Source organism: Hyaena hyaena, unplaced genomic scaffold, assembly GCF_003009895.1.
Source record: "Hyaena hyaena isolate Hyena2069 unplaced genomic scaffold, ASM300989v1 scaffold_499, whole genome shotgun sequence".
Lineage (NCBI taxonomy): Eukaryota > Metazoa > Chordata > Mammalia > Carnivora > Hyaenidae > Hyaena > Hyaena hyaena.
In genome coordinates, this window is record NW_024081129.1 from 189,451 (window position 1) to 329,878 (window position 140,428).

At 52.0% G+C, this 140,428-nt stretch overlaps 3 protein-coding genes across 6 annotated transcripts; 2 read left to right on the forward strand and 1 right to left on the reverse strand.

Moving 5' to 3' along the window:
- The first annotated feature begins 1,485 nt into the window (after positions 1 to 1,485).
- Positions 1,486 to 72,158, forward strand: COL23A1 (collagen type XXIII alpha 1 chain). The gene is made up of 29 exons (XM_039254647.1): positions 1,486 to 1,686; positions 1,885 to 1,981; positions 8,891 to 8,935; positions 27,859 to 27,866; positions 29,454 to 29,480; positions 48,200 to 48,226; positions 49,147 to 49,173; positions 50,238 to 50,264; positions 55,665 to 55,781; positions 56,512 to 56,547; positions 56,912 to 56,938; positions 57,400 to 57,426; positions 58,230 to 58,283; positions 58,802 to 58,864; positions 59,296 to 59,340; positions 61,271 to 61,348; positions 63,470 to 63,523; positions 64,148 to 64,192; positions 64,911 to 65,000; positions 65,785 to 65,847; positions 66,174 to 66,230; positions 66,506 to 66,532; positions 67,362 to 67,424; positions 67,510 to 67,563; positions 67,766 to 67,792; positions 68,739 to 68,792; positions 68,924 to 69,010; positions 70,855 to 70,893; positions 71,339 to 72,158. The coding sequence occupies exons 1-29, from the start codon at positions 1,486 to 1,488 to the stop codon at positions 71,339 to 71,341; spliced, it is 1,569 nt and encodes a 522-aa protein (XP_039110578.1). The 3' UTR covers positions 71,342 to 72,158.
- Positions 72,159 to 75,966: 3,808 nt separating this feature from the next.
- PHYKPL (5-phosphohydroxy-L-lysine phospho-lyase) lies at positions 75,967 to 111,536 on the forward strand. 3 transcript variants are annotated; one of them, XM_039254629.1, is made up of 13 exons: positions 75,967 to 76,073; positions 76,871 to 76,989; positions 78,045 to 78,204; positions 82,047 to 82,121; positions 82,680 to 82,767; positions 82,845 to 82,961; positions 84,488 to 84,570; positions 84,809 to 85,034; positions 104,830 to 104,984; positions 105,454 to 105,543; positions 107,009 to 107,139; positions 107,883 to 107,963; positions 111,063 to 111,536. In XM_039254629.1, exons 1-13 carry the CDS (start codon positions 76,015 to 76,017, stop codon positions 111,092 to 111,094), a joined length of 1,416 nt encoding a protein of 471 aa, XP_039110560.1. In that variant the 5' UTR covers positions 75,967 to 76,014; the 3' UTR covers positions 111,095 to 111,536. The 3 variants fall into 3 exon arrangements, with proteins under 3 accessions (XP_039110560.1, XP_039110561.1, XP_039110559.1); XM_039254630.1 differs by having other exon boundaries at positions 111,066 to 111,536; XM_039254628.1 differs by lacking the exon at positions 111,063 to 111,536 and having other exon boundaries at positions 107,883 to 108,337.
- HNRNPAB (heterogeneous nuclear ribonucleoprotein A/B) lies at positions 108,776 to 115,018 on the reverse strand. Of its 2 annotated transcripts, XM_039254631.1 has the most exons (8): positions 114,806 to 115,018; positions 114,492 to 114,723; positions 113,526 to 113,694; positions 112,731 to 112,889; positions 112,405 to 112,536; positions 110,471 to 110,582; positions 109,680 to 109,820; positions 108,776 to 109,381 (listed from the first exon to the last, which is right to left on the reverse strand). In XM_039254631.1, exons 2-8 carry the CDS (start codon positions 114,698 to 114,700, stop codon positions 109,311 to 109,313), a joined length of 993 nt encoding a protein of 330 aa, XP_039110562.1. In that variant the 5' UTR covers positions 114,701 to 114,723; positions 114,806 to 115,018; the 3' UTR covers positions 108,776 to 109,310. The 2 variants fall into 2 exon arrangements, with proteins under 2 accessions (XP_039110562.1, XP_039110563.1); XM_039254632.1 differs by lacking the exon at positions 109,680 to 109,820 and having other exon boundaries at positions 114,806 to 115,017.
- Positions 115,019 to 140,428: the final 25,410 nt, after the last annotated feature.

Genomic DNA, 140,428 nt, shown 5'->3' on the forward strand with positions numbered 1-140,428 from the left:
GGACCCTTGGGAGATGGTTCCTGGGTCTGGTGTGCCACCAGCATGAGTAAAGGGTCTGAACTCCTTGATCCTGTTTTAAATGCTTTATTAAAGCCTCTCCTGACTCAGGGAGGGGAACCAGCCTGGAAAGGGGAGGCCCTCCAGATGGAGTGAGGAGGGCATGCCAAAATTGGGCCTGAGTCATTCCAGGCCCCCAGTGCTTGCGGCAGCAGGTGGCCCTTTAATTCACTGTTTAATTCACAGACCTCTGAGAGCTATCCCCAGGCCCTTTCCATTTTGTGTGGTTCCCAGTATTTTTAAAAATATAGTAGGGGTGGCTGGGTGGCTCGGGCAGCTGGGTGGCTCAGTCGGTTAAGTGTCCGGCTTCCTCAGCTCAGATCATGATCTCACAGTTCATAGGTTACAGCCCTGCGTCAGGCTCTGCAGTGCTGACAGCTCAGAGCCTAGAGCCTGCTTCCGAATCTATGCCTCCCTCTCTCTCTGTTCCTCCCCGCTCACACTCTGTCTCTCAAAAATAAATAAACATTAAAAAAATTAAAAATATACTAATAACAGGGGCGCCTGGGTGGCTCAGTAGGTTGAGGATCCAACTTCAGCTCAGGTCATGATCTCCCAGTTTGTAAGTTTGAGCCCCTCATTGGGCTCTCTGCTGTTAGCACAGAGCCCACTTCGAATCCTTTGTCCCTCTCTCTCTGTCCTGCCCCTGCTTGCTTGCTCTCTCAAAAATAAATAAACATTAAAATATATATATATAAAATAAGAACAACAAACGCCAAGAAGGTACAAGAGCTTGTAGACTATTTGAACCTCTCACCATCAACAAGCATTGTGTGGGGAGTGGGCAGGATTTGGATGCCCGGGTTCAGGGTCTATACTGCACGGTCCCACCTACTACTGGCTGTAAGACTCAGAGGGTCACTTCATCTCTCTGTGCCTCAGTTTCTCCATCTATAAAATGGAGATGATAATGGTAGCTTTCCTCATAGTTTCGATGTGAAGAAAAGCTGAGTTCATACCTTGAACCGAGATCAGTACCAGCCGTAAAGCACTTGGTAAATGGCACCGCCTCTCTTGCTTCTATTAAACACTCCCGGGGGAGGGGGGGGGAGCTCTGGAGCCTTCCAGGACTCTCAGCTCCTTTGGAGAGAACAACAGTGTCCATACTCGAGGCCCTTTGTGAACGTGAGGTTAGGGTCACCCATCAGCCCGCCCCCCGAGATGGGCCTGTTCGTTCCATCGGTGAATGGCGTGATATCTAATGGGCTTTCCAGGTCTGGTCACTGGGCTGTGGGGGTCCATCTCCAGCCTGGACACGTTTGTCCTACCAGCCCAGCAGCCTGTGGCATGGGTCTTCCAGACTGCCTCAGGACCTTCCAAAAAGCAGCAGGGCTCCCAGTAGCGTGGCAGATCGTGAAGCCTGTGAGGACAATAAACCCCTTTGGGAATGAGCTGTGTGTGCTGTGATTTTAATTCCCAGAGGACGGCATGGCCCTCGGTGCTAGCCAAGCAACCTGCCGGTTGGCCGGCTGCTCCAGGCACGTGCGCCAGATCCCCCAGGCCCTCCCAGAGGTGGCCACAGGACGCACCTGCCCCCGCTCCTGCAAGGGACAGAGGGCTTCATTACCCCAGCAGGAAATGAGCAGGGAGAACGTGCCCCTCCCCCGGGCAAGAGTTTCCAATTCCAAGGTTGGTCTGAAACTTATAAAACAATTATCTGGGGAGGTGTTTCAGTGATCTGATCTTAGATGCTCAGATCCACGGACTTCCCAGCCTTCTCCGCTCAGCGCGCACCTCCACGATGCCCTGGGGCCTCAGGCAACCACAGGGAGCGCCAGACTGAAGGTCTGGGGCATTCACACCCCCTGACCCCCAGGCCCCTCCTAGAGTTCTGGGAAGAAGTCAGATAAAGGGGCCTCCAGTGCCCATGAGAAAGGCCAGGTCCGAAGACTGCAGGAGGCTATGGCCACCTCCTGGGATGATGGTAAGAACTTGGCCTTGGTCACAATGACCGAGGAGTTGAGAGGACAATCCGTTGGAGTCACACACACACCTGGGTTCAAATCCCTGTTCTGCCATCTCCTCATTGTGGGACCTTGGGGACGCCACTGTCCCCTCTGACTACAAGGTGCCAGGCTCTCAGTAGACACACAGCTTCCGGTCCCTGGCCGCACTGGCAATGACATTTCCGTGGGGTCTGTGAGGCCGCCCTGAGTTCTCTGTCGTGCTCTAGTCCTTGGGAGCTGAGCATCCTGGGAACATTTTTTTTTCTTAATTTTGGTAAAATACACACAACATAAAACTTATCATTTTACCTGGGTTTTTTAAAAATGTTTGTTTTGAGAGAGAGAGAGACTGCACAAGCAGGGGAGGGGCAGAGAGAGAGGGAGACAGAATCCCAAGCAGGCTCCGTGCTGTCAGCGCAGAGCCCGAGGCAGGGCTTGACCTCAGGAATTGCAAGATCATGACCTGAGCCGAAATCAAGAGTCGGATGCCTGACCGACTGAGCCACCCAGGCGCCCCACTGTAACTGGTTTTTAAGTGCTACAATTCAGCGGCATGAAGTACATTCACGATGTCGTATCACCATCACCACGATCTAATTCAGAACGTTTTCACCATCCAGGAGGAAACCCTGTCCCCGTTAAACACCAACTCCCCATGACCCCCTCCCCCCAGCCACTGCCACCCACCCTTCTTTCTGTCTCTATGAATTTGACAACTCCAGATACCTGGGAGGTAATCATAATACGGCAATCTTAACAGTACTTGTCCTTTCGTGATGCACTGATTTCGCCTAACACAATGTCCTCAAAGTTTGCCCATCTCGTGGCGCATGTCAGAATATTCTCCTTTCTGGGGCTAAATAATATTCCGTGGTGTGCACACATCGCGTTTTCTTCCTCCGTTTACCCATCTGTGGACATTTGGGTTGCTTCCACCTTTTGGCTGTTGCCTCTGACAGCATTTCTTGACCTCTCTGAGCCTCATTATCTTTAGGGAGAAGAGTGTGGGAAGGGATGAATGTGCTTTCTGGAACTGTGTAGATTCAATAAGGTAAATTAGACAGAAAGCCTCCTGCCCTGGGGCTGGTGGGAGGGAGGAGCCTGGGAAGGGCAGAGGGCTGAGCGACCCACACAGCCCAGGAGACTGGGCAGGCTGTCCCCTGCGTGGCCTGGCAGTGTGGCCCAGGGCCGCCATAAGGCAGACGTTGCTGGAGGAGGGGTCCTGGGGGCGGTGAGTGCCATCGAGGCTTGAGGAGACCACCACTTTGAGAGCCACATCCTCAGGCTTCAGATGATCCAAGGGAGCCCTGTCGGGGTTCGGCCTCCCCCCACCTTTGGAGCTGGTCGGTGGCATGACTTCTCCAGCCCAACCAGAGATGGGATTTTTATGAGTTAGGAATAGTTCCATTTTGTCGGGCTTCGAACAGCGCTTGAGAAAACCATCCTGCTCCGTGGCTACTTCGTGTGCAGATGGCAGTCACAGGCACCCGGAGTGGAGCCCGGGCTTAGCCTGAAAAAGCAGGATTCCTTTGAGGGACCCCATGCCCAGACCACCCCACCCCTGCATCTCAGGTTCTTAGACAGACCGTGATGAGTGGCACAGAAAATCCCCAGACAAAGCCCTGCCCACAAAGTCCCTGAAGTACAGCTACTGTGTCTCAGGCTTTACCCACCCTGGGGAACACACGAAGGCCCATTCATATCAGGACCGAGTACTCTGAAGGCCCGGCCGGTTACTTACTGGGATCCCAAGCAGACACCTTGTTTGTGCCCCCTGAGCTGTGCGTCTGCTGACAGCTCTCCGGTTAACAGTTCTGCAAGGCAGCTATAACTCCGTCACCACTGAAAGTTCACCCTCGTGGGTTAGGAACCTAGGGCTCAGAGAAGTTGAGTAACCTCCTCCAGGGGAAGAGCTTACATGTCAGTCGTGTCTTTCCCGTCCTACACAGCCACTGCTTTGCTGGTGTCTGTTGCCCACAGCCTCTGGAAGGGCACCTCCGAGGTGCCACTGTGACAGTTATACACTGGGGTCCCCACAGCTGCCAGCCCCCTGCCCCAGTGCTGCATGGGTCCCGCGCAGAGGTGGAGAGAGCGGCGGGCGCTGGTCTTCATCGTGGGCGGATTTTCCAGCTGGAAACCATTTTTCCAAGAGCCTCCTTGGGCAAGACCTGTCCTCCCCTTGAAGGCCTCAGTTTCCCCATCTGTATGTAAACAGGCCACTCAAGACACACTCCCAGATGCTTCTCAAGGCAGCCTGAATGTCTGAGTCTGTGCTGGCCGTGGGAGAGGTTCCCCCTCCCTACCCCCGCCGCCCTCCTTTGCTTGTTTGCACAAAGGGTTGACCAGTTGTCAATTTGTGAGTTGCTCACACAGGAGCCTCTAGTGTCTGGGTTGGGTTCGCCTCGGATAGGGTTCAAAGGCATCAGGCTCTTGCTCTACCGAGGCCCTTTCAGTTGGGAGTCCCGTAAGACTCTACAGGGCTGCTCGGAACTTGCCCCTGGCCTCTGGGAGGTGGGGCACCCCACCTGGCCTGGGCAGCTGCTCGCCTGCTTAGCACCCCTCTTCATCGAGCCCTCTGCATAACCATGCCCCCTGGGAGAACCACCAGACAAATCCATTAGTTCAGCTGCCTCAGCAAAGGCAAACGTCTTCATCTGGCTTGAGTTAACGCAAGATGGAGAATTGTACGGTCAGACCCAGTAGTGACCAGCAGGAAGCCATGGTGTGCTTTAGCTCTCAGGCCCAGGAAGAGCCCCATTCACTCTTCCAGTCCCGAGCCCCTTTCTTGCCACGTCCTTCTGGAGCTCAGCCTGAGGCCAAGCCAAGCATGAGCCTCCGTGGCTGGCAAAAGCCCGGAAGCCAGAAGCCAGGGCGCTGGGCCTTGCGAGTGAACGTGGGCCGTTTCCCTCCTACTAGCAGAGGAGCGTGGCACCGTGTGTGTCATTGGGGGTTCATGTTCCCACACTCTCACTTTCCCTGAAAACAGATGTGCCCCGAAAGGAGAGAAGGCCTCACACCAGGCCAACTGCACAAGGTTCCCAGGCCCCATCAGCCCCACGCAGGAGCTGGGGAGGAGACCGGCATGTGTGTGTTGACCACAGCGGGCCTCAGATGTTGGGGAGGTGTCAGTGGGGAGGGGTCGGGTTGGCAGGTGATGGAGCGGCATGGGCATCACAGGCCCCAGCTGAGGTCATGGACCTGGAGATGCTCCAAAAGCTGCAGATCCCTCGCCAGGCCGCTGTGAGAGTGCCTCACCCAGTCAGCATGGCCCGTGGGTGATTCCAGCACAAAAACCCAAGGGCTGTGTCCAGTATCGAGGAAGATCAAGGGCCACGTAACAGGCATGAGCTTCTGCTCTCAAAACTCAGGGGTGGGGGGGCGTGCATTCTTTATAGGGTCAAATGATCTTCAACAAAGGTGTCAAGGCTACACAGTGGGGAAAAGACCGTCTCTTCAACAAATGGTGTTGGGAAATTAAGTATCCACATGCAAAAGAATGAAACGGGGCCCTTACTTCACACTGTAGATAAAAATGAACTCAAAAGGTTAAAAAGGCAAAAAAAGCAAAAACAGGCAAATTGAACTACATCAAACTTAAAAACTTCAGTGCCACAGAGGAAAAACTCAACAGCGCAAAGGCAGCTTGCAGAATGGGAGACATTATTTGCATGCCTGGTAAGGGGTTAATATCCAGAATATGGGAACTCAACCACTCAACAACCACCGCAAAAATCTGGAAAAACTGAAAAATGGGCAAAGGGCTGGGTGCCTGGGTGGCTCAGTGAGTTAAGCATCTGACTTCAGCTCAAGTCATGATCTCACAGTTTGCAAGTTCGAGCCCTGCATCAAGCTCTTTACTGACAGCTCAGAGCCTGGAGCCTGCTTCAGATTCTGTGTCTCCCTCTCTCTCTGACCTTCCCCTGTTCACACTGTCTCTCTCTCTCGGAAATAAGTAAAACATTAAAAAAATTTTTAATGTTTTTTTTTTTGAGAGACAAAATAAACAAACATCAAAAATAAACATTTAAATTTTTTTAAGGTTTGTTTTTTTTTTATAAGAGTGAAAGAGACAGAGCACGAGCAGGGGAGGGTCAGAGAGAGGGACACATAGAATCTGAAGCAGTTTCCAAGCTCTGAGCTGTCAGCACAGAGCCCGACACAGGGCTGAATTCATGAACCGAGAGATCATGACCTGAGCTGAAGTTGGCCACTTAACCGACTGAGCCACCCAGGCACCCCCCCCCAAAAAAAATTTTTAAGTGGGCAAAAGGCTTGCTTGAATAAACATTTCTTCAAAGAAGACATACACATACACTTGGCCAACAGGTATATGAAGAGATGCTCAACGTCGCTAATTATTAAGAAAATACAAATTAAAACCACAGTGAGATATCACATCATACCCATTTCGGTGGCCAGTATCAAAAAAACACAACAAAACAAGACAAAACAAAATTAAGAGGTGTCAGCAAAATGTGTAAGGGCGCCTGGGTGGCTCAGTCGGTTGAGCGTCTGACTTCAGCTCAGGTCATGATCTCACAGCTTGTGAGTTCAAGCCCCGCATCAGGCTCTGTGCTAACAGCTCAGAGCCTGGAGCCTGCTTCGGATTCTGTGTGTGTGTGTCTCTCTCTCTCTGCCCTTCCCCTGCTTTCACTGTCTCTCTCTCTCTCTCTCTCTCAAAAACTAAATAAATTTTTAAAAAACATTTTAAAAAATTAAAAATAAATACATAACATAATAAAATAAATAAAAAGATTTAAAAATGTGTATGCTTACAGTGGAATATTTATTCAGCCTTAAAAAAAAGAAGGAAATCGTCACCTGCTCCCACATGGATGAACTTTGAGGACTTTACACTAAGTAAAATAAGCCAGTCACAAAAAAGACAAATGCTCTGTGATTGTGTCCTCTGAGACACCTAGAGCAAGCAAACTCTTAGAAACAGCGTAGAATGGTAGTTGTCAGGGGAGTTAGTTGTTCCGTATAGAGAGTATACAATCCCACAAGATGGCAAAGTCCTACAGCTCCAGTGCAAGATGCGCCTGCTGTTACCACTTCCGTACCGTACCCTTAATACACTTAAAAATGGCTAAAATGGTAAATTTTATATCGTGTCTTTGGACACAATAAACAGTTGTTTGAGTTGCAAACTCAAGAATCCAAGAAATATTGTGTTTCTCATTTTTAACAAGTCATGCTTAACCGTGCTGACTTCAGACCCCAGTCCACAAGACTGGTAGGAAATCCATCTTCAGGGCACCTGGGTGGCTCAGTCGGTTAAGTGCCCAGCTTCAGCTCAGGTCATGATCTTGTGGTTCGTGGGTTGGAGCCCCGCGTCTGGCTCTGCACTGACAGCTCAGAGCTTGGAGCCCGCTTCGGATTCTGTGTCTCCCTCTCTCCTTTCCACCTCTCAAAAATAAATAAACATTAAAAAGAAATCCATCCTCACCCCACCCCCAGGCCTGCAAAGGTTTTAGGGTCTAATATAACGTAAAGGGGCGTCCTCCACATCCAGGGGAATCTCTGTCTTCTCTGTTTCTTTTCCTTAAAGATGCTCCCTCCTCTTCATCCAGGACTGCTGCAGAACAAAAGTCTAGAAGTGCCGCTGACCTAGGGCAGCTTCTGTTTCTCTGCCCACTCCCGATCCCTGGGTAGGGGCACACCATGACTGCACGTGTGAAACAAGAGAAAGGAAGGAAAGTTCATACACGTGAATGCTTTAGTAAACCATCCTGCCTCAGACCTGATTCGTGGCCAGCCTCAGTCTCTCCTCTGTGGCTCTTCTGGGGGATTCTGGAGGGAGTTCAAGGTTGACTTTTATAGGAAAGGGCACTTCTTGTAGTGCAGTCATAGCCTGTGCATCTGTGGATCTGCCCTGCCCATCCCCCACCAGGCCGCCATGCAGCGTGTGGGCACCGTGGAAGGACAGGTATCCCGTGGCATCTCAGATGGCAGTCCAGCACACCTGACTTCACTTTGGCATACCTTTTCCCCCAGGGGACCCCTGACCTGGGGCAGAGGGGCTGGTCAGCACTGTGGCTGCTGAGTCTGGGGGACCCACATGGGCAGAGCGGGGAGAGGGCAGAGGCCAGATTGGTCCACGTCACAAATCCAGAAAGGCTTAAAAACCAGGAGGGGGCACCTGGGTGGCTCAGTAGGTTGAGTATCCGACTCTTGGCTTGGGCTCTGGTCATGATCTTGTGGTCCGGGAATTCGAGCCCCTCCCTGGGCTCCTCACTGACAGTTGGGGGCCTTCTTAGGATTCTCTCTCTCTTTCCCTCTCTATCTCCCCCTCCCCAGCTCATGCTCTCTCTCTCGCTCTCTCTCTCTCTCCCTCTCTCTCTCTCTCGAACTGTCTCAAAATAAATAAATAAACCTTAAAGAAAAAGCAAACCCATGGAGAGAGGACATTGCACACTGGTGTGGCAATTACCTGCAATAAATCCTGAGCAGCTTCCCTGGGGCTGTGGGAGAGGGAGGCACCGAAGGTTCTAGCAGGTGAAGGAGAATAGTCAGTCAGTGGACAGGACAGCGCCTGATGGTACCGAGTTCAGGCATTCGGAAGGCCACGACGGTGTCTCTGTAGCGTGTGTGGTCTCTGATGGTTTATGTTAGGCGATATTAAAAAGCACTTGTCAGGGCTCTGGTAAGAGGACTCTCAACCTCAGCTTTATTCTTCTCCCAGACCAGGTTTCTCTGCTCCAGACTCTTCTGCCTCCTGCGTTTCCGGGGGTTGGTCTCTTCAGGTGGGGAATGACTTGTGAGAGACGGAGTGAACCAGGAACATGAGGGGGATGGAGGCCGGTGCGAGGTGGGGCGGGGAAGGGGCTGCGCCCAAGCCCACTGGCTTCCCTTCTCAACCAGTCCGTCCTTGTTTTCCTGTCCAGGTCCCCCCGGACGGCGCGGCAAGGCGGGAAGAAGAGGCGACCCTGGTGAGTCCCAGGTTGGCTTAGTTTCCTCCAAACCCAGACCCGGAAGTCTGCCCTCATCGGGACCTGGGACCCGGCTGGAGGTGCCAATCCCTGCACCCGCCCTCCATAACGCGGGACACATGGCCCTGGGGCCAAGTCTTCCTCTCCCTCCCAACTGGCCACTGTCCCCTGAGCCACAGTGTCTGGTACCACCTTTCTTGGCTTCTTGGCATCTGCAGTCCCAGTGACAGTCCCTCTGTGCCCTTGGCCATTCCCTGAATGTCACGATCAGCCTCTGAAACATCCTCTTCCCTTTGTGGGGGCCACCAACCCCTGTCTCTCTGCACGAGACAGCCCTCCAGCGTGTGTCCCCTGCCCTCCCCAGACCTGGCAGGGCCCCAAGATGGGACTCCTCCACCTTCCTGCCACACCCTCCTGCCACCTTCATTTCACCCAAAATGCACTCCCCCTGCACACCCCATTTCATTCTAGAAGCTTCTAGAAGCTTCCATTCACCCTGTCCCCACCCCAGCTCCCCAGCTTGTCTTCCATCATCAAGGCCTCCTGGCTGAGCTCTGTCCTGCACTTTTTCCCTCATCTCCCACCCCTTCCTCTCTGCCTGTTCTCTGGGACCCTTGCCTCTCAAACCAGCCTGCCTGAGACCCTCTCCTGTCCTTTCTGATACTCCTGTGGCTCCAGCTCTCTTGTGACGCTGATGATGCCTCCACCCCAGTCGTCTCCGGGCCCGGAGGTTGGACATTGCCCCCCTGAACCCAGCACCCTCGCCTGCTCTCCTCTGGCTGCCCATCATCATCATTGGGAGAGCTCCCAGCCACCACTTCCCTGTGCAACCTCGGGGGCAGCATCTCTGACCCCTCCCCTTCCCCGTCCCCCACGCCAAGTCCAGGTCAGTCTCCCCCTCCACCTGGACTCTTGGCCCAAGTGCATTACTCTTTGCCCTTAAATCTAGTTCAGGCACCTCCTCCAAAAAGCCTTCTCTAGCCCCACTGGCTGGGGGCTCTCCCCCCACATCCAGGGTCTTCAGCACCCAATCCAGAGCCCAGCACACAGCAGGCTCCCGGAACGCACATGCACAGAACGAACGCACCCATGCTCAGACCCTAAGCAACTTCACCAAGAGAGCATGCTGGTGATGCTGGAGGAACCCACCACCCAGAGGACCCCAAGCAGATTGCACCCCGGGAGGACACGAGGCAGGTTCTCTCTCCATGAGTCAGACTCTTCTCCCTGGCGCTGGGCTTGGACTTCCTGCCCCTCCTACTGCTGCGTGCTTGCCTTTGTCTAAGTCCTTATATAGAGGACTTCCAGATAAACTCCCCAGAGTTCATTGCTAGGAAGTGCCCTTCACAGTTCTCTGCTTGCTCTGACTTCCAGAGCTGAAGACTGTTTTGTGTTAGATTGCCCCGACTTTTCTTTACTGTTTTTTTTCCTTTACTGGTTTTGTGTGTAATCACCCCCCCCAACACACACACACCCCACCAGCTCTCCAAAAACACACTTCATCACTCAGTCCTCCCTTCTACCCTCGTAAAAGATTTTGTTGCATTTTATTGTAAGTTTCTGATGTCCTTTAATACACAGTGACTTTTGTTAGGACGAAGTATAATGTTACTCCACTTACTCAAAAGTCCATTTGAATTATGACTCGGGTTTGACACAATCTAAAAGTCAAAGAAAGACAAGGATTTACTGGGCCTCTGTGCTGGGTCCTTTCAAGCCCTTCATCTCATGTGACCCTCCCAGAGCCCTGCAAAAGATAAGAATACGTTATCATCCCCATTTTGCAGATAAGGAAACTGAGACTCCTAGGGGAGAAGTGTCTTGTCTAAAGCCAGCTGCCAGACAAGGTGAGGGCAGCACCCGCTCCCTTCACTGCCTTTTCCCACGCGGGGTCCTGATCCTCTGCCTGTCAGGGAACGGATGAGCAGCACAGAGCAGATGTCCCTCTGAGATCAGCTTGGGCTGGGCCTCCTGTTTATTTCCAGATAGTTTCGCGCACATGCACATCCTGGCTGTGGCGCCTTCCCTTGTACAAACCAGGCCTTTTCCTGTGGCCCAGGGAGAAAGGCTCTTTCTCTGGCGGGCCAGTAATCTGACCGAGATGCCTTCCTGCTGCTGCTGCGGCCACAAACCTGCAGACGGAGCTGACCCTGCCTGCAGGAGCCTTTGCAGGGAAACGCCTCCAGGGCTCTGCAGTGTTTATGCGTCTCTGTCGTATTGGAATGGATTTCCAACCCCACCCGCCCCCATTTCCCAGCACTGCTCTTGCACTCTGGGTGCTCTCTCTAGGGACCTGGGCCAGGGTCCTTTTTCCGTCCAGACCCTCCTTTCCCCAAGAGCGTCCCCTCTCCCCGGCTCCCCCATCCCCAGATGCCTCCGTAGGTCCCAACACTTCTGTACCTGGCTGTGGTGGTCTGTTCTGCACACCTGTCCTTCTCCCCCAAAGCATGGGCTCCTCAGAGCTGGGACGGCATCCCTAGGCACTTGGGAGACGGTCAGTAAATGCTTGTTGACAGGAAGGAGGGAGAAAAGGGAGGAGGAAGAGAGAAAGGGAGATCTGTGGGCTGTGGGCAAAGGGAAGATATGGGTTAGGAACCAGGAAGAGACAGGGAGGGACCAATCTAATGCTGTTTGGCTGATGCCTGTGCTAAACCTGCAGAGACAAATAGGTCTCAGAGTTCCAGAAGTTTCTGTGATTTAAGAACTAGGACCTTAGGGGCACTTGGGTGGCTCAGTTGGTTAAGGGTCCGACTTCTGCCAGGTCATGGTCTCACGGTCCATGAATTTGAACCCCACGTCGGGCTCTGTGCTGACAGCTCGGAGCCTGGAGCCTGCTTCAGATTCTGTCTCCCTCTCTCTCTGCCCCTCCCCCACTCACATTCTGACTCTCTCTCTCAAAAAATTAGTAAACATTATATTATAAAAAAGAACTAGGGGGGCGCCTGGGTGGCTTAGTCAGTTAAGCGTCCGACTTTCGCTTAGGTCATGATCTCGCGGTTCGTGGGTTTGGGCCCCGCGTCGGGCTCTGTGCTGACTGCCGGCTCAGAGCCTGGAGCCTGTTTCAGTCTGTGACTCCCTCTCTCTCTGACCCTCCCCTGCTCACGCTGTCTCTCTCTCTCTCTCTCTCCTAGAAATAGATAGAACATTAAAAAAAAAAATGATTATCTTTAAAAAAAAAAAAAAAAGAACTAGGACTTTAGCAGATAGCCACATACCACATACAGTCGCACAGGTCAGCCTGGCCATGTCAACGTTAAGGTTTTTCATCTATCCTGACTCCAAGAAACCCTTTCTAAAAATTCAGTAACAGAAGCATTTCTGGAATGGTAGAATAAGGACTTCTGAAAATCTGCAGCAAGAACACTAGGCGGGAAAAAATGGACCTTTTCAGAGCTCTGGAAATGAATATCTGGTAACAACCCAAAAAATGCTTATTCAAGACAAATATCTTGCTAAGAACAGGGAGGTTTGTAGCATCTTAACTTGACCATTTCCCAGCCCCATGGTAGCCTTAAAAACCATCAATCTCACAACCACAGCACCTGTGAAAAGTAGCAGCTGTGGAGGAAGAAAAACCATTTGAGGCTCCCCAAGTGCTCATTCATAGAGAATTGTCACCCGCTATCCGCTTCTAGGAAAAGCTCACACATAGGACTTGTCTTTACTTGGCCTGCTGCAGAGCTCACTGGGAAAAGCTCTATCTCATAATGCTTGCCAAAAACACTCAGCAGCAATTGTTTAACATTCCGGCTGCCTACGGTAGCAATACCAGTAGGAACAAGCAAGAAGCTGGCACAGAAGCTTAAATGAAAATCTAGGGGATGAGCCACTCAAAGGGGCTTTGAAAAGTTCCAGCATATTCTTGGGAATCTCGAAAGCACATGCATGCGCAAGGCTATGTACATGTCCACCAAAGATCTGAGAGAGCCCCAGTCTCTCACTTCCAGCTGACTTTGAGGCCCTGCTCAAGCAGAAAGTAAAGGCCAAGGCAGGGCTATAACCTGGTGGCACCCTGAAGTTGTGCTCCAGCACACAGGAAGAGCCCCTTGGCACAGAATGCAAGACTTACTGGGTCAAGGTATTAAAGGAAAACTCTGTCCAGGCTGATCATGAAGCTAAGCAAGAGAGGATTCAGGAGCTGCATATGACAGAGAGTTACACTTTATTTTCTCTTAATGATTTTATTTTTGAGAGAGAGAGAGAGAGACAGTGTGAGCAAGGGAGGGGCAGAGAGAGAGGGAGACACAGAATCCAAAGCAGCTCCAGGCTCTGAGCTGTCAGCACAGAGCCTGATGCAGCACTCAAATTCACGAACTGTGAGTATACACACCCCGAGTATACACTTTAGAGAATTAGTCCAGGAAAACCTCTCAACAAACAAAGAGCAACAGCAACAATAAACAGCAACAACAAATCTTGGAAAGGAGGGTAGGGAGCTGATTTCCAGAGTTGCCGCATCAGACTGTCTCAAATGCCCAGTTTTTACCAAAAAATTATGAGACACACAAATGCACAAGAAAGTATGGCAATGAAAAAGGGGGAAAGCAGACAATGAAAACTGTCTGTGAGGAATCCCAGATGCTCAGTAGACAAAGATTTTATGTTGACTGTTATAAATTGTTTGAAGAACTAAAGGGAACCAACCATAAGGAATTAAAGGAGAGTAGAAGAATTATGCACCACCAAATGGAGAATATTAATAGATAAAAAGTATAAAAATAAAAAAGATCCAAATAGGGACGCCTGGGTGGCTCAGTCAGTTAAGGGTCCGACTTCAGCTCAGGTCATGATCTCATGGTTCGTGGGTTCGAGCCCTGCATTGGGCTCTGTGCTGACAGCTCAGAGCCTGGAGCCCGTTTTGGATTCTGTGCCCCCCCCCCCCCTCCCATGCTTGTGTTCTGTTCCTCTCTCTCTCTCTCTCTCTCTCTCTCTCTTTCTCCCTCTCTCTCTCTCATAAATAAACAATGAAAACAAATAAAAATAATAAAAATAAAATAAAGTAATAAAAACTAAAAAAAAACAAATAGAAATTCTGAAGCTGTAAATTGCAATAACTGAAATGAAAAATTCACTCAGGCTCAACAGTGGATTTGAGCTGGCAGAAGAAGGAATCGGCAAACCTGAAGATAGGTCAGTTGAGATGATCCTGTCTAAGGAATCAAAAAAGAATGAAAAAAAAAAATGAACAGAGTCTCAGAGATCTGTGGGAAAACTATCAAGTGTGCCAATATACCCATAACAAAATCCTGAGAAAGGAGAGAAGAGAGAGAAAGAGGCAGAAGGAATATGAGAGCAAATAGTGGACAAAAACTTCCCAACTATAAGCAAAAATATTAATCTACACATCCAAGAAGCTTAACAAACTCCACATAGGATAAACTCAGAAGAGATCCACACCTAAGCATTTCGTAGCCACATTGCCAAAAGGAAAAAAAAATGAAGAGAAAATTTGGAATGACTCCTCACAGAAAACGGATCATTGATAAGGTGAATAGCTGATTTCTCCTTGGAAATTATGAAAAGCATGACTCAGAAGTCAATGCAGGGGTGCCTGGTTGGCTCAGTTGGTTAAACGCCCGACTTCAGCTCAGGTCATGATCTCCTGGTTCATGGGTTCAAGCCCTGCATCGGGATCTGTGCTGACAGCTAGCTCAGAGCCTGGAGCCTATTTTAGATTTTGTGTCTCCCTCTCTCTCTGACCCTCCCCTGGTCACGCTCACTCTCTCTCTCTCAATAAAACATTTAAAATTTTTTAAAAAAAGTCAATGCAGATAACATTTTCAAAGTGGTGAGGGGAAAAACCTGTTAGCAGAGAAATTAATAGCGAAAGAATATTTCAAATGTGAAAGAGAAATTAAGACACACCCAGATAAACAAAAAATGGAGAGAATTGATTTCTATCAGTCTGCTCGACACACAATAAAGGGATTCCTTCAATCAGAAATAAAAATATATAGGGGCGCCTGGGTGGCTTAGTCGGTTAAGCGTCCGACTTTCGCTTAGGTCATGATCTCGCGGTTCGTGGGTTCGAGCCCTGCGTCGGGCTCTGTGCTGACTGCCAGCTCAGAGCCTGGAGCCTGTTTCAGTCTGTGACTCCCTCTCTCTCTCTGACCCTCCCCTGCTCACGCTGTCTCTCTCTCTCTCTCTCTCTCTCTCTCCTAATAAAAAAAAAAAACATAAAAAAAAAGAAATAAAAATATATAGTAATTTAAATCCACATATAGAAATAAAGAGCTTTACTGGTTAGCTACATACGTAAATATGAAAGACAGTATAAGTGAATTTTTATTTGTAACCCTTTTCTCTTTTCTGAATTAAAAGCCTGTTGCATGAAGCAATAATGATAAAACTGTGTTAATAGGCTTATGACATGTAAAATAGTAATTTCATAAAAGTACATTAAAAAGTACAAAGAAGGAGATAACAAGCACAGCTTTATTGGAGCCAAGTATTTTTTACAATTGAAAGTGAATTGTTATTCATGTAAACCAGATTATTTATTAAGATGATAATTATAAACTCCAGGGAAACCACTAAGAAAATTATTCCAAAAATATGGCAAGAGAAACAAGGGAATTAAATTGGTATGCTTATAAAATATCTATTTAACAAGAAAGAAGCAGTAACAGAATAATAGAGCAACAAAAAAAGACATAAAACATAGAGAAATTAAATAGCAAATTAGCACACATAAATTTTGTCTTCTGAGCAATTACATTAAATGTAAATGGATTTTTAAACCCCAAATACACAGAGAAATCTGAGAAAGAGGAACAAAGCCAGAGGCATCACCCGTCTTGATTTCAAACTATACTATAAAACTATAGTAATTAAAACAGTATGGTGCTGGTATAAAAATACACACCTCTAAGCACCTAGACCAATGAATCCAAATCAAGAGGCCAGACATAAGCCCACCAACAGAGCACAAAGGTTCCAATTCCTCCATATCCTTACTAACATTTGTTCTTTTCTGATTTTTTTCTTAAGTTTGTTTATTTATTTTGAGAGAGAGAGAGTGAGCATGTGCATATGCAAGCAGGGGAGGGGCAGAAAGAAAGGGAGAGAAAGAATCCCACACTGTCAGTGGAGAGCCCAACACGGGACTTGATCCCACAAATTGTGGGATCATGACCTGAGCCAAAATCAAGAGTTGGACCCCCACCTGACTGAGCCACTATTTTTTTTATAGTAGCCATTCTGTCTAATGGATGTGAGGTGATATCTCATCGTGGTCTCATTTTGCATTGTCTTAATGATTATGATGTTAAGTGTCTTTTGGATCACACATTTATTTATTTATTTATTCATAGAATCCACAGAAAAATTATAAAAGCTGATAAACATGGTCAGCAAGGCTGCATAATACAAGATCAGTATTTTAAAGTTCAATTGTATTTCTATACACTAGCAATAAAGAAGGTTTAAATGAAACTAAGAAAACAATTTCCATTTACACTTGATCTTAGCCAAAAGGCTGAGAAGCAATAACAACTTCCATTTACAAAAGGATGACAAAGAATAAAATACTCAGTAATGAATTTAATAAAATAAGTGCAAAGCTTATACACTGCACAAAACTATAAAATATTGTTGCAAAAAATTTAAAAAGATCTAAACAAATGGTAAGACATCTCATATTCATGGGTTGGAAGACAACAGAATGTTATTGGCAATACCCCGCAAATTAGTCTACAGTTTCAATGCAATCCCTATCAGAATCCCAGTTGGGTATTTTTGGGGTTTGTTTTGTTGTTTTTTTTTTTTGGAAATTGACAACTCATCCTCAATTTCATATGGAAATGCAAAGCATCTAGAAGAGCCAAAACACCTTGGGAAGGCAAAACAAAAGTAAAGGCCTCACACTTCCCAATTCTAAAACTTAGTGTGGTATAGACATAAGACGTATAGGTCAACAGAAAGAATTAAGATTCCAGAAGGAAATCCTTACATTTACCATGCCTTTATTTTTTTCCCAGAATGTGCAACAATTCAGTGGTACTGGGATATCTAAATGCACAAGAACGAAGCTGGGCTCCTTCCTCACAGCATACACAGAGAGCGCCGAATCTTAACCACTAGACCACCGGGGAAGCTCTCACAGCATACACAGAAATTAACTCCCAACGGGTCATAGACCTACATGGAAGAGGGAAAAGTGTAAATCCTTATGAGAAAATATAGTGGTTAATGGGGTGCCTGGGTAGGTCAGTCAGTTAAGCATCCAGCTCTTGGTTTAGGCTCAGGTCATGATCTCACAGTTCAAGAGATTGAGCCCTTCATCAGGCTCTGCGCTGCCAACATGCAGCCCGCTTGGGATTCTCTCTTTCTCTCAAAATGAATAAATAAACTTTAAAAATAAAAAAAGAGGGGCACCTGAGTGACTCCGTTGGTTAAATGTCCAACTTCGGCTCAGGTCATGATCTCACCATTTGTGGGTTCGAGCCCCACGTTGGGCTCTGTGCTGACAGCTCAGAGCCTGGAGCCTGCTTCAAATTCTGGATCTCCTTGTCTCTCTCTCTCAATCTCTCTCTCTCTCTCTCTCTCTCAAAAATAAACATTAAAAAATTAAAATAAAAAAAAGAATTCTGTAATTCTAGCCAGTGTTGGTTTTTGGTGCCTCTTCTGTACCACTGCAGTCCTGGGCACTTTACACATGCACAGTGTGTCACTCAGTCTTTGTCCGGCACAGTCCAGAGAGGCAGAGATGGAGCCTCTTTGCCTCAGAGACAGCAGGCATCTGCTCCAGATCTAGAGTTCCTCAGGGCTAGGATTCTAAGGCCTCTGTAACTCGCTGATTGTCCCGGCCTAATTAAATCCGGGCCAGAGACCTGAGCTACGCGCCAGCTCTTTGACTCGTTACCGGCTCTGGATTCGCAAGCTCCATTTCATCCACCCGTAAACTCGGTTTCAAAGCCCTTGGCCCTCTCTGCTCTGTCAGAGGGAGCCCCAGAGATGTGTGGCAAAGACCATTGTCTTCACGGTGGCCTGGGCTTCCAGGGGTCAGGACTCAGGGCCCCTGACCTGGAGCAGGCTGAGTGGGGAGAGGCAGAGGTCAGAGCCAGGCCTGTTGGAAAGAGAAGGGAGCAGGCAGGGTGGGACCCAGGAGTTCAGAAGCAACGCAGAGGAGCAGGAATGGGCTGGCCGCTGGACGTGGCCCTGGCAGCCTCAGGCACCAAGGCCGCCCCCCCTCCCCCCAGTATGTGGGCTGGGCACGTGCCAGGCTGTGGGAAATCCTCCTCCCACTGTGCTTTTCCAGGAATATACCCTTCGGGAAACACTCAGGAAAAGTTTATTCCCCCAGAGGGGCTTAGGAGCTTCTGGTTTGGGAAACCCTATTGGGCTACAAACATCGGTTCAAATAAAGAGGCCACAGGATCGGCGAACCCTCTACCCTGACCCATTTTATTTATTTCCCAAGTCATCTGGCTCTTATTTAACTGCTCCCACATTCCTAACAGCAAGGCCAACAGACCCGGGCGAGGCCTGGAACACGTTTGCAGGCTGCACGCAGAATGGGGCCGGCCGCTGGGTGGGGGGACGCGGTCGGCCAGAGACCCTGCGGCCCACTTCACTTTCGCAGCAGGGACCCCTGGACGGCCTGAGCCAAGCCCTCCACCCTACCCATGGCTCAGGGCTGCTCAGCCCCCTGCAGCCCAAGCGTCCCACTCCAGAGGCTGCACCCGCCGCGGCCCAACCCCTGTGCCCCAAAGTCAGGTGCCAAGGACTCGGAAGTGGTAACGACCCGCCGGGCAGCGGGGGTCCCTGCTGTCAGTGAGCTGCCTTGCTGGCGGGGCTCGCAGACGATAATCGGCACACAAAGAAATGGATATAATAGTGAAAGAGCGCGAGAAGCGCTTGGAAGGGAGCTGGCAGAGAGCTGTCACGGATACCAGGGAGGGGCGAAGGATGAGGAGAGGCTTCCAGGTTTCACGGTCATGCAAGGGTGATGAAGCCACGGCCTGGGGACATGGTGATGGACGTGAATGTCCTGAGGCCACGGCCACGCAGGAGAGCTGTGGGGGGAATTTTTGTCTTTTTTTTTTTTTTGTAATGTTTATTTATATTGAGAGAGAAAGAGAGCACAGCAGGGGAGGGACACAGAGAGAAGGAGAGAGAATCCCAAGCAGGCGCCACACTGTCAGTGCAGAGCCTGATGCAGGGCTCGAACTCATGAACCGTGAGAGCATGACCTGAGCCAAAATCAAGAGTTGGACTCTTGACCGACTGAGCCACCCAGGTGCCCCTGTGCAGGGGAATTTTGGTGTCACCCCCACGTGCCATGGGAGACCCTGGCAAGGGGTGGGCATTTTTAAGAGGCCCCCATGGGTCAGGCATTTTTAAGAGGCGCCCACAGGTCAGTAGGCGGGGGTGCCCAGAGGAGGTGACTTCAGAGGCGGTGGGGGTAGTGCTGTGGGCTTGGGGGTCCCTTGAGGTTGCTTCCAGCCCAGACACCACCCTGGGGACCTCAGACATGTCATGTACCCTCCCGGGAACCTCAGGGAAAGCTCAGTCAACATCAGAGCTCTGTCTGCCAGGGCAGTTTCTCTCTGCCCCCTCTGTTAGGCTCAGTGTCAGACAGCCTGGCTTCTGCCCAGACCATCAGGCACCCTTCTGAGCCTGTTTTCTCGTGGCAACATGTGCCTAGGGAGGAGGCAGCAGGGCTTAAGCGAGATGCTTGGAGAAAACAGCACGCTCACGAGAATCGGTGAGTGAATGACCTTTACGCTAACAGTGCCTCCTCCTGAGCCGTACCTCCAGCCAGACCCCGGGGTGCATACTCAGAACCTGCGGGCTCTCTGAACGATAATCGTGTGTGCTTTCTTGGGGGGAGCTTAGAGGTGAGTGTGAGAGAAGGCAGCCAGAGCTGGAGGACCAGACAAAAAACACAGACTGGGGCGCCTGGGTGGCTCGGTTGGTTAAGCTTCTGACATCAGGTCAGGTCATGATCTCACAGTTCATGAGTTCGAGCCCCACGTTGGGCTCTGTGCTGACAGCTCAGAGTCTGGAGCCTGCTTCAGATTCTGTGTCTCCCCCACCCCCACCCCCGTCCCTCCTCTGTGTGTATGTGTGCACACGAGCTCTCTCTCTCAAAAGTAAATAAACATTTAAAAACAAATAAAGTAGCTTTCTTTAAAAAAAAAAAGGGGGGGAGGCGCCCGGGTGGCTCAGTGGGTTAAGCGTCTAACTTCGGCTCAGATCTCACGTGTGAAATCTGAAAGTGTGAAAAAACAAGAATCAAAAATCATCTCTTTAAAAAAATTTTTAGGGGCTTACTTTGTTTACCACTAAGTTTGGGGTGCCTAGGTGGCTCAGTCAGTTAAGTGTCTGGCTTCGGCTCAGGTCATGATCTCACGGTTTGTGGGTTCAAGCCCCACATCAGGCTCTGTGCTGACAGCTCAGAGCCTAGAACCTGCTTCAGATTCTGTATCTCCCTCTCTCTCTGATCCTCCCCTGTTCATGCTGTCTCTCTCTCTCAGAAATAAATAAAACATTAAAAAAAATTTTTTTTTAAACACACACACACACGTACACAGACCTGAGGCGCCTGGGTGGCTCAGTCAGTTAAGCCTCCAACTTTGGCTCAGGTCATGATCTCACAGTCCATGAGTTCGAGCTGTGCTGGCTGACAGCTCAGAGCCTAGAGCCTGTTTTGTATTCTCTCTCTCTCTCTCTCTCTCTCTCTCTGCCCCTCCCCCACTTGTGCTCTGTGTCTCAAAAATAACTAAACGTAAAAAAAATTTTTTTAAAAACACAGACCTTACTCGGGCCACTTTTCAGTTCAAGTTTATTGCCTTTGCTGACGTGGTAAGCCACACACATGTATCCAGCGATATGAAAGTTAGTCTTTCCCTGACACTTTTTTCTCCCCCCATTGAGTTCCCCTACTCAGAGGCAACCTGATGACCACTTTCTTCTGGTTTCATGGTCATGGAAGGCTGATGAAGCTACGCTCTGGGGACGTGGTGGACATGAATATCCTGAGGCCAAGGGCACAGGCATTGATGGGGTGCTGGCCACACAGGAGAATTGTCAGGGGGAATTTTTGTCTCTTTTTTTTTTGGTAATGTTTATTTATTTTGAGAGAGAGGGAGAGAGCACAAGCAGAGGAGGGGCAGAGAGAGAGGGAGAAAGAATCCCAAGCAGGCCCCACTTTCTAGGTCCACACCCAGAGATGTACCATGTTTATACAAACAAAAGCTTACCAGGTTTTCTTCTTCGCACAAATGGCTGCGTGGTATATAGTGTTCCATACCTTTTTAAAGATTTAACACCATGGCGCCCAGGTGGCTCAGTCAGTTGAATGTCCAACTCTTGATTTCGGCTAAGGTCATGATCCCAGGATTCTGGGATTGAGCCCCTTGTTGGGCTCCATGCTGAGTGTGGAGCCTGCTTAAGACTCTTTCTCCCTGTGCCCCTCTCCCCTGCTCACGTGTGCCCTTTCTCTATAAAATAAAATAAAATAAAATAAAATAAAATAAAATAAAATAAAATAAAATAAAAGGAGGGGGGTGCCTGAGTGGCTCGATGAGTTAAGTTGATTAAGCATCTGACTTCAGCTCAGGTCATGATCTCAAGGTTCATGAGTTCAAGAACGATGTCAGGTTCTGCGCTGACAGCTCAAGCCTGGAGCCTGCTTTAGATTCATGTCTTCCCCTCTCTCTGCCCCTCCTCCACTCATGCTCTGTCTCTCAAAAATAAATAAACATTAAAAATATTTTTTAATTGGGCCGCCTGGGTGGCTCAGTCAGTTGAGCATCTGACTTCCATTCAGGTCATGATCTCACAGTTCGTGAGTTCAAGCCCTGCGTCAGGCTCTGTGCTGACAGCTCAGAGCCTGGAGCCTGCTTCAGATTCTGTGTCTCCCTCTCTCTCTGACCCTCCCCTGCTCATGCTGTCTCTCTCTCTCAGAAATAAATAAGGCATTAAAATTTTTTTAATATTTTTTAATAAATTAATTAAATTAAGAATTTTAAATAAAAATTAAAATGTAACAATATGCCCTGGAGATCATTCCCCATTAGAGGATATAGAATCACGTTAGTCTTTTTCACAACTGCTTAATGTTCCATTTAAAGTTGCCATGTACCATCCTTTCTTTACGCGGTTCCATTTTGCTGTTTCTAATTATTGGCCATCGCAAATAGTTCTGCTATGAATATTTCAGATAACCGTCCTTTTACATATATATGAATATATCTACAGAATAGATTTCTAGAAGGATCATTGCAGCAATTGGCACATACATTTTATTTATTTTTTGTTTTAAAGAGAAATAGTGCATGCACAAGTGGGTGCGGGGAGGGAGAGAGAGAGAGAAAGAGAGAGAGAGAGAGAATCTTAAACAGGCTCCATTTTCAGCACAGAGCTCAATGCAGGGCTCAATTCTACGACCCCAGAGTTATAACCTGAACCGAAATCAAGAGTTGATGCTCAACCGACTGAGCCACCCAGGCATCCCCACAGTTTGAGTCTTGATTAGCGTTGCCACGTAAGTCTCTGCTGCGATCATAGTTTTAAACATCTTTACTTATGAAGATACGCTTTTGTTTCGTATATTTAGAGGTTATTTGTGTTTTCTGTGAACTCTCCCCTCATATCATTTGACCATTTTTCTATTAGGTTGTTGATGTTTTTAGAGCTGATTCGTAGGAGCATTTTTGTGTCAAGGTGTATCAGCCTTCGTGACATGAGTGAGAAATAGTTTTCCCCCATGGCTTTTGGCTTTGCTTCCAGTGCTTTCTGCCTTGTTAGACATTTTTTGCTTTTATATGGTTGACTCAGACTTTTATTTTATGGTTTCTGGATTATGATCTGTAGTTGGAAAAACCTTCCCTCTCCACGGTTAGAAAGGAATTTTCCTCTAGGATTTAAAAAAAATGTTTTTTAATCTTTATTTATTTTTGAGAGAGACAGCAGGAGCAGGGAAGAGGCAGAGAGAGAGGGAGACACAGAATCTGAAGCAGGCTCCAGAGTCTGAGCTGTCAGCACAGAGCCCGACGTGGGGCTCGAGCCCACGAACCATGAGATCATGACCTGAGCCGAAGTTGGATGCTTAACCGACTGAGCCACCCAGGCGCCCCTAGGATCTTGTTTTAATTGAGGTATCATCGCCACACAGTGTACATGAGTTTCAGGAGTACAACACAGTGATTCAACTTCAGTATATACGTTATACTGCCCTCATGACGAATGTAGCTACCCTCGGCACTAGTACCGTATCATTGATTTGATTCCCTATGCTGTGCTTTTCATCCCTGTGCCTTAGTCATGCCATAACTGGAAGCCTGCATCTCCCATACCCCTTCACCCATTTTTCCCATCCCCCTTTCACTTCTGGCAACCACCAGTTTGTTCTCAGTATTTGTGGGTCTGTTTTCCTCTAGGATTTTTATGATTTTTTTTAACATGTAAGTCTTTGATCCTTCTGGAATTTATCCTGACTCATGCTGAGGCACAAATCCAACTTCACTTTGTCCCAATAACCACCAGCCTGCCTAGCACCCCTCTGGTTAAACGCTCCCTGTCTTCCCACAGGGTCAAGGGGACAGAGAGTAGCGTAGAAGTGGTATGGGATGGGGACCTTTGTCCTACGAACAGTGGGAAAATGAGGACTGGGGGATGGGAGTGCCATGATCAGATCTGCATCTTGAAAACACCACCCTGGCCCCAGAATGGAGACTGGGGCAGCGCTACATCCGCACACGTGAGGCCATCCCTGACCCTGGCACATCCCCCTCATTGTTCGCGGGTTTCGGCTCCTGCGTCAGCAGCCCTCCCTCCAACACTACATTCGGGTAAATTCCTGGGGATCCTGATGCACGCATGGAAGTCCCTCACACACCCAGGCCTCCGCCGACCTCGCCCCTCCTTCCCATTGTCTTGACCAACGCCTCAGCATCACCGGTAAATGTGGCGCCCGTGATGCCCCAATTCACACAACTCACCACAGCCCACTCCCTCATTCCCTGACCCCACATTCTTTCCATCTCAGCCATCTTCCAACCCACAGATCCCACTGCCTCACCCCACTTGGCTCGAACCCCACATGCGCGCTCCAGCCTCCGCGCGGCAACCAGTGGCTGGAGGGAAACACACGCACCCCCACCCACCCCCACGCTGGCAGATTTGCCCTTTAAATGCCAGACTAGCGCTGCATGGCTGTGTGGCCCCCACATCTCCTCCACCAGCGTCACTCATAGCTGATGGCCTCGTTTCCTACTCCACTGGCAGCGGGAACAGTCAGAGACAACTGTGGAAAATTCCACCTCCCCCACACACCCAACCACACCATGCTGGGCCTCCCTGCCAGGTCTCATGGATGGAAATGCAGCGGTTCAGTCTCTTGTGCCCAGGCCCCGTCCCTCTCACTCCCAGAATCCCCCATTCTCCACCATGTTGGATCATCCCCTCTCTGCCAATGACTCCTGTTAATGCAGACATACTGCTCAGTGTCTCTCACCTTTGAAGAAACGGCCCTCTCTGGACCCCATGTCTCCAAAGCACCTGCTCTGTGTCTTCGTTCCCCTTTGCCCCTGAGCTGCCTAAAAGCTCTTGCTGCGCCCATTCCTCCCCTCCCTTCTCCCAGAAACCATCTCTAGCCAGATGTGCACAGCCATCGCTCCCCCTGCCTGGGGCCCCTTGCGTGTCGAGGCTGGCAGGCATGACTTGGTCTTCATCTCACTCATCTGTCCGCAGTGACTGGCACACACAGCCCCTCCTCCACGATGCACTGTCTCCACTCAGCTTCTACAACTTCCTTCTCTTCTTCCCAACCTCGAACTGTTGGGACACCTCCCCCTCCCCCAGGTGCCGTGTGCACAAGGCTGAGCTCCCAATCCATCCAACCAAACCTGCTGGACCACAGTCTCCCCACTTCTGTGATTTGCTCAAGGGGCGTCTTGCTTGACTCCTCCCTCCAGAGTCTGGAGAAATCCTCTTGGCTCTGCCTTCAAGATCCATCCAGAATCCAGCCACTTCCACCCCCTCCACGGCCACCACCAGCTGGGAGCTGCCATCACCCCTCCCTGGCATCACTGCAGGACCCTCCCCTCGCCACCCGACACAGTGTGATCCTTTTCACACCAGGATCACAAGCGGAGGCTCATTCTGTGTCTGCACTAAGCCCTGAAGGGGCTCCCCTGTCAGAAAGTCCTAGAAATGGCCAAGACCCTACCCAATCTGCTCCCACCCACCACCTCCCTAAAGCCACCTCCCACTCTGCTGTGGCCCCTTTGGCCTCCTTGCTGTTCCTTAAACACAGGAGGCGATGGGGCGCCTCGGTGGCTCAGTCAGTTAAGCGTCCAACTTCAGCTCAGGTCATGATCTCGCAGTTCAGAGTTCAAGTCCCACGTCGGGCTCTGTGCTCTCCGCTCAGAGCCCACTTCAGATCCTCTGTTCCCTTCTCTCTCTCCAGCTCCTCCGCAGCTCTCTCGCTCTCTCTCTCTCTCTCAATAATATTAGAAAACATACCCATGTACATACACCAGGCGCCCTCCTGCATTGGGTGTTCCCTCTGGTGGGTACACATTTTCCCAGGAATCCACAGGAAGCCTCTGTTAAATGTCTCTTCAGGACGATGTCCACCCCAACCACCCTACTGAACACACCAGTCTGCACCCCAGCACTAACCCCATTCCCCTGCCCCCCCCCCCCCAGCCTCTCTCCTTCCTTAGCACTTCCCACCTTGTAGGTGACGAGCTTGTGTGTTGTATCTCAGCTACCTCCCTGGCTAGAAGGTAAACAACTCCTAGGGCAGAGATGTTTGTCATTGTCACTGCTGTGTCCCACTGCCCAGGGAGAGTGTGTCGAGACGGACTCCTCGTTGCCTGGGTCCCTAACTAGGCAGGAGGAAATGTCATCCACAGAGACCAGGAACCAGCAGGGGAGCGCTTTTGTGGGCAGATCATGAACGTGTCTGTGTGCCTTGGCTTGAGGAGTTATGAGGACTGTTCAAGGGGAAACGGCAAGCAGACAGCTCGAAAAGGGAGTCTGGGCTTCTCAGGCACAGCTGTCGCCTTCGTGAGACACTTCCATCACTTCTGTCTCGTGTAGTCATGAGTGGGATGAGATCCCCGGGGGAGACAAGAGAGGGGACCGATGAGCTGAGCAGAGAACTGAAGAGAAGAAAGCCTTGCCGCGAGCTCTGCGGAGCCTCTGTGGGAGACCGGGAGAGACCGAACCAGCTGAACAGCCAGGGAAGTGGGAGGGACATGACCTTTGGGAAGCCAAAGGGAGAGAGTGCTTCCAGAAGGAGGGCGGCTCAGCAGCGTGGACAGAAGAGGAGCAATCCTCGGTAGCAGGTGGTTGGGGATCCTGTGAGAGCCGTTTTGGTGGTGAGAGGGATGGAATCCGTATCAGAGGGTCCCAAGGTGTGTGGAAGGAAAGTGGGGAAGGAGAGGTGGGGACAGGAGACCCCTCTTCCCAGCGGTGATGGGGAGGAGACCCAGGGCCAGAGCGGAACAGGGCGTGTGAGCTCAGGAATTGGACCCGGTCCGGAGCTGCTGGGAAGCAGCTGCTGGAGAAAGTGGGTCTGATGCTGCAGGGAGAGAGAGGGGCAGTGGTGGGTGCGGGGTTCCCTGGAAAGTGGGGCAGGTCAGCTCCTCTGACATACCCTCAGGGGCACGGCCACCATCACCTATGTGGGGACAACCACCATGCATCCTCCCCACCCCCCGCACCCACTCTCGCCCCCTCCCACCACTGCTCCCTGAAAGACCCATCAGTGCACCCTGACTTCCTCTGCCATTCAAATCCCCGGCCATGAACAAGGCTTGAGCTCTGCCCCACCCTCTCCTTCCCATCTCTGCCACACAGCTCCTCCCCCTTCCTCTCTGAGATAATCATCTCTCACCTTGAGGAGGAAGCCTAGCTTCCAACCCTGAGTCAGCCCAGCCTGGCTGGGGTACCTCCTACATGCTGGAAGCTTCCTGGGCTTCTCCCTGCATAATTGTTTTCTTAAGCATCTATCCTTCCAAGGACAATTCTGTGAGTCAGAGATCCAGCCTCTTGTGGTTACCAGTGCATCCCACCACTTGCCCCCAGAGGGACCCGGCTCCTGGGTGGTGATCCATAAACACGTGTGGGCCCACCGACAGCCGAGTGTCACCTCCCTGTGCCGAGGTCCAGGTCTGTAAGAGGCAGAGTCGTTGCTGGAATGGCCACGGCATGGCTTTAGTGGAAAGTTCAGAGGGTTCAGGAGTTGGGAGAGCTCCTTCCGGGATGAGTTCCACCCCTAACCGACTGTGTGGCCTTGGACAAGTCACTTCTTTCTCCCTGAGCCTCTAAGCTGTTATCTGTCACGTGGGGATGTTTATCACGCCTCTGGCAAAGGTCAAATGCAGTGCAATCTGCATGCCATGAAGGGAAGACCCCTGTGGGTTTCACCAACGTTCTCCGGGAGCCCTCATCTGCCGTGAGACTGATCACACAGCATGCTGCACTCAGCCTCTCCCGAGCCTCCTAATCCAGCCCCTTCGGCTTCCCCACGCACACCCAGACCCGGCGCCCCTGACCCCAGGGCTGAGCCATGGGCACCCCCTGTGTGTCCACTCGGCCACACACATACCTGTAACCCTTCGGATCACTCTCCTCCCTCTGCCCCACGTGTTTTCTCCCACACACCCCCAAGTCTCTCTCCCCTTCGATAATAGAAATGGACTGACCCCCAGTGAGCACCAAAATTGGTTCTTCAGGCAGGAACAGGTCTGACTCCTACCTGGCCTGCCAAAACCCGACCGGTGGGGGACGGGGCGGGGGGCGGGAGGGGGGAGGGGGGGCGGTGTGTGGATTGAGCAGAAGATCAATAGTAGCTTCCTGAAATGTTTGCATGAACCAAAGTGGGGGGGGGGTAGGGGCCAGCCTGGCCAAGGGGACGCTCTCTCGCTTTGATGCTGACCGTGGCTTCTCTGCTTGTTTTGCAGGTCCTCCTGTAAGTGTCCCGGATCATGCTCTCTGCTCCTGAAAGATAAGACGTTTCGTTCTGTTTCGTTCTCTTCCGTAGCTATCTCATGAAAATACTGTTTTTTAGTTAGGTGTGTTGCGTCCTTTAAAAACACCCACAATTTAGCGCTGGACAGGGGCCATATTTTTTTGTAATCTGTAGACAAATGCAAGCTCAGAATTCTACGGGCTTGACTTGCCCTGTGAAGCATTTTGTGACCGTTCGCCATCCATGAGAGCTGGCACGATCCTGGCAGCGCCTCGCCGAGTCGCTGGCTCTGCTCGGCGCACAGAAATGCAAGCACCATGCCCGTTTTCTGAATGCTCCGCGGCATTTAATCCCTTTAAATGCTTTTGTCTCACGTGCTTTGGCACAAAGGGCTCCGGAGTCAGGCAGCGATGCCAGGAATAATGGGGTCCGTTTTCCTGACTTGCCACAATGCATTTGACCCTCTGGATCCAGGAGCGGAGTCCTCCCCAGCCCGCTGGCCCGAGAGGGTGTTGGGTCTGAGGAGGGTGCGCGAGAGCGGACTGGCCGCCAGGGGGCAGCATGGAGAGCTGGGGGGTGATGGTCAGCGCCCCGGAAATCCCCGGCCTTCTCTGAGACACGTGACTCACGTGCCTTTGATTCATTTTGGCGGTTTTTCAGAGCCCGAGGGATCCTGGCAAATCAATTCCAGGAGCACACCGAGCCAAAATGAACCTCCTAAAGGAATTCCTTTCGGATGATCAGTTTTATTTTTGACTTCCACTAACCGTGATTCACTTCCCAATCGGCACCCTTCGGAATCTGGGCTTCTCCGTGCATGTAGCAGCAGCACTCGGAGCCAGAAAGCGAGCCAGCAAGAAATGTGTAGATTTATTGGCCACGAGCAGTTTCCCCCTGTTGAGTCATTCCTGGCTGTGAAATAAGGCTAGCGTGTGCGAACTTGCTGAAGTGCGTAACGCAGAGGGCAGTGGAGAGATTCTTTTTTTTTTTTTTTTTTTTGACTTGGCTGTTAAACTATTAAATGTATTCGACAAATGCAGAAATCTCAAGCTGCAGCCTGAGATGGATGCCGATGTGTGGGACCCTGGCCAGGCAGTCAATGCTCTGAGCCGGTAGGGACAGAGAAGCCTCCAGTAGCAATAAATGCCACTCCCCACCCCTCATATCTGTGGCTTCCAAGGCTGTCTCCCTCCAGTCCGCTCTCTCCCGGTGGCAACAGGCAGGAAGAGCCGTTTCTGCTCTCTAGCCCCGATTTAAGGACATTTTCCGTGGTGGCTATGACACCGCCCTTCGGAATCCCACATCCCCGTGTGGTCCTCATCACGTGCCCCGCCTGAATCGCGTGGGTGTGTGCCCCGCTCGGCCCTCCAGCCTGGCTCCAAGAGGCAGGAAATGGGTGCTCGTCTCCCAGACCCGATGGAGCCCCGCGCACCCCCTCACCCCACCTCAGGAGTCATTACCAACCACCAGCCTTTGCTGCAAACCCCGCACAACATGGGGGGATCGGAGGCCCTGATTGAGTTATAAGTGTTGCCATATGGTTTTCTGCTGAAAGTCTGATTATTAATGACGTATTAATTACCACAGGGGCAATCAGGACGAGATGGCTACCCGGTAATTTGCCGTTTATTTTTTGCTCTTTGTGCCCTTTTCTCTCAAGCTGATCTTCTTCCTCTGAGCCTTTATTTAACTCTGTCTATGCTCCTGCCCCTCTCCCCCTCTTCTGCTCTGAGTGGCTGAGGTCTCTCTTTGGAGGGGATTAGCATTAGATCTGCGAAGGGCTGGCCTGGTGGGAAGTGTCCCCTGCGCCGGCCATCCTGCAGGCAAAGCAAAGAGGCTCGAGAAAGAGCCTTCTGAGTCCAGCCAAGTTCCGCCAGTGCTCTTGCCCAGACCATCAGCCCTGCACCCAGGGTCCAGCCCTCCCTGTGGAGCGCCCCTCCCCCCAGCCCCACCCTCCCCCATGGCTGGCTTGGCTGCCAGCCTCTTCCCAGTGAGCAGGGGGCTGTCCCTCCCAGCCCACCGTGTCCTGTCAGCACTCGGGGACCAGAGACTGCTTGGTTCCAGTTTGGTCTTTGTGGTGTCGTTGCCTTCTCAGATCTTTTGAATTAAACCTAAAAGTTATACTTGGGATCAACGTGCCCCCGCCCAGGCTGGGTGAGTGCTGCGTGAAAAGCAAACTTCGATGTGGCGGTGCGGCTGGCCGGCCAGTCCTGCGTGATCAGAGAGCTTAAGGACTGTGGCCACAGTATCCAGAAGTCCGGATGTGTAGGAGTGGGGAAGGGGGGCGACCTGGCGGAAGGAGAGCATGGGGGAACCATCATGTTGGATGACAGAGTTGTTCTGTGCCTTCAGGTCAGGAAGGTGCACAGAGGAAAATGTTGGTTGATTCAGAGGCCTCAGTAATGACCAGGTCTGGCCCGAGTCAGGACAGGCTGGTGATGGAAGGCAAGGGGGGCGGGGGTCCCCCAGGCCTGCAGGAGTAGCCTTCCCGGGAGGCGGTGGAGGGCAATCCTGGCTGACCTGGGCTCCTAGTGCCTCCCAGCTGGGGTCTCAAGGAGAGTGGGTGGTGGCTGGGCCAATGGGTTTCTTCCCTCTTCCCATCTTACTGGCTTCTCTGAGCACAGGGTGGCCCTGACTCCCTTCTCCCTGGCATAAGAGAAGATGTTGGCTGATGCATTTTTCTGGGTAAAGGACAGGGGTTCCAGAGCAGCCGCCAAGTCCAAGGGTAGCCAAGGTTTGATTCTTGTCTTTACCAGTCGTTGGTCTCAGTCTCCATTTCTCTCCCTGTGAAGAAGGCAGTGAGGTTCAGGTGAAGTGAGGTCATGCCTGGCTCATCCAAACACCAAAGGGCATAGTGGACAGGTGACTGGGGCTGTTACAGGGCCGTCGGGGAAATAAGCCTGAGGGTTACCAGGTGGGGGACTTGGTGCCCAGCCGGAGCCAGAGATGGGACTCTGTGAATTGGGGGAGGGGAGGCCAGGGGATGGATGTGCTTGCAGTGTGCAAAATTCCGAGCTTCCTAGGAAGAAAGCGGATTAGGGCCCAGCTATCCTGCCCCACTGTCTGGTCAGGCCAGGCGAAGGGTGTGGGGACCCTGTCAGAATCTCTGGTAACATACCCCCAAGTGCACAGGGCCAGGCACTCCTTGTCCTGAGGTCACCTGGCCATGGTTTGAACGCATACTGCCCTTCCCACTCAGGTGTGAGCATCTTCCCCAGCTGGCCTGGCCCTGCCTGCCCAAGGTATTCATGCCTTTAGCACCCGGAGCAGCTCATTCCAGCTGTGTTCCTCCATGCACCATTGTTCAAGAGAGAGAGAATGCAGGGGAGGGGGAGAGAGAGAATCCCAAGCAGGCTCTACGATGTCAGTGCAGAGCCCAATGCCGGGCTCGAACTCGTGAACCGTGAGATCATGACCTGAGATGAAATCAAGAGTCGGACACTTAACCCACTGAGCCATCCAGATGCCCCCCAAGGAGACTTGTTCTGGTGGCACCACTCGGGCAGTACCTTCCATGAGGCCATGGGGTAGGAGTGACACCCCGCCTGGCTTCTTCTGTAGAAGGGAAAGCAGGAGGTGGGTGGGAGGGCCACCTGCAGCCTCAAAGGGCCCCTGTGTTTTGAGCTGAAATTCAGATCTCTTGGCATGAGGAGGGCCTGGCTCCCAGCCTGGGGTGTGCTTACAGATGGCTCCACGTGACCATCCCAGAGGTGAGGGTGCCGCCACTGCTGGAGGGGCCCGGGCCACCTAAGAGGCACTTTGTGTCCTGAGTATCCATGAGCTTGGAGTCATTCAGACCCAAGTCAGGACCGTGGCTCGCTCTATAGCCTCAGACAGGTACTTGGCCTCTCAGAATCTGACGAGATGACATGTACAGAGTTGGAATATTAAAACAGGGTGACATATGCGGGATCCGAGCACTGTGGTACCATGTCACTGTCTTCCCTCACCAAGGAAAGCCTCAAGAGAAGGAAAGGCCAGCTTAGGAAATCATTCTAATCCACCAACATATGCCAGCAGCGTTTGGAAAGGAAAGTGGCTTTGAGAATGGTCAGTTTTAGGAAGAGGTGTTTTTCTGCAGTTCAGTACACTCCGGGACCAGCCTCAGGGGAGGATTTTTTTTTTCTTTGTGTTAAAAACATGTCTCTTCCTAAAGGGAAGTAAGAGCAAGGAAAATATCAGACTGGGGGGTCATGGCGGAGAGCATGCCGGCTGTGTGTTCCGGATTAATCCAGGCGGGCCCCTCCCCCTGAGTGAGACCAGCTGAAACCAGGACCATATGTGGACTTAAGAGCCGAGGTCAGGAGACTGGGGCATAGGAAGCAAGCACAGGACCGTGGGGCAGGTTGTGGACTGAGAAGGGCTCAGGGTCACTGTGCACAGCCCCCTTGCACAGAGGCCAGCCTGTCCTTGCTGCTGGGAGAGTTCGTTAATCGCTCCCTGCTGATGACAACAGAAGCATGTTTATTATAAAACCGTCCCAAAATAGAGAAAAACACAAAAAAGGAAAAAAAAAGATCATCCGAAATCCTACCACCCACAGATTAGTCTTCTCAATATTTTGGTGTTTGTCCTTTCAGTATTTGTTCCGTGTGAGTTTCTTTTTACATTTGTTATTCTAAAAATGGGATTACTGGACACACTTCTTTGGAGGGAGCCTATTTTTCCCCCAACATAGCATGAGATGTTTCCACATCCTTAAGAATTCTTCTAGAGTGGCTCAGTCGGTTAAGCATTCAACTTCAGCTCAGGTCATGATCTTGCAGTTCATGAGTTCAAGCCCCACATCAGGCTCTGTGCTGACAGCTCAGAGCCTGGAGCCTGCTTCGGATTCTGTGTCTCCCTCTCTCTCTCTGCCCCCCAACCTCCATTCGCACTCTGTCTGTCTCTCTCTCTCTCTCTCTCTCAAAAATAAATAAGGATTTTTTAAAAATTAAAAAAGAATTCTAGAAGGTAAGAGCTACATAGTATTTTATCATCTGTATAATTTATTGAAGTCGTCTCCAAGTTATAGTGTTTATTTGAGAATCTTTTACCCCTGTGGTCCACATCCTGGGAAGAAATGTAGGTGTATTTCCATGATTATCTCCTTAGAAGAAATGTCTAGTACTTGAATTGCAAGACCAAAGGATTTGCACATGTTGAAGTCTTTTGATGTGTATTGCCAAAATGGCCTCCTGGAGGGTCTTCTAATTTACATTCCGACCAACAGCTTACGAATGTTGCATATTTCCCCAAACCCTGGCCAACTGTGGGTATTATCATACTTTTAAATCTATGCCAATATGATAAGTTGGAAAAAAAAATATGTGCATGTGTGTATCTTGTTTTAATTTAGGGTATATTTTAATGAGCAGTACAAGTCTTTGAGATTAAACTGGTTTTAATAAAGTTTGTGTAAACCTAACTGCCACCTAGTGGTAGATCTTAGAATTGCAAGTATAGTTTAAGGAGAAAATCAACATCTTTTGAGAGCTTCCAGATCTGGGGTGGTCCAGGGACATCATGGAATCAGCAGCCTAGGAGGAATTCTGAGCTCTGAACATTGTGAGTCAAAGGGGGGACCTGCAGAGGAGCCCTAGGCACTTTGCTCTCCTTGCATTTTGGGATAGTAATCAGCATTTATGTTGATAAAGTGACTTATGGCATCTCATACATAGGCTTGACTCTGGAAGGTGTCATGCCCTGTGCTGGGTACTGGGATGGCACAGAGATGAATCAGACCAGTCATAGTCTTTGGAGAGCTGTGGGGGTAGGGGCACCTACTCAACCAGTTTGCCAGGAGATAGAGAGAAAGGAACGGTTAGGGGTCGCTGTGACTTCCCAGAGATTTCTTATCACAAAACCTTTTGTCTCTCCAAACCGTGGCTTCTGTCTAAGATGCAAAGGTTTGACGTGCAAGACTCAGTCTTGCCCACACCTTGACTTTTGCCAAGAAGAACATCAGACTCTCATCATCTGCTAATTACAACATCAACTCTTCCTCTTTAGTGTTTTGACTTTTTTGACTCTTAACATTGAACTTTTGTGACAGCATGCACTTTAAATGTTTCTCAAAAAACGTGTTTTGGGTACATGTTACAGAGCTTAAGTTGCCATGTGTTTGAATGCATGAGGAAAACGCCAGGTTGTGAGGCCAGAGGTGCATGGAGAGGATGAATTCCAGCAAGGCCAGGGAGGGGGACATGCCCACTAAACCGTCGGTCAAAGACTGTGCCAGATGCTTTCCAGGGTCCTTGGACCAACCAGCACCGCACAAGAGGGACAAGGGGAGAGAAACAGTAAACCAGGAAACCGATACACCAACAGGCAGGAAATGTTCTAGGAAGGGAATCAGGCAGGGATGTGTGGAGAGTGCCCACCGGGTACCTGGCTGGGTAAAGCTGGGATGAAATCATCAGAAGGCCCTTGGGGCAGATGACGTTTGAGCTGAGACTTAAATGGTGAACAAGATGCAGTGATCTTGCGGGGCAAGTGTTCCTGGAGGGAAAAAAATCAAGTGCACACGGTCCGGAGGTTGGGACAATGTTGGCAAGGCCACAAGTGGGCAAACGAGCGGGAAACGGTGGCCGCTGATGCCAGAGAGACCTTGGAGCTGTGCGGAGTAGCATCTTGTAGGATTACAGGCTGACCGAGGCTTGAGGCCAAGGAAACTTGGCTTTGTGTTTATAGAAACCGCAAGCTGCCTCACCAAGGGCTCAGAGACTCCCCACTCCTGAGGGGAAGGAAGGGCGGTCAGCTCCCATCCCACCCCAACCCAATCCCCTCCAACAGGCCAGGGAAGCAAGTGCACTTACTGACCGCTTGCTCTCACCCTGGGGGGTCGATGGTTTCCTCCCTGCCTCACAGATGAGGAAGCTGAGCTCAGAGGCTAACAGCACTTGGCTGAGACTCAAGGCCCACCCGCAAGACAAAGCCCGGCGTGGCACCCAGGCTGGGGACTCCTCTGTCACCCCAGCCACCCTATCTGGTCACAACAGCAGGTGGGAGCTCAGGACTGTCTGTACGTGGGCAGAGGGTCTTTCTTCTCTGACCACTCAGGGAGACAGGTAATTGGAGTCGCTGTTCTGTTTCTCGTCCTCACCCCTTGCTTTTACCCGGCCCTGGCGCTTACTCCCCATCCCACCCCCATCTCACCCCCATGATCGGATTGCTAGGACGCTTTCCTGCCCTCCCTAAAAAACAAAATGGAAAACCACGTCTAACTTAAAGAGAGAAGTCCATTTCTCCAGCCCACCTTCCTTCCTATTCCTCGCTCGTAAGTCCGTCTCGTAGCCACTGTTAGAAACGAGGAAGGAAGGCATCCCCTCCTGATGAAAATGTGCAGTTCTGTTGCCCCGGCCAGGGTCCTGTCAAGGAGCAGTTAAATGGGGAGGGGAAGGAGGAGGGGACAGCTGGGGGACCACGGTGATGGAGGACCCACCCCTGCCCCGGCAGTCTCTCGGGCCTTCTGAGCCCCTGTCCACATTGGCAAAAGTGTGAGCCACTAAAACGTAGACACTATTAACACCAGAGGCAGGGGGCAGGGTATGCAGTGTGGTCCCCAGTCCCCTGGCCAGTGAGTGACTCCAGGGACCTGAGGCTGAGTGCAGGGCGCCCGCCCACCCAGCAGCAGAGTTCGGAGGCCGCAGAAGCCCCTAATGATGTGGACAGGGATGTGTCCTAGACAGACCTCCCTGGCTCCAGGGCAGAAACTAGAGGAAGGGGGCCCACGTAGGAGGCGGTGGCAATAATTCGCAGATGAAGCCTGAGTCAAGACTGCCCCCAGCGAAGATGGAGGGAAAGAGGGCAAGTGTCAGAAATGAGAGGTGGCAGGAATTGGAGACCAGGTGACAGGTGAGAGACCAGGACCAGAGCCCTTCACACTTGGCAGAGCCCCGACCTCTCCCAGGACCACCCAGGACCCATCAGACAAAGTGCTCAGGAATCGGAGGGGTTGGGGGAGGGCAGGCCAGGACCTGCCCTGTGTCCCCAGAATCAGCAATGGATGCATCAACAGCCTGGGTCCCAGGGAAAGCCTAGCTCTGAGCTGAAATGTAGCATATGAGACAGGGTCTCAGCCTGGGACCAATTTTTAAATGAAAACCTCTGTTGGACCGTGTGGAATTAATCAAGTGAACAAAAAAAGGTGGGGGGGCCACAGAGCACCACACATTCATATGCTTTCTTGCACTCTCGAAGTTCAAAAACAGCTTTGATTGTAAAAATGTAATTAGTTAAATGATTCATCTGTAATATTCCAAATTCATCTGTTTTTAGATTTCAACAACCTACATCTCATTTTCATCTGCCCCCTGCAGCGGTGCTCCCCAGCTCCCCACATTCCCGGTGGGATGAAAGGAGGCCTTCCCAAGCCCCCGATAATGGCCCCCAGATTGGAACCTCAGAGAGACCCAGCTGGGCCCGAGGGAAAGGGCCACCTTGCTGGGATTTCCTCCTCGGGGTCCGCACCAGCCCAGGGTAGGCGCTCCTTGACACAGGCCGCTGGTCTCAGGCCCCCACTGTGTCCCGAGTCCTTTCGAGCATCACATCTGGGGTTCCCAGATGCCTTGCTTACCCTCTGTAGCTTTTTGCATCTTCCTGAAGTGGCTGAGAGCCCCCAGCGCCAGATAATCAGCCTCCTCCCCAAGTTCAGCTCTGGGAAAGCGCTTAGCAGGACAGCCCTGTGTGGTGGGGGGTGGGAAGGCACTCCTTGTGGGGAGTGCCTCAGGTGACATCTTTGCAGAGTGCCACCCTCCAGGCTGATCGCTGGCTGAACCTCTTCCTGGCATCCCCAAAGCACCAAAACACTTCTCCTCCATTGTATGGAAGAGCTTGTTGGCAGACCTGTACTAGGTCACCGAGCCAAACTCCCGCCTTCCAAGGAAATAAACTCAAGAGAAGGCAGTTACTTGGGTACAAAGGTGTTCCGGCCAAGCTCCTCCTGAAATCAGGGACGGGACCCAGTCTTGCCCATGCAGTGGAAAGAGGCTGGGCTTTGGGACTCTGTAGACCATGTGGCCTCGGTCCCATCCCTAATGGGATGACTTTGGCTATCGGGGCAGCTGGGTAGATGACCCCACGAGAGCCGTAGTGCTGGGCACACAAGCTGGGTTCACTGAATGACAGTTCCTGTCACCGTGATGGTCCCTGGCCTCAGCAGGAGGAGCCCCTAGGGCCGAAGGAGCTCCTCCTGGGCCAGTGTCCCCAGTGCACAGCACCCTGGCTGTGGCCGGAGGACAGGAGTCTCAGGCACCCAGGGCAGCCGTCAGCAGGTCAAGAGCGCCCTCTGGTGTGATCCCAGGTTCTGGCACTGAAGCCAGTGGGAAACTGGACATTCCTTCCTAGAGGCATCCACTTGACGGTTGGTTCTTTCAACAACTGTATGTTGCATTCGCACTATGTACGAAGGGCTGTGTTTGACACTTGGGATGGAATAGCGAGACAAACATCCAGGGGGGTCCCTACCTCCTTAGAAGTTGTGGCTGACTGGGAAAGAGGCTCAAAGTGCATGGGGATTCCAACCCCACTGTGCACCGTGGTCAGGGCTAGGAACCTCTTGCAACCCGGGCCTGGCCTGGTGGGGGTTAGAGGCACTGCCCTGAGGGTGGGAAGTGTAAGCCAAGGTCAGAAGACAAGGGGGTGCTCACGCAAAGTGAGTGGCAGAGGAATGGCCTGAGAGAGGACACAGAGAACAAGCCAGGCTGGCGAGGGAAGGGGCGGGGAGGGAGAGACGCTCAAGAGGCCGGTGACCCTGAAGCACCCAGAGTCTTTGAGCCAACTGGCTGCCTCCCCAGGGCCCGCAAGGTGGAGGGAATCAGCAACAGCGTCCAACCTGGGAAGGGACATTCACAAAAACTTGGCAAACCCATCAGGGCTACCAGGACGCAGTGAGACCCCATCGCTGGAGGTGTGCAAGGGCGGCACACACACTTCTCAGAAAGGGCATCTAAGGAGAGGCTGGTCTTCCCACAAGGGGACTGTTTCACCAATAGGGCCTCTTTGGGGACAGCTTGGGGAGGCTAGCGTGGGGGTACTTGCCAGGTGCCTCTAATGCCAGAGGGGGATGGTGAGGTGGGAAGCATGCAGGATTCAGGCCCGAGGTTCAGGCTCATGACCATGCCAGCCTCCCCTATGCTTCAGTTTCCTCACCTGTGAAATGGAAATAATAAAGCAAGGGAGTTTGTCTTTTAGTTCCACCCCATTTCCTTAGTTCTCGCCCCTAGGAACTGGCCCAATGCACTCCAGTCATTCATTTAACCCACTTTCCTTTGGTACCCAAGCTCCGGGCAGGGTACTGGCACCTGCAGGCGGCCATTCCATCTACACCACACACCTCCTTTCCAGAGGAGGAAACAGGCTGGGCTCTGGGGAGGTTAGGCGGCTCGCTCCAAGTCCTCGGCAGGGCAGGTGGGGGATTGGAGAGGGGACCGCAGTTTGGAGGACTGGTTCAGAGCTAGAGATGCAGGCTCACGCACTCACTGATGCCTTCCTTATGTGGGACAGCCAGGTAAGCCACAGGGAATGGTGAGGCCAGGACTGAATGGGGAGGGGGGGACGCCCCCACTTAAAGGGCCCCCGTTCAGCCCATCCACGCTGATCATTATCACAGCTTCCAATATTTCAAGAGAGGTTGAAAATCCAACTTTTGCACAAAACCTCTGGATTCTTAAGGGTCCCAGGCAATTCATTCCCACTGGGTGATAATTGTGTTGTCTGGAAACCTCAGAGGCACCACCCCCCAGCCCAGGGGGTGGCAGACTTAGGCTGAGGAGGAGAGCCGTGCGGGGTGTGGCCTGGGCCTGGCCTGGATGCCAGGGATCCCTCAGTGTCTGCTGTAAGCTGTCCCTGTCATTCTGTCTCCTGGTTTCTCTGTTGCACCTTCTGCCTCCCTCAGACCATCTCCATCATGTAGTTCAAGCCACATTCAGACCATCACCGTCTAGTCAGCTGCTCAGTCCCTCTAGATCCCCACCCCGGTACGATCTGCCACCACAATGGGCATCCCCACCTTTCGCTACTTCCAGTTCCTTCCACAAGAGCAGCCCCACGTGCCTGAGCCGGAGACACCAGGCCAGAGGCCACTCGGACGGACCCAGCCCACCTCACTGGCCCATCTTCCATTGTCCCACATGCGGTGGGAGTCAGGCCTCCCGTCTCCCTTCACCCCGCCCAGGAACAATTTTCCCTGATACCTGACAGGGTAATCATGTAACTGGCAAATGTGTAATTTAAGCAGGTATTTGGGGATCGGTTCAAAGGCATAGCACCACCTCTCCCAGCCGTGATGTATAATATGGACATATGTGTAATTGCTTCCAGGGCACACAGGATGTACTGAGCCTGCCTTCTCCCCAAAATAGAAGCCAGCTGGTTTCCCGGCCTCACAGAAACATAGAGCTGAAGGGACCCAGGAGATTTTCTTTTCTTTTTTTTTAAGTTTATTTCTTTATTTAGAGAGCGGGGGAGGGTAAGAGAGAATGCAAGCAGACTCCGACCTGTCAGTACAGAACCCCACACAGGGCTCAAACTCACAAACCGTGAGATCATGACCTGACCCGAAATCCCGAGTCAGACACTTAACCGACGGAGCCACCCAGGCGCCCTGACCCAGGAGATCTTCTAAGCCGAGAGGTACAAACCTAGATGCCTCTGCAGAGCCCATGGGCGACCTGGATGGGGCGGTGGATCACGTGGGGAGCACTGGGCCGGGGCGGAGCCTGTGGCCTTCGGGGAGCTCTGGACTCAGCCGCTTCTGCCAGAGTCACACCACCTTCCAGCTTTTCTAGAAAAATACAAACTCTGGATGGGGATGTGAAACATCACCATGTTTAAATGCTGCAACTAATTCAGTGAGTTTGGCTTTGGCTTTGTGGTGTTTCAGCTGTAAGGACCAAGCCAACGCCGGCTGTGCAGGCCAGCGCTTTACCATACACACCAAGATTTGGGGGAGGGGGTGGCAGCTGGGGCAGGCCCCTAACCTCAGCAGGTTCTTAGAACCCCGCCCAGCTGGAGTCTTCGTGGCTCACCGGCTTGGGACGCAGTCTACGGAATGTTCCGGGTCCCGGGAAGAAGTCTCCGGGGAGGAGCCAGCTACAGCCAGGCTGGACGCCAAAGAGTGAGGGTCCTCTCTTTCCCCAGGGCGGAATGCGAGTCTGGGAAGTTGCGACACCCGGACAGTCTTGCTGTGGTTCCCGTGTGTGAGGAGCCTGGTCTGAGAAATCAGAACCACATGGTGCTGACCCGCCCCGAGGGGCCTGCCCACTCGCTCTAATGAGGGAGCCTTCACACAGGAATGTGCGTGTCCCGGGCTGCGGACCCCCGGCCCCAACAGCCTTGTAATTTGATGAATTGTCAACATCTGGGCCATAATTACTGGTCCCTGGGCTGATAATCCCAGTAAGCCCCTCATCCAGGGGCCCCGTCCCGGCGCAATTTGGAGGCTCCGTTCCCTGACGGGAGCCGTCCACGGGAATTACAACCGGCAAGAGAGACAGACACCCAACCCCAGCCGGTCTGAGCCTTTACTCCCTCTCTGGTCAAAACACGTGGGGTTAGTGATTTTAGTCCAGCTCGGCAGATAACACTGGCACGTCGGGGGTCCTGAGGCACAGCTAATGGAGCAGAGCAGAGCCAGCGCCCCCCACACTGGGGTAAACAGCGGCCTTTGCTTCGGGGTCCCCCGGGGCCGAGGCACACGGAAGCATCAGCCACGGAGCCAGCAAACTCCATGTCCCAAATTTACTTCACTACAAAACCTTCGGCACTCTTGTTAATGTTTCTCAGCAGATGGCTCTGTGGAACCCTGCTTAGGAAATCTATTCAGTGGTGGGAGGGAGCAGACCCATAAAGGCACAGCCGGAGGCCCACGTCTGCCACTGGGTCGGGATACCACACAAGGTCACCCCACAGGATTGCCCGTCCAAGGGCCAGTGCAGACTCCACTCCTGTGTCAGCTCACCTACAGGGTCTCATGTCTTTGGTGGGTCTGGGGAGAGGAGATGGACCTGGGACTCATCTTGAACTTGTCATCTGTGAGGAGAAGGACGTGTTCTCCATTTCACAGATGAGGAAACTGAGGCTCCGGGACTCTCAGGTCCTTGAGGGAGGCAAGGGAGCCAAGCCAGCACACAGCCTGGGGTTTCTGTTTGCCCCTCACGCATCCAGAAAGCGTCCCGGCGCTCTGCTGAGCTGCACGGGGCAAGAGTGGCTTAAAGCAGAGCCGAGCCTTGTAAACAGATGAGGGGTTTCGTGGAGGGCAGAAGGTGTTGAAAACCTCTGGTGAATTCCATGGCTTTGATCAGGCGGGAGACAGAGCCGGCGGGAACTGAGTGCCCGTGGGCGCCGCGCTCTGGCGTCGGACCCTCAGGGTCACCTGTTCTGTGGAAGCTGAGGCTCGGAGAGCGGTTCCGCTCGTGGGCTGCCCCCAGTGCCTTCCTTCCCGCTCCTCTTGTGGGAGACGCCCGGGTCTGCAGCAGGGGAGGGCCACCCTGACGGAATGACACCCCTGCCTCCACGGGGGTGCCTCCACCCAGGCTGGGACTCTGCAGTCCCGGACTGCTCGGCTCCCCGGATGGCCCTGTGCTGTGCACAACCTGGACCCTGCCGCACCACAGTCCCGCCTGACCATGCCCTCCACTCCAGGCTCGTCCTTGGTTTCCTTCAGACCGACCCCTGACCCATCCCTGCAGTGTTCCTCCTCCCCTAAGAGCACCCAGAGCCAGGCGTGGGCTTCCCTGCAGCCCACGGAAATGCCCGGTTCATAGATGGTCCACACAGCCTCCCAGTGAGGCTGGGAACACTGCCCCCTAGAGACCCACGGGCAGAATGATAGTTCAGACAAGTCTTGCAGGAAAGAAACCTATTTCACGGCGTGTGACTGGTGTTTCTCAAACTTCCTGGACTGGCGAACCCCTTCCCCAGGCAAGCCTCTTAACACGTTCTGCAGGATAGTGTTCTCTGGGATACCAGTTTGAGCAAGGCAGTACGTAGTACATACTACAGGCAGAGCCTGTCCTCACAGCCCAGGGCCCAGCCTTCCCCGGGACAAGAGGGATCAGTTCACACTCCAAAGCCAGGCTGTTTCCTTCCTCTGCCCCACTGAGGCCCCTCCTCAGCGACTCCCAGCGGCCACTGGTCCCCCGGCAGCCTCTCTGAGGGTCAGCTGTTTCCCCAGACAGAGAACCCAGGGGTCCGGGTGCAGCTTTGCTGCCTGGATGTCACCAGAGATGAGCCAGAGCCACCTGCACAGACCAGGAGCTTGGTCAGCTCCGTCCGCAGGGCCCACCTGGCACCTACACGTCCACACACGTGGGGCTTCTGTGTTCGCCCCAGGAACCTGCTCACCACCGATCCAACCACCATGGCTCCAGTCCCGGGTTCCCAGGGAACCGGAACGGCTTCCCTTGAGCTGCAGGGTGGGCATTTCCAAGAGCACAGCTCAGCCCACGCCCTCTGCTTTGATTTCTCAGCAACTACAAAATTCATGGACTACTGAAAACTCTGAGTCCTGGGAACCAAGAGCTCTGCGATCCCAGATAGATGCAAGGCAGTAGGAAGGAGAATTGGGTTTTTGCCACTTCCGGGCTTTCTCACACACCAGAAAGAGGCCTTGGGGACCCCCAGGAATAACATCGGAGTTGAAAGGGGGCAGAATCCCTCCCAGGAGATGGGAGGCCCAAGGTCACTCTCAAGAAGAGGCAGTGAGGTCTGGCCATAGGGACACTTTCAGGGACAGCCAGCAACAGGAGAGTCCCCCTGTGGGGTCCAGGCCAGGGGAACATCCGAGGCTGCCTTCTGCAACACACACGTCTAGAAAAGCCAGCCATCTGGAATTCTCTGTGGTTTGTGTCAACCCAGCAGACATCCTGGAACCAGGCCTGGGGACTCAGCAATAGACCAGCCCTGGAAAGGGCCGACCCAGGATATGTGCTCAGTGCCCAGCATGGGGGCAGGGAGCATCAGACCAGGAGGTCTGGACATTATCCTTCAGGAAGGAGTGAGGCTGCCCAGAGGGGCTCAAGCAGGCTTGCATTCTAGAAAGTTCTCCAGGGAATTGCGTGGGTGACACTATAGGTATTAAGGGAAGGGCCATGGGGACGGTGCTCGGGTCTCACGTGTATGGGGTAGGGCTTTCCTGGGATGCGAGGACGAAGGCTATGATGGGCCTCAGGGGGCCAGGGACCAGATGCCCCTGCAGAGGTATGCTGTGCAACCCATAGAGGGCTTTAAAAATAAGAAGGGCAGGGGCCTTATGCATGTGCTCCTCCAGGAAAGACTGATTCCGGAAGGTCACGCAGACACTGGTGCCCATGGTGCTCCCTGGGGGAGGAGCTGGGGAGAGGGGAAAGTTCGCTCTGTCCTGTCTCCTTCCATACAATTTGTAAGCTTCACTCGGTGCACATAGCACCTTTTCAGCAGAACCCCACCCCCGACACACACACACACACACACACACACACACACACCACACATGTCAGCGAGGCAAGGAGGCCTGCCACAGATGAGCCCCAGGGTCACTAGCGGCATGTGGGAAAGCCTGCATTTGATCCCAGGTGGGTGTGATTCCAGAGCCGCCTCTCTGCCTGCCCCACATGTCTCTTGGAGCTCGGCCACCGGCCGAGCATCCTTCTGGAAGGATGGGGACCCAGCTCTGTGGCAGACAGGCTGGGGGGAATGCTGCTTTTCCTTGGGGAGGCTCCCAGGAGGGCCATTTGAGCTGGGCCTTGAGGGATGAGTAGGAATTCTCCAGTGGAGGCAGGACTCTGTGCAGTGGAGGAAAATGGGAAAGCACAGCTCGGGGCCAGGAAACAGCATGGCGTGTGAAAGTGCAGGGCCTCAAAGGGCCCCAGAGGTACCCATGAGACTAACGGAGCACCTCTTTGCAAACCCCAAGAGCTCTCTGGAGGTCGTGGTGTGACAGAGTTTGGGGGAGATGGGACAAAACCAGGGCAGGAAGAGCCCTGCTGGGGAGAACTGGTAATGAGGATGCTGAGGCTCAGAGAGGTTGACTGGCCCTCCCAGGGTCACACAGCAAGTGTGTTTGTCTAATCCAGCACTCATTCTGGTAGAGGGTTAGGGTGGAAGAGTGTCTAGAGAGCCCTGCCCAGAGGGGGTCTGTTCAGTGGGGGAGACAGAAGGAAGGCAGGGCCTGTGAGGCTCCATCCGAGGTCCCCTGGGACAGCCATCTGTCAACCTGCTGCCCCGTGCTACAGGAGAGGGATTGCTACAAGGGGGGGGGGGGGGGGGGGGGGGGTGGCCTGTTTCAGCCAGTGGCTCAGCTTCTACAGCTGCAGGATGGAGCTCTGGTGCCTGCTCGCCGGGGCGGCAGTGAGGACAGACTCCACGGAGGGTATGATGGGACTCAATGGAGCCCGTACTGAGGACCCTCAGAGCATTCCTAGACTCGCCCTGGAGAGTGTCTGCTCTGTGGCCCCACAGGGCGGGGTGCCTGCCTCCCCTGGACCAGCCCTGCACTGTGTCTCAGTCCTTGTCAGGGGCACCTTGGACTCCTCCTGCTGCCGCCGGTGAGTTGGCCCTGAGCCCCACTGTGTCCCCCCTCCCAGCCCACGAAGAGGAAAGAGGTTAACTTATCTCTAACTGCACCTTTGTCTCTTTTTAATTTCAGTCTGCATTATGGATTGTTTAAATGCTTAGTTATTTATTTATTTATTTATTGAGAGAGAGAAAAAAGAGAGAGAGCATGAGTGGGGGAAAGGGCAGAGAATCCCAAGCAGGCTCTGCACTGACACGGTGCTCGATCCCACAAACCGCAAGATCATGCCCTGAGCCGAAATCAGGAGTCGGATGCTCAACTGACTGAGCCGCCTGGGCACCCCTGCGTTATTTACTTTTTAATCCCTGCAGATCGATGGAGGGGCGCTGTGTTCGGGCTCAGTTGAACAGGGCATGCACAAGGCCTGGGCACAGAGCCTGTGATGGCAGCCACACTGGCCAAGCTGGCAGGGGACCCACAGGCAGGCGAGGTCCAGTGGGCAGCGGGAGGGAGCAGGAAGCTGGGAACAGAGGCATGCCAGGGCAGGCAGATTGGGGACAGCAGCCAGGAATCCAGGCGACCCCTGCGGGCAGCTTGAGCACCCAGAGGACATAGAACCGGAAAGCCACCCTGGGCTCGGGCCCGACCCTGGCTGCCTGGCCTTGGGCAAGGTCTTTCCCTCACTGGCCTCAGTTTCCCCCTCTGTAAGACAGGGATGATAACGCCTGCCTTATGGGCTTGCTGTGGTGATACAGGCTGAGTAGGGGGGCCACCAAGAGCCCCCAGAAGAGACCCAGGGTGGGACAGGTCCCTGCGTGTGCTGTGGCAGCAGAAGGGACTGGGTGAGGCCTAGCACGGCCTGAGCATGGGGTGGGGAGAGGAGATGCCGGGCCCAGTTTGAGCGGACTAAGGAGAGGAGGCCTTGGGCATGGGACCCAGGGGTCAGGACAGCCAGGGGCCAGCAGGAGATGACAGCTGGGGCAGTTCCTGGTGAGCCTCAACGACTAGGGTTGGGGCTGACCACCTGACTGGGAGCCCCCAGAGCCTGGACCCCCAAGACTTTGGAACGGCCCCACTGCCCATCTCCTGGGATTCCATCTACCCCTAAGACATTGCCCCGAAGTCCAGAACCTCAGCCGACCTCGAGGCTGGGGGCCAGAAGCACTTAAGAGAGAAACTTTCAGAATTGCCCTGGTTATGGGGCGCCTGGGTAGCTCAGTTGCTTAAGCATCCAGCTTTGGCTCAGGTCATGATCTCAAGGTTCATGAGTTCAGGTCCCGCGTCAGGCTCTGTGCTGACAACTCAGAGCCTGGAGCCTGCTTTGGATTCTGTGTCTCCCTCTCTCTCTGCCCCTCCTCTGCTTGCACTCTGTCTCTCTCTCACTCAAAAAAAAACTTTTTTTTAAATTTTTTTAAGGAATTGCCCTTGTGTCCTGCCTGGTGTGAGCCCCTTCAAGGAATAGCCCATCTTACGGCACCTGGGGACTTGGCAATTGGCCGTCTAGGCTCAGGGAGGCCTGCAGGCTGAGCCAGGGAGACTGACTCTTTGCCGCTGGCCCCTGTGGGCTGAGCTGCCAGCTCCCAGGCTGTGTCCAAACCCAAGGAAGGAGAGACTGGCTTCTCAGAGCCAGAGAGTGTCTCCCAAATGGAGGAGCCAGGAAGGGTGCTGGAAGCAGAGGGAACAGCCTCTGCAAAGGCACAAAGATGGGAAAGACGCAGAGAGCTCAGGGAGACCAGGGCCACAGGGCATCCAAAAGGCAGAGGCTGGCCCTGGCCGTGAGGCCTCCAGTGCTAGGCCGGGGAGGGCAGCCTCAGCAGTGACGGGGACAAAGGCACTGGAGAGAGACCAGGATGGGAGCTTGAGGCTGAGGCTGAGCTTCCCCTGGGCCATTCTGTCTGTGCACAGCACCTCCCTACGTTTGTCCAGTACCCCGCAGAGCCAACAGGCTCGTGCCCTGCTCATAACTGGCAAAATGCTCTGCGTGTCCTGCCCCCTACCTTTCCACCTTACACGGGATGCGTTTTCACACACTTCATCCTTCTGGCTACCTTTCCTTGGTTTGATTCAACTCACATTTCCAGGCCCGTGCTCTCTGCCGGGCCTCATCCAAGCACTCAGAGACACATGGGATCAGCCCCCCTTCCTGATCTACTGGAAGACTTGTGTAGACCACACAGTAACAGTGTGCAGTGTCATGTGCAATGGTTAGAAAATGTGCTGGAGGGGGAAGGCGGGAGGGGCAGCGCCCGGGTGGCTCAGTCGGTTAAGTGTCTGGCTTTGGCTCAGGTCATGATCTCATAGTCTGTGAGCTAGAGGCCCTCATCAGGCTCTGTGCTGACAGCTCAGAGCTTGGAACCTGCTTTGGATTCTGTGTCTCCCTCTCTGTCTGTCCCTCCCCTGCTCATACTCTGTGTCTCTCAAAACTAAATAAGCATTTTTAAAAATTAAGAAAGAAAGAAAGAAAATGTACCAGGTGCAGACACAAATGGCCTAATTCTGGAAAGTGGGGGAGCCTGGAGGGCCTCGTGGAAGAGGAGGTGACTGAGCTAAAGGTGACACACAAAGGTGTGCCAGGCAGGCAGGCAATGTGTACAAAGACTCGGGGGTGGAGCTGCCTGGAGCATCGGCTGGGGTCAGGGGTAAAATGTCTGTGAGGATGAGGTGGCAGTGGCGGGGGGGGGGGGGGGTGACAGGGACTGGGTGGATCTGGTTCGTGGCACTGCCCTTGTATTCTTTTACACTCCCACATGGTGGTGGAGCTCAGCGGGGCTTTCTGAGAGGGCAGTGGGTCCCCAGGTGGAGGGCGCCCGTGGGGGCCGCTGTGCAGCGCTTACTGACCCTCTGCAGCCTCTGGGATGTCCCAGCCCTTGGGACCTAACCTTGTGGCTTCTCTTGGCCTTGACTTTCGCCTACAAAGGCCACAGCAGTGCAGGGAACTGAAAGAACTTTCAGGACCCTTCCAGTCATGTCTTAGCCTGTTCAGGCTGCTGTAACAAAGCGCCTCGGACTGGGTGGCTTAGAAGTGACAGAAATCTTCTCTCACAATCCTGGAGGCTGGAAGTCTGCGATCAGTGCGCTGGCGTGGTCGGGTTCTGGTGGGGGCCCTCTTCCAGGCTGCAGGCTGCCATCTCCTTGCTGTGTCCCCACGTGGTGGACGAGGACCCAGGCAGCATCTGGAGCCTCTTTTATAAAGACTCATATCCCATTTGTGAGGCTCCGCCCCTTATGACCTCATCACCTCCCAAAAGACCCCTCCTAACGCCATCACACTGGGGGTTAGGTTTCAACACATGAATTCGGGCGGGGGGGACATATTCAGTCCCTTCCAAGTTCCATGTGACAGAACTCAGGTCACACTGGCTCAAATTAAAAACCACTGACAAACGGAAGTGTGCAGGGGTGGGTGGTTTCAGCTTCAGACCCTTCACCTCATCTTCCTCACTGTCTCTCAGCTCTGGCCTCCTCTCTGTTGGCTCTTTCTCGAGCCACATGGTACCCTCAGGAGCTCCAGCCTTAGCCCCACGAGGAGAAAAGACCCTCTTTCCCCTAAAGCGCCACCATTCAAAGCCCCAGACACGTTCATCCCTGATCCAAATCCCCTGGTCGAGGGATCGCGACCACACGCCCACGCCCCATATGAGTGGATGGGGGTGGTTCTGGAGGAGAAGTGGGGCTCTCTTGTCAGAGGAGGGGATTCTGGGCACCAGATGCCCCCATCCCAGGTCCGTGTGTAAGGTCCTCAGACCCATGGGCTCATGTCAGGTTTGGTCCTCGAGACTCAGTAGTGCCTCTGGCTCATAAAACACACAGGACATGCCTTTCCAGTGTGTAACCTCTGCTCTCTGTCTCTCGTTTCCAGGGGCCCCTGGGTCTGGATGGCAAGCCTGTAAGTGATGACAGGGCAGTTCTAGGTGGTCCTGGGACCGGGCCACTGTGGGGCTGAGAGTGAAGGGGTGCCAGAGGGAAGGGGCCACTGGGAACCTGACTCAGCAAGGAGAGAAGCCACTGGGGCAGCAGACTTATGTTCAAATCTAGCTTCACTACCTGTGCAGCCTCAGGGAGGCCTCTTCACCTCCCAAGCCCGAGGCTCTGTCAAATGGGCCCATTAGCCCTCCCCATATTAACCATCCCACATACTGGCACCATCTCTGACATCTAGTCAGCCTTCGAAACACACAAGCCCCTCCTAACAAGCCCAGGCACAGAGCATCCCCCTACAGTCTCAGGGCTTCAGTGGTAGGCACTGGGCTAGTGTGTTCTCAGCATGTGGGCCAGGAGCCTGTGGTTCACAGGCATCTTCAGCAGAATAAATAAGCTGCACAGGGTGAGGGTATAATTAAATAAATAAGTGGATGTGGATGGATAGTTAGGTGGGTGGGTGGGTGGGTGGATGGATGGATGGATGGATGGATGGATGGTTGGATAGATGGAAGAACAGATGGATGGGTGAGTAGATGGCAAGAAGGAAGGATGATTGGATGGAAAGGCAGTCAGATGAGGTAATGAATCAATAATTGTGCATGAGAGATAGCACATGTGCCCCGACCTGAGCTGAGAGATACCGGCGACCCTCAAGTCCCCTGTCTCCCTCATGCAGAGGACTGCAGTGTGGGGCTTCCCTGGGGCCAACAAGCACAGCCCTCATTAAAAGCTGACAGTCAACTCATGTGTTTACCCACCCAGCTGCCCACAGCTCTGCTCAGCTCCACAGGCCCTTCTGCCTTAGGGAAGCCCTAGGGAAGCCAGAAGGGGAGCCAGCCCAGTCCTCCTAGCTCATGCCCATTCTTTCTCCACCTTTTTCTCCAGGGACTTCCAGGCCCCAAAGGGGAAAAGGTAAGTGATACCGGAGGCTGACCAGATGCGGGTGTGATAAAGGATGCCAGAAACCTGTCTCCAAACCTCAGCTCCAGAGTGTGGCCTTGTGCACATCACATCCTCTCCTAGAGCCTCAGTTTCCCCATCTGTAAAGTGAGGCTAATAGTACCTCCCTCCTAATGGTTACACGGCTTATGTTTAACAATTTAAGGTGCAAGGGGATTAAATTCTCCCAGCACCAGAGCATGACAAAGCTCAAAGCTCAGTCTCCCCAGAATGAGGAGTTTCCAAAGCAAGTAATCATGAAGAGGGGGGTGTCAACAGAGCCTGGGGCGGGGGCAGGAGTGAACAGTCCCTGTAGATGGACTTCTTTGGGAGGAGTGCACCCCCGCCCCAGGAAAACAGATGGCAGAGAGCTGCCCCTGTGATCTCTTCAGCCCCATGTGAGAAAGGCTTTCCTGGCATCTGGCACTAAATGTCACAGCAGACCCCTGGAGGGCTGGGACTTCCAAGTGTCTCAGAAGGGAGCGCAAGAGAGGGGAGACCTGTGTGTCCCACGGTGGGTTCAGCCCAGGGAGGGACCAGAGCAGACCCAGGTGTGGCGGGATGCTTCTAGGGAATGGCTGGGCGAAGCTGGGCCATGTCCGCCCCAGCCCCCGGCCATAAGGGCGGCCGAGGCTCCAGTCCTCCATCAGAGCCGTGCAGGGCGCAGGACCCGGTGTTCAGAGCGTCAGGTTAGCATTGGGACTCCACCGCCGACTGCACGGCTTTGGATGCGTCGGCCTCAGTTTCTCCATCTGTAAGTGAAAGCAAGCTCCCAGAGCCGGGGCCAGGGGTGGGGGGGTGGGGGGAGACCGCACCCCCTAGATATGCTAGCTGTGTGACCTCGGGCGGGTGCCTTAGCCTCTCTGTGCCTCAGTTTCCTTGTGGGATACGGAGATAAAGATAGAGCCTGCCTGTTACGTTGGTTAGAACTCAGTGAGACCATGTGCGTAAAACACAGAGCACAGAGTAAATGCTCAGAACATCTGATAAAGTAATCACAGTAGCGCTGACCTGTCTTCCTGTTGTTTTGTTCTCAGGGTGCACCCGGAGACTTCGGCCCTCGGGTAAGAACAGAGCAAGACCCCCTCACCCACTTGTTTTGTTTTATAATGAGGCATATCTAGCATTTCTTCCAGATCCCTTATTCCTTATCACAGAAAGAGGGGCCCACGGTCTCTGCCCACGGTCTGTCCTTCTGTGTGGTTTCCCTTATGTGGCCACGGGCTAGAAGCCCCATCCCAGTCATACTTAGCACCATGGATGGGGGCAGGGGGGGACAGTGGGGTTAACACCAGCCCCAGACCGGAGACTAACCCTTTGTGGGTGGCTGGCACCCCAGAAAGTGGTTCTGCCACTTATCAACCTTGAGTGACTCAGTTTCCCCTCTGAGACTCCATTTCTCCACCTGTGGGGAGGGGGTGGTGGCGGACCCGACCCCAAGCCGCTGTGGCAAAGAGTCATTATAGACATGAAAGTCGGGTGCCCTGGACCCACCATGGGGACAGTAGATCCCCTGGCCCTCAGGGCCCCTGGAGCCCAAGGGACTCAGAAGTGCTTCCTGCCGAACCTGGGGCCTCTTCAACAAAGTGAAGTGGAGACCCTGGGTGGGGTGGGTCCCAACAAAGCAGATCTCAGCAGCGGGTCACTTAAGTGGCCCTGAATGCGTGCCCCCAACATTTCTACCCCAACTGGGGTGGAGATCTGACCGCCCAGAGAAAGGCAGTGGGGTGGTGGGTTCCCACTTGCTTTCTAGAAGGTTAGGGGGTGGAGGCTGTAGCCAGTGAGGGAGTCACCCCCAGGCAGCCTCTGCAAGCAGCAGGGATGGGCAGGGGAGGAGAGGTGGCAGCGTGGAAAGAGGAGGCATCTCAGCACCACGTGTGGGCTGGGCCCCAATCCCTCCAGCCTCACGGCTCTGAGCCTGGCTTGTAGGGCCCACATCACAGGTGGTCATGAGCATGAGCTGAGAGCAGCCAGGCTGAGACCCCAGCCTGTTCTGTGCTGAGCCTTTTTAGGGCAAGGGCGGGCCCCCGGAAAGCCGGCAAGCTGGCCCCGAAGTCAAAGAAAGGGCACCCGTGTGTGGAGCTTGGCGGCTGCCGAGAAAAATCCTTTGGCCTGCTTGCTGGTGGGTGTGTGAAAGCTGGTCTTCTAAACGGGGATGCCCCCTCCCCAGTAGACTAGAGCTCCCCCCGGCCCAGAGGGTCATGGAAGAGAGATTCTTTCCGAAGCCCTCCCTTCGCCCTTCGTGGTTATCTTCTTGTCCCAATGCTGCAGCCACTTCTGAAACAGCCTCCACCCTTGAAACGACGATGTGCCACAGTCCCTCAGGACCCCCTAGGTTGGTGGGGGGAGAGGATCTCTCTCATTGCAGGCAGAGGCTGCCGGGCCTCTAGTCCACAGGTGCAAGGTGAGGGCACCCCATGGCCACAGCTGACGTGGCTGTTGGCTGGGCGCTCGGCTGGGGCAGGGCTTCTCCCAGCATGGCGGTGGGCTTCCTAGAGGGGCATCCCCAAACTAGCATCCCCGGAGGCCAGTTAAGAGCTACATCTGGAATGGATGCAGTATCACTTCCACTGTATATTATCGGTTCCATCGGTCACGGGGCCCAGCCACAGTCAAGATGGGGAAAAGGGAACAGGCCCCTGCTCCTGATGGGGAGGGGGGTGGCCACTGCAAGGGGCCTGCGGGATGGGAACCAGCGGCCATCTTTGTGGAGAAGGTTGTGGGCCTCTCCCAGTCGCTCGGCTGGGCAAAGCGGCTTTGCCTCCAGAAACAGCCTCTTGTGAATCACCTTTCTGCTTTCCTGACCACACAACCCGTTTGCTGACCAGATGGTTTTCCCACGGCTCAATCCGGGCTTTATAAGTAGAGACCAACATGTGTACAGTCGCCGCATCTTCAAGGTAGCCTGGCCCAGTGGTGTGTCCACGCCTGCTGGTTTGTGTGTTTCCTTGACTCACCCCTGCGTTTCCAGGGTTAGACCTCAGCCATCCCGTCCCAGGACGCACACCAGGTGGCTGGCCAGCCTCGTGCCCCAAGTATCTGAAGGGAAGAGCCTACAAACCTGTCCTGGGGCCTGCTCAAGGGTCTAAACCCATTTCCCACCCCCAACAAGTAGAGTCCAGACCAGTGGTGCCCATCATAGGGCCCCTGAGCTGTGAAAGGAACAATGGAGTGTCTTCAAATTCTTCCTGATACAGCAGAAAACGAAACAGGAATTATCCACCTCCATCACCACCCACGGCTGGGGGTGCTAACCACACCGTCGGATTTCTTTACTTTGGACTGGAAGTATAGCCTCTTGGTCAGGCCCCTGGCAGTGTCAGACCTGAGTGGGGGACATTGAGAGCTTCGGTTAATGTTTTAATTGGGAAAACAAATGACCTGTGTCTCAGGTGCAGTTAACTGAAGAGGTGAGCTTTCCTGTCATGGGGCCCGTGGATTAAAAAGGTGTCCAAAACTCATTGCTTGCCTCAGTGGCCAGAGGAGCCTTTCCCAGCTCTGTAACCCAGGGTAAACGATAGCCCTTGCTGTTCCTGACCACTCCATCCGTGAAATGGGACAATAGCAGTGTCTCCACCAGGTGGTCACAAGGGTTGGGTGAGACACATTCTGGGAAGTCCTAGCTCGTCGGCACTGGGCACACAGCAAGGGCCACCTCTTCCAGAGGCTTCTTCATTTCTTGGTTACGGGGAGTTTGGGAGCTGCTTGCTGACACTGTGAGCCAAGCATGCCCCATTACTGTGCCCTGTGCCGGTGCTGGCGGGGACCACTGGGGTAGCAGGAATGCCAGGGGCATGGTGGTCCTCCCCCCTGGCAGGCGAGGCCGCGAGGTGAGGGCTCTGGCTGCCTGAGGTCTGACCCGGTACTAACACCGGGTCCTTGAGTCAGGGATAGGTATGCTGCATGACACAGACTGTGTGGCCCTTCATTGCTCGTTTTATTTAACTTCTGTCTTAAGTTTACTTATTTATTTTTTTAAAGCAAAATATTATGTATGGTTTATTTATCTTTTTTTTCTTTACAAACAGTTTATTGTCAAATTAGTTTCCACATAACACTCAGTGCTCATCCCCGTAAGTGTCCTCCTCCATGCCCATCCCCCCTCCCCCCCACATCCATCAGTCCTCAGTTTTTGTCAGCATTCAAGAGTCTCTCATGGTTTGCCTCTCTCCCTTTCCCCCTCCATTTCCCCCCTTCTTCTCCTCCTTGTTCCTCCGTCAAGTTCCTCCTAATCCTCCTATACGTGCAAACATATGATATTTGTCCTTCTCTGCCTGACTTATTTCGCTCAGCATAACACCCTCAAGGTCCATCCATGTGGCTACACATGGCCAGATTTCATTGTTTCTCATTGCCATGTAGTATTCCATGGTATAGATAAACCACATCTTCTTGATCCATTCATCTGTTGATGGACACTTAGGCTCTTTCCATGTTTTAGCTATTGTGGAGAGTGCTGCTATGAACATTGGGGTACATGTGCTCCTATGCCTCAGCATTTCTGTATCCCTTGGGTAAATTCCTAGCAGTGCTATTGCTGGGTCATAAGGGAGTTCTATTGTTAGTTTCCTGAGGAACCTCCACACTGTTTTCCAGAGGGGCTGTACCAGTTTACATTCCCACCAACAGTGTAGGAGGGTGCCCGTTTCTCCACATCCTCGCCAGCATCTAGAGTTCTCTGATTTGCTCATTTTAGCCACTCTGACTGGCGTGAGGTGGTATCTCAGTGTGGTTTTGATTTGTATTTCCCTGATGAGGAGGGATGCTGAGCATCGTTTCATGTGTCTGTTGGCCATCTGGATGTCCTCTTTGGAGAAGTGTCTGTTCATGTCTTCTGCCCATTTCTTCACTGGGTTGTTTGTTTTTCGGGCGTGTAGTTTGGTGAGTTCCTTATAGATTCTGGATATTAACCCTTTATCTGATATGTCATTTGCAACTATCTTTTCCCATTCTGTTGGTTGCCTATTAATTTTCTGGGTTGTTTCCTTGGCTGTGCAGAAGCTTATTTATTTATTTTGAGAGAGAGAGAGACAGGGAGAGAGAGAGAATCCCAAGCAGATTCTCTGTCAGCGCAGAGCCCGACGCAGGGCTAGAACTCAGAGAGATCATGACCTGAGCAGAAACCAAGAATCAGACGCTTAACTGACTGAGCCACCCAGGTGCGTCTTTTTTAAATATTTTTTGGGGAATCATTATAGGTCAACAGTTAATTGTAAGAAATAATACCCCACAGGAGCACCTGGGTGGCTCAGTCAGTTGAGCGGCTCAGGTCATGATCTCAAGGTTTGTGAGTTCGAGTCCCACATCAGGCTCTGTGCTGACGGCTGACCAGAGCCTGGAGCCTGCTTCAGATTCTGTGTCTCTCTCTCTCTGTGTTCCTCCCCCACTCACACTCTGTCTCTCTCTCTCAAAAATAAACAAACATTTAAAAAAGAAAGAAAGAAAGAACACCCCACGACCCCATCCTCCACCTCCCCACCCCCAATGGCAATGTCTTCCCTGGCTCAAGCACAAGCTCACAACCAGGAAACAGATACAATCCACCTGCCTCATTCGGATTTCACCCACCGTACTCACCTGGGGGGTGTTTACGTCTGGGCAGTGCTATCACCCTTGCAGATTCATGTAACCACCGTACAGAGACCCCCTCGTGCTGCCCTTGCCCGACTACACTCCCCTCCCACCCTACCCCTACCTTAACCTCCGGCAACCATTAATCCATGCTCCACCTCTATGACATTTCCGTGTCAAGATGTCGTGTAGATGCGGCAATACAGTAGGTAACCTTTCGAGATCAGCTTTGTCCCCTCAGCACGATGCCCTTGAGAGGAATCCAAGCTAATGTACACGTCCGTACTTTGTCCCTTTGTATTTATTGCTGAGCAGTGTTCGTGATGTGGATGCGCGCCCATCGGTTAACCCTTCACCCACTGAAGCTACAACTGGGTGGTTTCTGGTTTGGGGCCATTATACAGAAAGCTGCTATGAACGCTCGCGGGCAGGTTTTGGGGTGAGCCCAAGTGCTCACTGCTCTGGCTGTGTGCCCGGAAGCACACCTCCGTCACTTAATAAAGCAGGAGCTGACCAGCGGGGAGGGTCCCTCAGGAGGCGTGAGGCTCAGGAGGAGGAGGAAGGGGGCTACTGGGCCCCACGCGCCAGCTCCCGCATCCAGCACATCTCTCTCAGCTACACGCCAGAGCTGGCCTCCAGGCACCAGGAGCTGGGAAGATGGCACATTCCTCGGAGTAGAAAGGGTCCTGTCAGCCTCTTATGCCAGAGTACAGGGCTGTCCCTCCATGTGGCCACCAAGAAGGGGCAAGAAGCCCACGGACAAAGCGCCTTGCTCTGAGCCCGCTGCGCGCTGGGGAAGGGAAGGCACGGCCTGTCTGTCTGCAGAGGCTTCTCTCTGCAGACTGGAGCCCCTTTCCTTCCCCTCCCGGTGAGCCAGGCCCCCTGTCTTCCAGGGAGACCAAGGGCAAGACGGAGCTGCTGGGCCTCCAGGGCCCCCCGGGCCCCCTGGGGCCCGGGGCCCTCCTGGCGACACTGGGAAAGATGGCCCCAGGGGAGCACAGGGCCCAGCGGTAAGAGGGCAGGGAGGTGGAAATACCCTGGACCTGGTTCCGCACCTACCAAAACCCCAACCCCGGACCCAGAAACAACCCCAACCCTGGCCCTGTCCCTGGTCCAGACCCAGACCCATGCCCAACCCTAACCCCTGCCCCAACCCAGACACTTACCCCACTGCTGCCTTATACCTACCACCATCTGAGACTGTGACCCCAAACTCATTCCCAAGTCCTGGTCCACCCCAGATAGAACCAGAGACCCTAAACCTAACCTCGGTTGTGATTTCAGTCCTAACCCTGACCCTGAGACCACATGTGGGCGCTTCCTCCAACAGCTTCTACCACGTCCTGTTCCTCCCTCTCTCCTTCCTCCAGTACTAACTAGTTAGGCTCAGCTGTCCCCTATAGTTCTTCCTGAACCCCGGACGCCAGACTTCATGTCCTCCCCCTTCCCCTAACACAGGGACGCCAGCCTGTCCCCCTCCTCCACCAAATTGTCCCCTCTTAGGGCACCTACTCAGTTGGCTCATCCATGCCTACTCACGTTGAGCACGTAACTCCCCAAGCCTCAACATTCTCATCTGGGAAGTGGGAACAATGACACCCACTCTTCGGGGGTTTGGTCAAGATGACCTGAGAGACTACTTGGAGCCCCAGCCCAGGGCCCGGCAGGGTAGTGGGCTCAGTCCCTGCACTCCTCATTCCCTGCATCCCCTCCAGAGGCTCTCCTCTTCTGCCTTCTCAGGGTCCCAAAGGAGAGGCTGGACGAGACGGCGAGATGGTCAGTATCCAGGGCTTTTCAGAGGCCTGGGCTGGTAGGACCGTGGTTCCAGGCCTGGAAGCCCCTGTCCCACTTACAGCCGCACTGGGGATGTGCGGGTGCAGGCACCCCTGCCCTCCGCCTTACCACCAGCAGTGGGCCAGGCCCCCAGCCCTGCGTCCCTGGGAGGGAGCCCACAGCCCACTGCGCTGCTTGAGATCTGGTGCACAAGTGGCCCTAGACGTGGGTAGGGGTCAGGCCAAAGCAGGCAGCACAGCCCTGCCTCCTGCCGTCTGGCACTGGTGTCGCCCTTTTAAAATGACCAGAAGGAGAAGCCCCCAGAAGCAACCTCCAATATCCCATTTAACATTTTCTCTTGTTCCAGGGCCTGAAGGGACCCCCAGGGCCCAAGGTGGGTGCTCCTCACTCCATGTCCCCTGCCCCAGGCTTGGGAGGGATGGGCTCCCTACCCCACTGCCCCCTCCCCATGATAACTATCCCTGCCCCCACCTCTGCCTTGAACAGCCCCTGCAGGGGTGGGAAGGTGAGCTGTGGTCTTCCCTGAAGGAAAAGGGCTTTCATTGCTTCCTCTCTCATATCGGAACCACCCTCTGAGGCTGGGGCATCACACCCCCCACTTGCAAGAGCAGTGGCTTGCCCAGGGTCATTCAGCTTGTGGGGGAGGAGGGACCCAATCAGAAGTGGAGTCCAGGACTGTCAGCCCCACCATCCGTGTGCACCTCTCTGTGGGGCCGGGGTCTCTGAGCTGTCCCCATTGAGGCCACTTCTTCCAGAGGAACAGGGGGCCTGGTGTCTGGGCCATGCTCTGAGGCCTCTGACCTCTCTCTTGCACCCCCTTGCCCCCCTCCTCAGGGTGAGCCCGGCATTCCTGGAAAGAAGGTGAGGGGGCCCCGGGTGGGGTATGTGAAAGTGGCCGGAGAGAAGGACGGGGCCTCCCAGTGGGGCAGGACCAGGGGGCAGGCCACAGGGAAGTCCCCCAGCAGACCCGAGTCCTCACTGTGGATGGCTGCTATGTCCTCTGTCTCTGAAGCCAAGATCTCATTCATTCATCCACTTAGTCCCTCATTCTTTCCTTTCCTCAAACACAGAAATTTGTTCCCAGTTCAGGGCTCTAGACAGTGGTTCTCAAAGTGCAGCCCCGGGACCAGCAGTATCCTCAGAGCTGGGAGCTTGTTAGACAAGAATATTTGGGGCCTGCCCCAGACCCACCACAGGAGACACTCGGCGTGGACCACTGGGATATTGTGATTTTTTTTAAGTTTTTTAATTTATGTTGAGAGAGAGATCGCAAGTGGGGGAAGGGTAGAGATAGAGAATCTCAAGTGGGCTCCACGCTATCAGCGAGGAGCCTGATGAAGGGCTCATGCTCACACGTTGAGACCATGACCGGATCTGAAGTCGGACGCTCAACCGACTGAGCCATCCAGGCGCCTCATGACATTCGTTGACTAAAGGCACACATCCCCTCTCCTCCATCTGCCCATCCCGCTTCCCTGTGCACACACCTGCTGACACACGCTCTGGGCTGGCCCTGGGAGACCTGCCCCACCCCTGTCCTGACCCAGTGTGACCAGTGCCGGTGCCCGCAGAGGACTGGTATGCGGGGAGCGCGGGGTGGGGGAGACGTCCAAAGCCAGTATGCCCAGGCCTGAGGGCTGCAGCCTCAGCCTCTCTCTCCGCAGGGGGATGACGGGACACCAAGCCAGCCGGGGCTCCCTGGACCCCCAGGACCCAAGGTAGGTACATGTGCCTCCCCCAGAAGGCCCCTTGCCTCCCCTCTGCCAGGCGAGGCCCCTCACTGGCACTTTCACAATGCAAGGGCATGTGCCGACGCCCAGGGCAGGCCTGAGAGAGGCGACAGGGAGTCCCTGGGCCCCACTTGCCACCAGGTGTGGCATCCCTTCCAGCCACTTGCGCCCCCTCACACCCTCAGGCCCTCCTAGTTCCCATCTCAGGTGGCCCCCGCCGTATCCTGGCCCCAAGCTAGGAACAGGGGATCCTCCTTGCTCTCCCAACCATAGAGATGGCCAGTCGGCCTCCAGAATGTCTCTTGAGCCCCTGAGCTGCCCCAACTATGCTCCACAACCCAGACCAGAGAAGGTGGCCGTGGTCCAGAGTCCCAAGGGCTGGGGAGAGTCCTGAGACCCATCTCCCCTCAATCCCAGGGGGGTGGCGGGCTCAGGCACGTTTCCAGGAGCCCCTGAAAGCCAGTCCCCCACCGGCGCTCACTCACCATTAAATGTCTCTACTGCAGGGCGAGCCAGGGAGCATGGGGCCTCCAGGAGAAAATGGTGTGGACGGCGCCCCAGGGCCAAAGGTGCCTTACTGTGCGCGGCTCAGATCTGTGCCCCCATCCTGGGGTGACACGGCTTCACCTCCAATTTGCCCTTTTCAGTGGGATGTCCCGGGAGGGCTTGGGCACTGGTGTCTCATAACACGGGCTGTCAGAGGCCACCCTGGGGCTTGGGGGGCCCGTGGGTCTGTGTGAGTGATAAGGCCTCCACTGAGCTCAGATTCGTGGCTAAGTCATCTTGTAACCCTCCCTCAGTGGCCCAGGTCTCCGCACCGTGGGGCCAGAGGAGGGTCCCACAGGCCTTCCTTCCATGAGCCTTGTTCCTGGGGTGCCAGTCACAAAAATTAGTCCTGTAGGGCCCCAGCATGTGAGCCCTGCGCTTTTTGGTGAAGAGGAGACCGGAGCGGGGCGCGGAGCAGCCATGCATAGATGGCTGCAAACTCCTGTCTCCACAGGGAGAGCCCGGCCAGCAAGGCGCGGATGGAGCCCCGGGGATGCGGGTAAGCAGTCTCCCCTCTGGCCACGCTGAGGAGACCCAGGAACCCAGTGTGTTAAGAAGCCCCTGTCCCCCCAGACAACCCCAGAGGAGCTCCAGGAAATGGGAGTCTTTTTTTTTTTTTAATGATAATTCATTAGCCTTTTTAAAAATTTTTTAAAAGTTTATTATGTTGAGAAAGACAGAGAGAGTGGGGGAGGGGCAGAGAGAGGGGGAGAGAGAGAATCCCAAGCAGGCTCCGTGCAGAGCCTGATGCCAGTCTCGAACTCATGAACCGCGAGATCATGGCCTGAGCCGAAACTGAGTCCGGCGCTTAACCTAGCCACCCAGGTGCCCCTAATGAGCTCAAACATGGACGTGTGGGAAAACAAGTCCTCCCCACGTGAGTGTCTGTCCTCCTTGGGTCTTGTCTTCTCATAGTCAAGCATAGACCTTACCCTGCGGGGTGCGTAGCCCCACCCTGAGGCTCAGGCTTAAGATTCATCCGTATCTCCAAAAACATAGCCTCTCGGGCTGGTCTCAGGTCTTTTGTGACCAGCCCCCACCAACCCACCCGACATCCAGGGCCCTGCTCTCTGCTCTGTGGCCCCGGGCAATCACGTGCCCTCATGCTCCTGGAGGCTGCTTTTCTCCTCCACAAATACAAGACTAAGCCCGCAGCCTGGTCATGCAGGTGGCCGGATTAGGCGCTGCGCACGGGATTCTGTGTGAACCGTACAGGCCATGACCGAGGATGCAGCTGGCAAAGGAGGCCCTGCCCTGGGCGTCTCCGCCCTCTGCAGGGGGCTGGCCCCGGGCCTGACCGTCGTGCTGCAGGCACAGAGCAGCCCGGGACGGAGGGAGGTTCAGAGACTTAGGGCAGGACCCGCAGCAGGGCACGCGCCTGTGTGGACGGGTGGGCGTAAACGCGTGCTTTCGCGGACGGTCGAATGCACGCACGAGCACGTAGACCTTGGCGTCCGCGTGCTGGTTACTCGTGCCTGGCGCGCGCAGCCTCTGTCCGAGGCCTGGAAACGGAGGCCCAGGGGTGAGATCAAGTTGCGACGTTTCGTATCGGTCGACACAGTATCTGGGGGTTGGGGAGTGTGTTTGTGGGTGCTCGTTTGTTTGCCAGCGTTTAAAAATCGGAGCAACCTGGGGGCGCCTGGGTGGCTTAGTCGGTTAAGCGTCCGACTTTCGCTTAGGTCATGATCTCGCGGTTCGTGGGTTCAAGCCCCGCGTCGGGCTCTGTGCTGACTGCCAGCTCAGAGCCTGGAGTCTGTTTCAGTCTGTGACTCCCTCTCTCTCTGACCTTCCCCTGCTCAAGCTGTCTCTCTCTCTCTCTCTCCTAGAAATAAATAAAACATTTAAAAATAATTAAAACAAAAAATCGGAGCAACCTGGGGCACCTGGGTGGCTCAGTCGGCTGAGCGTCAGACGTGATCTCGGCGCAGGCAGTGGTCTCCCGGTTTGTGAGATGGAACCGCGATGGGCTCTGTGCTGATAGCAGGGAGCCTTCTTGGGATTCTCTCTCTCCCTGCTCCTTCCCTGCTCATTCTCTCTCGGTTTCTCTCAAAATAAATTAACATTTTTAAAAATCTGAAGAACTTCGCATCTAAATGAGACTTTGTTTTCCCTGGAGAACTCCAAGATAAGGCCTCAGTGGACTTCAACTCACATGTGAATTGCAGCCGGGCCAGGCAAGGACATGTTCATCCGTGGCTCCAGAGGCCCCTTCCCTCCCGACGCCCACTGCCTGACCCCTGCAGAGTTTTCTCAGTGAACAGGGTGCCTGTGGCCAAGTAGATTCTGGAGGATGGGCTCCCCGGGGTTCCTCCGGATTACAGCTCAAGTTACACTGACCTTCGTGCCAGCCAGCTTCCCAGCTTCTCTGGATGACACACAGACGTGGAAACCACCGCCCTTCCCTGAAATCCTTACTCTTCCTGCCTCAGGGTCCCCCGGGCCTCAAGGGTGAGCAAGGAGACACAGTGGTGATTGACTACGATGGCAGGATCTTGGATGCCCTGAAGGTAGGTCCTGGCAGGGCCAGGGTACATCCCTGTTCTTCATTTCCTCCGGGGATGACCACATGCTTTTCACATGGATCCGACACTTTTTTTTAATGTTTATTTATTTATCTTTTGAGACAGAGAGGGGGTGAGCACAAGCGGGGAAGGGCAGAGAGAGAGAGAATCCCAAGCAGGCTCCTGGCTGTCAGCGCAGAGCCCAATGCAGGGCTCGATGTCACACACCGTGAGATCATGACCCTAAGCCGAAACCAAGAGTCGAATGCTTAACCGACTGAGTCCCCCGGGCACCCCAGTCCTGCACTCCTTTACACAAGAAACCAAGGGCAGTTTAGCACTAAGACCTCCAGCCCCACCAGGTGCACCTGATAAGGAAATCAGTGCTGTCCTGAGACCCACCCGATGCTAAGAGCTGCTGTGAACATGGCTTATGTGGTCCCGAGTTCCCCAGAGGCCAAAGCAAAAAGGGAGTCTCCCTGCTCAGGAGCAGGAAGTAGAGCATTTCCTGATGTCCTGGAGGGCTAGGTCTTCCAAGAGACGACAGTGGCAGGCCTGCTGCAGGAAGCCTCAGGAGATGCGTGGCACCTCTGAGCCCTGCCCAGGGCCTTACCAACTGGGGACCTATCCCCACTGGAGGAAGAGGTTGGGTGCTAGCTGCTCACAGTTCCCAGGGAAGGAAGCTAGGGACGGGAGGGGCAGTCATCAGAGACAGAAAGGGCCTTGGCCCTTACTGAGCCTCATTCCAGTTATCTCCCACAGACCTCAGGGAAGTTCAGGCTGGTGGTAACTGTGGCCAGTCCCAGGTGTGCATGGTGTGATGTGACCCAGGGGCATGCATGGTGTGCCCCAGCCCCGCTTAGAGAAGCAACCTGAGTATAGGGAGGCAGGGAGTAGATTTTGGATGCCACACTGGAATGATGCCTCCAGCTGATAGGCAATGGGCTGCCGAAGTTGGTTCTTGAGTAGAGGGGTGATATTAAAAACACATCTTGGGGGGGCGCCTGGGGGGCTCCGTCGGTTGAGCATCCAACTTCGGCTCTGGTCATGATATCACAGTTCGTGGGTTTGAGTCAGCACAGAGCACACTTTGGATCACTTGTCTCCCTCTTTCTCTCTGCTCCTCCCTCGCTCGTGCACTCTCAAAACTAAACATTTTTTTAAATATTTTATTTATTTCTGAGAGAGAGAGAGGCAGTGTGAGCAGGGGAGGGTCAGAGAGAGAGGGAGACACAGAATCTGAAGACAGGCTCCAGGCTCTGAGCTAGCTGTCAGCACAGAGCCCAATGCGGGGCTCGAACCCACGAACTGTGAGATCATGACCTGAGCTGAAGTCGGATGCTTAAGCGACTGAGCCACCCAGGCACCCTTAAATAAACATTTTTAAAATTTTTTTTAAATATGTATGGTGAGCAGGCTAGCTGGGGAATGGTGTGGAAGGTGAATCAAAGTGGGTGGGTGGGAGGCAGCCAGAGGCAGGGAGGCCCCGGTGGGGTGGGGGTAGGCTCTGGGCCTGGGTGGGTGGGATTAGGAAGATAGAAGACCAGAGGTGCCAGCAAGAAGGGGACAGGTTGCTGGGATGAGGGCCTGGGTGGGATGCCTCTGGGAGGTGACAGATGAGCCAGCGGGAAGCCTGGGTGGGAGCGGGAGCTGGGGATCAGGGTCAGACCTAGAGGTGCCACCCCTTACCCGTGAGACCCAGGACTCACAGGAGGGGCAGGGAGGGCAGGGTTGGACCGCCGTGAGGGATACACTTTTTGGCTGGCCTTGAATGCCAGCAGGGGATTTATGCTTGCTTCAGGAGGCAGTGGGGAGCCATCACAGGATCTTGAGCAGGGGAGTGTCGTGAAGAAATCTGTCTTTGGGGAATACTAGCTCTGAAGGCAGAAGGATTCCGGACCCTCTGTGGCAGTAGACACTGTGGTATCTCACCCAGTGACTGGTGCCAGCGCTCTGCCCCCTCCCAAGACAAAAGGGCCTGACCTGAAAGGGTGGGAAGCAGGCTGTGAGGGTCCTTGACCTGCTGCAGGCCAGCCGGACACAGCCTGGCCCCCAGATGGAAGGGGTGAGCTGGCAATGAGGGGGAGGCCCTGCCCAAACACTGACCGGCTTGACTTTCACATACAGGGTCCCCCTGGGCCACAGGGGCCCCCAGGGCCACCAGGGATCCCCGGAGCCAAGGTTAGTTCACGGCCAGTTGTGTGGCCCCTCCCCGAGCCCCTTATCTCCAGCGCCCGCCTCCCCTCTCCTCTCTGCATGCCCCCTCTGCTTCTCCACTGGCGTTCCAGCCTGGCTTCTGGGGGCTCGGAGAAAGTGGCCCTGCTCCTTCCTAGCCAAGCTGGCTGCCTTCCTCCCAGCCCCAGCTCCTCCCCGGGAAACCTCCTTGACACGGGTGCACCCTGGAGACATCCCCAAGTCCCACAGGTCTTCACACCCTTAGTCGGCTCAGGAGAAAGAGCCTAAGACTCAGATATTGGGCAAGATCTCGTCCCGGCCTGAGCTGTGTGACCTGGAATGAGTCATTTAATCCTCCGAGCCTCAGTTCCCAAACCTGTAACCTCTCAGACTATAGATTATAGCCCTGGGCTGCATCTGCCCATCGGAGCTGAGGAAAGGAGAAGAGCTGGGGGCTGGCGCCTGGCACGGGGCTGAGCATCCAGTGGGTGCCATCCTAGACCCGACCAACTTCAGGGCCCCGACCCAGGGGCGTTGTGCGGAACCGGGGCGTGTGGGGGGAGTCCAGCCATAAGTCCCTCTCAAGGGCCATGGGACACCATAACCCCCTTGCTTTCTGTTCCCTTCCAGGGCGAGTTGGGATTGCCTGGCGCCCCGGGAATCGATGGAGAGAAGGTCTCTGGGCCTTTTTATTCACTTGGCAATGCTGGTGCCTAGTGTTGGGCTTCGTGCGTGCCTGTGCTCGTGCACATTACGTGTGCATGCGTGCACGTGTGCATGTGTGTACATGTATATGTTGGTGCGTATGTGTGTGCGTGCGTGCGTGTGTGTGTGTGTGTGTGTGTGTGTGTGTGTGTGCAGAGCTAGAGAGGGGCCACATTACCGAGTGTGCTGCCTGGGTGCACGTCCGGAGTCTGCCCTTAGGGCTCAGGCAAGCTGCTTACTTTCTGGCAGCCTCAGTTCCTCACCCGGAGGAACATTCACAGGAGTGTCTTTAGTGCTCGGTCCCTAGGTGTGCCCCGCCTCGGGCAGGACATGGTTGGTTGAGAGAGAGAATGGGTGGCCGGAAGGGGCAATGAGTTAGATGGCGGGTTCTACAGGAGGGTAGGAGGCTCACATTCTGAGATGTGAGCGCACGGTTGACCCCAAGCCCCATAAGTGCCTCCTCAGGGGTACCCAGTCCCCCAAGCTCCACCTCACCTCTCTCCCCACTGACCCACCCTACACCCCTGTCTTCATTCAGGCTCCTCATTGCACTCACCACCCGGGCCAGGGGCCCAGGATGAAGAAGTGAGGGGTCTGGCCTGCCAGGACTAAGCTCTGGGAACCCGCAGGGGTGGGGAAGGGAGAGAGCCTACTAGCCCCACCAACCCCTTGTTCTCGTGGCTCACAGGGTCCCAAAGGAGCTAAAGGAGACCCAGGAGAGGCGGGGCCGGCCGGGCCCAAAGGGGAGGCGGGCGAGATGGGCCTATCGGGCCTCCCGGTAGGTGCTTGTCTGCGTGGGGCTCCAAGACAAACGTGTGCACACCACAGCAGCTACAGGGGTGGGAGGGGGGCGCCTGGGGCCTTGCCAGTGCCCCCCCCCCCCCCCCCCCCCCCCCCGCAGCCTGGGGTCACCGAGCCTTTGGAAGGAAGCTCTGACAGCCCGTGCTACTCGGACTCTCTGAGCCCCGTCTCCTCCCCCGTACAAGGACCTACTTGCAGAGGCCCCCACAAAGGTGCACCCCAGCTGGCGGGTGGTTAGACCCCACATGTGACTGTTCACGTTTGCACCCAGCTCTGTCTCCTGCTGACCCTGGAACCCTGCACGAGCATCCTAAGCTCCCTGGGCCTCCGCTTCCTCACCTCTAACATGGGGGTGATAATCTCGCACTCATGAAGGCCTGCATGACAGGGCTGAGAATGGCAGCTGGCGGGTGATGAATGCCTGCTATCACCATTGGGGATGGAAAGAGATGGGAGTTCGAGCAGCCCCCAGATGCCACCTCTTCACGTCTGGGGTCCATCCATGAGGCCCCCTCAGCTACAGAGGCGGTGCCGCGTTTGAACCCTGGGTCTTTGCTTCCGGAGCCCACAATTTATACCGCTATCAGTGAGCTCTCCCCAGACCCGCTGTGCAGGGCACCCAGAGTGTGTCACTGAGTCAGGGAAAACTGCTTCAAGCTGCTGAGGCCGGAGGCCTCATGGAGAAGGTGCTGACCAGCTGACCACCGTGGTGGGGAATCTGGTGATGGACGGAAAGGGCTGAAGGCCATCCTGTCTTGCAGGGCACCGACGGCCCCAAGGGGGAGAAGGGAGAGTCAGCATCTGACATCCTACGGGAGAGCCTGGTAAGGGGGAGCTGTTGAGGACCAGGGTCCTAGCCCAGGCCGGCTGTGGCCCCGAGCCTTGGGGCAGAAAGGCCACCTGGCTTGACCCAACCAAAGGGCAGCAGGGGAGGGGGAGCCTCGGGCTGTGTCCTCCAAGTGAGGCCCGTCTGAGAACCCAAAGACCAGGCCCTGGGCCCCCCACTGGGCCCCTCTCCTTTCTGGGGGCAGGAAGGAGACTCAGCCCAGGAGCTTGGGGCCCAGCACCCCCAGGAGGGCTCATTGTTCAAATGTGCGGGAGGGTGACATGTGATGGGGGGGTGACTAATTCACCTCTGACTGCTTCCTAGGCCCAGATCATAGTGGAGCCAGGGCCTCCCGGCCCTCCTGGTCCCCCAGGCCCCGTGGTAAGAGCATTTGGCTTGAAGTAGCTGGGCCACGCAGAGGGTGATGAGCCCAGGCCTGGAGCTATGGCCCAGGGGACGACGGGATTTCTCAGTGGGGATGGAGCCACATCAAGCAATATGGCTGAGCCTGGGTCTGGGCTTGGGAGGCCACAGAGGTCAGGGCCATGGGCGCCAGTGAGTGGCCCGTGAGCCTTTAGGACCACTGTAAGAAAAAGCTGGCTCTGAGGTCTGGACCCAGCCTGATGGCCTTTCTCATTTGCTCTCTCCTCCTCCAGGGCCTTCAGGGAATCCAGGGTCCCAAGGTGAGTTGTGGGGCCTGGGTGGAAAGCCCTCTCCTCACTCCAGACCCACAGCCTGGACAGTTCCAGAAAGCCTCACTAATGGGCAGCGAGGGCCCCACACTGGGCCCCAGCCCAGCTCCACGTTATCCCGGGGCCTGAATGTTCTGAACCACCTCCTGCCCCCACACTGGGGCTCTGTCCCCTGCCGTGGCACTAGTCTGCTGCCTCACGCGCACATCTGTCTCTCAACTGCCCCCCAGCCTGTGGACGTGAAGTCTTGGGTTTCGTGTTATTACATAATGTCATGTCCTCTGCTCTTAAATTAAAACCGTGAGTGTGGCCTGCCCGTGTGCCCTGCATGGAGGAGGCCAGCTGGCCTCGCCTCTCTCTCCTTCACCCTGGGGGAGAGCAGATGGGCTGCTTCTGGTTCTGTTTTGTCCCGCGGGGCCCCCCAGATCATGTTTAGAAGAGGCAGCTGCTGTTAGGGACAAGGTCCAAGGCTGGGGCTCAGAAAGCCGACTGGTCCTCAGCGCCGCTGCTTCTTGGCTCTGTGGCTGGGCCCATCTCTGCCCCTCTGTCTTGCCTCTCTTTCCTCATCTGTGCAATGGGTGTGACCGCAACCATCATCCATGATTACCGAGGGAGCCCATAGGTGGGGAGAGGTAAAATGCACACACTCACAGTTCATTCGGATTATGTGCACTGGAAGGAAGTGAGGATCGAGCCCCCGAGGGCCTGGAGTCTGTTCCTCCCCGATGCACACCCAGCCTCTCACTGAGGCCCCAAGCTTTCCTGTCCTGCTGTCTGTCTGACCCCTCCCCACTGACTGCTGTCTCCTCTTGGCTTCCAGGGCTTGGACGGAGCAAAGGGAGAGAAGGGCATGTCGGGGGAGAGAGGCCCCAGCGGCCTGCCTGTGAGTGTCATGAGTTTTGTCCATCTTTTTGGGCTGCTAATTCCTATACCTGTGATGCCTCTTGACCCATTCCTTTTCCACCCAGGGGCCAGCTGGCCCACCGGGCCTTATTGGACTGCCAGGAACCAAAGGAGAGAAGGTAACTGCCTTCCTTTAATGCCCCCCAAGTATGGCCACAGGTTTGTGTTTCACTCGGCCTTGGTGGCTCGACCCCTGACACCACACTGTCCCAGGGCCAGAAATCTGGCTTGTGGGCAATTCACAAGGCTGCACATCCCAGCAGGCAGTGCTCCCAGCACCCCTCCCCAGCCCCCTCACATCTTCTCTTTGCCTCTCCTCAGGGAAGACCCGGGGAGCCCGGACTGGATGTAAGTATCTCATCATTCACTGTGATCAGGCTCCTCGTGTGTAGCTTCTGACCTCGTGCTGGCCATATAGTCACTGATCTGTGACTTGGACGTGACCCCGTTCTCCAGGGTTGGAACTCCAAGTGACTGGTTCCCCCTGTGTCCCTAGTCCCAAGTCTCATTCATAGCCCAGAGTAGGTGCTTGATGGATAGATGAATAGATCGATGGATTGATGGATCGATGAGGTATATATGGATGATGGTGGATGGATGATGGGTAAATGGATAGAAGCATGATGCATTGGGACGTCTGGGTGGCTCAGTTGGTTAAGCATCTGACTCTTGTTTTCAGCTCAGGTTGTGATCTCACAGTTTATGAGTTCAAGCCCCACATCGGGCTCCACACCATCAGTGTGGAGCCCGCTTGGGATTCTCTCTCTCCCTCTTTCTCTGCTCCTCTGCTGCTCACACTTTTTCTCAAAATAAATAAAAACTTTTAAAAAGTTTTTAAAAAATGTTGGCTGCACGGGTGGACGGATGAATGGACAGATGGCTGGATGGCTGGGTAGAGGCATATAAGAGATTAAGCCAAAGGCTTAACAGTGGTCACCGCTTCTGAGTCCATCAAAGATAGTGACATAAACTTCCACAAGTTTCCTGGGTCTCTGTCCCTAGCCAGGTTTGGGCCAGTGCGAGCAGCATGTGACAGTGACATGTGAGAGAAAGCCCTCTGCCTGAGGGCTTCTGACCAGAGACACCGACGGTGTTCTCTTTTGGAAGAACCAGTGCTAGTGTCCTGAATGTATGCTTTCCTCAAAACCAGCCTTGCCCTGAACATACATGTCACCAAGGAGTTGAGTAGGGCCAGCGGGTACCACGAATTTGCATGGGGGAGGGGCAGCAATGGAGGCACAGAGATGAATGGATACAGAGCAAACCTCCAACCTCGTTTTATTCCCTTTGCCAGGGTTTCCCTGGACCCCGAGGAGAGAAAGGTGACCGGAGCGAACGTGGAGAGAAGGTGGGAGTCGGTGGAGGCTGGGGTGGGGGGGAGGCAGCAGGGCAGGGGCGGAGGCCCTTCCCTCTGAGAGGTGGAGGAGGGGTCCTGAGCCTGGCAGCCATGGCCACACACCCATCTCCCTCCTTGTGCAGGGGGAGCGAGGAGTCCCGGGCCGGAAAGGTGTGAAGGGCCAGAAGGGTGAGCCGGGACCCCCAGGCCTGGACCAGCCGTGTCCCGTGGTACGTGTCGGAGCAGAAGGGGAACCCCAACCCAGGTCTTTGCCGCCTCAGGCCAGGGTCAGGCCAATGCCTTCCCTGCCCTCAGGGCTTACTCGCCAGTCCCAGGGGCCGTCGCAGCTGTCACTGCCATCATGGAGGCACCTCTCTCATTGTGGTCCTGACCCCCCACCCTGAGCATGGCTCAAGGGGGACCCACCCCCTGGCTGTTTGCCAGGGTCACTGCCCATCTTTTTTCAGTTTCCCTGGCCCTACAGGAGATTAGGACACCCTCATCTCTCTGGGTGTGTGTCTCTTGCTGGTGTGGGCAGCCCCGCCCAGCCCCCGGACCCCCGCTGTGTGTCCCAAAGTCCCTCCCTGCTCCCCACACCTTCCTCCTTTCCTTTTCTCTCACATCAGCCTCTGAGGCCCACCGGACCGCAGGCCGGAAGTCACTACCTTTCATTCCCCTTCCCCAGAGGGCTGCAAGGGTCCTCACGTCACCCTCTTCCCTGGAACTCACAAAAGACAGGAAAGAGAAAACAGGGAGTTTCCACACTAAGCCTGAGCAGATATTCATTCCTGGCCACCCCAGCCATGAGGAAGGGGGATCGGGGTGAGGGACCCTAGGGGCCCAGTCCTCCGACTGCCAGTGAGTCACACCGGCCCTCTGGTTCTTCAGTCTCCTCATCCCCGCAGTGGGGGTGCTAGTCCCCTCCTCCAGGTGGCCCAGGGGAGTCGCTGAAGGAAATACAAGAAGAGGAGGGTGGTGAGCATATCCAAACAGCGGGGACATGTGGTGGCCTAGCCTCGCAGCTGCAGGCCCTGGGCCAAGACTTCCCTGCAAGCCGTTCAGCCTTTGTTTCTGAAACAGGAGAACCTTAAATGCGGAGGCCGGCGGGGGGCGCCGGGCTCCAAGGCCCCGGCGAGGGGCAGCGGGCCCTGCCCTGCGGTACGCGGTCTGGCCTGCTGTGTGCTGTGCTGTGCTGGGCATCCCAGGCGCCTGTGCCCACTGCTCTACCCCGGGCGCCTGTGCCCACTGCTCTACCCCCTCCTCTCCTCTCTCCTGCCTTCCTTTCCTTCCTGCGCCCCCTCCCCACTTCCCTGTGTGCCCCCGCACGTGCCCCAGGTAGATGTACGGCAGCTCCATGGAATGTGTTCCCGTGTGTGCCTCTGGAGTGAAGAATTTCCCCCCCGGGGGTTCGCCAAGGATGCTAGGCTGCCTGATGGGTCCCTCTCCAGCTCCCTTACCCACCAGACAGCCCTAGAAACCCTCCCCACCCGACCCCTTGTGTCTGAGTGCTGGGCTGGGGTTGCTGATACCCCAGACAACCCCCACCCCCCACCTACCCTGCCAGCCTCATTCTGCCCTGTCTGCCACCCAGATCCAGACACAGGGACCAGGCCAGGCCAGAGGGGCGTCCTGCTTCCTGGACTGTCCTTCAAAACGCTCTTGGAGACACTCCTGAGAGCTCTTGGGCCCCCGGTGTAAGGGGCCAGGGCCACCATCATGGCTGCCGGGCAGGAAGGCACGAAGCCCCTCAGGGTCCCCTGGCCAGCAAATTGCAGCACAGTACCCAACATGCCACAGTGCCCTGGTCCTGACCCCTGCTCCAGTGTCCCAACAAACCAAGCCCCATGGGGGCGCCCTTGGGCAAGCCCAGTGAGAGGCCCTCCCGTCTTGTGACCCAACTGCCCAGGCAGACAGGCATTCAGGCCCTGCCTCAGTGGGGTCCAATGGGGTCCAGTGGCCTCGTGTGGCCTCTCCCTCAGCCCCACCCCCCTGCACACAGGGCACAGGTGTATGGAGCTTAGGGAGCTGATCAAGCCCCCCACCCCGTCCCCACTGAAACCTTTTTCTTTTCCAGGGCCCTGATGGGCTGCCGGTGCCTGGCTGCTGGCATAAGGTACCTTGCAGCGGGGAGTGTCGAGGAGGCTGGGAGGAGGGCAGCAATGGCGGGGGGGCACCCCAGGGGGCTGGGCATCTGCCACATCCCACACAGTGATGGAATCGCCAGGTTTCCCCTGGATGACGTGACCCTAGTTTTGACTCTCCCATCATGTGGCCCAAGGCTTGGGGCTGCGGTCCTGGGTGACTGTGCCCCGTCCACCCTCTTGGTCAGTCAGGGCTCACCTGGCACCTGGCCCGGCCTGTTCAAAGCCATCTGCACCCCCCTCTCCCCGGGACTTTGCCAAAACTGCCCCACTGAGAGGGGGTGAAAGCCAAGAGCCAGGTGTGAGAGGATTGGGTGTGTGCCCATTCTAGAAGAAATGGGCAGGACAGGGTGCTCAGACCAGGGCGGGGCCTCTGGGGCCTCCCTCCTCACCTTCAGTCTCTCCCTCCTCTTCCAGTGACCCCCGCACCCAGCTCACAACCTGTACAGATGCGTGTGGACGTTTTTAATTTTTGTAAAAACAGAACAGTAATATATTGATCTTTTTTCACGGGATGCACCACCTGTGGTCTGGTCACATTTAAGAGCGTGGCCTGGCCCAGCCCTGGGACAGTCAGCATATCAAGCTGGCAGGAAGGGGGATGGGGCCAGTCCAGGGCAATTGCATACTTGAGGGGCAGCCGTGGGACTCAGCTCTCCCGGAAAGGAAACGAAGGTGAAAGTGCCTGGCCCAGGAGGGGCTGCGGAGACGCTGGGTTGGGCCCTCAGCCACCTGATTCGCAGAGAGACTGCCCCCCTGAAGCTCCGGAGCCCTGGGACCCCTCTGGGACTTGGCTTCACCAGGTCAGGTGCTGAGACCCCCGTCCGTGGACCCAGCTGCAAGGAGCTTCTCGATCCCCAAGAGGACGGCAGGTCCCAGACTGGAGTGGCTGCCGCACCCAGAAGAGGGTCATGATGGGACTTCGCCAGCCCAAGGAAACTGGCCCACAGCTTAGAGTTGGAGGATCCTCTGGCCTCCTCCAACTCTCCCACCCAGAAGAACTCCGGTCAGCCTGCCAGAAGGGGTCCTTCGGATGAGCTGTGCACACGAACAGGGCATCAGGGCTGATCCGTGGCCAGCCCGAGCAGGGGGTCTGCAGCCCCAGCCACCGTGCTCTGAGGAGAGGCTCCCCCACCTCCGGCAGGGGCTCCCAGCCATCACCCCCAGCCCAGCTGCTTGCCTCCCTTCTCTGTATAGACGGATATCGCTGCACGTAATAAACCACAGTGTGCGTCTGGGTGTGCCTGTTCTTGCAGACTGCCCCGAGCACCTCTGGGTGAGGTTTCAGCCTGGACTTTGCTGGCTGGGCAAGTACGAGGGATGATCCCTGGGTCAGAGCCACCCCAGCAACCAGAGGAAGCTGTTAAGGGTCAGGGAAAAGATAGGGTTTGGAGTTAGAAAAACAGACTCAAGACCTGGCCCAGCCACATACCAGCTGAGCCCTCCATCCAGTCACTCATGTCACAAACTCCCTATACGCTCCTCAGATCCAATGGCCCATGACTGTTACATGACAGATCACCCTAAAGCTTGCCTTACAACAGCAATGTCTCTCTTATAGTTCCGGGGGTGATGGGCTCAGCGAGGTGGTTGTCACTCAAGCTCTCCTACGTATGGTGGCCCATGCTGGCCGTCAGCTGGGACCTCAGAGGGCCAGGACAGCCCTCTGTGTGGTCTGGGCTTCCTCACAGCACGGCTGCCGGACCCCCATGGTGCATGTCCCGGTTGTACCAGGTGGCCAGCTAATGTCACCTTTTACAGCCAGGTCTCAGAAATCAGATGGCGTCACTTCCTACCAGAATCAGAGGCTCACCCTCATTCAGGGGGAAAGCGTCCACATCATCTTTTCAGGAGAAAATGTGGGATCGTAGATCTTGTGGCAGCCAGCTTAGAAAATTCAAATCCACCACCTCCTCTGGAAAATGGGACAGCGATGCTTACCCCTAGGACAGGACAGGCACCAGGAAGCGTATGTGGTTCTAAATTCCCTTCTCTTCTCTCCACTCTAAGACCAAGCCAGCGCCACAGTCTTGCAGAACGTTTCTATTTCCCTCATCGCCACTGGTCCTCATAACGACCAAGTGGGGGTGCCCATTTCACAGATGACAAAACCAGGCACATCCAGGGTAGTGCAGACAAGAACAGGCCTTCAGTGACAGTGTCTCAGGTCTTCTCCCTCCGAGGGGTAACACTAAGGAGGCCACAGTATGGGAAGTTCCCCCCAGGTCATGCTACGGGGCCTCCTCACTGTGCAGAAGAGGCCCAGCCGTGCACTGTGAGAGAGCAGGGAAGTATCAAGTCCCCACCTTTGTCTCCCTAAGTTGTTGGCAGTGAGTGGCGGGCTGTGCTGCTGGCTAACCAGTCGTGTGGCTCACTGGGGAAGCTGGGAGCGTGGAAAGGGACAGAAACACAGGGGGCTCTGAGGACTGATGGAGAGATCACTGGGAGTCCAGGCATCCTTTGGAGCCCCAGCAAAACCTCACAATTCAACTGGACTCTACAGTTTGTAATCCACTCCTCCCTCTACCTGGGTGCCTCACTGGATCCCTTAACCAGGGAAGGACAGGGTATCTGTGACTGGTATCACTGTTTCCACTTCACATATGGGGACACTGAAGCACTTGAGCAGGAGGGACAGCTGCCCAGGGATGCACGGCCAGGACAGGGTGGGTGGCAGGCAGACTGGACCCAGGCTCTTGGATAGCCTCCAGTTTGTCCTTCCAAATTGTTTGGCCGGGCACGGAGTCCGCTAGGCAGTGTCATGACGCTGGGTGACTGGCAGGCAGATTCTCACGAGGATAGAAAAACACTCCTTTGGCAGGATAAGGCCATTCATGGCCCACTGTTGCCCCCTTGTGGCCTCATGCGGTGGCTCATCTGGTCTGCAAATTTTGACAAGCCTCAAAACACAAGAGCCCACAGAGTCCTCCAAGAGCTTGGGCTGGGGTGAAACACTATAGAAGAGTGAATGATGTGCTGAGACTCAGTGGGGGTGGGAGGGAGGGGTCCCTGGTCAGCTTAGCCCCAGACTACTCCCTTCTGAAGCGAGGGAAGCACATTTACTGAGCCCCGCAGTGCACCACGGCAGCTAAGCTAATCACAACGATTACTGTGCCCTTTTCCAGACGAGTTGAAGTTCAAGGGGAGCAGGCTTACCCAGGCCTCATTCCTCCTTACCCCCAGGATACTGCTAGAAATACACGGGGTGCTTGAGATTGTCACAATGGTTGGGGGACACTCCTGGGATCAAATCCAGACTCAGCCACTTGCTCCCATCCCTGCCCTGTCTATTCAAAGCCCATAGGTGAGGTAACAGAGCCTGGGGCAGAGAAAAGGAGTGGGCTTTTCTTTTTTTTTCTTTTCTTTTTTTTTTTTTTTTTAATTTCTGAGAGAGAGAAAGACAAAGTGAGCAGGGGACGGTCAGAAAGAGAGGGAGACACAGAATCTGATGCAGGCCCCAGGCTCTGAGCTACCTGTCAGCACAGAACCCAACGCGGGGCTTGAGCCCACGAACCATGAGATCATGACCTGAGCCGAAGTCGGACGCTTAACCGACTGAGCCACCCAGGCGGCCCAGGAGTGGGCTTTTCTGAGCAGGAATAAGGGGAAGCTTCCTGCTCTTGCCCCAACCTGGTATTGTCTCCTACTGGAGACGGGCTAGGCCCAGGGAATGGACCAGCCAGGCCTTACCTGCGGCTGTACTGCCCCCTGACCCCGGACACCCCCCAGGGGGTAGATGAGACGTGAGCTAGGCCCAACTGCAACCTTCTCACCTTTACCCCCCCGGCAGGAACAGTCCCCGGAGCCAACCTGACTTCTCTGAGCTGCCCTGGGCCACGAGAGGCTTCAGTTTGGGCTATAAACAGGGCCAAGGATGGGGCCTAAACAGGACTCTCAGACTCCCCCCACCACACACACCAACCCGCCTTCTAACTCAGTCTGGGAAGACAGAAACAAAGTTCTGGAGATGGACGGTGGTGACGGCTGTATGTGAATGTACTTAGCGCCACTGAGCTGTGCACATAAAAATGGTTGCAATGGTAATGTTACATATATGATAGCACAATTAAAAAGTGAAACTGCAAATATTCTTTAATAAATACTTTAAGCATTTTCCAGCACGGGGGGAAGAGATGAAGAAATCAGCAACGAGGGGAGCAAAGCAGAGGGCTGAGAATCATGAAAGACGACAGGAGAACGGAGGCCCCTTCCTCGGCTTGCTCAGGCCTCCACCTAAGTCCCTTGTTCTGGGTTTGTCAAGGCAGAAAGTCCCAGCCCCCACTCCCACCCCAGTTGGGGCTAGGCCTCTGGTAGCCCAGCTTCCCAGCCCCTTGGGGGCCATTTCTTCTCATTCACTGAACTGAGAGTCAGAGTCAGACAGAGCTGAGCCGGAGCCCAGCCTCTTGCACACTTGCTGGGTGTCTGGGAGCAAAGGCCCTTTCCTTCCTGGGCCTGGGTTTCCCAGCCGCGCACTGTATGGCTGAACAGGCCTCCCAACCCTCTTCCTGCCTAAACACTGCACGATTCTCTCAGGGTTGACAGACCTCTGTTCACCCTCCCTGGATTCTAGCGGGAGTCATGCTTCCCTGAAGGCCACGCCTATGCCCAGGACCCCCTTGGAGAGTCCCAGCAGTGACTGTGTTCCCTCCTGCTGCTTGTCCACGAGACTGGAATTCCTGGTCCTACCCCAGCATGACAATCTCATCTCCTGCCCTGAGGCCCTTGCCGTGAACCAGGCCCCGGGCTAGGTGTTAACTCACAAGGCAACCCATTTTATGCACCAGGAAGGAGACCTGGGAGACTGAGCCCAGAGCTTACAGCCCTGCTGAGACGCGAAGCAGCGGGGTCACCCAGGAACTCTTCTCGGAGAGGGAAACTGCGTGGGACGGGGGCGGGGCCCGCGACGGGGAAAAAGCAAGAGACGGGGGCGGGGCCCGCGACGGGGGCGGGGCCCGCGACGGGGGCGGGGCCCGCGACGGGGGCGGGGCCCGCGACGGGGGCGGGGCCCGCGACGGGGGCGGGGTTTGGCGGCCGAGTGTGTGAGAGGCTTCTCGGCGCTGCGTCTCGCTTCTTGCCACTGCCCGCTCGGTGCCATGGCCGCCGATCAGCGAGGGAAGGCCGAGACTCTGGCCCTGAGGCGGCGGCTGCTAAGGTACCGAGACGGCGGCGCGGGGCGGTGCACGCACGACGCACGCACGTCCGGTGCGGAGCCCCGGAACCTCAGCCCCGGGCCTCGCGCGGGCTCCCGGCTCCGCGGCCCCGCAGACCCGGCCGCCGCCTGCGGGCCCACGGGTTCCCCGCGGCCGCCTCCCCGACTGCGTCCCCGTCGGGCTGCCCTGCGGCGCCGGGCCGACCCCACCGGCCGCCGCTGCCCGGCCTGTGCCCCCTGGAGGCTAGAAAGGGACTGAAAGTTCAGATGAAGGGTGGGCATGGGGGGCGTCTCCCAGGAAGCCTTAGAGAAAGCCTACCTGTAAACTGTGAGAGGGACTCTTGGTGGCACGTGGGGCTGACACCCAGCAGGGCAGCAGAGACACTGGGCTGGCAGGGACCGTTCAAGGCTGAGCGCCCGCCACCTGATGAGGGTGCCCTCCCTCCCACATATCCCAGCAAAGAAACCCTGCTCTAAGGAGCCCCCGTGGGTCCGTGGCAGCCACGTTTCCTTGGGATCCAAGGGACTAATGTGGCACATGCAGGAATGAGCAAGGCTGCCTAGCCTTCACATGACTTAAATCATTTCCGTTTTAGCAGCTTCTCACCCTATCGCTTTCCTCCTTTCCAGCCACCTCTGGGTGGGGTTAGGGTTAGGGAAGCGGGAAAGCACTGCTGTGCCCTTCAAGCTTTTGTCCCTCCCAGAAACGGGGCAAGGGGGAGGGGGGCAGGTTCTATGGTGGGTGGACTTGTCCCTTCAGGTCTTCAGACATGGCTGTCCACTTGTTGCCATCCCCACAGCGATTCTTGCAGACTCTTTTATCCTGAGGATCCTATTAAGATTGTCCGGGGCCAAGGACAGTACTTGTATGATGAACAGGGTGCCGAATACCTCGATTGTGTCAACAATGTGGCTCATGGTTAGTATCCTATCCTCAGGCTGGCAGGGCAGGGGAGCGGGCGGAGGCCGTGAACCTGGTCCCAGGGTGATCCTGAGATTGCAGAGAGACGCAGAGAACTCAGGTTGAGCTGAGCACAGGAGCCCGTTCCTTCTGGTGTAGGTACTGGGGGGCCGGTTCCAAGGGTAGCTGTGCTAACTCAGGCAGCAGGCAGAAACCTAGGTCTGAAGTCCACTTCTGCTCGGCACTGATGGCAAGCTCAGAGAATATCAGTCAGCCTGGCCATGACCAGCAATACAGTAGGCCTCTGGCCAAGTATTGGGAATCATGGCAGGGCCTCGGCCCCAGGGACCTTCTCAGGCTCTAGGCAAGGAAACAAGTCAGAATGCAGCTAGCTATCCCCAGGTGGGGTCGCCAGAGCTGATGGAACGAGGAGCCCGTGACCCAACAAGCCAACTAGGGGTTAATGAGGTAGAGATTTAAAACAGGGGCTTTTGTTCCTGACCATCAGCGTTCATCGTATCCCTGCCCTCCACTTACGCTATGATCTTGGGCAAGTGACTTAATTCTCTGTGCCTCAGTTTGCCCATCTGCAAAATAGACATGTTAATGCTAGGTACTCACCTCAAGGTGTTTTGCAGGAATGAGTGAGTTAACTCAGATAATTTGCTTGGAGGGTGCCTGTTATAATCCCAGGCTGTTGGCAATCAACCTCACCTCCCGCCCCCATTGACTAGTGAAGTGAAGCCTGCCGACAGGCACATCCACCTGCCCCCAATGTCCTGTCTTTGTCAAACAGGCCTCAAGAAGCCTTCTCAGAGACACGGGATTTCTAGATAGGCTTTGTGCCAGCTTTTCCTTTACCCAGAATCCCAGGGACTCCTTTCTAGGTGTCCCTTTCCAGAACTGGCATCTCTGTCACGTACAAACACACACCCCATCTTCAAACTCGCCTCTTGCCCCTCCACCTCTCCCTCCGCCCCTCCTTTGGTTGGGTTTGTGGACTAGAGCTGGGGGGGAGGCCCGTGGGGCCGGCTGAGCAGAGCCGCTGTGTGACAGAGGTGGCCCTCTTCCAGTTGGGCACTGCCACCCTCTCGTGGTCCGAGCAGCGCATGAACAGAACCAGGTGCTCAACACCAACAGCCGGTACCTGCACGATAACATCGTGGATTATGCCCAGAGGCTCTCAGAGACCCTGCCGGAGAAGCTGTGTGTGTTTTACTTCCTGAATTCTGGGTGAGTGGACTTCGGCCGGCCCCCAGCAGGAGGATGAGGTGGTGAAGACAGAATTGTTCACCTGTTGAAACATAGTGTGGCTGACTCAGCAAGGACTGGGGGCGAGGCTGCCTTGCCCTTGCTGAGTCGGGTGCCCGCGCTACCCCCCCCCCCCATAGACCCAGGTGCTGACTCTGTGAGATCCCAGTTTTCTGCTCTCTTAGTAAGCCACTATCTCTGTTCCAAGATTGTCTCCATGATTGTTGTCTGCCTTAGGAATACACAGGCCCAGCTGGGGGTATAACCAAAATCCCTGCCCTCAGGCTGCTCAGTAGGGAACAGAAGTATCAACTGGTACTTCACAGAAATGCAGAATTGCAAAGAGAGGTCACTGTCTGGAAGAAAAGGAAGGGACCTGATAAAGCAGAGAAGCAGCGAGGGGCCCAAGCCTGCGCCTGCTCAGAGAGTATCAGGGAAGGCTTCTGTATCAGGCAAAGAGCGATGAGCAGTAAGGAAGCTGCCCACTTCGCCAGAAGTGTTTATGTCACGGTTGCACAGCCTGTGCAAAGGCTCTGTGGCAGGAAAGGCATGGGATCTGGCACACTTGAGGAGCCAAAGGGAGAAGAGAGCGTGTGAGCTGACACCTTCCAAGTGAGGAATTTGTTGTGGGTTTTTTTGTTTCTATTTTAATTTCTTTAATGTTTGTTTATTTTTGAGAGACAGAGACAGATCGCGAGTGGAGAAGGGGCAGAGAGAAAGGGAGACAGAATCCGAAGCAGGCTCCAGGCTGTCAGCACTGAGCCCAACGTGGGGCTCAAGAGGAATTTGTTTTTATCCTAAGAGCATCTTAGGGTTTTAATCTAGCAAGTGACGTTATCGGAGCTGGGGAGGAGCAAGAATAGACCCCATTAAGCACCAATTCAGCAGCGAGGTGACAGGTGATGGTAGCTCACGCTAGGAGTGGCAGCAGGGACAGAAACGGCAAATGACAATCACTGTCATTTTCATTCATCAGATCCCCCCCACAGCCGCCGCCTCTGGTAATTTCTAGGATGCAAAATTTCCCTTCGTCATTTTTCAGATAAGGAAACAGTAGTTCAAAGAAAGAACCCCGCTTGGGGTCCTTTCTGAGACAAAGGCGGAACCGGAGCTTATGGGGAAGAGCAGAAAGCCGGGTCCAGGAGTCAGAGCTTCCTGGGCAGTGGGGTCAGGGACATTTGCTGGCTTACTCCGTCACATGCATTCTGGATTCCAGTGACTTCCACGTTGCCAAATCCAGTGGTCTCTTTGCTGCTTTTGCCTAACTCTATCTCTCGGCAACGTCGACGGCACCGCCACTCTCCGGAAGTGCTTTCTGGTCACCCCTGCAGGACGCTGCGCGCCCTCCTGGTTTCCACCTGCCTCTGGCCACCACTCGGTCTCCCCTGCCCATCGCTCCTCCACTGTTCTTCAGGGCTGGTCCTGAGCCCTCTCCCTCATTCGTTTCCAAGTCTTTCCATGGTCACGTGCTTGTGACCCCCCAATTTGTGTCTCAAGTCCAGGTGCTTCTCCTGTGTTCCAGCCCCAAGATTCTAACCGCCCACTTGACTTCTGGAACATCTCCAACTTGATGTGTTCAAAAGGAGTTGGTTGTCGTCTGCCAACACCTGGTGTGGGACCACGGCACTGGCTGTCCCTGGCATTCCCGGGACGACACACCCCCCTCTCGGCCACCCCGACCCTGTCTTGCCTCGTAAATGGCAGCACCGTCTGCATCTCTGCTCCACGCAGGAACTGCTCACCCTCCTCCCAATCCTACAGCAAGCCCGCTTCGTCTGTCCCCAGGTCTTCTGCCTCTGTCCCTCTTTCTGTTCTCCCTGCCACCATGTGCTCTGAGCTGAGTGTCCTCCTAGCTCTCCTCTCTTCCCCTTCTACTGCATTAGAGCCACACAGCCACAAGCTGCCTCCTAGATGGGAGCTGAAGCACGTCCCTTCTCAGATTAAAACTCTTAGGTAGCGGGGCGCCTGGGTGGCTCCGTCGGTTAAGTGTCCTACTCTTGATTTAGGCTCAGGTCATGACCCCAGGGTCATGATATCAAACCTCATGCTGAGCGTGGAGCCTCCTTGAGATTCTCTCTTTCCCTCTCCCTCTGTCCTTCTCCCTGCTCACATTCTCTCTCTCTAAACATAAAATAAATCTTAAAAAAAAATACAGCAAAACCTTGGTTTGCGAACATAATTCCTTCCAGAAACATGGCTGTAATTCAAAGCACTTGCATATCAAAGCGAATCTCAAGAGCCATTGGCTCAGTTGTGATCATGTGACCTCTGGCATCAGTACTACTTGTATTGCAAGATAGCACTCATTTATCAAGTTGAAATTTATTAGGGGCGCCCGGGTGGCTTAGTCGGTTGAGCATCCGACTTTTGCTTAGGTCATGATCTCACGGTTTGTGGGTTCGAGCCCCACGTCGGGCTCTGTGCTGACTGCCAGCTCAGAGCCTGGAGCCTATTTCAGAGTCTGTATCTCCCTCTCTCTCTGACCCTCCCCTGCTCACGCTGTCTCTCTCTCTCTCTCTCCTAGAAATAAATAAAAATATTTTTAAAAAAAAGAAATTTATTAGAAATGTTTGCTCATCTTGCAGAACACTCACAGAACAAGTTACAGTCCAAGGTTTTACTGTAAAATACAAATTAAAAAAAAATAAATAAAACTCTTCAGTAGCTTGGCATGGCACTAAGAAGAAAATCTAGGAGCCTTGCAAGGCCCTCTGTGTGGGGCCCCTGCGTGTCTCCCAACTTCCTCTCCTGTGCTGCCTTGGCCTCCCTTGTGGGGTCTCTGTTCCCCGAGCATGCTGAGCACTTTTCCTGCACAGGGCCCTTGCACATGCTGCTCACTCTGCCTGGAAACTTCCCCCTGGGGACTCAGTTCTGGTGGTGTCTCCTCACCCATTTTCCCTGACCCCTGTATGAGTCAGGGCTGCCATGACAGAATGCCATAGGCTGGGAGGCGTAAATGACGGAAATGTATTTCTCCTCCTCCTGGATGCCAGAATCCAAGAATAAAGTGTTAGCAAGTGTGACTTCTTTGAGGCCTCTCTCCTTGGTTTGTGAATGGCCACCTTCTGGCTCTTTCCTCACTTGGTCTTTCTTCTTGGTGTCCACACCCCTTGTGTCTCTGTGTGCCTGTGTTTCCTCTTTGTATAAGGACACTAGTCAGATTGAATTAGAGCCCACCCTGACGGCCTCATTTTAATTTATATAAATTTAGGGGCTCCTGGGTGGCTTGGTCAGTTGAGCGTCTGACTTTGGCTCAGGTCATGATCTCACGGTTCATGGGTTTGAGGCCCATGTCGGGTTCTGTGCGGACAGCTCAGAACCTGGAGCCTCCTTCGGATTCTCTCTCTCTCTCTCTCTCTCTCTCTCTCTTTGCCCCTCCCCTACTCACACTTTGTCTCTGTCTTTGAAAAATAAACATTAATTCATTTAACATTACATAGTCACATTCTTAGGTAGTAGGGGTCAGGGCCTCAACATATGAATTTTGGGGGACACAATTCAGGCCCTATGTGGTTCTCTTGGGGCACTTATCAAAATGATCATTCTTGGTTTATTTTGCTTTCATGATACCTACTAGAATGTAGAAAGTTCTAGAAGAACCAGGACCTATTTTCCTTACTATTTCCAGCCCCAGCCCCAGCTCCTAGCACATTTGATAAAATGTTGATTGACTGAATGAATTCAAATGACTCACAAATGGTGTCCTGAGAATTTTGCTGCTGGTAGCGTTCCTCTTTTCCTCTGGACTTGTGTGTAGGAAGCAGGCATCCAGGAGGAAAGCCCTTGAACAGCAGTCTGAGCCGTGTCTACCTTTCCTTTCATAGGTCGGAAGCCAATGACCTGGCCCTGAGGCTGGCTCGCCGGTACACGGGACATTGGGACGTGGTGGTGTTAGACCAGTGAGTGCCATTTGCAGAAGCCTGGGCCCACCACTTACTGGGGATCAGCGAGGCTCTGGCTCTGAGTGCCGGGGGGCAGGAGGGGAGAGGCCTGGGCTACTGGAGGGAAGTGTGAGGACCCGGCCATAGAGACACCCCTACATAGGACACCACAGGGCTTTTTCCCCCAGGGCCTCTTTTCTGGGAGCAGAAAATGCTTTGTAAGCTGGTGAGAATGGGCCCCACAGTTTAGGTATGAAAACTGTCCTGACGGTATTTAGTATCTGCTGTGCACGAGGCCCAGGGCTAGAGCACTAATCACAGTTCTGAAGGAGACCCTGCCCCCCGCCCCCACTTCTCAGAGTAGAGGACCGAACCCAGAGAGCTTCGACGATTAGCCGCCGTCCCAGCTAGTGAGCCCCCTTACGGGAAGTCTCGCCGGCTCCAAGGCCCGTGCTGGTCCCCAGCCCCAGGGTCTGGGGGCTGCGTTGGGAAGGCTGGACCCCCCTGTGCCTCCTGAGGCGGGCAGATGTTTGTCGGGAGTACCTGCCCCTGAGCCCCCTCCGTTCTCCTCCCCAGTGCTTACCACGGCCACCTGAGCTCCCTGATCGACATCAGTCCCTACAAGTTCCGAGACCTGGATGGCCAGAAGGAGTGGGTCCATGTGGTACGCGCCACCCAGGCGGGCAGCAGGTCGGTGCTCACCCCCCAGCCCGGATGACACGGCGCTGTCGCTCCCCGCAGGCACCTCTCCCAGACACCTACCGGGGCCTTTACCGGGAGGACCACCCCAACCCAGCTGGGGCCTATGCCAGCGAGGTGGAACGCGTGGTGAACAGCGCACAGGAAAAGGGCAGGAAGGTAACTGCGCCTGCACAGGCCCCGTGAATCGGACAGCGGATGGCATTTCCTCTGCTGTCAACCCAGTGCTGGACACCGGAGACCCTGGGAGAAACTGGAACCGGGGCCCCCGCTTTAGGGATCTAGGAGGGCGGTTCACCGCTCAGCAGACGGTTGAGAGAAAGATGTGTCCGGGCTGTTACAGGAGCCTAGAGGCCCCGGGCTGGATGGTGTGGGCGTGATGGAGGAGGAGATGCTCCCTGATGTCCGTGAGGAGGGGTTGGCACTCAGTGGGCAGGGGCAGGAGAGGAAAGGCAACCCAAGCAGACATCAGTGTGGGGCCTGGCCGGGCTGGTGGGAAATGAGCCTAGAGAAGCAGGCAGAACACAGGCCTGCAAGGGCTGTGCAAACAAACCTTCGGAGGCTCCGGAGAGGGAGAACGGTAAGACCAGGGGATGCATTTGAACGTGACCAGCCTGAGGCCATGAGGAGGCCCTGCCCCCACGTGGCAGCAGACACAGAGTTCAGGGGCAGAGGCAGGAGAGATGAGTGCGCACCGGGAGGGCGGTGGCCACGGTGACCGTGGCTGGGAGTTAGCTGTTGGTGGGGGGCTCTCTGGAAGGTCTCGCTGCAGCAGTGACAGCTGAACACAAGACACATGGCAACGAGCAGCAGGCTATGAAGCCAGAAAGGCTGGCAGGACTAGACCCGGGGAGCTGGGCGTGCGCGTTTCAGATGCTTTGCCCGCACTCACATAAGAGCAGAAAAGGGACGGTTTCCTACCCCATCAGCCCTTCCTTCACCTGGCGGTAGCCTCTGGAGCTGCTCTAGGACTGACTATAGCTTGGAAGTCACAGCTGTCAGTCATGGGGTCACGGAAGAGCTTTACACAGGACAGTGGTGCATCTGGTGATGAGCTGAGGCTCACCCTGGTGGCAGGTGGAGGATGGGCTGCCAGAGGCATCCCGCCAGGTGGCATCTGCAGGAGGCCAGGGCAGAAAGTGACAGATGTGCCAGGAGGCAGCTGTGTCCAGGTGGAGGGGACGAGCGGATGCACAGACACTGGAGAGGCAGAGGCTGTGCTGACTGATGGATGAAGGCGGAGGCTGGGTCACGGGTGGGGGCTGAGTTTCTCTCGGTGGGGGTGAGGGGAGTCACCAAGGAGGGCCAGGGAAGGAACAGGCCAATGGGGGAGAGAACCCTGGGATGTGCTGAGTACAAGGGGTCTGGAGAATTCCACAGAGTAAGAGCTGGTTTGCAGGGGTGCCTGGGTGGCTCGGTCGGTTAAGCGTCCAACTTCAGCTCAGGTCACGATCTCACTGTTTGTGAGTTCGAGCCCCGTGTTGGGCTTTGTGCAAAAAGAGTTGGTTTGCAGACCATAAGCAAATGCAGTCACAGGCCAGATGTGACCTGGAGCCCAAAATGGCCACACAGCCACGCTGGTGACTTGTGCTGGAGCCAGTGCTGAGCCGGTGTGGGCAGGATGCACTCCGCGTGCCGCTCAGTGCCTCTGCAGTGGTGTCCCCAGCAGTCCGTCTCATCCACAGATTGCAGCATTCTTTGCAGAGTCTCTGCCCAGCGTGGGAGGCCAGATCATCCCTCCGGCCGGCTTCTTCCAGGAAGTGGCAGAGTGAGTAGCCAGGAGGGCCAGGATGTCAAGGGGTTTCCCGACCTTTGTTCCAAATCCCAGCCTCAACGTAGCCTCTTGGCCAGAATTTCAAGAAGTGGTGGCTCTGAGAAATGCAGCCACCTGCCTGAGGCCCCCACCTTAGTGCTGGCAGAGCCAGTGTTCAGGGTCCAAGACCCCCCAGCTCATGGTCCGATCCTCCGTATCGCAGATCCCGTCAGCCGTCTGTCCTCTGCCACAGGCACATCCACAGGGCCGGAGGGGTCTTTGTCGCAGACGAGATTCAAGTGGGCTTTGGCCGAGTGGGCAAGCACTTCTGGGCCTTCCAGCTGCAAGGAGAAGACTTTGTCCCCGACATCGTCACCATGGGCAAGTCCATTGGCAATGGCCATCCCGTAGCCTGCGTGGCCACAACCCAAGCTGTGGCAAGGGCATTTGAAGCCACCGGCGTCGAGTACTTCAACACGGTGAGTGAGGGCTCCGGGGCAAGGGAGCACCATGTGTTTTGCTGAGCCTCATCCCTGTGGTCCTTCATGAGCCACGGCCACAGCCCTGGCACTGTGCCCAGTGCACAGATTTCTAGTCCTCAGGAGTTACAGAGGTCAGAGGGGAAAACCCACACAACCTTTTTTTTTTTTTTAATGTTTCTTTACTTTTGAGAGAGAGAAAGAAAGAGCAGAGGAGGGGCAGAGAGAGAGGGAGACAGAATCCCAAGCAGGCTCCACGCTGTCAGCACAGAGCCTGTTGTGGGGCTCGAACCCATGAACCGAGGTGAGCAAGATCATGACCCGAGCCAAAGTCTAACGCTCAGCCGACTTGAGCCACGCAGGCGCCCCCACACACAACCTTGTAAAAACTAGCATCAATCTAAAAGCTGTCACAAGAGACGGTGCCTTGTAAAGTATACAGAAGGAATCCAAGCGGCCCTCTCTCTCCCTGCCGTGTGCCGGGCCCTGTGCCTACGCTGATGCCCGTGTATGAGGAGCTCCGTCTGTCTGGGTGACGAGTGGTCTGGGAGCAGAGTTGACATTCTAGTAGGAGCTCGAAGACGGCATGGCTCCCTGTCCGTGGGGTCCAGGCTGGAGAGCTGTCCCTAAGGTCTGCAGCACCAAGAGAACTTGCAGGGGGTGAGGGGTGTGTTTCTCTTTCTCCCTTTTTTCTCCCCCATTGCTTGTCTGTTTTGTTTCTTAGAGTCCACGTAGGAGTAAAATCATAATCGTATGGTATTTGTCTTTCTCCCCGACTAACTTATTTCTCTCGGCATTATATTTTCTAGCCCCATCCATGTTGTTGCAAATGGCAAGATTTCATTCCTTTTTGTGGCTACCCTTCCATTGTTTATATATACACCACATCTTCTTTATCCGTTCATCAGTCAGTGGACACTTGGGCTGTTTCATATCTTGGCTGTTGTAGATAACGCTGCAGTAAACATGTAACCCTTTGGATTAGCGTTCTTAATATTCTTTGGGTAAATACCCAGGAGTGCCATCGCTGGATCATAAGGCAGTTCTCTTTTTAACTTTTGGAGCAGACTCCATACTGTTTACCACAGTGGCCGCACCAGTGTGCATTCCCGGCAGTGCACGACGGTGCCTTTTTCTCAACATCCTCACCAACACCTGTTGTTTCTTGTGTTGTTGATTTTAGCCGTTCTGACAGGTGTGAGGTGATAGCTCATTGTAGTTTTGATTTGCATTTCCCTGGTGTTAAGTGACGATAAACATCTGTTCATATGTCTGTTAGCCATATGGATGTCTTCTTTGGAGAAATTTCCATTCATGTCTTCTGCCCATTTTTTAATTGCATTATTTGAGTGTTGACTTACATTAGTTCTTTATAGATTTTGGATATCTTCGTATGTTTATTGGCCATGTGTTGTCTCTTCTGTGAAATGGCTTTTTCTTTTGCCCATTTTTTGATTGAGTGACTAGAGCTATTCTTATTTATTTGAGGGAGTTTTGTATGCCTGGTTATATGCATTTGTGTATATGTATATATGCATTTGTGTGTGTGTGTTTATACATAGGCACACACACATATTCTTGATACTGGTCTTTTGTCAATTGTGTAGGCTGTAAATATGTTCATACCATTTATAACTTGTCTTTCACTTCTTTTAGATATTTTTTGTTGAGCCACAGTTTTTAATTTTATCATGGACAATTACATCAACCTTTCCTTTAATAGTTCTTTTTGTGTCTTGTTTCAGAAATCTCTCCCTACCCTTAAGGTCTACAAGGTATTCATTCATCTACAGTTTCTAGTAGGTATCTTAACATTTTGTTTTGACATATAAGTCCTTAATCCATCCAGAGTTGATTTTTGTACATGGTGTGAAACAGGAATCACGTTTCATCCTCTCTGAACGTGACTAACATGTTTTTAGCTCCCTTTATTCCCCACTGACCCTACATGCTACTTGGGTTATGTAACGAAAGTTCATATGTGCACAGGTGTGTTTCTAGGTTCTTCTCTCTCTTCTAGTCGATTTGTCTATCTGTTGCTCTGTCACATTGCTTTATTACTAGAACTTTTTTTTTAATTTTTAAAATGTTTTTACGTTTAATTTTAAGAGAGAGATACAGAGAGCAAGTGGGGGAGGAGCAGAGAGAGAGGGAGACACAGAATCCAAAGCAGGCTCCAGGCTCCCAGCTGTCAGCACAGAGCCTGACGCCGGGCATGAACTCATAGACAGTGAGATCATGACCTGAGCCAAGCTCAGTCGTTTAACCGACTGAGCCACCCGGGTGCCCCTACTAGAACTTGTTAATAATCTGTGATGTCTGGTAGAAAAGTTCCCCTCTGACCTGTTTTTCTCTTGTTCAGAAGTGTTCTGGCTATCCTGGCCCTTTACTCTTTTACTGATATTTTAAAGTTACCTTTAAACATGAAAAACCCTGTTGGAATTTGATAGGGAAATAACTTGAATCTGTAGATGAATATGAAAAAAATTTATGTATGTTATTGAATCTTGCTATCCACGAACATGGGATACCTCTCCCTGTTTTATAAATTCCCCCACAGAAATCTTACACCTCGTTAAATTTATTCCTAGATGTTTGAAACTATCATAAATGGTAACCTGTCTTTATCTGTATACTCTTTGCTGCTGCTGTATAAAATATGGACTTTTGTATATTATTTATCCATTCTCTTGCCAAACTGTTCTCTCACTTCTGGTAATTTATAGGCAGGCCTTTTTTTCTTTTTTCCTGTAGAAAAAATCATATCCTCTCCAAAAAATGGCAGGTGCTTTATTATACTGGGTGAGACTTCGAATACATAATTGGTGACTACTGGACAGCGGGCATACTTGTCCAGTTTATAGGAATATTTATACTTGTCCATCTGGGATGATACTTGGTATATATTTTTATTTTATCTCTTTTTTTAATTTTTTTTTTAATTTTTGAGAGAGAGAAAGAGAGAAGAGCACAAGCAGGGGAGGGGCAGAGAGAGGGAGACACAGAATCTGAAACAGGCTCTGGACTCCAAGCTGTCAGAACCCAACATGGGGCTTGAACCCACCAACTGTGAGATCATGACCTGAGCCAAAGTCGGACACTTAACCAACTGACTCACTCAGGTGCCCCTGACAAAAATTAATTTAATATTAATTTTCTTAACATTAATCATTCACATTTCCAGGTTTTAATTTCTATCCAGTAAACATTAATAGATATAACTCATATAAACAGAAGCTCTTTGGGTTCCTCAAGAATTTTTGAGAGTATAAAGGGATTCTAAGTTCTACAGTATGAGGACTGAGGCGCCTGGGTGGTTCAGTTGGTTAAGCCTCTGACTCTTGATTTCTGCTCAAGTCATGATCTCACAGTCATGGGATTGAGCCCCACGTTGGGCTCTATGCTGAGCATGAAGCTTAACTTGGGATTCTCTCTCTCCTCCTCTCTCTGCCCCTCTACCACTTGTGTGCACTTGCATGCTCGCTCTGTCAGAAAAATAATTTAATGTGAGGACCACTGCATTATTCAGCACTAGGTTTTTCAAAAATACAGTAGAGTATTATTAACTGTGGTAACCATTCTGTACCTTATACCCCCAGAACTTAGTTTGTAACTGAAAGTTTGTAACTTTAGACCAACTTCACTTATTTTGCCCAACCCCCCACCCACCTCTGGCAACCACCAATATGTTCTCTGTATCTAAGAGTTCTGTGTTGGGTTTGTTTTTTACTTTTGGTTTTGATTCCACAAATACATGAGATACAGCATTCGTCTTTCTCTGTCTGACTGATTTCACCTAGCATAATGTCCTCAAGGTACATGGTATGTTGCCACCAATGGCAAGATTTCCTTCTTTTCTTTAATGGTAGAGTAATATTTCATTGTGTATTTATACCACATTTTCTGTATCCATTTAATGATGAGTAGACATTTAGGTTGCTTCTATGTCTTAGCTGAAAGAAACATGGCGGGGTGCACATATCTCTGAGATAGTGTTTATGTTTCCTTTGGATAAATACCCAGAAGTGGAATTGCTGGATCATATGGTAGTTCTGTTTTTTTTTTAAATATGTATTCATTTGGGGGAGAGTGCAAGCAAGCAGGGGGGACAGAGGATCCGAAGCAGGCTCTGCACCAGACAAGTGGACAGCAGCAAGCCCGATGTGGGCTCAACCTCAGGAACCCTGAGATCACCACCTAAGCAGAAGTCAGAGGCTCAACCAACTGAGCCATCCAGGTGCCCCTGGTAGTTTTATTTTTAATTTTTTGAGGAGCTTCTATACAGTTTTCCATAGTGGCTCCCCCATTTACAGTCCCACCAATAGTATACAAGGGCTCCCTTTTCTCCACATCCTCACCAAGACTTGCTAATTTTTTTTTTCCTAGGAGAGAGAGAGACAGCGTGAGCAGGGGAGGGTCAGAGAGAAAGGGAGTCACAGGCTGAAACAGGCTCCAGGCTCTGAGCTGGCAGCACAGAGCCCGACGCGGGGCTCGAACCCACGAACCGCGAGATCATGACCTAAGCGAAAGTCAAACGCTTAACCGACTAAGCCACCCAGGCGCCCCAAGACTTGCTATTTCTTACCTTTTTAGTAATAGCCATTCTCCCAGGTACGAGGTAATATCGTGGTTTTGATTTGCATTTCCCTGATGCCTGGCGATGTTGGGCACCTTTTTGTTTACCTGTTGGCCATCTGTATGGCCTCTTGAGAAAATGTTCAGATTTTCTGCCCATTTTATGATCCTATTGCTTGTTGGTTTTTTTTTTTTTTGGTTTTTTTTTTTTGGCTATTGAGTTGTGTGTATTCTTTATATATTTTTTTTTAATATTAGCTCCTTACCAAATATATGATTTGCAGATATCTTCTCCCATTTGGTCAGTTGCCTTTTCGTTTTGTTGATGGTTTCTGCTGCTGTGCGGACGCTTTTTAGTCTGATGTAGTCCCACTTGCATATTTCTGCTTTTGTTGCTTTTGCTTCTGGTGTTAAAGCCAAAAAATTACCAAGACTGATGTCAAGGAACTTCAGGTATGTTTTCTTCTCAGAGCTTTATGGTTTCAGGTCTTCTATGCAAATCTTTCGTCCATTTTGAGTTCATTTTTGTGTATGGTATGAAATAGTAGTCAGTTTCCCCAGAATTGAATCTTTACCATAAAGAGTAATCTCTTCTATCCCTAATAATGATGTTGGGTCTTAAATCATATCTTATCTCCTATGACTCCAGCTTTCAGTTAGTTTTGTGTTTCTTTTATCAAGTAGATATATAGAAATTGGGTTTTTTGTCTCAATTTGTTAATATTTGACTTTAAAGTGATTATTTCAAACAAAATTTAATGTAACTATTGGTATATTTTTTTAAATTTTTTTTTGATGTTTTATGTATTTCTAGGAGAGAGAGAGAGACAGTGTGAGCAGGGGTGGGTCAGAGAGAGAGGGAGTCACAGACTGAAACAGGCTCCAGGCTCTGAGCTGGCAGTCAGCACAGAGCCCAGTGCGGGGCTCGAACCCACGAACCGCGAGATCATGACCTAAGCGAAAGTCGGACGCTTAACCGACTAAACCACCCGGGCGCCCCTAATGTAACTATTGGTATATTAAGACCTGTTGCTAACATCTTCATTTATAATTTCAGTTTATCATGTTTTTCTCTTTTAATCCTTCCTATTTTATTTTAGTACCCATATTAAGAGTATTTCATCTCAAATCATTTTCAGTGTAAGCCTTTACATTGTAGACCTTCTGTGATCTTGTGTGCCTAAGAATATTTTTATCAGGCCCTTGTATTTAAATAGTTTCACTAAAAAATATAAATAAATAAGTAAATAAATAAATAAATTTGCTAGGGGGTATCTGGTTGCTCAGTTGGTGAGTATGCAACTCTTGATCTCAGGGTTGTGGGTTTGAGCCCCGTATGAGATGTAGAGACTACCTAAATTAAGAAACAAACTTGAAATACAAATTCAGTGGTTTCAAATTCAAGTACAATTCAGTGGTTTTTAGTGGTTTTACTCACCAAGTTGTACAACCATCAGTACTGTCTTAATTCTGGAAGATTTCCATCACCCAAAAAGCTGGCCCATACCCGTCAGCAGCCACTCCCCATTGCCTTCCCTCTGTAAGTCCTGCTAATCGCTGTCCTTTCTCTATCAATGGATATGTCTATTCTTATAAATGGATTTCATATAAATGGAAGCATACATGTGGCCTTTTGTGGCAGACTTCTGTCTTGTAGAATAATATTTTCAAGGTTCATCCATGTTATAGCGTGAATCAGTACTTCATTGTCTTTTATGGATGAATAACAATCCCGCTGTATAAATGTGCCACATTTCATTTATCCACTCCTCAGTTAATCACCATTTCTCCTTCTTGGCTCTTATGAATAATGCTGCAGTGAACATTTGTGTACAGATGTTTGTCTGGACATATATATTCAGTTCTGCCGAGCATGCACTTGTGAGTGGAATTGTTGGATCATGTGACGACCCTAGGTTTAACTTTGAGAAATGACAGACTTTTTCCAAACAGCTGTACCACTTCACATGCCCACCCACAATGTATAGGGGTTCCAGTTTCTCCATATCCTGTCCAGAATTAGGTATTTTCTGTCTTTTATTACAGCCATCCTAGTGAGTGTGAAATAGTAGTTCATTGTGGTTTACATTTCCCTCATGGCTAGTGATGGTGAGGATCTTTTTATATAGTTAATTAACCATTTATATATATTCTTAAGAAAATGTCCACACATTATCCTTTGCCCATTTTTTAAGTTACTTATCTCTTTTTGCTGAGTTGTAAGAATTTTTTTTTTAATTTTTAAAATTTTAAAAAAATTTTTATTTTAGAGGGGCACCTGCGTGGCTCAGTCAGTTAAGTGTCCAACTTTGGCTCAGGTCATGATCTCACGGTTCGTGGGTTTGAGCCCTGCATCGGGCTCTGTGCTGTCAGCACAGAGCCTGGAGCCTGCTTTGGATTCTGTGTCTCCCTCTCTTTCTGACCCTCCCCTGCTCACACTGTCTCTTTCTCTCTCTCTCAGAAATAAAACATTTTAAAAAATTAAATTCTTATTTTAGAGAAAGCATGCACAATTGGGGGGGAAGAGAGAGAGAGAGAGGGGAAGAGGGAGAGAGGGAGACGGAGAGAGGGAGAGACAATCTTAAGCAGGATCCATGCTCAGTACAGAGCCCAGTGTAGGGCTTAATACCATGACCCTGGGGGGGGCGCCTGGGTGGCTTAGTTGGTTAAGCGTCCGACTTTCGCTTGGGTCATGATCTCGCGGTTCGTGGGTTCGAGCCCCGCGTCGGACTCTGTGCTGGCTGCCAGCTCGGAGCCTGGAGCCTGTTTCAGTCTGTGACTCCCTTTCTCTCTGACCCTCCCCTGCTCATGCTGTCTCTCTCTCTCTCTCCTAGAAATAAATAAAAAAACATTAAAAAAAAAAAACCATAAGATCTCTGTATATTTCATATCCTTCAACTTTACTGAATTCCTTTGACCTAATAGTTCTGCAGTGCAGGGTGTAGTTTCCTGTATTGTAGTAGGTCATCTGTGAATCGTGACAGTTTTACTTCTTCCTTTCCAATTTGGATGTCTTTTATTTCTTTTTCTTGCCTGATTGCTTTGGCTAGGACTTCAAGTACTCTGTTCAATAAAAGTGGCAGGAGTGGGCATCCTTGCCTTCCTAACTTGAGGAAAAGCTTTCAACTTTTCACTGTTGCGTATGATGTTGGCTGTGGGGGTTTTTTTGTTTGTTTGAGGTATGTTCTGTCTGTACCCAACTTTTTTAGTGTTTTTATCATGAATGGATGTTGGATTTTGTCAAATACGTTTTCATCTCTTGAGCTGGTTGGATGATTTTGATCCTTTGTTTTGTTCATGTGGTGTATCTATCACATTGAATGATTTGCAGATATTGAACCATCCTTGCATCCCAGGAATAAGTCCCATTTGATCATGGTGTATGCTATTTTTAATGTATTTGTTGAATTTGGTTTACTAATATTTTGTTAAGGATTTTTGCATCTATGTTCATCAAGGATATTGACTTGTAATTTTTTATTTTTACAATGTCTTTGGTTTAGGTATCACAGTAATGCTGACTTCATGAGCATAAGTAAGCATTCCTTCCTTTTCAGTTTTTTGGGGATAAACGGAAAAGTTTCAGAAAGATAGGTATTAACTTTTTTTATGTTTGGTAGAATTCACCTGTAAAGCTATCTGGTCCTTGACTTTTGTTCTGGGGGGGGGGGGTGGTTTTGTTGTTTTGTTATTACTGATTGAATTTCATTACTAGTAATCATCTGTTCAGATTTTCGTTTTATTTCCAATTCAGTCTTGGAGTACTGTATGTTTCTAGTAACTTATTTCTTTCTCCTAGGTTGTCCAATTTATTGGCATAGAATTGTTCATGAAAATTTTTTATGGTCCTTTGTATTTCTGTGGTATTGGCTGCAGCTTCTCTTTCACTTCTAATTTTATTTGGTCCTTTCTCTTCTTTCTTGAGAGGCTGGCTAAAGGTTTTTCATTTTGTTTATTTTTTAAAGAACGAGCTCTTTTTAAAAAAAAAAACATAATTTATTGTCAAATTGGCTTACATACAACACCCAGTGCCCATCCCAATAAGTGCCCTCCTCAATGCCCATCACCCATTTTCCCTCTCCGCCTCCCCTGTCCACCCTCAGTTTGTTCTCTGTATTTAAGAGTCTCTTATAGTTTGCCTCCCTCCCTCTCTGTTTGTAACTATTTTCTCCTCTTTCCTTCCCCCGTGGTCTTTTGTTAAGTTTCTCAAGATCCACATATGAGTGAAAACATGTGATATCTGTCCTTCTCTGACTGACTTATTTCACTCAGCATAATACCTTCCAGTTCCATCCATGTTGCTGTAAATGGCATGATTTCATTCTTTCTCATTGCCATGTAGTATTCCACTATATAGATAAACTACATCTTCTTTATCCATTCATCAGTTGATGGACATTCAGGCTCCCTCCATAATTTGGCTGTTGTTGAAAATGCTGCTATAAACACTGGAGTACATGTGCCCCCTATGCCTCAGCACTCCTGTATCCCTTGGGTAAATTCCTAGCAGTGCTATTGCTGGGTCATAGGGGAGTTCTATTGTGAATTTTTTGAGGAGCCTCCACAGTACTTTCCAGAGGGGCTGCACCAATTTGCATTCCCACCAGCAGTGCAGGAAGGTGTCCATTTCTCCACATCCTCACTAGCATCTGTAGTCTCCTGATTTGTTCATTTTAGCCACTCTGACTGCTGTGAGGTGGTATCTCAGTGTGGCTTTGATTTATATTTCCCTAATGATAGGGACGTTGAGCATTTTTTCATGTGTCTGTCGACCATCTGAATGTCTTCTTTGGAAAAGTGTCTATTCATGTCTTCTGCCCATTTCTTCACTGGATTATTTGTTTTTTGGGTGTTGAGTTTGGTAAATTCTTTATAGATTTTGGATACTAACCATTTTTGCAATATGCTATTTGCAAATATGTTTTCCCATTCCATCACTTGCTAAAGAACTAGCTCTTAATTTCACTGATCTTTCCTATTTTTTTTTTTTTTGTCTTTTAGTCTCTATTTTATTTACTTCTGCTCTGATCTTTATTTTCTTCCTTCTACTAACTTTGGGCTTTATTCTTTTTTTTTTTCTAGCTCCTTTAGGTGTGAGCTAAGATTGTTTAATATTTTTTCCTGTTTCTTAGGGGCACCTAGGTGTCTTAGTCGAGTGTCTGACTTCAGCTCGGGTCATGATCTCACAGTCTATGAATTCGAGCCTCATATTGGGCTCTGTGTTGATACCTCAGAGCCTGGACCCTGCTTCAGATTCTGTGTGTGTCTCTCTCTCTGCGCCCTCCCCGCTTGCACTCTCTCTCTCTCTCTCTCAAATAAACATTAAAAAATATATATTTAAGATTTTTCATGTTTCTTGATATGGACCTGTGCCACTGTACTGCCTTTTTAAAACTGCTTGTGCTCTTTNAGCTCGGGTCATGATCTCACAGTCTATGAATTCGAGCCTCATATTGGGCTCTGTGTTGATACCTCAGAGCCTGGACCCTGCTTCAGATTCTGTGTCCCCCCCCCCCCCCCCCCCCCCCCCGCTTGCACTCTGTTTCTCTCTCTCAAAAATAAACATTAAAAAATATATATTTAAGATTTTTCATGTTTCTTGATATGGACCTGTGCCACTGTACTGCCTTTTTAAAACTGCTTGTGCTCTTTATAATAGATTTTAGGGCATTGGAGCCAAGGTATTTTCTTATTTCCTCTTTGATTTATTCATTGACCTATTGGTTGTTTAGGAGCATATTGTTTAGCCTTCTAAACAATTTTCTTCCATTTGTTTGTATTTCTTGTGTTTGTATTTGTATTTGTGTTTGTATTTCTTCCATTTCCTTTATTGTAAGTGATTTCTCTTTTCACACTGTTGTGGTTGGTAAAGATGCTCAGTGTGATTTCATTCATCTTCAATTTATTGGGACTTGTTTTGTGGCCTTGTGATCTGTACTGGAGAATGTTCCATATGCGCTTAAAAAATGTGTACTCTGGGGCACCTGGGTGACTCAGTCAGTTAAATGTCCGAGTTTGGCTCAGGTCATAATCTCATGGCTCATGAGTTCCAGCCCCACGTCGGGCTCTGTGCTGACAGCTCAGAGCCTGGAGCCTGCTTCAGATTCTGTGTCTCCCTCTGTCTCTGCCCCTCCCCCACTCACACTCTGTCTCTCTGTCTCTTTCTCTCCTTCAAAAATAAACAAACATTAAAAAAAAAAAAAAGGAAAATGTGTATTCTGAGGCACCTAGCTGGCTCAATAAAGTACAGCATGCAACTCTTGATCTCAAGGTTATGAGTTCAAGCCCCACATTTGGCATAGAGAGTCCTTACAAAAGAAAAAAACTGTGCATTCTGTTTTTTTTGAAAAATATTCTCAATGTTCTGTTCGTCTCATCTAATGTGTCATTCAAGACTAGTGTCTTCTTACTTTCTGTCTGGATGATCTATCCATTGATGTAAGTGTGGTCAAGTCCTCTGCTACCCTATTACTGTCTGTTTCTCCCTTTGCATCTGTTAATATTTGCTGTTTATATTCAGATGCTTCTCTGTTGGATGCATAAATATTTACAAGTGTTCTGTCTTTTTGTTAGATTGATCCCTTTATCAAGGCGCCTGGGTGGCTCAGTCGGTTAAGCCCGTCCGTCCAACTTGGGCTCAGGTCATGATCTTGCAGGTCTTGAGTTCCAGTCCCATGTTGGGTTCTGTGCTGACAGCTCAGAGCCTGGATGGAGCCTGCATCGGATTCTGTGTCTCCCTCTCTCTCTCTGCCCCTGCTCTGCTCACGCTCTTTCTCTCAAAAATAAAAAAAAATGTTTCTAAAAAATTGTTTTTTAAAGATTGATACTTTTATCATTCTATAATGCTCTTCTTTATCTCTTATTCCAATCTTTGTTTTAAAGTTGATTTTGTCTGACAGAAGTATTGCTACCCTAGCCTTCTTTTTGCTTGTATTTGCATGGATTATCTTTTTTCCATCTCTTTACTTGCAGTTTGTATGTTAAGTCTGAAGTGAGTCTCTTGTAGGCAGTGTATAGATGGGTACTGGGTTTGTTTATTGTTTTAATCCAGTCAGCCACCCTGTGTCTTTTGCCTGGATCATTTAGTCCATTTACATTTACAATGATTATTGATAGGTATGTATTTACTGCCATTTTGTTCATTGCTTTCTGGATGTTTTTGCAGTTCTCTGTTGCTTTTTCTCTTACTGTCTAGTGCTTTGATGACTTTCCATAGTGTTATGTTTAGATTATTTTCTGTTTATTTTTTGTGTACCTATTACAGGGGTTTGGTTTGTGGTTACCATGAGGTGCATATGTGACCACCTGTGTATAGCAGTCTGTTTCAAATTGGTCATTAGTTCAGACTCATTCTAAAAACATTATATTTTGGGGTCACCTGGATAGCTCAGTCCGTTAAGCACCTGACTTTACAGCTCAGGTCATGATCTCATCATCCATGGGTTCAAGCCCTGTGTCAGGCTCTGCGGTGACAGCTCGGAGCCTGGAGCCTGCTTCGTATTCTGTGTCTCCCTCTTTCTCTGCCCCTCCACACACCTTTCTCTCTCAAAAAAAAAAAAAAAAATTAAAAAGAATTACAGTTTTACTCCACTCCCCCCCACACACATTTTATGGTTTTGATGTCACATTTTTACCAGTTTTATAAGTGGTTGATCCACTACCTTTTCTGTATGTTTGCCTTTACCAGCGAGATTTTTTTTTCATATTTCCTTATTTCTAGTTACTGCCTTTTTTTTTCCACTTGGAAAAGTCCCTTTAATATTTTTTGTGAAGGTAGTATGATGATGAACTCCTAGCTTTCACTGTCCAGGGAAATTCTTTTATCTCTGCGTATATCCTGAATGATAACCTTGCAGGTAGAGTATTCTTGATCATAAGGTCCCCCCACCCCCTGCCTTTCAGCACTTCGAATATGTCAGGTCACTGTCTTCTGGCCAACCACGTTTCTTTTGTTTCTTTTTTTAATGTTTTTTTTTCTTTAATTTTTAATGTTTTTTATTTCTGAGAGAGAGAGAGAGAGAGGCAGCATAGCAGGGTAGGGTCAGAGAGAGAGGGAGACACAGAATCCAAAGGAGGTTCCAGGCTCTGAGCTAGCTGTCAGCACAGTGCCCAATGCGGGGCTCGAACCCACGAAGAGAGATCATGACCTGAGCCGAAGTCAGACACTTAACCAAGTGAGCCATCCAGGCACCACCCCCCTTTTTTTTTATAATGTTTTTTATTTAATTCTGAGAAAATGTTTGTTTATTTTTGAGGGAGAATGTGCCCGCAAGCATGAGCAAGGGAGGGACAGAGAGAGAGGGGAGAACAGAGGTTCCAAAGCAGGCTCCACACTGACAGCAGAGACCCTGATGTACGGTTCAAACTCACAAGCCATGAGATCATGACCTGAGCTGAAGTCGGATGCTTAACCAACTGAGCCATGCAGGCGCCCTGCCCTGCAAAATCTCTCCTTAAAATTAGCTGATAATCTTATCAGGATTCCCTTATACTAACTAGTTGCTTTTTCTTTTTTTTTTTCTTTCATGTCTTTTTTCTTTTTACTATTTTTTTTAAGTTCACTTATTTTGGGGGCACCTGGGTGACTCAGTCTGTTAAGTGGCCAACTCTTGATTTTTGGCTCACAATTCATGAGTTCGAGCCCCACATTGGGCTCTGCTCACAGTGCGGAACCTGCTTGGGATTCTCTCTCCTCTCTCTGCCACTCCCCTGTGCTCACTTGCTCGCTCTCTCTCCTCTGTCTCTCTCTCTCAAAAATAAATGTTAAAAACATTTCTTTAAGTTTATTTATTTTTGAGAGAGCAGGAGCAGAGGAGAGCCAGAGAGAAAGAGGGGGGCAGAGAGAGAGTCCCAAGCAGGCTCCACACTGTCAGCATGGAGTGCAACAGAGGGCTCAGACCTACAAACCATGAGAGCATGACCTGAGCCAAAATCAAGAGTTGGATGCTTACCCAATTGAGCCACCTGGGCCACCCATTTCTTGCTGCTTTTAAGTTTTTCTTTATCTTTAATTTTTTGACATTTTAATGATAACATGTCTTGGTGTGGGTCTCTTTAGGTTCATCTTATTTTGGACTTCCTATGCTTCCTGGACTTGTATCTCTGGTTAGGGAAGTTTTCAGCCATTAGTTCTTCAGATAGGTTTTCTGTCCCTTTCACTCTCTCTTTTCCCTCTGGGACACCAATATGTGAATGTCAGTCAGTACACTTGATGTTGTCCCAGAAGTCCCTTAAAGTAGCCTCATTTTTTTTTTTTCAATTCCTTTGCCTTTTTACTGCTCCAGTTAGGTGATTTCCACTCCCCTGTCTTCCAGATCACTGATCCATTCTTCCATATCATCGAATCTATCATTCCCTATAGCATATGTTTCCTTTTCATTATTGTATTCTTCAGCTCTGATTGGTACTTTTTTTATTTTCTATCACTTTAAGTTCTCACCGTGTTTATCCATTTTTCTCCCCAAGTTTGGTAAGCATCTTTATGACCATTACTTTGAACTCTTCATTGGGTATATTGCTATTTTATTTAGTTCTTTTTCTCAGGTTTTGTCTTGTTCTTTGATTTAGAACATATTCCTCTGTCTCATTTGCGCAACTGTGTTTATTTCTATGTATCAGGTGGTGCAGCTACCTCCCCATCTTGAAGGAGTGGCCTCACGTCGATGTCCTATGGGGCCCAGAAGTACAGTCCCTCTTGGCCACCAGAGCCAGGTGCTCCTGGGGTGTCCCCTGTGTGGGTTACATGCACCCTTGTGTTGTGGCAGGCCTGTACCTGTGGGCACGCTGTCCGGTGGAGTTGACCCCCTGCCTGGCTAGTATTGTTGTAAGCATGCTAGTGTGAGGCCCCCAGGTGCCCTGGTTCTAAGCTGTTCTTTGTGGGAACTTGTTATTATTAATTTTTTTCTTTTTACTTGCATATGTCTTTTCTTTTTTGGGGGGGGGGGAAGGGAGGGAGGACACGGTAGCAGGGGAGGGACAGAGGGAGAGAAAGAGAATCTAAAGCAAGCTCCATGCTCAGCCCAGAGCCTGACACAGGGCTCAATCTCACAACCATGAGATCATGACCTGAGCCAAAATCAAGAGTCAGACATGTAGCCGACTGAGCCACCCAGGTGCCCATACTTGCTTGCTATATATGTCTCTTTTATTTTGTTTCTTTTTTAGTCAATGTCAGTAGTTTTTATCTTTTAGGAATTTGTGCATTTCATCTCAGTTATCTAGCTTGTTGACATTTTTTCTTAATATTCCCTTATAATCCTTTTTGCTTCTTTAAGATTGGTAGTAATGAGTCCTCTTTCATTCCTGATTTGACATTTGAGTATTTATCTTTGGCAGTCTAGTGGGAGTTGGTCAATTTTATTTATCTTCTCAACCAACTTTTGATTTTTTTTTCTATTGTTTTTCTTTATTTCTATGTATTTCCACTCCAATCTTTAGGATTCCCTTCCTTCTTGCTTTTGGTTTTGATTGCTCTTTTTTTGTAGTTTCTTAAGGTGGAAAGTTAGATTACTTAAGATCTTTCTTTTCTAACATATGTATTTACAGACATAAACTTTCATGTAATTACTACTTTCACTGCATCCCGTAAGTTTTGGTATGTTTTCATTATCATTAATCTGTATTTTTATTTCTTATATTTGTAATGTTTTATTTACTTATTTTGAGGGGGGAGGGGCAGAGAGAGAGGGAGATAGATAATCCCAAATAGACTCTGGTACAGGGCTCAATCGCCCAAACCATGGCATTCATATGTATTTTTAAATGTCCTCATGGGGCACATGCATGGCTCAGTGGTTGAACTTCCAACTTCGGCTCAGGTCATGATCTCGCAATCCATTAGTTCCAGCCCCACGTCAGGCTCTGTGCTGACAGCTCTGAGTCTGGAGCCTGCTTAGGATTGTGTCTCCTTCCCTCTCTCCACTGCCCCCCTCGCACTTTTGTCTCTCTCACTCGCTCTCATGCTCTCTCTTTCAAAAATAAATATTTTTTAAAAATGTAAATGTATTTGTGACTTTGACCCATTGGAGTGCTTGAGAAGACATTATTCTGCTCTGTATGTGTCTGTTAGGTCTGTAGTGTTGTTCACATCAACTCATGTTCAAATACAACACATGTATTTCCATTTTGATCTTCTGTATAGTTCTATCAATTACCAAAAATGAGAGGTTGAACACTCCAGGTGTCAATGAATTGCAGATTTTCCCTTTCAGTTAGGTCAGTTTTTACTTTGTGTATCTTGGGGCTCTGTTTTCAAGTAGAACTGTGTTTGTAATGGTCACGTCCTTTCGATAGATGGACTCTCGTGGCGTTAGAAACTATTTCTCGCTGGGGCGCCTGGGTGGCTTAGTCGGTTAAGCATCTGACTTTCGCTTAGGTCATGATCTCACGGTTCGTGGGTTCGAGCCCCGCGTCGGGCTCTGTGCTGACTGCCAGCTCAGAGCCTGGAGCCTATTTCAGAGTCTGTGTCTCCCTCTCTCTCTGACCCTCCCCTGCTCACGCTGTCTCTCTCTCTCTCCTAGAAATAAATAAAAATTTTAAAAAAAGAAACTATTTCTCGCTATTGCTAAGAACAATTTTAATCTGCAAGTCTTTTATGTCCGATAGCAGTACAGCTACTCCAGCTCCTAGTGCGCTGCCTCCACGTGTGTGCTTTCAGCCCACTCATGTCTCTCCCAGTGCTCTTCTTCATGTGAATTTGAGTCCCTGTCTGCTCACTTTTCATCTCAGCCTGAAGAAACACCACTAGTATTTTTTGTAAAGTAGATCTGCTTTTTTTAGTGTTTATTTATTGGGATTGTCTTAGTTTCCCTTCATTTTTATTTACTTATTTTTTAAACATGGAGTTTCTAACACTAAAACTGAAAGTTTTTTGAGACAGAGAGAGAGCATGAGCACATGAGCAGGGGAGGGGCAGAAAGGGAGAGAGAATCCCAAGCAGCCTCCACACTGTGAGCAGAGAGCCAGATGTGGGCTCGATCTCACAAACAGTGAGATCATAACGTGAGCTGAAATCAAGAGTCAGATGCTTACCCAATGGGGCACCCTAATCTTTTTCTTTCATCAGACCAGTGCCCCCGGCCTTTGGAGTTTCTGATGAGGAATCAGCTGTTAATCTTGTTGAGGATCTAATACATGTGATGAGTCCTTCTCTCTCGATAATTTCAGTAGTCTTGTCTTTTTTTTTAATTGAGCTCTAATTGGCATACAGTATTATATTAGATTATACAACACAATTCAATTATTCCTCTACATTCCAAAATGATCACAAGTCCAGTTAGCATCCGTCACCAGTTACATTTTTTCCCATATTAATAACTTTTAAGATCTACTCTCTTAGCAGCTTTCAAATATTAATATAGTATCATTAACTCTAGCTCAGAGCCTGGAACCTGCTTGGGATCCTGTGTCTCCCTCTCTCTCTGCCCCTCCCCCACTCTGTGTCTAACAAAAGTAAACATTAAAAAAATTTAATACAATAAAAATTAAAATTATAAATTATATGTTTATCTCCTAAGGCCACCATCTTGGCTTCCCCAGGGACCGTTTCTATTGATGGCTCCTCGCCCCCCCATGTAGGAGTCATGCTTTCTTTGCTTATAGGATTCATCATTTTCTTTTGAAAACTGGACAGTAATCTGCCAACTTTGGAAATCACTCTCCCTCCTTCTAACTTGGTGTTCTTTATTATTGGTGGTGCTGTGCCTTTTCTGAACTGAGTCTGTGAGGACTGTGTTCCATGTCACGCGTGACCTCTGTAGTCTTTGGTTGGCTTAGTGATCATCTAATGATTGCACAGATCTCTTAAATGTCTCTCAGCCTTTGCCAGCTGGTTCTGTGCATGTTAGGGCATGACTTCCACACTCAGCCACGCAGCCTACAACTGTATCAGTCTTTACTTCCTCCTTGCGCAGAGCCTCAAGGTAGCCAGTGGTGAGAGCTTAGAGCTTTTTAGGTCTTTCCTGAAAATGCACGTGGCACAGGGCATGGGCTTATCCCAATGCATATGAATGACTTTCTACATTCCCCAGGACTGTCAGAATTTGTTCATTTTTGGTTTTGTTTTTTTTAATGTGTATTTTGAGAGAGCATGTGCATGTGTGTGTGCATGTACAGTATGGACAGAGAGAGAATCCCAAGCAGGCTCTGCGTCGTCACCACAGAGCCTGACACGGGGCTCGATCTCACAAACCATGGGATGGTGACCTGAGCCAAAGCCAGTCGGAGACTTAACCACCCAGGTGTCCCTTGCTCATCTTCTGTTGCCCTTCTGGGGTGATCTTGGGGCAACAACCTATTGTGCTAGTTCAGCATCTTGCCCAGGTCGTGATTCTAAATAAAAGATGCTATGAATATATACACTCCACCTTTTAACAAGTTCACAGTTAATAATACTGTACAATAAGTAGCCTCAGTCCATCCCGTGTCCATTCCACACATAACTTATCTTGGACAGATCAGAAATCCACCTCGTGACAGAATCCCCTAGAAAGCTTCTTAGGCACTCGTGCATGGGGTACACACACAGATTTTGAAGCTGATGTAACAGGACACCAATACTCACCCATTAGAAAAAATTCCAAGTCTTTTTGAGGATGGGAGCGCCTGGAATTTTGCAGACAAATGATGGGAATGTAATATGACACGACTACTTCGGAAGTCTTACGGTTTTTAATAAGGCTCAATACACATTTATCGTACAACCCAGCAGCTCCACTCCTAAGTATTTACCCAAGAGAAATGAGAATGTATGTTTGCACAGAGACTCGCTAGAAATGTTCTGAGCACTTTTATCCATAATAGCCAAAAAATTCAAAAAATAACGCAGGGGACCATTAACGGGAGAGTGGATACACAGATGGCATGTCCGCATCATGGAACACTAGCACCAGTAAAATGGACAAGCTACTGATCCACACAAGACAGGAAATTTCCAAAACCCTGTTGAGCAGAAGCACCCAGGCACAGAAAGGAACGTCCTCTGTGATTTCATTCCTACAGCATGCTGGAAAAGGCAAAACTCTAGTGACAGAAAGCAGGTCAGTGGCTGCCTGGGCCAGTAGCAGAGGGGCACAAGGAACTTGCGGGAGGTGATGGAAACGTTTGATACCTGCGTTGTGGTGGAGGCTCCACAGGTCTATATACTCATCTAATTGCACGAAGCCATATACACTGGAAATGTATGCAGCCTATTGTATGTAAACTAGAGCTCAATAGAATTTTCTTCTTAGTTTTGGGTTTTTATGGTTTTGTTTTTTAAAAAGGTCGTCTGCAAGAGACAACCTTGCTCCTCTAACACAGGTCCCCACTCAGACACGTGCAGAGCCAGGTGGAGGAAGGGAGGCCAAGCAGTCAGGGTGCCCAAAGGGGACAGCCAGCCGGTGCCTGTGTAGACAGGCCAGGTTTATTTTAAATTAAGAGTACATATTTACCGGGGCGCCTGGGTGGCTTAGTCGGTTAAGCGTCCGACTTTCGCTTAGGTCATGATCTCGCGGTTCGCGGGTTCGAGCCCCGCGTTGGGCTCTGTGCTGACTGCCAGCTCGGAGCCTGGAGCCTATTTCAGAGTCTGTGTCTCCCTCTCTCTCTGATCCTCCCCTGCTCATGCTGTCTCTCTCTCTCCTAGAAATAAATAAAAATATATTAAAAAAAAAAAAGTACATATTTACCATTAGCGCCTAATTCAAAGCTTTTGATAATGCCATGCGAGCCACACAAAATGAATCCTCAGGCCACATGTGCCCTACAGGCCACAAGCTTATGGTCTGCACCCTAAAACCTGCCCTGAGTTCAGACAACGGAGCCTCGAGCCAAATGACAGGGTAGCTTCTCCTGGATGTGGCTCCAGCATGGTGCTGCGGACCTTCTCTGAAGGTGATGGGAAGGAGTCCGATGCTCTGGGTCTGGCTCTGACGTGGGAGATGCAGCCCTAAAACCTCTGACAAAAACCAGCTGTGGGAATGACCATTCCTCTCCTGATTCTGCCTCTGGGAGCTCCTCCTATGCCCCTGGGGGTGCCTTACCTGAGTCAGTCACATCAGCACCTGAAAAGGCAGGACAGCCCACGGGGGCTTTGGGAGAACCCGGTTTGCCCACAGTGCCCTGAATTTTGAGGGGTTCAGGCCTGTGTCACTACCCTTGAATGTGTGGCAGTTCTGCCCTCACGCTGCCTGGGGCACGGCCCACTTCCCTGGGCATCTGACATGCCCCTTGTCCCCCGGCTCAGTTTGGGGGCAGCCCGGTGTCCTGCGCCGTGGGTCTGGCCGTCCTGACTGTCCTGGAGAAGGAGCAGCTGCAGGCCCACGCCGCCTCCGTGGGCAGCTTCCTGATGGAGCTCCTCGGGCAACAGAAAGCCAAACACCCCATCATTGGGGATGTCAGGTGAGGCTCGGGGCAGCTGCCAGGGGCCAAGGCGGGGTTCCTGTGTCCCCTCCTAACCACCTGGGGGGGGGTGGATTTTGTGTCATGAGCTGCCAGGGGCCAAGGCGGGGTTCCTGTGTCCCCTCCTAACCACCTGGGGGGGGGGGGTGGATTTTATGTCATCTCCACAGAGCCCTAAAGCCCGGAGAGGTGCTCTTGCCCAAGGCGGCATTCCTAGGGAAGGGAAAACCAGGATCAAACTGGGCTCGGACCCCTAACCTTTCCTGTCACCCCTGGGGCCCTTCCCCTCAGTGACTTCCTAGATCTGGGCCCCCACCTTCTAGGGGTCCCTACAGCACTCAGCCTCCCCAGGAGGCCGAGGAACAAGCCCCAGAGGTCTGCGATGGGCTCAGCTGTGGTCCAGGCATGGGGTGAGGACCAAGACAGCGGCCCCTCGGCCCAGCCTGCTGACATTGCCTTTCTGCTCCAGGGGCATAGGGCTCTTCATCGGTGTGGACCTGATCAAAGACGAGGCAACCAGAACGCCAGCAACCGAAGAAGCCAACTACGTGGTGTCCAGGTATTTTTTTCTCGAGACAAGATACTTTTGCAGCGTCTAGGGCTGTGACTGGGAAGGAGCCTCCCACTCACTTGTCACTGCCCCCAGGCCACATAGGGTTGACTGTAACAGGCATCTGGGCGCCCCCTGGCCTTACAGTCACGGAGAGCAGCCGCATCCTCTCCATGCCCCACGCCTGGCTGCAAAAGCTTCAGGTGGGCACAGGCCACTCCCAACCTAGAATGCCAAAGCCAAGGGGCGCTCGGACCTGAAAGCCACATTTTGCAGACCCAGCCTTCCCCAGGGAAGCAGTTTCTCCAGAGCCACATTGGGGACTGGGGCAGAAGCAGACTTGGGGCTCCTGTCCCCAGAGCAGTGGGTTTTTGGGATGGACAAGGGGAAGGCCTCCGGGTGAGCGAGCCATCTATCCCCACCCCAACCTGGATGCAGGTTCCTGCACTTGTTTCCACCCAGAACCTGAGCCTCAGGGCCCTTCCCCACCTTGGGAAACCCTTCTGGTGTTTGAGGTGTCCTTCTTCAGTGTGAAATGGGCACCGTTCAGTTGTGATCCTGTGAGCAGTAGTAATGATGTAAATGTAAATGTAAAACTGTTTTTCCTCCTGATTTTGAGATTCCCACCCACCCCTCCCTTCCCCCCTTCCCCCAGGGAGCCTCAGGACCCAGAAGCTGTGGGAGGGAGCCAGACCTGACTTCTTCCACTTCACCACCACCCCCACCCCACCCCGTTCTCCAGTTCAGGGAGGAAACTGGAACCTGGGGCATGTCATACCCAAAGGTGGCCTGCTTTAGGTGGTATGGCCAGATTTGGGTGTGGACCTGGTTCTTTCTAGTACAACCACAGTCCATGCCAGAAAGAATGTATGGAAGGAAGGAGCCAGAAGGCAGACTGAGGACACTCCATCTGTTCCTGGCAAGACTTAAAATAACAAAAGGAGTAAATGAAAAAGAATGGAAGTGGGGGTCAGAGAGAACATGAATACCAGCACATCAGGCTTCTTTCTGGCCAAATTACCTTCCTTGTTTAAGTGTGCGTGTGGTATACAAGTACTGGTAATATTAAGGGTGAAGTCATCTCCCTAAAAAGAACTGGAAATTAAAGCTGGGTAGTCCTCTGGGATTTTTTAAAGTTCCCTCGGGGCAGGAAGCAGAATGAGGGTTGGCAGGGAAGTTATGAAGCCAGGTAAGGGGGTGTGTGGGGCTCACTGTACCAGTCTGTGATGCTAGGAAGTGCTAGGATCCTTGCTCTCCCCATAGAGCTATGGTAGGTAGTGTTGGCTTAGGAGCTCTGGGGGTGGATGAGGGGAGGCACCGGGCTCAGGAGCAGGTGCAGGGCACTAGGCAGGAGTCATCAACACTGGCCTACAGAGGCCGGCCGGCCAGTCCTGTGTCCCGGCGGGAGCCGCACCCCAAGCACACTGTGGCTGGAGCCGGGGCCGGATGGCCCTGCCGTGTCCTGTCCTCACAGGATGAAGGAGAACTACATCTTGCTGAGCACTGACGGCCCCGGGAGGAACGTCCTTAAGTTCAAGCCCCCAATGTGCTTCAGTGTAGACGATGCCCGACACGTGGTGGGCAGGATGGATGCCGTCCTGACGGGTAAGCTGGGAGCCCGCGAGGCTGTCTAGAGCCCCATGTGCAGCCAATAGCTCAGACCTTCCAGGCTGCCCAGGAAGGGGGCTCACAGCGAGCCAGGAGCCTTTAGCAGGCGCAGGGAACAGGGGCTAAGGTATGGAGGGGTACCTGGGCCCAGCCACTCCTTTCCCTGGCTGTACCTCCGAGCACCGAGGAGGCACTCGCCATCCTGCTTGGGCACCACTGGCACAGACACAGGGTGAGGGAAGCAGGCCTGCAAGGGCAGAGCCCGCCGCACATCCATGCAATCACGGCAAGGCTGACGGCAGGGGCTTGGCCTTACCTCAAGGCTGGCGTGCCCACGGCTGTGGAGCCGCCTGAATGAGATTTGCACACAGGATTGGTTAAATGCAATGTGGAGTCTCCTCCACATTCCCAATCCCATAGGAAAGTCAGGGTCAGTCCCGGGTCTCCCCTAAATGCACTTAAAAGGCAACCGGGAACGCACTGAGGCAGCGTGCAGAGCCGGGAGCACGGGTGGGCAAGCGGGCAAGGGACCACTCCTGGCAGAATTGAAAGCAGCCCAGCCGGTGGCCCATTCCCCACCAGACACAACTGGAGGTGGTGTGGGACCTGCTGGAGGGAGGGAGGGAGTGTATCTGTGGGGAGCTACATGGCCTGGTGGCCCAGTCTCCAAATTGTCATCCAAGAAACTTGGACACTACAGAAAGGTTAACTTGTTTGGGTGGCTTTGCGTTGTTTTTCAGACATGGAAGAAAAGGTGAGAAGTTGCAAGACACTGAGGCTCCAGGCCCGAGACGGCCCTGTGGAACTATGTCCTTCTCTGGGTGAGTGGGCCTGGCTTCTCCACACCCACAGCTGGCTTCCCTGCCTTCAGCGGTGGCTCCTTCACTCAGAAAGCCAAACCTTTCTCTTAAGGTTTTGTTCCAAGTGATGTTCCCTTCCCCCCAATAGGTTTCCAACAATGGGCCCTTCCCCACCCACCCTGCCAAGAAAAATCTCCAATAGTTGCAGTTGAGAGTAGACATGAGCAGGCAAGAGTAGCACTTTCCTTGCAGAAGTAGCCAGTCCCTTCTGGAAGTAATGGGAAACAAAATCCTATTTACCAGGCTTCCTCCAGCTAGAGCCCAGCCCACTGCCACCTGTTACAGCCAGTGAGGCCTCAACAGCCAGCCAGGGGGCACCCCAATCCAGGCAGCAAAAAGGCCCTGCCTGCCCGGGGTGGGGAACAGGCTGTTCACCACCCAGGAAGGGGTGCCTGGTGTCCAAATTGAGCCGCCTCCTCAGACACTACCTCGATCTGTAGGCCCATACTGTTCTCGCTGGGAGACGGAATCCCATTTCCATCAGGAGGCTAAGGACAGATGTCTGAAGGTGCCCTGTACTCCTGCCACCCTGGGGGCAGCATCCTTCACTGTACCACCTTCACCCCCTGAACAGCTGCCTCCACTCTCTGAATCGCTGAACTTTTTCTAGAAGGACAGGGCCAGGTCCTTACCTAAAAGCAATGGTGCCTGTGGCCATGCCAGAGAGGACTGCTGTTAGGTCAGGGAGGGTAGGTAGCAGAGCTTCAAAGGCTCAGGGGCACCTGGCCCTTCCCCACTCTCCACGGCTTACCCCACACTCACCCAGGCTTTGGGGGTTTTTAAATTTTTATTTCAAAAGCTTGGATAGCTTCAATATCCAGGTCGTGGCAAAATCAGGACACGTGTAAAATACCTTACAATACATTAGATTCCCAAAAGGTACCAAAAAGTACAGTAAAATTAACACTTCCATTAACAGGAAATGTATGACACAAATAATATAAAATTAAAAGGTGAAAAAAAGGTGACACTGGTTTCCTAAGATACAGTTTACTCTTTACAAGCAGGGTCCACAGGTCCAGGCTACAGAGCGGCGGCAAGTGGCAGACCCTCCCCTCTGGCTCTGGGTAAGCCGGAAATAGAATCCGCCCGTAATGCCGCTCTGGCCTCAGAGACCCCACACGCTGCCTACAACAACTAGAGCTCTGGAAGTAGTCAACAGGAGAGTGATTTCCAGGGGGGAAATTTTAAATAAGATGCACATGGGACAGGCCATAGAAAGTATGCCAAGTTAAATTTGGTACATAATTGTGTTCACTCGGTATCCAAACAAAGCGTGTGCGCTCGGTCGGGCATCCTGCCGAAGCCTCAGTATGGCTTGTAGTTATTCTGATGGCCACCGCGTCGCTGGCTCTTCCCGTAATTTGTACTACCCTGACCTGAGGACAAGAACAACAACGATAGCAGCTACGACTTCCTGAGCCTTCACCCCTGTGCCAGGCGCTTGACATGCATCCTCACCGGAGCCTACGACCCCGTCCGTGGGGGTCGGTCCGTGCCCGCCTTCCTGAGGCCCAGAAGCTCAAGAGCTCAAAACCGGGGAGCTCCGGTGGCCGAGCCAGGCCACACAGCCCCAGCCTGTCCGACTCCAAAGCCCCTGCTGCCGGTGGCCCCTGAGCTGTCTGTCCTGCCTCCCGGGGTGGGTGAGCGGACGGGGGCTCCCTCTCTCCTACTTACTGTAGTCGTAGCCGGGGCCGTAGCCGTAATAGCCATAGGGCGAGTAGTCGTAGCCGCCATAGCCGGGCCCGTAGCCCTGCTGGTAGCCGTAGCCCTGGTTCCAGTAGTTGCCGTAGCCCTGATTCCAACTCTGACTCTGACCTGTGGGGGGAGCGGGCACGGGGGCCCGTGGACCATTTAGCACACGCAGGAGCGAGGATGGAGGAAATCCTGCCCTTTGGGTGGCGGGGCTGCTAATGGCAACTCGGGAGATAGGAAGCGAGGGACCGCCGTCCCGCTGTGGAGGGCCCCAGGCCCGGCCCTGCATCTGGGACCCAAGCCTGCAAGCTGCAGGCTGGGAGAGGACTGAACGCTGACTTCACTCGGGGCAAAAGAGACAGGAGCTCGCTCACTCTCGCTCGATCTCCCTCTCCTCACCCCCACCCTCCCCGGCAGCTCGGCCTTAAAAAGGATGAAGTTCAGGCTTTGGAGTCAGAGGGGCCTGGACAGGAGGTAAAGCGCCTGGCACAGCCCTGCCCTACCTTCGGCCCGCCCGCCCGCAGGTGTACCAAGACTCGGGACAGCCGTGGAGCCAAGCGCACCCGTGCCCCCCACCCCTCCAAATGCAACGCAATCGCCCCTCTGCCCTGGGACCCCAGGCCGCAAGAAAGCCAGGCTCTTCCATTCCCAGCAGCAGCAGGGCGGATGTGACTCGGCCCGGCACACCATGCCCCGGAGGCCACAGTGAGCCCTGAGACAGGCACGGAAGCTCCAGGCAGGCAGGGACCCTTCTACATCCAGGTTCCACTCACCTCCGCCACCGCCGCCACTGCCTCGGTTCCCTCGGTTGCGGTTCCCGCGGCCCCCAGAGCCATACTGCTGCTGCTGATACACCTCTTTGGGCTGGGCCACCTTGATTTCACACTGAAAGCAGAGAGGACAATGGGTCAGGCCACCGGGACAAACTCCAGGCAGGGACTGTGGTCAAAGACCTTTGCTGACAAACATTCAGATGGCCAACTGGGACCACCTGCTCAAACACAAAATCTGCTCCAGTGGGAAGGCACGTCTGGCCTAGCAGCTCTCCGGACCACAACTAAAACCTAGACAGACCAGAACTCACCAGGGTCTTTCCAGCTGAAACGTTTCCCCAAAGAACTTACTGGCAATGACAGATACAACCCCAGGTCTGCTGGTGCCCCCTGGGGCAGCTCCGCATCTAACTGGGGAGATGGATAGTGAGGCCAATGCCAACCCTGTGTAGCAAGATCCTACATCAAGGGGCAAGTCTGACGCCAGCCTGGTCCTATTGGGCAAGGGGGACGAGAGGTGGCTTCCCCTATAAAGAGGCCTTATGGGGAGGGGACCACCTTTCTCACTTTTATTTGGTTTTTTCTCTTTCAGAAGAAATGAAACCTCCCTCTCAAATACATTGAGGTGGTGACCTACAACTTTGAGGAAGAAAACCACTGAGACTCAGGACAAGGCTTCCCTGAGACCTTATCGATACCCAGGCAGGCCCCGCCCCCCACTGGCCTGTTGTCAAGAAGGGCCAGGTATCTGTGTCCCCTTAGGGCCCAAAGAATCAAACTTTTTGCTCAAAAATCTGCCCGCTGTATGTGGTATGAGAGTCCGGGACCTCCCAGTGCTCCTAATTAAATCAGGAGTTTACTTTTTTAAGAGATACCTGGGCACGTATACCTCCCTAATTAGGACTACTGAAAAAAACTATTTTATACAATGTTGTCACTCTACAGGAATACTTTTCCTCAAATGATGCCATCTGATGTCTTCTGTTGAATTAAAAATGCCAAATACATTTATTTCAAAACCCAGTAACAACTGACTACCTTACAGATACTTCCTATCCAGTTCCCAGTAAGACACAGAAAAAAAGACCTCTGTGTCATCCATTGTCCACCGGGGGGAACAATGAATGCATGAGCTCGTACCAAATTGCTCCTAGGACTCAATGTCATTTAAGGGCCCAATCCTGAATCCAGTCTGACTTCCTGGCCAGGATTAAGACTTTTAGGAGCCCCTCCCAACCCATCCCACCTTATCTGGTGGCTGCTCGGGCTCTGAGCCCGCCACACCCAGCCACAGCAGGCCACACCCTCAACTGCCTCCTAAGCCACCTGGAGGCTACCAGAGACAGACTGCCCTCCTTCCCGACCAGAGTTCAGAGGAAAGGGCCACAGCTCCTGCACAGCACTGTGCTCACTCCAGGCAGAACTGGCTGTGGACACCTCAGCTCGCTGAGGCCCTGGGAGTTCGAGAGAGAAAGAACCTTCACCTGGGATGGGAGGTCACCAAACCAGCAGGGAATAAGGATTTGTGGCAAGACCAGAGATAAGCTCCATAGCAGGCAAAGACTTCACCACAGGGAACTGCTAAACAGAAGTTCTAGAATCTTCTGAGACCTTAACTACAGGACTTATTCACCTCAGACTCTAGATTCAGAACACCTCACCCTCTAGCTTTCAATCAGAAATCAAAGGGGCTACTCACCACCCTCGACCCCCTAGAAACCACCCTTTCTCCTTCCTCCCACACATCCCGACTTTCTGCCAATTCTACCGGCCTAGGAACTCCCTGAAGGGCAGGACCATTTGCCCCAATGAGGAAAGCAACTGCTACAGGAAACAGGAGGGTCAGAAGACCCTAGAGAGTCTACCTCCTAACCCCCACCTGTAAGAGCCAATCCTCCAGCAGGAGGCCAGATACAGAGCTCAAGACACCTTACCTTACTTCCACTGATGGTGTGGAACTTTTTCTCCAGAACCTTCTTCACAGGTTCCTCTTCTTTGAAGGTGATGAAAACAAACCCTCTTCTTTTGTTTGTTTTTGGATCCATTGGAAGCTCAATGGCCTCAATCTGTAAAAATACACAAAGCTCAGAACCAATGCCTCTTCCCTCCCTAGGGCCCACAGGAAACTCCCAGGAGCAAAGACCCATGAAGGAAGAATGAACGAGAAGCCTTGCTGAGAGGAGAGCTAGAAACAGTCAAGGCTGACAAGGACCAAGAAGAGAGGGCAACCGGCAGGCCACTCCCAGAGTGACACACTCACCTCCCCAAACTCGCGAAAGTATTCTCTGATCTTCTCCTCAGTTGCTTCAGGATTCAGACCCCCCACAAAAATCTTCTTTACCGGGTCCTTCTTCATGGCCATTGCCTTTTTGGGGTCAATGACACGGCCATCCAGCCTGTGCTCCTTCTGGTCTAGGACCTGTCCCAACAGAAGGAAATTAGGCTCTAACTCAGCAGCATGACCCTGAACAAGGCCCTTCTCGTTGAGCCCCAAAGACCCCCAACACTGCTACCAAAATGTGTACACCCCCTCCAAACTCTACCCGCAACCTGACTTACCAGCTCACCTTCTCCAAACTTCACTTAAAGCTACTCCCCCCATCACTTTCCCTGTCCAGTCTCCGCGTAAAGCCTCTTTCAGAAGTAAAGCAGCAGTGACTAAGAACACAAGTTGGAATCCACCCCTTTCTCGCCTCTGTGAGCTTGTCTACTTAAACTTCGGAGTCTGTTTTCCGCAAACTGGGGCTAAAATAATGCCATATTTCATAGCAACCCGGTACTGTTTTCTGGCCCCCACATTAAGCATTTGCTTCAGCAGTGCCCAGAGCAGACATATACAACATACGAAACACCAACTATAATCTTCCTGGACCACTCCTTCCATACCCATCCCTCTACCTAAACCCGCATGTTTAATTCCTTCATCAACAAAGTTCGTCACCTCTGCCGTTCCCATAGCCCTCAACTGCTTACAGGACACACAAACTAATCACTCTCTAAAATCAGTATCCTCTTAGATACACCTAAGACCGCTGACATCATATACCCAGCTTACCTTCTCCACACTGGTGGCATCTTTGAAGAGAATAAACCCAAACCCTCTTGACCGGCCAGTGTTGGGATCCATTTTTATTGTACAGTCAACGACCTCTCCAAATTTGGTAAAATAATCCTTTAGGTCCTTTTTGCTGGTATCCCAGCTCAGGCCACCAACGAACATTTTTCTGAAATGGTAGAGACACGTGCCAACGAGTCTTTAGGCAGGCTTGTGATTTTAGAAGGGCTGGCCCTGGCAGAACCTTCACTGTAAGGGATATAAACAAGGTGGCCATCCGGCCAAATATCCCCAAGGGAGGGTGCTACCCTCGGAAGGTACTAACAAACCCTCACTACCCTCCCAAACCACCTTGATCCTAACGAAAAAGCTTCAGACACGAAAGCCCCAGGCTGGGCAAGGGAGGGAAGGAAGGACACTCTTGGCCTGGGCTAGACGCCCCTGGAACACACGCAACTGGAAGTCATGTCACTACGAAGAGAGCACCGAAAGGCTGCCGTCCCTGCCCGTCCTCCCCACCCTCGAGAACTCGCCCTCAAGGAACTCGAGGCTTCCGGGGGCCGGAGACCGCGTTCAGACCGTGACTCCGCCCTCCGCGGGGTGGGGGAGGGAGGCCGCCGCCGGGGCGCGCGCCAACTCCGCCCACGCAGCCCCGCGGTGCCCGAGGCCGCCTCGGCCCCGGGTCCGGGCGCACTAACTCCCCACCCCACCCCCACCGTTCGCTTCAGGCCGCCGGACCCCGCGCGAGCGGCCCCGGGGCGGCGCCAAAGTCGACCCAACAAACTCCTGCAAACTCCGGCGCGAGCGGCGGCGTGGCGGGCGCGGAGGGGCCGGGCGGCGGGCCGCGGACCGCGAGCCGCAAGCAGGCCCCGGCCGCCCGCCCGCCCCTCCCCCCGCCGCGTGGCGCCAACAAAAGGCGGCCCCGGAACAAAGGCGGCGCCCCGGTCGGCCCGCGGCCGCACCTACCCCGCGTCCTCTTCGTTCTTGCTGGCGTTGATCTGGTCTCCCTCGGCGCCGTTCTGGTTGCCGGCCGGGGGCGCCGAGCTCCCGCCTCCGGCGCCCGCAGCGGCGCCGGTGCCCGCCCCTGCCGGCGACTCGCCTTCGGGGGCGGCCTCGTGTCCGTTCTCGGTGGCGCCCGTGGTCTCCATGGGCTGCTCCTCACCCGTTTCCGACATGCTAGGCCGGGGCGCGGCGGCTCCTGCAACGAGCGATCACGGCGCGTCAGGCCCGCGCGGCTCCCACCCCGCTCCCGCCCGCCGCCCGCGGGCCCGGCCGCTCACCTCGCGCCGATGACGCCGCGGGGCCCGCTCGTCCCCACCCGCCGGGAAGGCGCCGCGGGCTCGGCCGCGCTCACGCCCGCACTGCCGGGCCTCGCCTCCGTCCGCCGACGGAGCCGCCGCGACCTCGCGTCCCCCCGCTCCGCCGCGCCGCACAGAGCCCACCGACCAACAAGGCTCGCTCAGGCCCGCGCGGTGCCGCCGCCTGACAATGCCGACTCGTGGCGCTCTTTATAATGCCGGGACCGGGCCGACCGCGCAACAAGGCGCGTGTTCATTGGCTGCGCCCGCCCGTCACTCAACCCCTCTCCGGCGTCCCATTGGCCTCAGCGGCGCGCGCACGCTAAATCCAGGCGGGCTTTTGTCCTCATTTCGGAACCCGCGCGAGCTAGGGCCCTGCGGAGGGTTGTCGCGGCCAAGTGGTACCACAGTCCTGTCCCGAGCGGCCGGCAGCCCGAGCCCAGCTGCAGAGGGGCCAGAGACGGTCTCCTCCGCTCTGTGAGGCTGCAGTCTCTCGCCCCGATGCGCCCCATCCCAGCACTGGTAGCTTCGGCCACTCTGATTTTCCCAAAAGAGGAAACTGGACTCTAGGAAATCTCGCCAACCAAGGTCGCTTGGCTGGAAGGCGCAGAACTCGGACTGCCGAGAAGCGACGCCCGGGGTTCCCCGAAGGCCTTCGACAAGGACTCGAAGGGATTGGGACGCAACTCGCCCTCCCCCTTGACCTTGGTGCACTGACAGCCCCGTGCTCCCGCCCTTTCTGCCGCTTCCCCCGGTGGCGAGAAGCGGACAGGGGGTGGAGCCCGCCGGGCGTCTGGTGCCAGTGGTGCTCGCGCAGGATGTGGCGGGAGAACCATGGGGACCATGGTCTTCCCCAGTCTTAGGTCGTCCGGCAGCACTTAGACGATTAGCGTTGTTTTTTATACTTTGAGTTAAAATTTTCACTTAGGTTAGTTCATTTATTTCTGCTGAATGTTTTTTAAGTTTGTCTATTTTGAGAGCGAGAACAAGCAGGGGAAGGGCGGAGAGAGAGGGAGAGAGAATCCCAAGCAGGACTTGCGCTCTCAGCGCAGAGCCCGGAGCCAGGCTTGAACTCACGAACCTTGTGATCATGACCTTAGCCGAAATCCAGAGTCAGAGGCTCGACCAACTGAGCACTCAGGTGCTCCTGAAATTTCTTTTTAAGAGAATCAATATGCCACTTCCCTGAAATCACGAAGTTGGAGCGGGGCGGGGATGGTTCTCTTTTTCCAGTATACAAACCCCCTTAATTTGATATCCTTTACCACCAAGCTTGAAAGGCCTGTGTAATGCTGTGATTCCTTTTCGTCATCTGGGTGACCTGGCCGGGAATGGACCAGGATTACAGCCTCTGAAGCCTGGGGATTACCAAACAACAACAGAACCCAAGTAGCTGATGTTTCCCCCTGAGTTCCTGCAGCCAGGCCCAGTGTGGCCAGCTGGAGGTTCTATTTTCTTATCTGGCCTGCTGACAACCCTCTGGAAGGTGATACCGTCACAAATTTATACATGAGAAAATGGAAACCCAGAATTGAGCTGTGGCCCAAAGCTCACTCCTTTATCCAGCCGGCCAGTGGAGATGCACTAAGGATGAAAAATGTGACAGTTTCTCATTGTGAAAAAATAATGGGCTTCAGAACATCTGATGATTTGGTCACAGAGCATTGGATTCTCCCAAGGTATCAACCAACTAGGCCCCCGCCCCCAGATGAGCAAATAACCTCTGGGTCACCCCAAGGCCCAGCCAACTGCTTCACTTTGTGGCTACATTCCACAACTGGAATTCACATATCTCTGTAAAACTGTGGTCATGTCACTGATGGCTGATAGTAAGGCTGGTGGGAAGTCCTAAACAAACTCCCCCACCCCGCCTCCACCCCAGCCCGTGCCCACCCACAGAAATAAGGGTCTGGGATGTGGCTCACAGGGGATGATGGACACAGCTGCCCCAACAGTGAGGATAATACAGGCAATTAAGTTCAAAGTCAAATAGTCTAAGTGCAGCCACAGGACATGACTACTGATGAGGGCATACATTCACTTCATCTCCCGCTCTTGTCCACATGGATTCCTTTAGCGCAACTTAGGAAACACCATGACCTGTCACGTCTGAGGATGACAACATTTGGACAGTGCTTCACAGTTTGCAAAATGCTTTCCCGAACATTACTTTATTGGAGCTTCCACAATACTTTTTGTGTGAGGGTATCCGTAATTTACACACGAAAACACATGAAATCACATCTGAAACTGTAGCCACTGAGGCACCTGGGCGGCTCAGTCAGTTAAGCATCTGAGTCTTGCTTTCGGCTCAGATCATCATCTCACGGTTCGTGAGTTCAAGCCCCGTGTTAGGCTCCGCGCTGACAGAGCAGAGCCTGCTTGGGATTCTCTCCCTCTCTGCCCTTCCTCAGTGCTCTCTCTCTCTCTCTCTCTCTCAAAATAAATAAAGTTCTTTAAGTAAAAAAAAAAGTTAAAAAATAAAACAAATTAGATCTCATATCAGATTAAATTTTTCTGAGGCTCAAATGAAGCCTTACTTAGAATTTGTAAACTCTAAAGAACTGCAGACAAGAGGGGGTCGGTCTCAGCACAGAATACTTTCAGGTTGCCTCCAAGGGTGTTTCTGACAGGCAGGGCACCTGGCTCTTTGGAAGCAACAGGAAGTCCCTTGGACGCAAGGATCCCACTCATTATTGGGTCCCAGTTATGGGCCCTGAGCAGAGGACATCTTTTATGACAACGAGGTTCTCAAGTCAGCAAGAAGCCTGGTTACCCTCTGAAATTCTCTTAATAGGCCCATACAGTACAGCCTCCTGGCTTTGGGGATTCAGGCTGTCCGGCAATGTGTCTGTGTATGAAAATATACAATAACTAACCTAAAACAGAGAGAACAGACACAAAATGCATTTTGGAAGTTTTTAAATTTTCGGTTGATCCTATGGATGGACCTTGAGGGTGTTATGCTGAGCGAAATAAGTCAGGCAGAGAAGGACAAATATCATATGTTTGCACGTATAGGAGGATTAGGAGGAACTTGACGGAGGAACAAGCGGGAGAAGAAGGGCGGAAATGGTGGGGGAAAGGGAGAGAGGCAAACCATGAGAGACTCTTGAATGCTGACAAAAACTGAGGACTGATGGATGTGGGGGGGAGGGGGAATGGGCATGGAGGAGGGCACTTTGGGGATGAGCACTGAGTGTTATGTAGAAACTAATTTGACAATAAACTATTTGTAAAAAAATAAATAAATAAAAAAAAATAAAAACAAAAATAAATTTTCGGTTGATCCTTGAACAATGCAGGGGTGAGGGGTGCCGACCCCCTCCACAGTCAAAAGGCTGCATACAACTTTTGACTGGCCCAAAAACTGAACTCCTACTAGCCTACTGTTTACCAGAAGCCTTACCTATCATTTAGCCAATTGACTCATGTACTTTTTTTTAAGTTTACTTTATTTTGAGAGAGTGAGAGACAGAGTGCAAGCAAGGGAGGGGCAGAGAGAGAGGGAAAGAGAATGTCAAGCAGGCTCCACACCATCAGCACAGAGCCCAGCATGGGGCTCAAACTCACCAACTCTGAGATCCTGACCTGAGCGGAAATCAAGAGTCAACCACCTAACTCACTGAGCCACCCAGGTGCCTCCAATTCACACATATTTTGTATGTTATGTGTATTATATGTGATATTCGTAAAATGAAGTGAGCTACCAAAAAGACAAACATTATTAGGAAAGTCATAAGGAAGAGACTATATTCATAATACTGTGCTGTATTTATCATACAAAAAAAGCTGCTTTTATATAAGTGGACCTGCACTGTTCAACCCATGTTGTTCAAGAGTCGACTGTACGTGACTTAATGTTTCTCACATTCTCCTTTATTTTCCCCCCTGGTTTTTGCTGGCAGAGCCTGCAAGGTAGAAGCGGCAGAAATTAGTTGCAAGTGTGTCGTTGCTGATGTGGCCATTCCACGCGACACAGCTCCAAGGCCTGCCCCCCTGCTGTAGGGCTGAGTCTGGCTCCAGCTGGAGGAAACTTTTTTTTTAATGTTTTATTTATTTTTGAGAAAGAGACAGAGTGTGAGTAGGAGAGGGGCAGAGAGAGAGGGAGACACAGAATCCGAAGCAGGCTCCAGGCTCCGAGCTGTCAGCACAGAGCCCGACGTGGGGCTCAAACTCATGAACAGTGAGATCATGACCTGAGCCGAAGTAGGACACTTCACTGACTGAGCCCCGCAGGCGCCCCTGCAGGAAACTTTCTAAAATGCAAGTTGGATCTTCACTCCCCGTGGGAACCCTGGCTGGGCTTGCCAGTGCCCTGAGGATGAAGTCCTGACTCCGAATTTGGGTGAAAGAGAGAGAGAGTGGGGGCTCACCGAAATCCGTGCTCCCTGCCAGCCTCCCTGGCTGTGTGGTCTGTGAGTGGACAGGTCACTTCCAGGCCTGGGCAGGTGAGACCAGGCACCTCCCCCGGACCTCGCTTCCCCCAGAGACCACGCAGTCTGCATAGCACAGCCACGTGACGGAGAAAAGCTGCTCAACCTAGGGTAGACTTGACTGAGTGCGAAGTGACCCTTTACCATGTCAGGCCGCTGAGATCTGTGTCAGGGCACTGAGATTTGGGCGTTCATCTCCAACTGCAGCCTAAGCAACCCTGACCATTCCACACAACCCGTGAGCCCCGTCAGGGACCACGCGGGCAGCATCTCATGACCACTCTCCACTCCAGCTTCGCTGAGTTAATTTGCTGAAACTCACCTGCATCTTTCTGCCTCTGGAGGTCCCTTTGCACCTGCTGCTTCCTCTACCGGGAGTACTTTTTCCCAAATCTCACTTGCCTACTCTACCTATCTGTTGCAGCTTGAACTATATCCTCCCCCCCCCCCCAAAAAAAAAGATAGGTTCAAGGCTGCATGTGACCTGATTTGGAAACGGGGTCTCCGCAGATGCAATCAAGTTAAGATGAGGTGAGACTGGCGTAGGATGGGCCCTTAATCCAGTGTGGCTGGTGCCTTATGAGAAGAGAAGGCACGCAGAGACAGAGAGACAGGAGGAAAACATCCCGTGAAGACAGAGGCAGAGGCTGGAGTGATGGGTCTGCACGCCAGGGGTCTTAGTCAGCTGGGGCTGTTCTAACAAAATACCATAGGCCAGCTGGCTTAAACAGCAAATGTAAATATCACAGTTCTGGAGACTGGGAGCCCCGCGATCAAGGTACTGGTAGATCTGGAGTTTGGGGAGGACCCGCTTCCTAATATGTAGATGGCTGTCTTCTCATGTTTTCACATGTCAGGAGCCAAGAAAGGGAGCCCTCTCATATCTCCTCTTATGAGAGCACTAACCCCATCATAGGGACCCCACCCTCATGACCACCACTAAACCGAATGGCCTCTCAAAGGCCCCACTTCCAAATACCATCACAGCGGGGATTGGGCTTTAACATATGAGTTGGGGGGATGGTGGGGTGTGGGGAGAAACACTCAATAACACAAAGGAACACCAAGTGCTGGACACAGCAGAAGCTTGGAGAAAGGCATGCAGCAGATTCTCTCCTAGGGCCTTCAGAAGGAGCACCACCCTGCCAGCACCTTGACTTTGGACTTCAGCAGCCCTAGCTGACTGACACATCCATGAGACTTCCACTGCCTCCAGGAAGTGCTCTGTCATGCCCCCCAAAGTAGGGCCCCTCTCAAAGCACAGACCACACCCTACTGACGTTGAGTTCAATATATCCTGCACCAGGTCTGTCTCCTTCACCCCAACACCTCCAATGTGCACCCCAATGCCTGCAGAATGAATAAACAATCTCTTGGCCTGGATTGCAAACTGGTTCTTTGTGGACTGAAGCAGACCCTCTAGCGTGCTTGCTGGCTGTGGACATCTTACGAAATTATTTGCCAACATTTACAAAGTATGGTTATTTCTATGAGATGTCGCATCTGTAGTCACTTTCAGAAAATAGTTAGATGAAGTCACACCGGGCCACAGTCACACACGTCCACAATCCGCCTGAGCGGAGACTCCCTGCCCCCTAGCAGGTGCTCTCCTGCTGACCCCAGCCCCCACTGGCTCCTAACATCTTATTCCTGGGCCCCCTAAAATCATTTTCATTGACTAAAAGCATCCGAGACGTCAGTCCCTAACGAGGCCTCCATGAAGCCTGGCTTCTTCATCTTTAAACAGGGATGACTGGGGCACCTGGGTGGCTCAGTCAGTCAAGTGTCTAACTCTTGACTTCAGCTCAGGTCATGATCTCACGGTCCGTGAGTTCGAGCCCCACACCAGGCTCTGCCCTGGCAGTATGGGGCACGCTTAGGATTCTCTCTCTCCCCTCTCTCTCTCTCTCTCTGCCCCTACCTGCTCGCACTGTCTCTCTCTCTCAAAATAAATAAACTTTTAAAAATGTTTTTAATTTTTAAAAAGAAAAAAGGAACGACAACACATTTAGGGGAAGACTCCTTCACCTGCTAAGTTCCCCTACTTTCTCTCAGGTCAAATCCTCCAAACAGACTAGGAGGATCTGGAGAGGCTTTGCCAGCCAGCATGAGGTCCCCCGCCTCCCCAGGGACACATTCTTACAACAGCCACCCCAGGCCCCACTTGATTCTTGAAAGGCAGCCTTGGCCCCCAGAGGCCAATCAGAAACACCTGGGCCACCCTTCTGGAATAGGGCCTCAACAGATGGAACACCACCCCCGACCCCGCAGTGTCCTTGAGAGGTCCCCTGGAGCTGCCTACAGGACACTCAAGAGGGGCCCAACCTGGCCTCATGTCCAATCCCCTGAAAAGCTTGGAAACCAGATTCCCAGGCCCCTGGGACTGGACTCTCACTTTTATAAAGCCTTCTGGGCACCGGCCATTGGAACAGGATCAGGATTAGGACCCACTGCTGCAGACCAGGATGGGGAAAGCCTATGAAACCGGGAAATGTTGGGGCACCTGGGTGGCTCAGTTGGTCAACTGTCCGTCTTCGGCTCAGGTCATGATCTCACGGTTCATGAATTCGAGCCCTGAGTTGGGGCTCTGTATTATCATTTGAGAGCCTGTTTCAGATCCTCTGTCCCTGTCTCTCTCTGCCCCTCCCTTGAGCCTCAGTTCTGGTTATGCAACAATTCACCTGTTCACTCATTTGTTAACACCTGGACTTTTGCTGCCATCAACATGCCCACGATTCTCAGCACAGACCTGTTTCCTGAACTCTAAACCCTCAAGCATAAGTATCCCTCAACACCCCTACTGAACTGTCACCAAGGCACCTCAAACCTCAGCATGTCCAAAATGAAACATACAACATTCCCCTGAGCCCGGACCCTTTGTGCTGTTCTTAGCTTAGGAGAATGCCTCTCACCTGTACAGGCTGGGACATGGGTGGGGCAGCCCTGATGCCCCCCCTTTTTTTTTTTAATTTTTTAAACGTTTTATTTATTTCTGAGAGAGAGAGAGAGAGAGAGAGAGAGAGACCCAGTGCAAGCAAGCAAGGAGGGGCAGACAGAGAGGGAGACACAGAATCCGAAGCAGACTCCAGGCTCCAAGCTGTCAGCACAGAGCCCAATGCGGGGCTCAAACCCAGATCATGGTCAGATCATGACCTGAGCCACAAATCAGTTGCCTAACCAACTGAGCCATCCAGGCACCTCTGGAAGAGTGTTTTTTATGGATGAACAGTCCTGGGTTGGTGTCAGGCCAGAGAAGTAGCTCTCCTCTACGTGGCATTTGAGGACACAGGACCCTTCACTTGGGGTGCCACCATCACCTTGCGCCTTATCGCGTACACGCGGCCAGCAGAAGGAAGCAAGTGGGAAGGACAGTGCGGGTGTTAACGGTCCAGGCCTGGAAGCGGCACAAGTCGCCGCTGCTCACCCTGCACCAGCTAGAACTCTGTCACGCAGTCCTGCTGTGCCGCAGGGGACACTGAGAACTGAGCTCAGCTACTTGCATAAGACAGGCAAAGACAGGAGCGCCTGGGTGGCTCAGTCGGTTAAGCGTTTGACTTTAGCTCAGGTCATGATCTCACAGTTCGTGGGTTCAAACCCCGCATTGGGCTCTGTGCTGACAGCTCAGAGCCTGGAGCCTGTCTTCAGATTCTGTCTCTCTCTCTCTCTGCTCCTTCCCTGCTCACGCTGTCTCTCTCTCTCTCTCAGAAATAAAAAAAGGCAAGGACAGACTGGGCGTCCATCCTGCAGGACGGGCTCTTCAACAACGGCGTGTCAATGGCAATGAAGAGAGAGAGGAGAGAAAAGCTTTCCTTCGGTCAATCAGCTTTTCAGAGGACTTGTCCTGGGGTAACAAGCTAGAAGGTACCCCCGGCTCTGTCCCTGCTTCGGGATTGGAGTCTCCTTGCCGCGTGGAGAGGTGAATGCTACATTGGGGAGGCACAAGAGGGCAGGACTTAAGGGAGGGCCATGTCCCTCCTGCAAGTCAGAGAGGTGGGTGGGAAGGACCAGGCTTCCCAGGGGGGCAAATGGCTGGCTGCACCGTGAACACTAAATGGGGGTTCTCCAGGTAGAGATGGGGGAGAGGTGGGTGAAGACAGAGAGACCCAGTGAGCAAAGGCTCAGCGCTTGAGAAGGCGCAGAGTGTTTAAAGACTGCGGGTAGCCCCACATGGCAGAAGGGAGCTGAGACCGTGCCGTGGGGCAGAGGCTGTACAAGCAGCGACAAAGGGATCTGTTTATCCACAGGAAACAGGAAGTCAGTGATGGTGGCAGTGGCACGAGCCCATGAAAGGAGGGGCGATGAGAGACATCAAGGACAGCGAGCGGGCGGAACTTTGCGTCCGTGTGCAGTTATGACCCTGACTCCAGGCAAAGGGCAAGTGGGCAGTGAGGCTGGAAGGGTGGACCAGAACTAGCCGGTGGTGGGGGTGGGGCGGTGACAGGGGATCCTGGCAGGGAAGGCGATGGTGAATAAAGAGAAAGGCACCCCACCACAGGTGGCAGCCCCCTGGCTTCCTGGAGACACCTGCAGCTAACGGCACAGGCCGATTTCATCACAATGGCTGGCAAAGGATCAAGAGAGGATCCATCTCAAAGTTCAAGTGCAAGCACCTCATTGATAGAAGAAAAAACTAAAAGGGCAGAGAGGGAAAGTGTCTTAGTCTGTTTGAGCTGCTACAACAAAAAAACACACCGTAGACCAGGCTGCTTGTAAACAACAGAAATTTATTCCTCCCAGTTCCGGTGGCTGGGAAGTCTAAGATCAAGGCGCTGGCAGATTCAGTGTCTGGTGGCGGCCCCCACTTCCTGGCTCACAGATGGCTGCCTTCTCCATGTCCTCACATGGTGGAAGGCTCCACCCCGATGGGCCCCGCTTCCAAATACCATTACATTGGGGGTTAGAATTTCAACATGTGAACTTGGGGGGAGACACAAACATTCCGTCTAGGAGTGGAGTGAGGGAGGGGGTGACGTGTCCGGTGGCACCAGGCCTGGAACCCAGGCCTCTCTCTGGGAAGTGTCCTCTCAGCACCAGGCACTGCTCCGAGGCACGGGCAGCTGGAGACGAGAGACACACTGAGGTTTTCATGCTCCCACGCCCCGGAAGCGCAGACAAGGACACAGAAGCTCCACCTCTCTCCTTCACCCAGAAACAGGAAGCCACAGGCGGGGACCCACTTCTTGGCGCCTCTCTTTCCCCCCTCACAGCAGAGGGCAAGGCAAAGTCCCCGCTCCTGGGCGTGGAGCACAGCCCCGGCAGCCACATCTGTCCCCACCACAAGGCTGGGGCAGGCAGGTCCGCACCCGCTGGGCAGGGGCGGCCGGCGGCCGAGGAGGGAGGGATAGACTCCAGCATCCTCGGGGTGAACGCTACATCTTGACTTCCAGTTCCACATTTGGCCAGTGAAGTGGCCAAACCACTTCTCCAAGTAGGGGCCGTGGTGTCGGGTCTAGACTGGAGACAAGGTCCTAGCGTGCAGAGGGGTAGAGAGACGGTTGCTCCTCAGCACAGGGTCCTATTCCCGCAGTCACTTGCCCAAGTGCTTGGCGGCCTTTTCCTTCTTGCCACCCGCCTTGCCCCCACAGACTCTCACGGCTGCCCCCCACAAACAGTTCAAGCTTGCTACTCCCTAAAACCCCCTCACCTCCACTAGAGTCCTGCAGAAGCCTCCTCGGTCTGATATACCCCCCTCACCCTGCCCCTCCACCTTTCCTTAATGACATCCGCTGTCCCCACAGGGTTCAACACTCTGCTCCTGAAAGCCAGGCCACTCCCCCTCCCCCCTCCCTCAACACAAATGGAGGGGCCTTCCATGTCCCCAAGCCTACACCCTGAGCAGTGCTGTATAACAGAAATAAGATGCAGGCCATAAATGCAACCATATGTATAACTGAACGTTTTCCAACAGCCACAGTAAAAGACTATGAGGGCGGTGGCTGGGTGGCTCAGGTCGTGATCTTGTGGTTTGTGGGTTCCAGCCCTACGTCGGACTCTGTGCTGACAGCTCAGAGCCTGGAGCCTGCTTCGGATTCCGTGTCTCCCTCTCTCTTTCTGCCCCTCCCCCACCCACACTCGTGTGTGTGTGTGTGTGTGTGTGTGTGTGTGTGTGTGTGTGTCTTTGGAAAATAAACATTAATTTTTTTTAATAATATAAAAATAGATAATCTGGGACGCCTGGATGGCTCAGTCAGTTGGGCCTCCGACTCTTTGTTTCAGCTTGAGTCATGGTCTCCCGGTTCATGGGACTGAGCCCCACATGGGGCTCTGCACTGACAGTGTGGAGTCTGCTTGGGATTCTCTCTCCCTCTGTCTCTGCTCCTCCTCTCTCTCCCTCCCTCTCTCAAAGTGAATAAATAAACTTTAAAAAATGAATTAATTAAAATTTAAATAAAAAAAGACTTGGGGAATTAGAAAAAAGGGCAAAAGAAACAGGCTAAATTCATTTGAATATACTTTATTTAGACCACCAATCTATTCAAAATATTATCATTTCAACATGTAATCAACAGTAAAAAACTATCGAGGTGAGCCTGGGTGGCTCAGTCAATTGTGCATCTGATTCTTTTTTTTTTTTTTTTTAATGTTTTTTATTTATTTCTAGGGGAGAGAGAGAGAGAGACTGAAACAGGCTCCGGGCTCTGAGCTGGCTGTCAGCACAGAGCCCGATGCGGGGCTCGAACCCACGAACCGCGAGATCATGACCTAAGCGAAAGTCGGACGCTTAACCAACTAAGCNACAGAGCCCGATGCGGGGCTCGAACCCACGAACCGCGAGATCATGACCTAAGCGAAAGTCGGACGCTTAACCAACTAAGCCACCCAGGCGCCCCTTATGCATCTGATTCTTGATTTCAGCTCAGGTCATGATCTCAGAGTTTGTGAGTTGGGCTCTGTACTAGCAGTGTGGAGCCTGCTTGGGATTCTGTCTCTCCCTCTCTCTCTGCCTCTCTCTCTCTTTCTCTCTCAAAATAAATAAATAGACTTAAAAAATATTATTGAAATGTTTTTCTTTTCTTTTCTTCCCCTTAGATTGTCTTTGAAATCCAGAGTGTGGTTTAGCACAACTCAATTCAGACTGAATACTTTTCATCTTTTTTTTCCTCTCTCTTTTTTTTTTAATATAATTGACTGTCCAATTGGCTAACATAGCGTGTACATTGTGCTCTCTGTTTTGGGGACAGATTCCCGTGATTCGTCGATTACATACAACACCCAGTGCTCATCCCAACGAGTGCCCTCCTCCATGCCCCTCACCCACTTTCCCCTCTTCCCCATCCCCCCATCCACTCTCAGTTTGTTCTCTGTATTTAAGAGTCTCTTATGTTTTGCCTCCCTCCCTCTCTGTTTGTAACTATTTTTCCCCCCTTCCCATTCCCCATGGTCTTCTGTTACGTTCCCAGACTAGATACTTTTTAAGTGCTCAGCATGGACAGCACAGATCTAGACAAGGGCTAGCAAACTATGGCCCACACCCCAAATCTGTCCTGCTGCCCAATTTTGTACGACACTTGAACAGAAAATGGTTTTTATATTTTTAAATCATTGGGGGGGAAAAGAATACTATTTCATGACATAAATTCTATGAATGTCAAAGTTAGTGTCTGTAAGTAAAGTTTTTAATTCTGTCAACAAAACGTGGAGCTACGTTTCATCTCTTTTTTTTTTTTTTCCTTTCTTAATCTCTATGCCCAACGTGGGGCTCAAACTCACCATCCCAAGATCAAGAGTCGCATGCTCTACAGACTGAGCCGACCAGACACCCCTATTTCACCCCTTCTTATTATTATGTACTCACCTAGATAAAAGGATGCCTCTTGGCCCACAAGGTGGCAAATACAGTATTTACTATCTGATCCTGTACAGGTAATTTTTGCCCAGCTCTGTTCTCGAACATTCACCTGCCCCTTAAACTCCAATAGAGGAGGGCAAGAGGAGGGCCAGATTTGGCTTTGGAATCAGGAGGCCCAGCTCATATCCGGTCTCCCACCCAGCGTCCCAACTCTGGGAGTCAAAACAAGTCATTTTCCCCTGGGGACCTCAATTTTCTTCATCTGAAAATCGGGCCAGCATTCAAATGGGTGTAAAGAGAGTGAAAACCGAGGGCGGGCCTTAGAGCTGGTGACTCTTCCCTCGTTTCCAGTCTCGGTCTCGAGTTTCCAGCCTCATTCCTCCGCCTGCCATACCTGCCCGCCGAGCCCTCCTCACCTGACTCAGTACCTCCCGCGGGTGATGCCCCACCTGTCGCCTTCTCCCAGCATCTTCCTCATCCATCTCCGCCTCCGCTGGCCGGAGCCCCACCTCGGCGGCTTCTGGATCACTCCCGCAGTGCAGTCCTCCAGCCGCTTGAAATAGCGTCTCACCTTCCTCACCAGCCAGTTCCCTGCCAGGGGGCAACCGCAGCCACCGGAGCACCCCCAGCTCACAACTCTGCTCAGTCCGCACACTTCCGGCACGCCCACTGCGTGCTCTGGGCATGCGCGGGGCTCAGGCGTCTCCAACCCGCAACCTCCCGCCAGGACCAACCCCGCGCCCTCCGCGGGTCTCCGCAGATACTTCCGACTGGCCTAGTGAGGCGTGGGCCTGATTGCCAGGACCACGTCCCTCCTTCCCCTGGTTCCTCATCAATCCCGACACTGACCTCTTAGTCCTGCCTCCTCCAGACACACCCTCGCAGACCTCGGCCCGTCCTTTGACGGGCTTCTGCCTTACCAGAGCCTGCTCCAGTCACCTCCTCGCGGCCAAGGTCGCCTGGTCACCTATGTCGGGCCAGTTTAGGCTGTTGCGCCTGGTCCACCCATTTTCCTGTCGTGTCCTGCCAGTAAGTCTTTTCCCCCTGGAGAAGCGTTCCTTCTAAAACGGACCCTCTCTTTGGCTGCCGGGTCGAAACCATTTCCAGCAATGATGAACAATATCCTAGAATTGATCTTGTTTGCCAAAAAATACTTTTGCCCCCAGTTAACGTTCCTCCATTTTGCCAAAAAAGTGAGAACTGGCCTCGCATTGAGGGGTCGAACCCTGACCCAGGACGGGAGAGCTTTCCTCCTGCCAGTCCACCAAATTTTCCTTCTACCTTCCAGCCAGTTCTCAGTTTCTTTTCTCCTTCCCCCGCATTCTAATCCACCTTTAATTGACATGTCATAATATCCTCCTGGTCAAAAGGTGCATTCAATGGTTTTAGTATATTCACAGAGTTGAGCAACGGGGTCATCACAACCAAAGCTTAGAACATTTACCTCACCTAAAAAGAAACCCCTTACCCATTAGCAGTCATTCCTATCCACCCCCTCAGCCCCTGCAGCCACTAATCTGCTGTCTCTCTAGATTGTTATATTCTGGACATCTTTAATAACTTTTTAAATGTTTTATTATTTATTTTTTGAGAGAGAGAGACAGGCAGAGCACAAGCATGGGAGGGGCATAGAGAGAGGGAAACACAGAATCTGAAACAGGCTCCAGGCTCTGAGCTGTCAGCACAGAGCCCAACGCGGGGCTCAAACCCACAAACGCGAGATCATGACCTGAGCTAAAGTCGGACACTTAACCGACTGAGCCACCCAGGTGCCCCTGGACATTTTTTATGAATGGAATCACATAATATGTGGCTTTTTGTATCTGGCTTCTTTCATTTAGCATGTTTTCAAGATTCACCCATGTTTTAGCACCAGATACTGCCTATGTCCAAGAGACTATCTCTCCAGTCTGGTCCAGATGCACAGGTCCCAGGTCCTGTGGCCACCTCTACACTTCTGCTTGGAGGTCATTTCAGGCATAAGTCTTGACATGCCCAATACAAGAAAACCACAGACTAAGCTCAGTCATGATTACTGATGTAAGAATTCTAGCAAGTATAAGCAAAACAATCCAACAGCACATTAATTAATAATTTTGTCTTTAAAATAATTTTTTAAGTAATCTGTACACCCAATGTGGGGTTTGAACTCACAACCCCCAGATCGAGAGTTGCATGCTCCACCAACTGACCCAGCCGGGCACCCCTAATAATAACCAACAAGACCCATTCCAGGAAGGCAAGGATGGCTTAATATTAGGAACTCCATGTGGGTGCCTGGGTAGCTCAGACAGTTGAGTGCCCAACTTCAGCTCAGGTTATGATCTCGCAGTTTGTGGGTTTGAGACCCACATCAGGCTCTGTGCTGCCAGTGTCAAGCCTTCTTCTGGTTCTCTGTCTCCCTCTCTCTTTGCCCATTCCCCACTGATGCTCTCCCTTTCCAAAATAAATATTTCAAAAACCCACTTTAATATGAAGAACTTCATGAATATAATGATAATATTAATAGGAAAAATGAGGGGAAAAAAACAGTCTTATCACTACAGTAAAACCGTGGTTTTCGAGCATAATTTATTCTGGAAACCTGCTTGCAGTCCAAAGCACTTGTATCTCAAAGTGAATTTCCCCACAACAAATAATGGAAACTCAGATGATTCATTCCATAACCCAAAAATATTAATATAAAAATAATTACAGTACTGTAATATAATACAAAATAATGAAGAAAATGTAAAATATAAAGAAAAATAAACAAATGAACCTGCACTTCCCTTTGAAAACCTTTGTGGCTAGTGTGAGGGAGACCAGAGAGAGGTGGGTTATTGTGTAGAATGACTTTCACTATCACTGAGGGACTCGCTACTGTCTATTGCTATCTAACTTCCTTATTTCTTCTTTCTTCTTTTATGCTGTATAAATGGTCGATGAAGACGTCTTATAAAATCTTGCAATTTCGGCTACTCGCATACCTCATTCGTACTTCTCAATGATTTTCTTTTTAACTTCCCCCGTAATCACCTACTTACTGCCTTTCTTTTCAACATTTTTCTGCTTGGGGGCCATTGTATATACTCGCACGGATGTTCACAACAGTACTGTATTAATAAACTCTTGTCATCTACTGTATTTAATGTAACTGGCAATAAGGCAGCAGAAGAAAGGGTCTCTATCTGCAAGCAGCCTGACCTAGAATGAAGCAAAGAATTCCTGAGCTTACACTTGTAAGGAAAAGCAAAGGATTGTCCGTAAGTGCTTTGAAGTGACAAAAAATACACTAGTGCCAGTTGTGGGCACCTTCCAATGTTCTGAAAAATCACTGATTTCTGCCAAACACCACAACGTGAGACTGAGCATCCGGCCATGGGAGACCATCACCCACAATCCCACAGTGAGAGAGAACCATTGGCTCAGTTGTGATCATGTGACATTTGGCATCATGTACTACTCGTATGCAAGACATTGCTCATTTATCAAGTTAAAATTATTTAGAAGTGTTAGCTTGTCTTGTGGAACACTTGCAAAGCAAGTTACTCACAATCCAAGGTTTTACTGTATAAATGAACAAGGTATTTGATAAATTTCAACATATATTTCTATGTAAGCATTTTTCACAAAATAGAATGAGATAAACGCTTATAAAAACAACTGAAATATCATCTTCCTGAAGCAATTTGATTAAAGTAAGAAACAATCCCTTCTTCCTTTTATTCTTTAACTTTTTCTGGAGGAATGACAAATGTGACACAAATGCCGACAAGAGAAAGAAATTCGAGGTGTAAAACAGGAAAAGAGTAGGTAAAAATCACCATTTGCAGATCAGGTGATTACATACACGTGGAAAACCCAAAGAGGATTAGCTAAAACATTATTCTAAATAAATAAGAGAATTCAGTAAGGCGGCTTTTAGGTATGCTACCAATAATCAGAAGATAAAGGAAGAAAGGACACACAACATCCAGGAATATACTTAATACTCAAGATAAAGATGAAGAACCTGAGCACACAAAACATGAGAAGAAATGGAAAGACCTATTATTGTGTTCCTGAATAAGAAGATTCAAGACCATGAAGATGTCCAACTTCCCCTAAACATTTGATAAACTAACTTAAGGCTATCTATCCTAATAGAAACACCAGCAATTTCATAGGAACAATCTCCTATTGAAAAAAACAAGATATTGGGGCACCTGAGTGCCTCAGTCGATTAGGCATCTGACTTTGGTTCAGGTCATGGTCTCATGGTTTGTGAGTTCGAGACTCGCATCAGGCTCTGTGCTGACAGTGCAGAGCCTGCTTGGGATTCTCTTTCTGTCCTCTCTCTGCTCCTCCTCTGATTACACTCTCTCTCTCTATCTCTTTTTCAAAACAAATGAACTTTAATAAAAATGAAAAAAGCAAGATGCAAAAAACGCTCTTTCTGGAGAAACAGGAAAAACCAGTATTTGTGATGAATAGGTTAGTAAGAAGGTAAGGTAGACAGATAGAGGGAGACCTTCTATGGAAGGCATTGTAGGGGATGCTTCTCATTGGTTGCTTCTGGTTAGGAAAATAGGCAACAAGAATGGAAAGGACACTTTTTCACCCTATAACTTTTAGTATAATTTTGAACCGTGTCAGTGTACTACCTATTCAAAAAATTTTTAAGTTTATTTCTTTATTTTCAGAGAGAGGAAAAAAAAATACGTACAAGTGGGGGATTGGCAGAGAAGGAAGGAGAGAGAGAGAGAATCAGGCTCTGCAGTGCAGAGCCCAATGTGGGACTCGAACTCATGAGCCATAAAAAATTTGTATTAAAAAATTCCATTGCTGTTTTTATTTTTTAAGTATATTTCTTTATTTTGAGAAAGAGAGAATGCAAGCAAGGGAAGGCAGAGAGAAAGGGAGACAGAATCCCAAGCAGGTTCTGCACTCCAAGGTGGGGGGCGGGGGGCTGATAAACTATGAGATCATGATCTGAGTCAAAATCAGGAGTTGGACGCTTAGGGGACTGAGCCACCCAGGCGTCCCTACTGCTAATTTTTAAAAATCTCCTAAGGGCTCCGTGGTGCCACCAAGAGATTTAGGTGGCCAAGACCTTCCACAGTTAGCCTTTAGATAATGGTAAAGAAGCCAGCACAGGGTGGGAAAGCCACCACCCCCACGTACACCAGCAAACTACAGTGAACTATGGCCAGGGCCAAATCCAGCCCACTGCCTGTTTTTATAAGTAACGGAAATTGCAGCAGAGATTGTAGAGCCCACCAAGGCTAAAATATTTACTATCTGGTCCTTCACAGAAAGCATTTGCTGACCCCTGAGGAAAATTAACTGGACTCCAACACCCAAGATGTCCAGTCAAAGAGTGACACCCTCAATCCACCCCTCCGCTCCACTCCAGCGTGGCAGGTCTCCTCTCTGTCCCTCATGAAAAAAGAGAACACGTAGACCAGGAAGATGAAACAGACAAGAGCCAAGCAGCGTGGCTTGAGGGAGAAGGAGCATGGGACCAGGAAGGGGGCCACCGGCTGCTCCCCAGATCCCGCCTCTCTCCACCCGCCCCTGGAAGCTAACGGTCTAAGGACGGAAGGGAGCTGGCCCCTGTTTTGCTCTGCGTTCGCCTGCCTCCCCGAGCCTCCCTGTCCCCCTCTGTCGCAGGAGAAACGGTAATAGATGGGTCCAGACAGCGCTTCTAGTTCCACATTCTAGGAGACAAACCATGACCTCCCGCCCGGTCCAAGAAACCAGCGGTCAACCAAACACCGTCACGAAAGTTCTGAAAGCTCGTGGCCAGAGCCGGCCACAGCCCAGTGCTGGGAAGCCCCTGCTGCCGCTGCTGCAGGGGTGGGCGCACGCGCCAAGGGGAGGCGGCCAGAGAAGGCGAGGCCCCGCCCACTCGACACACCCCCGCAGCGGGGCTTAATGACAGTGTCATCTGCTTTCTCCATCCCATTATTCCTCATGGAATCGACAACCAGGGAACAGGCTGTGTTCCGAGGCAGAGGTTTATTTTGAGAGAGAGAACGTGTACGAAGGGCAGAGAGAGAATCCCAAGCCACCCGGGCACCCTGAGGCAGAGGTCCTTCTGAAGCAACTCTCAGTTCTCCACCTGCATCAGGACCTCAGTCTCCCTGCAGTTCCAGCCAAAACCAGTGGCCAACGTTACCCAGTACTAGAAATACTTTCTAAGTGGTGCCTGGGTGGCTCAGTCAGGTGAGTGTCGGATCTGGGATCAGGTAATGAGCTCACAGTTTGTGGGTTCGAGCCCAACCGCACTGTCAGTGTGGAGCCTTTTTGGGATTCTCTCTCTCTCTGCTCCCCCCCCTGCTCCCGTGTGCTCTCTCTCAGAATAAATAAACAAACTTTAAAAAAAATACTTCCTTATACTTTCTTGACCCTCTCAGCAATCTGATGAGGCCTTTCTCTGCCCTCCACCTCTGTTTTCAATTCGGTGAATGTATCCAGAAACCTGGCGTGTTCGTGTTCGCTTTCTTTTTTTTGTTGTTGTTTATTTTTGAGAGGGAGGAGGAGCAGAGAGAGAGGGAGACACAGAATCTGAAGCAGGCTCCAGGCTCTGAGCTGTCAGTATGCAGGGCTCAAACTCACGAACTGTGAGATCACGGCCTAGGCCGAAGTCAGACGCTTAACCCACTGAGCCACCCAGGCGCCCTACGTGTTCATTTTCTATTGCCGTTATAACATAGGACCACCTCGTGCCTGAAAACAACCATTTCTTCTCTCGCAGGTCAAAAGTCTCACAGGATGGGGCCAGAGGGCTTCTCTGCTCAGTGCTTCGCAAGGAGGCTGAATCAACGTCTGCACCCGCTGTGATCTCACCTGCAGCTGGAGGTGGGGGGGTCCTCTTCCAAGCTCAATCCAGTTGTTGGCAGGACTCAGTTCCCTGCAGAACCCCCCCCCAACACTGGGGTCCCCCTTCCTGTCACTCCAGGCTCCTTGCGGCTGCTCTTCACTCCTTGCACGTGGCTCCTGTCTTCGCAGTTTCTAATCTCTCGGATGGCCCGGCTGCCACTGGCCAGAAAATCGCTCTAATTTCAAGGACTCATCGATTACGCTGGGCCAGCCTTGATAATCCAGGACAGCGGATGGTGCTAAATAACAGACTCACAGGAGTGACAGGCCAGTGGACCCACAGATTCTGGGAATTAGTGCGGAGCCTCTCTGAGGGCCCTTTTTAGAAATTCTGCCCACCCCACATGCCCTCTTCCCCACCCCCGCCCCCACTCTCAAAGGCCTGCTTCCCTCTGCTAGCATCCTCAGCCCTGCCCTCACCCCTCCTCCCTCATTCCCTGGCCAGTGCCCCTCCCCCACGGATCCAGCAAATCTCGTAGGAAGCAGGTTCTCCCCGGGTCCCAGCTCCATCTTCTCCCAACTGATGGGAAGCTCTGAGGGAGGACAGGACTTTCTCCCTGTAGTTCACCGTCGCTCGCTCCAGTGCCTTGCACAGTGTGGCACACTCCAGGTGCTCGAGACATTTTTCTGGAATGAACGGGAAGTCTGGTACGAAACCTCCTCAGCGGCCCCTCTACTCCTGACGGTTTGTCAACTGATGCTGCAGGCTGCAAAAAACTCCAGCTGCTCAGGCTTCTAGCCTATGGGTACCCACGCTGGCACCCTCTGCCCTGGCAGAGCTGTACACTGGAGCCCAGGATGGTGCTGCCTGGGGAGGAGCTATTTAAGGAACAGGGCATGAGGTCTGGCAGGCATGCGAATGTTGATTCCAAGAGGCCGTGGAAAAGGGGCACGGGAACAGAAAATGTGCCCATGAAGCTTGTGAATCCTGTGAAACAGTGGGAGGCGGCTCGGTGCCATGCAGAGGGGGCAGCTTTGGTACACACACACACCCCCCGCGTAACACCCCATCAAGCTTTACCAAAACAGAAGGGTAAAAGAGAGAGAAGAGTCCCCTGCAGCTGAGAAATTTTGAGAGCGTGCAAAACCAAAGGCAGACGGTAACAGAAGAAGTGCGTGGTGAGAAATGCAGCCAGGCAGAGTCTGTGGGGGGACCACAGGGGACAGTGGCCCTGCATGACACCCCCAGGCACCAGTAGGGTGGAAGTGAGAGTCAGAACTGAAACAGGGCAACACCCCCCCCTCCCCAATCTCCACCCCACCTCTTCCTTCAAGCAGCTCAAGACCAAAATACCCATCTGGGAAAAGTACTTTTTTTTCTAAGATTTATTTATTTTTGAGAGAGAGCGTGCGCAAGTTGGGGAGGGGCGAGGGGGGGGAGAGAAGATCTGAAGCGGGCTCTGTGCTGACAGCAGCAAGCCCAACGTGGGGCTCAAACTCAACAACTGTGAGATCTCAACCTGAGCCAAAGTTGGACTGAGCCACCCAGGCACCCCAAGTGAAAAGCACACTTCAGACTGGTGTCGGTGGTCTGGAATAGAACCTGCTTCAGGCTCTGAGTAGGGTTCAGGGGCTGACAACGGACTCAGCAGCTGCCCCTCCCCACCACCAGGGGGAGCCGCAGCCCGCAGCCCAGGGCCCCCCACCTCTGCACAAGCACCCAGCCAGAACACAGAGGGGCTTGTGGAACTGTCTCGGCTTCCCATCTGCGAAATGTCTGCACTAGGGAGTCCCCAGGGTCCCTTTGGTGTCCCAAAGTCCAGACCTCCCTTCTAATTATATCCCCACCAGAAATCAGAGCCACATGTCACTGCCCGCCCCAGGTCACGGGCTGGGAAAGTGGGAGAGTCCGTGCTGAAGCCCTACGTCAGAAGCTGCCTAGTGATGCAAGCCCCTCCAGGCCCATCACTACCTCAACCCAGCCAGATGGCCCCAGGGCTGTCTCAGCCTCACCTGATCCCTCGGCTGCACATGGACCTCCAGCGCAAGCCCCCAGTGCTGGGCTGAATTGTGTCACCCCCAAAACATCTATTCGAGTCTTAACCCTTGGTACCTGTGCACATGACCTCTTTTAGAAATAGGATCCTTGCAGATGCACTCAAGTTAAGATGAGGTCATTAGGGGGTCCTGATCCAATGACTGGTGCCTTTATCAGAAGAGGAAAATATTGGGGCGCCGGGGTGGTTCAGTCAGTTGAGCACAGACTCAGGTCATGATCTCATGGTTCATGAGTTCGAGCCCCACGTCGGGCTCTGTACTGACAACTGAACCTGGAGCCTGCTTCCGATTCTGTCTGTCTGTCTGTCTGTCTCTCTCAAAAATAAACATAAAAAATTTAAAAGAAGAGGAAAATATCATGTCAAGACAGGTGCACAGAAAGCTGCGTGGGGACGGAGGCAGAGATGGGAGTGACATGTCTACAAGTCAAGAAACAGCAGGGACTGGGGGCCATTCCAGAAGCTAAGTGAAAAGCACAGAACAGATGTTCCCCTGGAGCCTTCAGAGAAAACATGCCCCCGCTGGTACTTTGATTTCGGATTTCTAATCTCTAGAATTGTGAGACCATAAATCTATGCTGTTTCGGTTGCCCAGTTTATGGTATTTTATTAGGGCAGCCCTAGGAAATACACCCAGTCAGTCCCCCATCTCTGCTGGCTGAACAAATGCGTACATCCCACTCCCAGTCGCTTCCCCCAGCCCCCACCCCTGCTGGCAATCTATCAAGACAGAAGGGAGATGGGCGCCCCGGGTGGCTCAGTCCATTGAGCTTGAGCGCCCAACCCTTGATTTCAGCTCAGGTCCTGATCCCAGGGTCATGGGATTGAGCCCTGTGGCAAGTTCCATGCTAAATGTGGAGCCTTCTTAGGATTCTCTCTCTCTCTCTCTCTCTCTCTCTCTCAAAAATTAAAAAAAAAATTTTTTTTTTAATTTTTAAAAAGAGAGAAAGAAGCAGCAGGCCCATCTCTGACATGGAGGGGTTGAGGGCAACAGTACAAATGGAGCCTTCGACACCCCCCCTTCTATTCCTACCTACGCCTCTCTGTTCTTATAGTGAGGGACCCAAGTGCTAATGTGTGGATGCCCCAAGTCAAATGTCCACACTCTGTCCCCAACCCACCTACCCAGACCTTGGCTGCCCTTCAGATCTACAGAGAAGGCCTTCCCTCTGAAGAGGAGACTAGGGGAGTGAGCTATGCAGGTGCTGATGGACTCCAAATACCTGGAGGACTGGGGGTGGGGGTGGGGAGCTGACCTTCAGGCCTCCGGCTCAGCTCACAGATCCCTCACCCCTCACCGCGGCCCCTCTAAAGCTCAGGCCCAGGAAGGGCAGGCACCTCCACACAGCCCGCAGAAGCAGAACAGTAGCCCAGGGGCTTTTCCTGGAGCACAAGTGCAGTAATCCTCATCTGACTTGAAAGTCCAAAAAACAAAACAAAACAAAACAAAACAACAAACCAGAAGCACTGGAAAGTTAAACAATTTGCCTAGGGGGTAAAAAGCTGATCAACTCTAAGGCTGGGATTCAAATCCGAACTTGTTTGACTCTCAGACCCTCTGTCCAATCCTGCCTCTCCCTAGGCTTGGTTTAAATTAGTAAACTGAGGGGCACCTGGGTGGCTTAGTCGGTTAAGTGATCGACTTCAGCTCAGGGCATGATCTCAGGGTTCGTGGGTTCAAGCCCCGCATTGTGCTCTGTGCTGACAGCTCAGAGCCTGGAGCCTGCTTCCGATTCTGTGTCTCCCTCTCTCTCTGACCTTCCCCGGCTCACACTGTCTCTTCTCTCAGAAATTTTTTTTTTAAAAATTTAAAGAAAAAAAATTAACTAGTAAACTGAGCTAAAAAATAGTTCAAAAACAAATGAAAAACAAACTAACAAACACTACAGCCATCAAAGCAGTTTACTACTGCCCAAATACATATAAGCATCTAAAATAGGACAGAGGCATTTTATTTTTTTAAGTTTATTTATTTTGAGAGAGATAGACAGCACAAGCAAAGGAAGGGCAGAGAGAGAGAGAGAGAATCCTCTGCTCCACAGCACTGCAGAGCCAGACTTGGGGCCCAAACCCACAAAATTGTGAGATCATGAACTGCGCCAAAATCAAGAGTTGGATGCTCAACTAACCGAGCCCCCCAGATGCCCCCACAGAGGTATTTTATTTTTTAATGTTTATTTATTTTTGAGAGAGAGACAGTGCCAGTGGGGTAGGGGCAGAGAGAGAGGGAAACACAGATTCCAGGAGAGCCCGGCGTGAGGCTCGAACTCACAAACCATGAGATCATGACCTGAGTTGAAGTTGGACACTTAACCGACTGAGACACCCAAGCGCTTCTGAAAAAATTTTTAAGGTTTATTTATTTTTGGGTATTTTAAATGAATGCAGGGCTCGATAAAGACTTCAATAAGTGACAGCAGGACAATGGCCTTAGCCAGCTGGAAGAAAGTCAAGCTGGAGCCCGGCCTTGCTGCTAACACTCACATTAAACCCGATGGATCAAACATTTTCATATATACAGTGAAACCACAAAAGCACCAGGACACTTTCCTTAAAGTACTAAAAGCTTTTCTAAAGCGGGAAGAGATAGCCATATAGAAAAACTGGACAAGAATAGAACATAAATGAGCTGTAAAAACATGAAATATAGGGGTGCCTGGCTGGATCGGTCGGTGGAATGTGCAACTCTGGATCTCAGGATTGTGGGCTCCAGCCCCATGCTGGGTGCAGAGATAACTTGCAAATAAAATCTTTTTTTAAAATATGTAATATCTAACTTCCCCAAGAACTAAAGCAATCTAAGTGAAAACAAGAGACTATTTGTCCCTACTGGATCATCACCAACTTTCTTCCCTCTAAAAAAAGTTGCTGAAAGGGGCGCCTGGGTGGCTCAGTCAGTTAAGTGTCCGACTTTGGCTCAGGTCATGATCTCATGGTTCGTGAGTTAGATTCCCACATCGGGCTCTGTCCTGACAGCTCAGAGCCTGGGGCCTGCTTTGGATTCTGTGTCTCCCTCTCTCTCTGCCCCTTTCCCTCTTGCACTCTGTCTGTCTCAAAAATAAATACCATAAAAAAAGGGAAAAAAAGTTGCTAAAGCCCAGTCTTGACAAGTGCTGGTGAGATGCTGTTCAGAGCAATTGTAAATGGTACCTCTTTAGAGGATCACTGGATAATAACTGCAGATATCAAAATTATGTTAGAAATTTATCCTGGATAGACTCACAAAAGTAGCAAAGGTAGCATATTCATTGCAAACTTACTTAAAATAGTAAAAACACTAAAAACAAACTAAAGCCCATTAGCAGGGGTTGCTTAAATAAATTATGGAAATCCACACAATGCAATGTGATGAAGGTCTTGGAAAAATAAGATTTATCTCTATGGTAGAAATAGAAACATTTCCCATGATATATTGATAAGGGGAAATAAATTGCCAGGACAGTATATGATATTATTTTTTAAATATAAAATTCATTTTATTATGAATTAGTTACATGTTTTACTTTTCAGATTTTATTTTTAAGTAATCTCTACACCCAGCATGAGGCTCAAACCCGCAACCCCAACATCAAGAGTCTCATGCTCCACTGACTGAAACAGCCAGGCATCCATTGACTGATTGATTTTTCAAAGTAAATTCTATATCCAATATGGGGCTCGAACTCACAACCCTGAGATCAAGAGTCATATATTCTACCAACTGAACCAGTCAGGTGCCCCTATATTATATTATTTAATGTGTATAAACAAACATATTTACATATATGTACATAAAAAACTTAAAAGTGAACACTTGGGGTGCCTGGGTGGCTCCATTGGTTAAGCTACCCACCTTTGATTTCGCCTCAGGTCATGATCTCAGGGTTCGTGCATTCGAGCCCCAATTCAGGCTCCGCACTTGTCCTGTGGAACCTGCTTAGGATCCCTCTCTCTCCTTCTCTCTCTGCCCCTCCCCCATTCCTGCATGTGTATTTTCTCTCTTTCTCTGAAAATAAACTTAAAAAGAAAAAAGAATGTGAGGAAATTGGAACCCCTGTATGTTGCTGCTTTGAGTATAAAATGGTGCAGCCACTTTGGCAAAGAGCTTGACAATTTCCCAAAAAGTTAAACACAGGCCCAAGAATTCTAGTTCTAGGTGTAGACCCAAAGAACTGAAGACATATACCCACACGACAGCTTGCTCGTGATTGTCCACAGCGGTACTACTCACAATAGCCAAAGGGTAGAAGCAACCTAGTCATCCGTTGGCTGGAAAATGGATAAAATGCAGAACACGATGGAATGTTACATAATAATATTCCTACATGCTGATACCTGCTACAACATGGATAAACCTAGACAACATGCTAAGTGAAAGTAGCCAGACACAAAAGGCCACGTGCTATATATGACTCCATTTTGATGGAATGTCCAGAACAGGGAAATCCATAGAAACAGAAAGTAAATTGGGGTTGCTTAGGGCTGGGGAGACTGAGGGCGTCAGAGGGTGCAGGGGTTTTTACTGAGTGGATGAAAATGTCCTCAAATTGATTGTGGT

Bases quoted from the DNA above. Each gene is read 5' to 3' on its own strand.
- COL23A1 (XM_039254647.1), top strand. From the start codon at position 1,486: ATGGCCCTCGGTGCTAGCCAAGCAACCTGCCGGTTGGCCGGCTGCTCC. The intron at 50,265-55,664 runs GTAAGAACAGAG...CCTGTCTTCCAG, and splicing joins CCGGAGACTTCGGCCCTCGG to GGAGACCAAGGGCAAGACGG. The intron at 67,793-68,738 runs GTAAGTATCTCA...TCCCTTTGCCAG, and splicing joins CCGGGGAGCCCGGACTGGAT to GGTTTCCCTGGACCCCGAGG.
- PHYKPL (XM_039254628.1), top strand. From the start codon at position 76,015: ATGGCCGCCGATCAGCGAGGGAAGGCCGAGACTCTGGCCCTGAGGCGG. The intron at 104,985-105,453 runs GTGAGGCTCGGG...TTTCTGCTCCAG, and splicing joins CCCATCATTGGGGATGTCAG to GGGCATAGGGCTCTTCATCG. The intron at 107,140-107,882 runs GTAAGCTGGGAG...GTTGTTTTTCAG, and splicing joins GATGGATGCCGTCCTGACGG to ACATGGAAGAAAAGGTGAGA.
- HNRNPAB (XM_039254631.1), bottom strand. From the start codon at position 114,700: ATGTCGGAAACGGGTGAGGAGCAGCCCATGGAGACCACGGGCGCCACC. The intron at 110,583-112,404 runs GTAAGGTGTCTT...CTCTGCTTTCAG, and splicing joins ACACCATCAGTGGAAGTAAG to TGTGAAATCAAGGTGGCCCA. The intron at 109,382-109,679 runs GTAAGTAGGAGA...TCTTGTCCTCAG, and splicing joins CGGCCCCGGCTACGACTACA to GTCAGGGTAGTACAAATTAC.